The sequence below is a fragment of the Protomyctophum bolini genome (assembly GCF_963924005.1).
Source record: "Protomyctophum bolini genome assembly, chromosome: 5".
Taxonomy (NCBI): Eukaryota; Metazoa; Chordata; class Actinopteri; order Myctophiformes; family Myctophidae; genus Protomyctophum; species Protomyctophum bolini.
Genome location: NC_137866.1, coordinates 41,371,149 through 41,515,327, shown reverse-complemented (window position 1 = coordinate 41,515,327; position 144,179 = coordinate 41,371,149). Strand labels below are relative to the sequence as shown.

The 144,179-nt window shown below is 42.8% G+C and overlaps 2 protein-coding genes across 3 annotated transcripts in view; one reads left to right on the top strand and one right to left on the bottom strand.

Moving 5' to 3' along the window:
* nup210 (nucleoporin 210) overlaps nucleotides 1-49,934 on the bottom strand; it is a 54,223-nt gene extending 4,289 nt beyond the window's left edge. The window contains exons 1-38 of one of the 2 annotated variants that reach the window (XM_080764144.1): nucleotides 49,340-49,934; nucleotides 47,951-48,090; nucleotides 45,874-46,005; nucleotides 42,724-42,814; nucleotides 41,403-41,553; nucleotides 40,582-40,714; nucleotides 39,851-40,009; nucleotides 39,218-39,286; nucleotides 38,545-38,651; nucleotides 37,040-37,180; nucleotides 36,441-36,578; nucleotides 35,623-35,778; nucleotides 34,894-35,107; nucleotides 32,934-33,079; nucleotides 30,465-30,683; nucleotides 28,642-28,815; nucleotides 28,113-28,305; nucleotides 27,310-27,416; nucleotides 26,321-26,425; nucleotides 25,003-25,104; nucleotides 23,836-23,964; nucleotides 22,682-22,809; nucleotides 21,433-21,568; nucleotides 20,903-20,965; nucleotides 19,397-19,579; nucleotides 18,456-18,536; nucleotides 17,864-17,995; nucleotides 17,445-17,603; nucleotides 16,663-16,754; nucleotides 15,798-15,972; nucleotides 14,772-14,947; nucleotides 10,382-10,602; nucleotides 9,539-9,678; nucleotides 7,566-7,680; nucleotides 6,233-6,379; nucleotides 3,354-3,601; nucleotides 2,362-2,572; nucleotides 145-264 (exon numbers count right to left, since the gene is read on the bottom strand). In XM_080764144.1, coding sequence (XP_080620270.1) covers nucleotides 145-264; nucleotides 2,362-2,572; nucleotides 3,354-3,601; nucleotides 6,233-6,379; nucleotides 7,566-7,680; nucleotides 9,539-9,678; nucleotides 10,382-10,602; nucleotides 14,772-14,947; nucleotides 15,798-15,972; nucleotides 16,663-16,754; nucleotides 17,445-17,603; nucleotides 17,864-17,995; nucleotides 18,456-18,536; nucleotides 19,397-19,579; nucleotides 20,903-20,965; nucleotides 21,433-21,568; nucleotides 22,682-22,809; nucleotides 23,836-23,964; nucleotides 25,003-25,104; nucleotides 26,321-26,425; nucleotides 27,310-27,416; nucleotides 28,113-28,305; nucleotides 28,642-28,815; nucleotides 30,465-30,683; nucleotides 32,934-33,079; nucleotides 34,894-35,107; nucleotides 35,623-35,778; nucleotides 36,441-36,578; nucleotides 37,040-37,180; nucleotides 38,545-38,651; nucleotides 39,218-39,286; nucleotides 39,851-40,009; nucleotides 40,582-40,714; nucleotides 41,403-41,553; nucleotides 42,724-42,814; nucleotides 45,874-46,005; nucleotides 47,951-48,090; nucleotides 49,340-49,503 — 5,497 coding nt within the window. In that variant the 5' untranslated portion in view covers nucleotides 49,504-49,934. The remainder of the gene's footprint in view (nucleotides 1-144; nucleotides 265-2,361; nucleotides 2,573-3,353; nucleotides 3,602-6,232; nucleotides 6,380-7,565; nucleotides 7,681-9,538; nucleotides 9,679-10,381; nucleotides 10,603-14,771; nucleotides 14,948-15,797; nucleotides 15,973-16,662; nucleotides 16,755-17,444; nucleotides 17,604-17,863; nucleotides 17,996-18,455; nucleotides 18,537-19,396; nucleotides 19,580-20,902; nucleotides 20,966-21,432; nucleotides 21,569-22,681; nucleotides 22,810-23,835; nucleotides 23,965-25,002; nucleotides 25,105-26,320; nucleotides 26,426-27,309; nucleotides 27,417-28,112; nucleotides 28,306-28,641; nucleotides 28,816-30,464; nucleotides 30,684-32,933; nucleotides 33,080-34,893; nucleotides 35,108-35,622; nucleotides 35,779-36,440; nucleotides 36,579-37,039; nucleotides 37,181-38,544; nucleotides 38,652-39,217; nucleotides 39,287-39,850; nucleotides 40,010-40,581; nucleotides 40,715-41,402; nucleotides 41,554-42,723; nucleotides 42,815-45,873; nucleotides 46,006-47,950; nucleotides 48,091-49,339) is intronic. The other variant, XM_080764145.1, reaches the window with a different exon arrangement.
* Nucleotides 49,935-60,892: 10,958 nt separating this feature from the next.
* Nucleotides 60,893-115,834, top strand: LOC308315898 (fibulin-2-like). Its single transcript, XM_080764153.1, has 17 exons — nucleotides 60,893-60,982; nucleotides 65,139-66,764; nucleotides 82,629-82,743; nucleotides 85,758-85,887; nucleotides 89,621-89,828; nucleotides 92,926-93,165; nucleotides 96,903-97,016; nucleotides 99,178-99,279; nucleotides 103,470-103,601; nucleotides 106,517-106,654; nucleotides 107,835-107,978; nucleotides 108,303-108,431; nucleotides 109,490-109,615; nucleotides 110,700-110,816; nucleotides 112,056-112,181; nucleotides 112,700-112,823; nucleotides 114,229-115,834. Exons 2-17 carry the CDS (start codon nucleotides 65,255-65,257, stop codon nucleotides 114,587-114,589), a joined length of 3,816 nt encoding a protein of 1,271 aa, XP_080620279.1. The 5' UTR covers nucleotides 60,893-60,982; nucleotides 65,139-65,254; the 3' UTR covers nucleotides 114,590-115,834.
* The last annotated feature ends 28,345 nt before the right edge of the window (nucleotides 115,835-144,179 follow it).

The window sequence follows — 144,179 nt, the reverse complement described above, 5'->3', positions numbered from 1 at the left end:
TAGTATGATCGAGTAGTAGGGGCATTCATTTACAAAATAATCTGGAGATAGGTGGTTTCTGCCCGACAGCACCAATATAACAGACTACCCTTTACCCACAGTATAATGCATTGCCTGCTCTGCTACTAGATAACTTCCACCTACCGATGACGACGATGGCTGTGCCCGCCAGCAGGGCGAACAAGGTGATGAACATCATCTGGTAGGAGTCCACGATGCTCTGCAGGGAGTGGCCCCCCTCCGGTCCCACAACTGGACTGGCAGCTGCTTGACAGTCAGAGAGGGGGATAGGGCGTGTTCAAAAGCCATGTGAACAGACGCTCTCACACCATCAAGTGTTAGCGAACGAAATGAGCCGTGATAACGTTTTGTTTCCTTTGGTTGTTTTCTCGGTTTTACTGACTGGGAGTGAAATCTGAATGGCCCACATAAAAATCCTATTAATAGTTAATGGCGTGATGGATTGCTATCGAAACAGCTGCGTTATCTGTGTACTGTACTTTCTACAAAAAAACAAGAGACAGGAGGTTACAGCACAGATTTGTTTTTAAAGAAACTTTAGCAAGAGAATAGGAGCTGAATTCTTCGCCTACAATATCGGGTTTCTATTTGCCATGCTCGCTAGAATACCTTTCCATTATCTCACAGCAAGCCCAGTAAAAGCTATACGATCTGAGGCATATGATCTTGTTCTTGATCTGGTCTCAGAATAGAGCCCTGACCTTGCATGGAGGGGCGGCGATCCACCACTGGCTCTTTTACACTACAAGAGATCAAATTAATTGCTCCATGTAGATTTCATAATAATAATAATAATAGCTTGAATTTATATAGTGCTTTTCTAAATACCCAAAGCGCTTTACATAGGAACACTAGGAACAGACTTTATTAAGAAAAAAAACCCAAAGCAAAACATAACAGATACAACAAAACAGTACAGGGTTAAAAAGGATAAATGAGGGGGGGGGGGGGGGGGGGGCGACGACGACATCCTAACCAGACCTCAGCTGGGGAAAGCTATCCTGAAGGTGGGTTTTGAGTGAGGTTTTGAAAGAGAGGAGAGAGGGAGCAGCTCTGAGATGGTTAGGGAGTTCATGGGTTCTTCGATTAGTTGACTGCATTTCACATGAGGCTCTCAGAACCAAATGTTTCCCTGATCAGGAGGTGGTACTAACTCAGAACTTGTACATAATCAAACAAATCATTGAGTACATCAATTAGTCCGATTATAGCCCCATTTTATACTTAAGAAACCCTAAGAAAAATTTGAAAATGGAGACTATAAGCTCAATGCAGTATTCAATAAATCAGTGGTTCTCAAACTGGTGTAATTTTCTTAATCTATTAATTCATTATAAATAGATGACTTTCTATTTATAATCAACTGAGTCCATTAGTTGGATTAACGCATTTTGGGCGGGAACCCCTTTTGGTATTATGTTATGCTTTAGCTATTGAAAAATAGCAGATCTAGGTCTGCTATTTTTGAAAAATCGAAGAACGACTGACATAGAAACATAGCTTTTTCAGAAAACTGTCAGGATGTAGAAAACATTTTTAGAATCTGATCTCAGGTTGCACTCTTAAACAGACGAGCTCACCTTGCATGGAGGTGCTGGGGTCCTAAACAGACTCACCTTGCATGGAGGTGCTGGGGTCCTAAACAGACTCACCTTGCATGGAGGTGCTGGGGTCCTAAACAGACTCACCTTGCATGGAGGTGCTGGGGTCCTAAACAGACTCACCTTGCATGGAGGTGCTGGGGTCCTAAACAGACTCACCTTGCATGGAGGTGCTGGGGTCCTAAACAGACTCACCTTGCATGGAGGTGCTGGGGTCCTAAACAGACTCACCTTGCATGGAGGTGCTGGGGTCCTAAACAGACTCACCTTGCATGGAGGTGCTGGGGTCCTAAACAGACTCACCTTGCATGGAGGTGCTGGGGTCCTAAATAGACCAGCTCACCTTCCATGGAGGTGCTGGGGTCCTAAACAGACCAGCTCACCTTGCATGGAGGTGCTGGGGTCCTAAACAGACCAGCTCACCTTGCATGGAGGTGCTGGGGTCCTAAACAGACCAACTCACCTTGCATGGAGGTGCTGGGGTCCTAAACAGACCAGCTCACCTTGCATGGAGGTGCTGGGGTCCTAAACAGACCAGCTCACCTTGCATGGAGGTGCTGGGGTCCTAAACAGACCAGCTCACCTTGCATGGAGGTGCTGGGGTCCTAAACAGACCAACTCACCTTGCATGGAGGTGCTGGGGTCCTAAACAGACCAGCTCACCTTGCATGGAGGTGCTGGGGTCCTTAACAGACCAGCTCACCTTGCATGGAGGTGCTGGGGTCCTAAACAGACTCACCTTGCATGGAGGTGCTGGGGTCCACCAGGTGTATGAGTGCCACGGGGATGAGGAGGGTCTGTCCGGAGGAGGAGCTGCTGATGGAGATGTGAGCAGCAGAGGCAGCTCCCTGGAGGTCCACGGCACCGACCGTGTACCTGGAGAAGGACGGGAAGCCAGCGTGGGACGTCTCCTTCTCTTGGACCGTGACGCTGGGAGACGTGGACACCACCTGACACAGTCACATGGATTAAAGCAATCAGGTGGAAGGAATCACAGACCATTTTAACCTGAGATCAGATTCTAAAAATGTCTGTTTGAAAATGACTATGTTTCTATGTCAGTTGTTATAGCAGACCTACGTACAAGGTCGTAGCGCGCCGCTCGTAGCGCAGATCTGCTATTTTTCAATAGCTAAAGCATAGCATAATGCTAACACCAAAAGGGGTTCCCACCCAAAATGGGTTAACCTTTGCTTTTAATTTAAATACATTTTCTGTTCCGTGTGTTATGTCAAATGTGTGTATACCTGTTATTATGTATTGCATTCAAGGCTGCTGGGCCGCAAGATAAATTCTATGCAAACTGACAATAAAGTACTACAGTATATCATATCATATTTTATATGAAATATCAGAGCCTATAAAATGTTTTATGGAAGATGCTTCTGGACATTGTTAGTACAACCACTTCAAATGCTCTAATCGTATTTGGAATTCATAGCAGATCTACAAGCTCATACGAGCTTGTAGATCGTACATTACGAGCTTGTAGATCTGTTATTTTTTTTAAATCGTGAAAATGTGTGCAAATCATATATACGTATATATTCTTTCACAGTGAACGTTTCCAACTCAAATATTTGCTTCTGGAGGATCCCTGGAACAAAATATTTTCAGACGGGGTCTGCGACCAAAAACAGATAATTCTGGGGGCCCTTGACTTTTTTTTTCCCTTTTAGAAAACAGTTGTAAAATTGTAGAATGTGGTCTCAGGGGTGAACCCGTCAGTACCTCCATGCTGGCCAGCGTGGCGGCAGGGCCGTAGACGGTGAGCTCAGCAGAGGGTTGCAGGTTGGAGAGCAGCAGCTCCGTCTGGTCGGCGTACAGGCCTGGCTCGATGGGCAGCCGGGCAGCCACCCGCTTCCCAGAGGAGCTTCCCTCCAGGACCGCCTCCACCAGCAGGTTGGACATGGACATGCTCAGAACACGGCTCTGCTGGTCGCTCAGGGGCCGCAGGCTCATGGAACACGTGTAGAAGCCTGGCAGAAGGAACAGACTGTTGAGTATGTCTTTCATATGAACTCTCACTGGCATATTCTTCACAATAGGAAGTATAGTCTGCACACTGGAAATGCTGAAAGAAAGCTCGGCTGTATCTTTTTGCGTCAGCGTTCCGATCGATCAGATCTTCATCCTCGTAGTTTTCATAATGACATTTTTAAATGTTTGCCTAATAGGTTGTTAATGGTATGTAGTATAATGTACCCCAACAAGCATTAGTTTTGCACAAAAAAACACTCCTTGGGCTAAAAACGGCCAAGTGGATATGGCCTAATTTAGCCCAAGGAGTGTTTTTTGTGCTGGAAAATGCTTGGAAGGGGTTCAGAATCATTAAAAAAAACTAGTTTGACACATCACATGCTACTTAACCCATTCTGACCTGAGATCAGATTCATACGAGGTTTCCACTGGACACACACTGGTCTGATGAACCCATTCTGACCTGAGATCAGATTCTAAAAAATGTCAGTGGTTCTTCGATTTTTCAAAAAATAGCAGACCTACAAGCTCGTAGCGCGCCACTCGGTGGCGCGCTATGAGCTTGTAGATCTGCTATTTTTCAATAGCTAAAGCACGACATGATGCTAACACCAAAATGGGTTCCCGGTCAGAATGGGTTAAAGCATAATGAAAATTACATTTTTGCCTTATAGGTTGTTACTTTCAACCCCTGAATTTACCATGATCCACTAATTATTAGTGGATTAGGGCACCTACCCTAGGGGACACAGGGAGGATTAGGGCACCTACCCTAGGGGACACAGGGAGGATTAGGGCACCTACCCTAGGGGACACAGGGAGAACATGCAAACTCCACAGAAAGGCCCTTTCACCAACCCCGCCTCGGGTATGGGCACGGATGACACGGAGGAGAGAACACGGCGTCCCCAGCGGGAATCGAACCCAGGACCTTCTAGCTGTGAGGCAACAGCACTACTGACTGTGTCATTTACAATTTGTATAGGTTATTTGGATCATAAGGATCATAAAAAAACCTTGAACGATAACTATTGCAATTTCATTTGGTTCAAACCTTAGATTGACTGGCCTAGTTAGCGTTCCATTTTTGCGGTACTTCCGTATATAGACAAACGCCATGATGACAACGGAGCTAGCAGAGGTGTCACCAAAAAGACATCTCTGTTAATACTCGGAAGCAGATTATACAGTCAAATAATAATAATTATTATGCTGATAGAATAAATCATGTCCGACAATAGAAACAGAAATGATGAAGTGGTTTCCTATAATTGCTTCCCCCCCCCATCCTGCGGTGACACACGCCCACGGTCAAATCAACAAATCAGGTGTGAGAAGGAGACTGACTGCCAGAGTAGAATCCAAAGAATTGCTGACATTGTGGGCACGAAGGGTAAAAATAAATACTATAAAAAACAAATTCCAATAGGACTCCGTGTACAGTACATGGTGAAAACCCTGGTTATTTCACAGTCACAGCCTCCCATTACGTTCTCTGTGGGGATTCAAGGGAAACAGGGAATTGTTAATGCCCCCTGGAGGCCTTCCTTCAGAGATAAGCTAACAACTGAATTGAAGCCCCCCCAACTCCCAAACACAATTACACTAGTGCTATCAGGGCAGAGGGAGCCCCCCCCCCCCCCCCTCCCCTTCCCCCCAACGCTCAATACATCACCCGGACACCGTTTATAGCTTGCGCCATATTCATTCTGTGAGTGTTCCAGGTATTGATTAGAACCCGCCTGGTAAACAACATTTTGCTGTGGCCCCGCAATGCTGAGTGTGCAGCGCAACACTCCGCTGCGCCCAGGGTGACTTCAGGGATTGTTCTTTTACTTTGTAAAAGTGAAGACTTTTAATGTGTAGTTAATGATGTGAATAAGTAAAAGTCCCATCAGTACAGGACAGGTGGCAGAGGAGGAACTGCACTTCTGCAAGGATACGATAATGCAGTCATTCCCTAAACTTTTAAAAACACACTAAAACCCCTCTATACTTCATTGATCTGGGTGGCCCAGGGCTCTAGATTAGGTCTGTGCCCCCCATCCCCCCTACATAAAAACAGACCTCAAGTAGAGAACCAGAGCACTAACAGGTTAACGTAGACTTTGCCATTGCAGAAAACAAGTGATTTTCTATGTGGCGATTATTATTCTCCTCAATGTACCATGTTGTAATAGCTCTTCTACAGTACATTCACGATCTGGTTCCCATGAGCAATGTGAGTGTTGTATTACCACTCCACTTGCAGGGTCAAAGCCAGTGTGTGTGTGTGCACGTGCGTGCGCGCATGCCATAGCACTTCCCTTGACGACCTTGCAGGCTTATGCAAAGGTTAAAATGTAATTCAGAGCATGTTATGTTAACGGAGGCCAGGTTCATTTGTTGACCTGGTATCTGCAGCTTGTATATACTGTAGTTTCAATGTACAGATTTATTTTTCTCCATATTGAGACTGATGATTAGTTCTTGGTTTACTAAGATGCATGTGATGTATTACCTCATGGTTACCTTGCTAACTGTAAATCAATCTGGATTAAGAGCGGCTGCTAAATGCCTAAATTGTAAAATATGTAAATGTTCTAATTGTGTGTGTGTGTGTGTGTGTGTGTGTGTGGGTCCAGTCTTACCAGAGGCGGGGTCAAAGCCAGTGTGCGTGCTGAACGCGTGGTGCGTGCTGAAGTCCACTTGGTCGCTGGTGAAGCTGAGGAGACAGCTGATGGAGGTCTCAGGGTGCAGCTGGGCGATGGCGTCCGTCTGGACTGAGGAGCAGGTTCCTGCAGGGGGAGCCATGAGGTCAGACAAGAACAAACAAACAGTCGTCTCTCTCTCTCTCTCTGGTGCCTCGTTATCTCCTTCAGTAGCATGTCAGCATGGTGCTGCGTTAGGTTGAAACCAAAACACCACAACCCTAACCCCATTCTAAAACCAAAACACCACACCCCTAACCCCATTCTAAAACCAAAACACCACACCCCTAACCCCATTCTAAAAACAAAACACCACACCCCTAACCCCATTCTAAAACCAATACACCACAACCCTAACCCCATTCTAAAACCAAAACACCACACCCCTAACCCCATTCTAAAACCAAAACACCACACCCCTAACCCCATTCTAAAACCAAAACACCACATCCCTAACCCCATTCTAAAACCAAAACACCACATCCCTAACCCCATTCAAAAAAATGTCTTCTTAATCATAGTAGTTTTCTGAAGAATTTGTTGGTATGTTGCTATTATGTCATTGCTGTCTGGCTTTTTAACTTTGTGTTTTTTCGAAAATGAATGCTATATTTGATCATACTACAGCAGGGTTCCCCAGTAGGGGGGGGGGGGGGGTCCCAGATATAAATGGCATTAAATGGGGGTCAGTAGCCTGTGCATGTCAAACTGGGCATCCTTTTCAAATGGGGTCTTGCCCTGAAAATGAATTTTCAGACCTCGACCTTGCGCGTGCGGACTCGGCCCCCAGCCTGGTATCCTAGTCAAAATATGGCCCTTGAGGAATATTAATTGGGGAACCCTGTACTACATGTAGCATCACACAAAAGTATAAAAAGTAGCAGATCCACAAGCTCGAAACGTCAAAGACCCCCCCAAATTGATATGAATAATTTGGCCATGAACCCCCCACCTCCCATCTGAAAATATTCTTTGGCAGGGTGGGACCACCATAAGAAGATCATTTGTGTGTTCAAAAATATTTACAATTCCTACAAGATATTTTTCTGAAGCGATTCAAAATCAGCAGATTGATCAACAAGATGCATCTGCTAGCTTCACCGACTGAACCGCCACTTTTAGAACCACTGCTTTCATTGAACTGCTGATTAAAACAGAATTAGGTTTTTTTAACGAAAACACCATTAAAAAAATATATTCTTAATTGGCTCACCGATGAGAACATGGGGGCTTTAATTGAGTTGTTGATTAAAACAGTAATGGAGTGGGTTACCTATAAGGTTGGTTCCTCGTTCTCTGGTGGTGATAAGGACCTCGGTCTCCCCGTCGTTCCTGATGGGCGTGGCCTGAGCCATGACGGCTGTCCTGGGCGCCGCTTCCACCACCACCTGCAGCGAGCCGCCACCACCACCACAAAGAAAAGGCCAATAAATTCCAGGGAGGAAGGGTTCGTTTATTTCTCATGAGCATTATTGACACAGACTTGGAATGGCGTGTTTGCCTAATTAGCTTCACCGGTCCCTGGTCAGCGATTGTCTTCATCAATCACATGGAAATGTCTAATCCGCCAGAAGACCATTAAGGACGAAGCGGGAGATGCAGATGTAGTTGATACGGCACTGCTCTTCATCCATTCATGTCTCACATAATAGCCACTTTTGCGCCGTTGGTATAAAGCCTGATTTATACCTTGTCGTGTGACGGTGTTGGGCGCCCCGGAAATAGCAACTTGTTGTGAGCTTGTAGATTGATCTTCATATGAACCACCGCGCTCCGACTATAGGTGCGCCACCCGTTCAAAACGTATCAAAATAAAGGGTAGTGGGTCACACACACCAAGACTGCAGTTCAAATATAGTTTATTTCATATTTGAAACAAATGGACAAACGTTTGGGCTATCCAGACTGGATAGGCTGGATAGCCCAAACGTCTGTCCATCAGCTTGTAGATTGGCCATTGTCAGCGTGCGACACGGCCGTGTGGCGGGAATAAATTAGACATAAGGCTGTGACGCACATTAGTGGTTTAGATGGAAACCTTATCTGCTCATCTAGACCCTCACCCCATTCTCCTGCTACTAATTGGAATGATTTGTATACAAACGCTGGCATAACATCGAAGCCTAGAAGCCTGGAAGGAAGGAGAGCGCATTAAGTGCACAGTGACATTCTCAGAGATGGAGCTAATTAATCCTCCACTCTCTCTATCTGAGCGGAGAATCTCTCCTCCCATTCCCAGCAGAGCACGGAGGGAAATATCACACACACATAGTCAGACATAATCATTATACTGATAGAACGCAATCCCAGGCGGTGATGATGGATAGGCCAACGTTGTTTGGGATACTGTGAAGTCTCAGGGTCTCCGATATACCTGGGGAACGTGATGCAAACGACCGCCATACGAAAAATCCACATCCCGAGAGAGCTGCAGTGCAGAGCCGGAGAGTGATGCTGTTTGCATTATTATGACCCTACCCAATCCGTCTCACGATGTAGCTCATTTATCAGGGGCATGACCAGAATAAATACTCAGGTACAGTATTTAGCACCTCGGTGGGCAAGGCACATTGTTATTTATATTCATGCAAAATAGACACGTTAGCACTCTCCAAACATAATTTTTTGTATTTCCGAACACTACAGCTTAACCACGTAAACCCAGTTTCGGGGAACGAGAGCACACAAAGTAGTTTTGAAATAAAATAAAACGATTCATGACATTCGTAGTTGGAATAACGTGCGCTCGTCACAAAATCTCAAGACACACCTCGACTTGTGTCATCATACTGCGGGAAACAACACGCTACCTCACTGTATCTTTATCACGAGCAGTCCATCAGGCCCAGACAGTACGGTACGGTACGCACCTCTCTGTAGGTCCTGAGAACGCCAGGTACAGACGGTATGGACGTACCTCTCTGTAGGTCCTGAGAACGCCAGGTACAGACGGTATGGACGTACCTCTCTGTAGGTCCTGAGAACGCCAGGTACAGACGGTATGGACGTACCTCTCTGTAGGTCCTGAGAACGCCAGGTACAGACGGTATGGACGTACCTCTCTGTAGGTCCTGAGAACGCCAGGTACAGACGGTATGGACGTACCTCTCTGTAGGTCCTGAGAACGCCAGGTACAGACGGTATGGACGTACCTCTCTGTAGGTCCTGAGAACGCCAGGTACAGACGGTATGGACGTACCTCTCTGTAGGTCCTGAGAACGCCAGGTACAGACGGTATGGACGTACCTCTCTGTAGGTCCTCAGAACGCCAGGTATTTCGTAGAACACGGTGACCGTTCCGGCGTCTCTCGCCACGGCCGCTCCGCTTTTGGGGTCCACCTGGAGCACGGTACTGGCTGACGAGCTCCATGCACCAGGGACAGCTGCTGGAGGGGGAGGGGGACAGGACGGATGATTAACGTTTGTTTGTGTTGCTGTTATTTCCCCCCCCCCAATGCCTCATTATACCCCATCAATGGCACACTTACTCTAACTAAAGTTAAGGGGATTTCCTCCCTGAGGAAATGGGAACACCAACGTTCACAACACAGGATATTAACTGGTTTCCTAAAAGCATTAAAATGCAACATGATCGATTCTAATCAACCTTCGATAAAACCATTGTATTAAAAATAGGTATTCCTCTTGTATTTTTCCTATCGAGTAAACATGTCAACAGTGTTCGGCTGTATTGCATTCTTTAAGCAGAGTAGTGTAAATCTGCCTAAACAGTAATATTATTACATATTATTGGTCCAAGTAACAGCGTTCCTCGTTACAATGATTTATTTTAGTTTCCGATGAGCCGGCGCCGCAATGTGTCGGCCTGTGTCCAGCAGTCATCTGCAGATCCGGCACATTTAAAAGGCAGAGTAGAATGCACAAAAAGAACAGATTTAAAAGCCATCAACACTGTGAGATGGTACAGCTTATACTGTAGATCTGTTCTTTTTAAGCATCAAAGTTATAATGATGTAGTGGCAGGTCTGGGGTCTGGCACAGATTGTTCCTTTGTGCGTGGCTCAAATTCGACATTGTATTGTACACAATACACATGCATCCTTTCAGCTACTTGAAGCATTGTCTCACCTTCTGGAGCGACGACGTGGGCGCTGAAGCAGACCACGTCTCCCACCACCAGCCTCTGGGCGTCCTCCGGGTAGATGGCGTGCTGGACAGGCAGTGGGAGGTAGTCTGCCACGCCCGCCTGCTCCGGGTCCCACACCGCCAGGAGGGTGAGGCCCACGTTCACCGTCCTCACCGTCACCGTGTCGTTACCGGGACCCCTGCCCACCTGCACCAGGTCATCCCTGGGAGGACCATCGAGCACAACACAGCCGCTTAGAGAGGTGGAGCCGGTACGCAAAGGGTGTGCAACAGTCAGACTAATCCATTTAGTTGATTAATACAAGACCAAGATCTTAAAAACTTTTTCCCCACTTTTTTTCCTAGCAACGTCCAGTACACATACAGTCCAGTACACATACAGTACAGTACACACTTTTTATAAAATTGATTTAGAAATGTAAAACCTACAGATCTATACACGATCGCAACACATTATTTTTTGTCATGAAATGTAGACGACCATTTGAGGACCTAGTCCTGATTGGCTGCCTAAGTCAATGGGAGTGTCCTATGATTGAGCCTCTTAAAACCCCAGGGGGGGAAATAAAAACATCAGAGTTGGAACCGGAGATCAATTGGGTCACCATTTACCCGCTGAGAGCTGTTCATGAGGTGGACAGCCGCTGCCCCCGCCGGCAATGGGGCTCAAGAGGTTAAGCTGTGCCACACACACACACACGCACACCGCGAAAGGGCTGATTTCCGCTCCACTGTGAGCAAGCTTTACCACCAGCAGCCTCGAAGTGACAACAGTCAGCTGCTAATGTTTATGAGCTGGACAGCAGGGAAGCCACAACAAAACACAGTCATTGAACCATGCACAGAACATCGGAAACCAACGCAAACAACGGCCGCGAGGTTGTGACACACAAACATACACGTTACTAAAATAATAATCATACTAATATGGTGGGGGGGGGAGAGAACACACAACAGAGACAATTCCTGACAAATATCACTGGGTGATCATTTCTTGTTTGTAAGATATTTTTGGGGCTTTTTGCATTCATTGATAGATTAGCAGTAGGAAAGGGGGAGAGATATGGGGGGGGGGGAGACACGCAGCAAAGGTCGTCCGGATCGGGACTCGAACCTGCGACACGCTGTCAGGCTGGATTACCAGCCTAGGTGTCTGGACTGCTCTTTAGCCCTATGTATAATAGGGCTAAGGTCAGGACAGGCCCATTTACCACTCAAGCACAGTTTTATTTTATACTTTGTCGAATGACAGCGTCGCACAAAATTTGCCGATCTACATTACCCATTTTCACAATTTTTGAAAGGTATGTAAAATATTTGCCTATAATCATGACTTGAAAGTGGTTAATGCATATCGTTGCGGTTATATGCAGTGTGCCACTATTGGCATTTGTCACTGTACATCTCCCCAACATTTCCTGATCACCTTCCTACCTTTTATCTACAGCTACAAGTCACGAAAGTAATATACACTTTCTTTTGTTTGTATCAGATCATGGTCTGCACTAACTGGCTGAGCCACCAGGCACTAGTCCCCACTGTTGCAGTTGTACCGAAAAACCTATTTAACAGAAAATGCATTCGTGTGCTAAGGAATTGTGTGCCGTATCATGGTTAACTCAATAAGTATTTTTTTACTGATGCATCAGGGTCACTGTCTTCACTTGCACAGCACATAAAAAGCATTGAAAATCAATCAAATCCCATCTTAAAAATGCTTTGGTCTACTGACTCTGACAGAATGAACTGTGTTTGGCCCAGCCTAGTGTTCTATTGCAGAGCTAGAATAGCCTGTGTGTTGCCATTGTGTCTGCACTGCAGAGATCAGGACGTTAAATTAAAGTTTTTTTTAATTATTATTACTAAATTCAAGATCAAACTTGAGAAATCTTTTCTCAAGCCATTAAACTTTCATTTAGCCATATAACCAGGGCTATCTATGGTGGTCCACTAATGAATTGCATTTAATACATTTTTATAGCGCTTTTCCAAGTGCTCAAAGTGCTTTACAATGGTTCATTCATTCATACATTGGGAGGTGAAGCGGCGAACAGTCGGCGCCAGCGTCCTCACTTCCCACACCAATGGTGGCAAGCTCACACCGACCAACTCATTGGAGGCAATGTGGGGTTCAGTGTCTTGCCCAAGGACACTTCGACATGTTGACACTAAATACATTGAACAATTCAATGGTTGGATGTGCCAGACATTTCTTCAATTAAACAAAGACTGAGCTGAGGTAATTGTTTTTGGACCCGATGGAGATTGAGGTCACGTGTGCGACATGGCAGAGATTGAGAGGTTGCCTTTTTAGTAAGGCTGTGGAAGTATTCACACTGTTTTTGGATTGATTGGTGATAGATCAAAGTCAATGCATAGCCATGGTGAAGCCCAGCACAGCTCCACAACACGCCGGTAGGCTGCACTCTTGATTTTGCAGCCTTTAACTAACTTCCTCTCAGGTGAGTTTTAATTGTCAGTAAAGCATAAATAATCTAACGAGTTAACCAGGACCTAACAAGGACCCCAATGGAAACAAGCCTTGTCTTGGATGCATCCATTTAGCAGACCTTGGATTGTACTGTACTTCTCTGTGTTTGAACATGCAAGCTGTTGATACCAGTGATGTAGACTCCGTGGGGGCGGCGGGGCTCCAGCCCCCATGAAGAATTAGACCTGAATATATCATTACTCTATGGAATATATTCGCCTCGGTCCGTCCCGTTTGTACCGCGCCAGGTCGAGCCGCGACCGTTCGCGCAATTTTCGTCTTTGCATTGACTTTGTATGTAATAGCGCCGCTCTAACCATTCACTTTTTAATGGCGGTAATCTTGTAACGTAACAAGTTATTTTTTAAAAGTAACGTTACCCTACTACCCTACCACACTACTATTACTTGACTATAGCTATTTCTTTACAGGTCTCTCTGGAAAAAAAGATCGATCAGACAGAGCTGCTGAGCTGCCCCTAGCCCAACCTCGGTAAGACCAAGAAAGTGCATCATATCCGCTGCAGCCCTCAGATCTTTACACCGGCTGTACCTGTGTGTCTATCAAAGAATTCATATAAAAATACTACTGTTGGTTTATTGAATGGGTTTTTTTATGTTGTGATTCATCATGAACTATATCCAAACCTCTCAGGTCGTCGTGGACATTATGTCCCCAGAGTAAAAACTAAAATGTGCAGAGAGCAGCGTTTAGGTTTTATATATCACATAGCGTGGAACAAACTCCAAGAAAAGTGCTGCTATAAATCAGTTCTTTCAAAATCAAAGCTGAAATGTTTTCTGTTTGCTACCACAGCCTTTTATATATATATATATTCTTGTGCTGCTGTAATTGATTTCAACTTATTCACAATTTCTATTCTCTTAATTCTTTAATACAAAGATGAAAGGTTATTCATAATTGTATTTAAATGTACTTTTATAATGTGTCAAATCACTATGAATAGCCGTGTTGTTGAGATGTGCTATACAGATTGCCTTACCATGAAACAGTTAGTTTGCTAGCTCGGCTATCTTTCAGAGAACACAGATTGTTGCCTCCGACTGCAGCAGAAATGAAAAAAGGTCGTCTTGTCATAATGGCTCCTACCAGTACTATTATAGAACTGGCTAGATTGCCTTGGTGTTGCCTGGCAATGTAGAAGCACGCTATAGGTCACAGGAGGACTTCAATAGTTTCCCCCCCAAAAGTCACTTCAGGCCAGGAGAAAGCTACATAAACAAGATGGCCTTGGAACTATAAATACTGTACAGCCCACAACAGCAGGAATATAGCTCTCCAGTCTTTACTTTAGAACAACAGTAAGCAAACTGTAAAACTAAATGTCAGAATTCTGGAAGGCAGTTTTAACTCATTCAAATGAACCCCAAAACAATGTCCCTGAAAGAACCGATTCCCTCCCATCTTTGTGTCGACGCATGTAATGAAAATGAATGTCCACAGTAGCAACAGTTAGATTATAAAATATATATATCAAATATTATAATAATAATCTACCCCCATCATCATAGGCGATCCAAAATCTGGATCCGCAGGGATCCACTGCACTCATGTGAATAGCAATGTAGAAACGTAGAAAAATGTTCCGACACAATTAAACTCTTACATTTGGGGTGTTTGCGTGAGATATGTGATGATCACCGACAATTTCATAGGATCGTGCCCACTTGTCGCCACGCTAGGGACAGTCTCTGTATTTCATATCTCTGTATTTATGCCAAATATTGCCTGAAAATTGTGTGCTCGTACTCGTGTGTGTACATGTGTTTGTGTGTGTGTGTGTGTGTGTGTGTGTGTGTGCATGCGTGCATGCATGTGTGTGCGCGCGCGCACACACACACACATTCGTGTTGTAGTGACCTGTTGGTGGAAAAGGTCAGCATGGAGGTGGAGCTGTGCAGAGCCTCTCCGCTGGCGGCGTGGAAGTGGACTGTGAAGGACAGCACCATGCCGAGGGGGATGGCCGACAGGGTCTCTCTGGTGGAGGTGTGGAGGGCCGGACTGGTGCTAAGGCGCACGTAGGACACTGGCACCACCTGGGGAGAGCAGGGGGTTCACACAACAGAGACAGAGTCATAAGGGTCAGTACTATTGTTTTTTTGAAGATTAAAATTGTAATTTAATTGTTAGGCATTATGGTTCTGTGCACTAATTGTCTGAGAGCCACCAGGCATCCCATGGGGTCAAAACTGTTCTTAATGAATATGAAGACCACCAGGGGCTTAAGTGGCTATAATTCATAATGGGTGTTTTTGTAGGTTTTGGTCGTGGGGAACCAGCAGGCCCCCCCATGGGTCCACGCTGCTCTTAATGAATATGAAGAGAGAGTGCAGTTCAGCCTCACTGAACATTAGGCTGGCTAATGCAGCTTATTGTCTCTTAATAGATGTTCAAGCTCATTGAGATGGATGATATGGCTGTCAATATGATCCGGAAGATGGAAGTTTTCATAATTCATCAAAACGGGGTGCGTCGATAAATAAGCGGATAGTGCGTCCACAGCATAATACTGAGTAACAATGTCTGGCTGGGTTCCATCTGAAGGCCAGGGTTGTATGCATCACCTAACCACTCACTCTAGACTCTAGTTTTATATACAGTAAGTGCAATAGCAGTACAAAGAGGATTCACACAGATTGTCCTCGTAATATCCCTCTGCCTTTTTCATTCTTGTTGTGTGTATATACAGTACATTGCTTTTTTTCTTTTCGTTGTGTTTAATTACCTATGATGATGATACAATGTTAGGAGCCAAACAACTGACTTTCTTTTACTCTTACAAAAAATACAAAACTTTAAATAAGTATATATACGGCCACCTTGAACCTCTACTTTACTACGCCGTCCTGTGTAAATGCATTCAGAACCAAGGTTCATAGAACCAACCTTGACGGCGAGGATCAGAGTCTGATTAATGCCAAACGTCTCCTTTGAGGTGACCAGCAGTGAAGAGGAGCCAGTCAGAGAACCAGAGGACAGTACGCCCTTGTCGTCCACCTGAGCAACCACAGCCTGCTCCGGACAGTCCAGCATGCGGTAGGCCAGCGTGCCTACTCCGTCCCTATGGAGACAAGAGTCACACATCATGTGTCAGGCAGGACTGTCCGTTACATGGCGATTAATTGTCACAATGAACTGCGATTAAATTGTGCTTTGGTCGATGAACACTGGAACATATCAATAAAAATTGCATTTATTTTCTTGAGCTTGAAACAGTTTGAAAATATATGAATTTGTCAACATGGAAACGATTATGCAAAAAAAATGTGATTATCTCAAATTAACGCAACCAGGCGATTATGTAATAATAGGCCTAGTGTCAGGTACAATGAGTTGAGGATGGTTGAGTCATCATATCTGCCCTCATCATACTGCATCTGCCTTGTGCTGTGCATGTTCCAACACCAAAAACACAATTACAAAATAATCATTCGCAATTATTTGTATAATAACAAGGGTCAAATTTCATGACGGTCCCAGAGAGAACCTCAACAAGGGCAGATATTACAAAATTAGAATAATGATGATTGACAATAATAATAATACAAAAATGTAAAAATCAATACAGCCAAAACTGGCCAGATATTTAATACATCTTTATAGAGGAAATAGTGAATCACATGTTCATGATTATGACAAATAAGGTGATTTGAGTTAGCTAGCTACTGTACAGGACAAGGTCAGTCACCTGTTAAATTGAACTCTCTCCAATTGGATTAAATCATCACTGGGAGATATTAAACCAACTCACCTGTTGGTTTGCAGCTTGAGGACGGAGTTTGGAGCCATCAGGATCTCATCCACTTCCACTTGTGGATTAAGCATCAACAGCTTGTCATAAACCTTGATCAAAGGGAATCCTCAATTATCCATCAGTTTTAATCTCTCTTTGATGTTGTGTTTTCTTAGTGATGATAAATATCTCATCATGGCAAAATGCAATGTGAAGCATGCAATCTTATCGCCACACTTAAGTTAACTATAACACATTGATGCCGACGCATCACTTATGACTTTACATATTCATTGACAGGCTGTACATAAATACATTAAGTTGACACCGTACATACTGTTTAATCACTCTCATATTCAATGTTAATAGTCTACATGAGTAGTTCTCAAACTAAAATAGATATTTACTGATGATATACCTTTATACTTATCTTTTGACAGAATAAACATGCAGTATGTCAATCTCAGTACAGATGTTTAGGCTTAAGTCTAACTATTACTTCTCCATCTTGGTTTGGTTCTTGACTCTACTTTTACCTGCACCTCTCCAGTGTTTCATTCTTTCTGCTGTTGCTGCTGCCATGACACCTGAATTTCCCCGCTAGGATCAATAAAAGGTTTATCTTATCCTTCAGGCTGGGCTTCTTTATCTTCTAGCAGCGGGAGGAGGCGAGGGCTGATACGCATGATTGTCCATGAACAAAGGCTAATTCGCAGTGCACTCATATCTGGCAGCATGGCTGTGTTCGGACACGAGACCCTCAGAGAAACGCTAATCGCCCACGTCTTAGTGTCCTGTACCTGGATCTGGACTTCGTCGCTCAGCTCCCGTAGGTTCCCCTCCAGCTGACCGGCCTCGGGGTCGCTGGCTCTGAGCACCACCTGCAGCCCTGTGCGGCCTCTCGCTCTCCCAGTCACGCTCATGGCAAAGTTATGCTCCGGTTGGAGCTGCACATTGGCCTGAAAGTTAAGGTAAAAGTGCATATTACAAGGATGGCAGTTGGATGGAGTTTTACATCAAACACCAAAGTGGAAGTGACAAGGCAGCGAGGCAAAATAAGCCTGGCTCACATTGCACATAGAGCGCATTTCTGTTTGCCCTAAAAATATCACTCTGTCTGATAAAAGGGATGGAGAGGGCAGCGGCTTATCATCAGTCTCTGTCATTACCACGTACACAGAATGCATGCATGTTTAGAGGGAGGGAGGTCCTGCTGTACCTCACTGTGACGTGATTGGACATCAAGAATGTCTCTCTTGGTGGTGGACCAATGGAAGGTGAGACCTGGGAGGGTACTGCCAAAGGAGAGGGGGGTCTGACTGTTGGTGAGACCCATCACATATACAGGCATCTGGCACAGGACACAAAAACAGGACAATGCTTCAGAATTCATTGCAGAGAACAACGGTGAATCTGTATAAAAGGACCATTTCTTTGAGAGAAACATTTTACTAGTATAGTAGAAGCTTGATTTATACTTGGTTGCGATGCGTTGAGCATCTGCCATTTCCGGGGAGTGACACACTAAGTGCAACCAAGAAGGGCCATTTACACTCACTGAGCACTATAACTCTAACGATAACAGTAAAGATATAGTTTTAAAATCGTTCTCAGTCAACTGGTTGGCAGAGTTCACACCCACAATAAAACATAAAATGGTGAACGATATAGTTATCGTTACAGTGCTCAGTGTGAATGGCGCTTCGGTCAGGTGTAAGGGTACCTTGATTGTATACTTTATTATTAACGGTTTTGCAAATTGTACAGTGGTACGATAATCGTACCACTGTACAATCGCACTACAATTATACCTGAGCACCGGTCTTCATTCTGGTGATGGGGGCTCGGATCCGAATGGCTTTCAGCTGCACCACCTCCACTTTTACTTCATCCTATGGAACATCCACAATGAAGCCATTAAGACGTTAGGCCTATTCTACAAATGCCATAGTCATATTTTAGTCATCCGAAAAGTTAGAATTTTAGTCTATTTTAGTCGACTAAATGTAAGATTTTAGTCGACTAAATCTACAGTTAATTTTGTCGACCGTAATTATAGGCCGATTTTATACTTGAAAACAGCAGAACAGACAGAGCTTGCCAGATGTGCCATTTTCAGAACCCAACACCCGAGCGCAACCAATCTCTTATCCACTATTCCCTCCAGTTTTTATTTGTTGACAAAATTGGCAATATATTTAGTCTTATTTTAAGTCATCATAGCTTAGTTTTTGTTTAGTGTTTGTCAGTGAAAAAAGCACACACGTGTGAACTGAGTGGTGCAATCCCCCCCCCCCCCCCTCTCTCTCTCTCTCTCTCTCTCTCTCATTAGAGACACAGCACTACCCCTCTCTCTGTTTCTGGCGCCCCCTACTGGTATAAATAAGTAACATACTCGTGCTCATAGACACACACAGGTACACAGGTACACAGGTACACAGGTACACAGGTACATGGACATTGCTGGTTGTAGGAGTGGTTGCACCACTCAAAAAGGTAGTGGACGAATTTCCTCTGAAATGAACACTGCTCTAACCTGAGAGATGACCACCAGCTTCCACACTGCTCTAACCTGAGAGATGACCACCAGCTTCCACACTGCTCTAACCTGAGAGATGACCACCAGCTTCCACACTGCTCTAACCTGAGAGATGACCACCAGCTTCCACACTGCTCTAACCTGAGAGATGACCACCAGCTTCCACACTGCTCTAACCTGAGAGATGACCACCAGCTTCCACACTGCTCTAACCTGAGAGATGACCACCAGCTTCCCGGTCTCGGAGTCGACCGCTCGGACCAGTCCGGTCACCGTGACGTTGCCCACGGCCACGCCCCTGACATGGCCCACGCCGTTGACGGATGCTATCTCCTCATTGGCCACGACGGAGAAGAGGATGTTGGATTGAGGCTGGGGCCCGCCCTCAGATGTGATCTAAAGTAAAAAAATAAAAGAATGAGAATGGGGTTGGGGGAAAAAATAAAAGAATGAGAATGGGGTTGGGGGGGGTGGAGGGGGCTTGCGCCCCCAACCCTACCTGTGAGTGGGGAGTGTTGGCTGATGAATGAATATCAACATCCTAATACATCCTGATATTATGACAGGCAATTCCTGCTGTCAAAATATGACCCCCCAGTCAAAAAAACACTTTGTTTGAAATAGACACTCATGCTTTCAGGGTGCGGAGGGGCTGCTGGAACAGGCAAGGAGGCCTGTTCCTCACTCTCTGTATGTCGTTACTCTGCTGAATCTTCTGAATAAAGTCTCAACACTTCACTTCATCATGCCTTCACCTTTGGAAGATTATTTATTCTACAACATACCGCTGCTAATGCCAAACCCCACAACCTTTGCTGCGTGTCGCTCCCCAGCTCTCTCTCTCTCTCTCTCTCTCTCCCCATTTCAGTCTACTGTTCACTATCAATAAAAGGCAGAAACTATTAAATTATAGATCAAAGATTTTTTTTTCTTCTATAATAGATCAAATCGATTAGTTCAATGAACTAATGAGACAGATATAACAACTGAATGACGAAGAGAAAAAAAGGAAGTATGAGTTTTGCATGAGTCGCCTTTGTGCACACACTGATGGTTTGTTTGTTTATTCATCATTTAATAAAAGCAATTACTGCATCGTTCCGATGTTTAAAAAAAGAACTAATTTCAACATTAGATGATGAGATGGGTACCCACCAAGCAAATTATTTTTTGTTAAATATACAGTATAAATACAATTATCTAGATGCAGATTGATGGAGCGGAGGAGTGCCGGTCATCACATTATTGGCTTAGGAATGCAACAAAACAAAAAGAAATCTCCAAATGAATTAGCGGTTTTCAATGAGGGGTCCAGGGACCCCCATGGGTCATTGGGGGGTCCCCAGTAAAACGAGGAAGATTTTAAACACACCCACACAAAATTGTATTTTTCAGCAATTCAAAAACAAGCTCATCGTAGTTCGTAGTTTGTCTATTTCCATAAAACATGACAAATCTTCTCTCATAGGTGTCCCTGGCACAAAAATCTATTCAGATGGGGGTCGGATCAATTTGGGAGGTTCAGATCCATTTGAGGAGTCCTTAACAGGAAAACGTTTTAGAACTGCTGTCTTAAGTGGAGCGTGAGCTAGGGAACAAGCGCCATGTGGCATTTCAAATCGTCCCCCATTGCAAGACACTCTCTCCCTGGCAGAGGGCTCAGCCTCTTCACTGGAGTGGGGCAGAGACCAGCTGTTTCCTGGGGAATCCAATACATACCTGCATCATTGCTCCAATTAACAAAGTAATTTTCCTGGGGATGAGTTTGAAGGGTGGAAACACCTGGGAAAGGAAAAAAAAAAAAAAAGGAATCCCTCTGAGAATTAGTTTTCACACACACACACACACACACACACACACACACGCACACAAAGTATAGTATAGTATTTCACAGTAAAGCTTAAGGGTACAATGTTGAAAAACTTGCCTACTTCTATCTTTCTTTCCTTCAGCATATTTTTTGTCAAACAAATAAAGAAAAATGATAGTCCCCCCTCACACTAGGACAATATCAGTCACCAGAACCAGAGACGTGTTTTTAAATAGCCAACATAGTTAAACATGAGGTTTGAATTATATGGATGGGTCGGATCAAAATTAATATCAAATATCTAAATATTGAATAAAGCAAAAAAATCAAGCAAAAAAAAAATAGGGAGCACATAAAAAGCCATAGTAGATGTGAAAATCAAACCAGAAGGTGGTTTTTAAGTGGAAAAACCCTATTAAAGCTTATGCAAATGTTATACCTCTATTTGTTGAGGGGCAGATGTGATCTTCTTTCCGTTTTTATCCACAACAACAGCTGACACAGTGGTCTGGCCAATGGAGAGACCTTTCACCAGGAAGATGGACGTGTCTTTCTCTGCATGCTCAGCTACAGCACTGCACAGAAGGAGGAGGCAGGCATCCACATAAACAGCCAGCATATTCATAAACCACCATGATGCATATTCATAAACAACCTGCATATTCATAAACCACCCTGCGTAGAGTCACTGTTGGCTGGAAACCAACATTTCCGAAACGCTTACTTTACAAGAAATGAATAAAATAACCTGTGTTCCAATGGATCCAATGTAGTTATTTTATCCACAAGCTCTTTTAAATACTTTGGTTAAATAATATTTATAAAATCACACCCCTGTGAAGCAATGTTTGTGTTTACACAAACACTCAAAATTGTCCATTAATTGTCAAGGGCATTTAATGTTTGTGTTGGGACTTTGCGTTAAATAAACCAAAAGCTGGACATAGGATGGGATATCGCCCATCAAAAACCCTCAGACAGAATTAATAATTTACAAGCTTGTAGATCAGCTATTTTTTGTATGTTTGCGCAACTCTATTGTATGAAGAAGTAGTGAATATCTCCACAATATGGAGATATGGTTTCTGCACAACAGACGACATTCAGAGATCCACATAAACACCCTGCATAATATCCAGAAGTCCAGAATACAAGCCATGCTTCATAGCAACACACTTCATACGTCAAACTATAAACCAGGCTTTAACCCATTCTGGAGTCAGGAACCCCTTTTGGTGTTTTAAGCATTATGTTGTGCTCTAGCTATTGAAAAATAGCAGATCTAGAAGCTCATAGCACTACGAGCTTGTAGATCTGCTATTTTTGAAAAAACTTGAAAATGTGGCACAAATATTTGAATATATATTCTTTCAGAGCAAACGTTTTTTTGCAAACGTTTTTTCAGATGGTGGTCCGCAGCCAAATACAGATAATTCTGGGGGTCCTTGACATGAAAAGGGTTGAACACCACTGACATAGAAAAATAAACTGTTAGGATTTAGATGACGTTTTTTTAGAATTGGCCTCAGGTCTAAATGGGTGGGGAAAGCTTTCATAGGAATATAGATTGACGAGTTTACAACGTGGCAAAAATGAAATACACTAATAATAGAGCCCTGAGGGCATCCCTCCGGTCCACCATTCAGGGTTTGAAGTGGTTAACACGTTTCCACGTCTACCAGACTTACTGCAGAGAGACGATCCCAGAGGCGACCTTGAGTTTCAGGTTCATAACGTGGAAGTATCTGGCAGGGAAGGGTTTCTTGTTGTCGTCCAGGACTCTGACATGAGCTCTCACAGATTTACCAATCTCCACCTGAAATGACCAGGGATTATCGTAATGAAATTGAAAATGTACAGGAACTGAACATGTACACTGGAGAAAGATGGGAAGTCGACGGAAGACCCATCTTTATATAATTGCTCCTCACTTATGCTCATTCATAATCCCTACCATAACAATAATAATCATCCAAACAATATTTCACATTACATTTAGATTTGTATTATATTAATATGAGATAATAGCTTCCATTATAGCATGGTAACTTTCCAGGAAAATAAAGCCCCATTGATGGTTTCACTGGTAGGTGGGTTTCTGAACTGTCCACGGCCCTCCTGAGACACAGAATGAGCAGGCAAAACTGGTACCATATTATAAAGAGCCCAGTGTGCAGATTTACTTTCCTTCTCAAGTGATAATCTCAAGCAGAGCCATTACATTGAGAACTTGTTATCAACAATTTAAATAGAGAAAGATAAGAAAAGAAGCGCCACTGGAATGCAAATGAAGACAATGCAGAGAAAACTCATAGTGTGGCAAAAGAATAGCCTCCAGTAAGTCTACTGTGTACATTTCTCTGAAATGTTTGACATCACGAAACGATGACGAGGCCGATGCCTTCTAAAATACACAGAAGACTATATTGATTACTTCACACCAAATATAGGGCATTTAAACTATAATATTCTGCAAATATTCTGTGGAGATAAAAGTGATTGACGGCAAATAAATGCATCAACGTATAAGGCAACAACACTATGAATAGCTTTTTGGAATTCGGGGTATATTCATCACAGCGTTTGTTGAAAATCATCCGTTTTCCCTTTAAAATCCATGTACTGTCAGAGAACATTAATTTGGTCAGGTTAAATCCTGGGGATGGAAGTCAGTGAGGTCAAGCGTGAGGAATACTCAAGCCACAACGTCGTGACCACAAAGGTTAAGTACTTTAGAAAGCCAATCAGGCGTGGAAGAGGAAATCGAGTGACTGATAACGGTCCAGCCGTGTCTGGGCCCGTCCAGATAACGGAACAGGATCAAGCGTCACCATCAGCTGACCTTGTCCACCACTCGAACGTACACCTCCAGGATGCCAGAGACGTGCACGGCAACCTGGGCCGGAGCAGGGAAGGCCAGGCACAGGTCATGAACCATCACCGTCACCAGGCCTGGATGGAGCGGAGCAACCTGGAGTGGAGACATCAGCACAGTGGGATGGAATATACTACATTTTTGCTGTCAGGCAGAAACCTCTTGTCTCCATATTTTTTACTTTTGTAGTGTTATTTTTTTTGTGAATTAACGCCTACTTTATCGTATTACAGCATCACACAAAAGTAGCTTTCTCTGAATATAGCCGATTGACAACCTCACAAGGCGTTGTGAGCTTGTAGATGGGCTATTTTCACTTCTTTAGTTTGATACACAAATTGGGGCATTAAGTGACAAAGAAACATACAAAGCAAAAAATGTGGAGATACAAGGTTTCTGTCAATTAATATTTATGAATTGCATTTTAGAAGCAGGGTTAGAAGAGCTTTACAGAACAAGATTAAAGATAACACTAAGGAAATAAATAAACATTTGATCAAATAAAAAAAAATGATTTCGTCAATAAAACAAGTTGAACCTGAGCTTATCGATTTGCACCTTTTGCCATATTTGAATTTGAATCCTGAAAAGTAACAGTTTTGGACATATGAGGTTTTCACTCGACAGAGACGATATCTATAATGTAGCAAGTAGCCTCAGGCGTGGAACTACCGGGGGGGTTGGTGGTGTGACTTCGCCCTGGCCCGTGACTCGAGGGGCCCGGATTGCGGTCACCCCCCCCCCCCGGCCCGGTAGTGTGAGTAGCCTGACTTCACATTAAGGTTTAAAAATCCACAGTAAAAATGGTAAAATGAGGAGGATATGATGTGTGGTGTATTGCTGTTTTGCAGTTACAGTATATAAGCAACATAGACACTTAAAACACACATACTGTAGACCTTAAAAACATGATTGCTGCCTGAGGAAGAGTCGTTGACTCGAAACGCCTTCCCTGAGTCAGCTAAGCAAGGGCTCAGTTTTCATCCGTGCCTCGATTAGTGCTGTAAAAAGGATGCTCCCTCATCTATTTTGCTTTTGGACCTTTGCCTCTTTTGGAAACCCTAGGACGCTACCACATTTTGTGTGTGGTTACGTCACAGGAAGAACATAAAAGACCATTTTGTTCCTCCTCACCTGGGCTTTTAAAGTGGCCTCTTGAAACTCAACCTCCACGAGGCCTCCCACACTGGCGTTGACATAGAAGTGTCCTGAACCCTCTCGCAGGGACAGGTCTGCCTGCAAGACCAAACGTGTTGGAAGATAAACATGAAAATGGTTTAAGACTTAAGACAGGCTTACCGTTTGTCATCCAGAACCCCGCCCCTTCACACACGCACACACACACACACACACACACACACACACACACACACACATCACACATTTGTATATCTATATTTGTGAGGACAGCAACATTTAGTATGGCAATTGTATTATTGCAAAAAAAATTACCGTAAACCTAAAGCTGAAAATGTTGTGCCAAGTATAAATCACTCAAAACTCTAAACATAACCTCAAAGTCTTATCGGTTATCGCAACCCTAAACTGAATGTACCCTCGTCCTCACAAGAGACAATTTCTACTATAGTTGTGGGGGACATTTGGCCCTCACAAGTATAGACAGACAGACACACACACACACACACACACCAAACTCAAGCACTTAATAACAAGAATAACATGAATCCACTGGTGGCATCAAAAGGTGACCCCTGCCCGCGGTCACACTTTATAATCCTCTTATGCAGGTCACTCGCGGTTATTTTCTGCACCGCCCCCATCAGACACTGACTGGCGTGACTGCCTGCTACTACATCACACAGGATTAGAGAGAGAGAGGCCTGTAGAAAGACCTCCCGGAGAGGCAAACTTTTGAGAGTGTGTAGCCGTTAACCACTTTAAACGCTCCACACGTAGTAAATTGGACTTGGACCTACACCAAATCTCTTCGCCAAAGATAGCCGATCTAAAAGTTTGTATATCAGCTATTTTGGGCTAATGATACCCCCCAGAGTATGGATGCTGGGGTTCAAGTTTAAAACGCTGGCTCCTACATTATACAGGTTAGGAGAGAGAGAGAGAGAGAGAGTGAGAGAGAGAGAGAGAGACAGGCCTGCAGAAAGAACTTCTGGAGAGGCAAACTAGCATGCAGCAGTTAAACCCCAAACGCTAGAGGATCACCCAAGTATGTCAGTTCAAACGTCTCGGAGGGAAACGGATACATTTTGTTAACAGCCAGAGATGGCAGAGAGAGTTTTCATTTAAGAAAGGGTATTGAAGCAATATAGAAGTGCTATGTTAAGTACCAAAAGTAAAAAGGTACTCATTATGCAAAATTGCCCATTTCAAAAAGGTTGTTTCTCTGCCCGACAGTTCCTTTCTACCAGTGGTAACAGCAGGAGCTGGTCTTACCCGCACGTCTACCAGTGGTAACAGCAGGAGCTGGTCTTACCCGCACGTCAGGGTGGTTGTAGATGGTCAGGCTTTCTGGGCTGACTTTCACGTCCTCCACCAGTAGCAGCTCCAGAGTGGCCGAGACAGGGGTCAAAGCGTCATACTGTCAAGGATGAATGAAACAGAACGGTTGCTGTGGTTACAGACCATATACAGTAAACGTTATGACAACAGCAGGGTGGTATTGTCCTGCTGAATTAGGAAGCAGAAGTCAAAGGAGGGACACAAAACGGGAACCACCATGTAAAATGGTAAATGGTGTATTTATATAGAACCTTTATCCAAGGCGCTTTACATAGATTGTGCATTACATTCACCCTTTCATACACCGATTGCGGCGGAAGCCATGCAAGGTACCAACCAGCACATCGGGAGCAATTTGGGGGTCGAAGTGTCTTGCCCAAGGACACTTCGACAATCGACATGTAGACAGGAGGAGCTGGGATTCGAACCTCTGACCCATGGATCATTGGAACGACCTGCTCTACCTCCTGAGCCACAGCCGCCCCTGATGTAATGATCAGCCTTATTTATACATTATAACACATTAAGACAATACACACGGAGCATTCTGTGCATGTTGTATCCAGCTCTTAGCATACAGGGGGAGGTACATTGCTTCCTGGATTTTAAGTCTGAGGCTTGCTGCTGAATCTACACCACTTCCCTAAACATGTGCAGTAGTGGTGTTGTTAGTGGAAATAAACACCGCAGCACCTGTGAGGAAGTGGACTGAGAAAGGGGAAATGTCAAACCAAGTTCCGGTCTCTACACTATATAAATAGGGCTCAAGTGTTTGCAAATGAATGCTGCCGGACTGCATTGTAACAATGTAGCTACTGTTAACATTGTTAGAATGCTTGGAAAACAGGTTGGGTCAGGTTTATAGGACAGAGATGACACCACAGTCGGTAGTTAAAATACTGGTTCCACTGGCAGCAGCGTCATGCGTTTCTGGGTGACTTAGTACTTGTTTAGGGTCATTACCTTTCTGAGAACTTTGGCTGCCACAAGATGTGACACCTGGTAATCCACAGCAGTCACTGTGATGGCGGCAATTCCTGTCTGATGATGAACAAGAACCGTCTGACGACCTGAGAGAAAAAAAAACAAGTTAATGATGCATTAAGACAAAAATAATTAAATTGTTTTTTAAATATCGTTGCTGTCGGGCAGAAACCTCCTTCCTCCCCTTTTTGCGTACGGTAAATTAACAAACTTGATCATAATAGTAGTCAGTGTCACACAAAAGCATCAGATATACAACTTGTAGATCTGCTACTTTTGAATTTGAATTTGAATCCTGAAAAGTAACAATACCACATTGAGGTTTTTTTTTTTACAAATTATTTGTGGGCCATTATCGCCAATGGTAACGGCCCACCAAACAGATTCAAAAGAAGTTAGCAAAATGGGGGCCCATCGCTGTAATGCATACACACCTGGGGCCCTTGAAACAAAAAGGTTTGAGAACAACCACTTGATGTGGTTGCCATGTGCCATGTGTATAATAATAATAATAATATCTCAAACTTATATAGCGCTTTTCTGAGTACCCAAAGACGCTTTACATGGGGGGGCTTTACAGAGGTAACCACAAAAAAAAAAAAAAAATGTGTATGTACCATGCAGTTTCTTCAGTGCCCATGCCATGCGTGGTGTGATGTGTACTGTATGTACCATGTAGTTTATTCAGTGCCAATGCCATGCGTGGTGTGATGTGTACTGTATGTACCATGTAGTTTATTCAGTGCCAATGCCATGCGTGGTGTGATGTGTATGTACTGTACCATGCAGTTTCTTCTGTATGCCAGCGTCCTCTTGCAGTTCCAGCTCCATGGGCATGGAGGGTTCGATGCTGGCCAGGGACACTTTGGTCGAATCCCACAGTAGACCCAGAGAGCTGAAATTGTCGAACTTCCTGCCGTGCTGATCGAAGGCGGCCAGGTCCAGAATGGGATTACGGTAATTTGAGACGGGCACCTGGATGATGATAATGTGTGTATTAATATTGAAGAGTAGAGGTGCAATAGATAAGACTAAACCAATTTAATCCATTACTTTAACTAAATTATTTGAATAAAATCATTAAGAAAAAAAAAAAATCACGCAGTATGGCAAATAAAACAAAAATTGTTAAAATATCGTCGGGAAACCTCATATGTCCAAAACTGTTACTTTTCAGGATTCAAATTCAAGAATAGCATATCGACAAGATGCAAACTTGCTTTTGTGTGATGCTAGTATGCCCAATTAGGTTAATTCAAGAAAAAGTTAAAATATGTAGATAAGGAGTTAAGCAACGATATGATTGTTTACCACTTGTTTGTTGTGCTGCAGCAGCGGACAGCTGAGGTCCAGCTGGTGGCTGCTGTACACAGGCACTAGGGTCAGGCGGGACGGGGGTGCACACACAAACTTGACCACCGCCGGCTCCACAGCAGGGTAGGGGTTGGTCAGACTGGCCTTGTTCCCCACAGTCACCTCCAACACCTGATGAATAAGATCATTCATGATCAATAAATAAAATATGTATGAGGAGCCTTGTAAAAGTGAACAAAACGCATGTTCAGTGTTCCGGCATCTGTAGACAATACAGTAAACATCCGAGTGCATTTGGATTGTATGACACCTTAAAGTTTTGATATTTAGTAGAGAGACAAGAAACATTGTGCACAGTTCTAGAGTTAAATCTTACAACAGGGGAAAAGCTATGTGCTCCATGGCTGTGCGATGCGTATTGCACGTTTGCATCGTTTTGTGTTAATTGAGCTGTTAATTAAAACTGTTAATTGACCCGTGTTAATTAAACTGTTAATTGAACTGTGCTGATTAAAAAGTCTCACTTGAACTGTGCTGATTAAAATGTATTACTTGAACTCAGAGAGTAACACTAACGTAAAAGCCATTTCTAAAGTTGATGAACTTTTACAAATTAGAAGTAGTCATACTGTGTAGTCGTACTGTGGAGCATAACCATTTTCATTGTATCATAATTCTGAAGAATATCCTTGAGTATCAGGTAGAGTAAGTAACTAAGTTATTGGTAGTGAAAAGCTATGGTAAACCAGGTTTATGGACAGTGAAGGCTTATGATAACTAACCAGGTTATGGATAGTAAAATATGATAACCAGGGTTATCGAACTTATCGATAGTGATAAGCTATGGTAAACCAGGTTATGGATAGTGATAAGCTATGGTAAACCAGGTTATGGATAGTGATAAGCTATGGTAAACCAGGTTATGGATAGTGAAAAACTATGGTAAACCAGGTTATGGATAGTGATAAGCTATGGTAAACCAGGTTATGGATAGTGATAAGATATGGTAAACCAGGTTATGGATAGTGATAAGCTATGGTAAACCAGGTTATGGATAGTGATAAGCTATGGTAAACCAGGTTATGGATAGTGAAAAACTATGGTAAACCAGGTTATGGATAGTGATAAGCTATGGTAAACCAGGTTATGGATAGTGAAAAACTATGGTAAACCAGGTTATGGATAGTGAAAAACTATGGTAAACCAGGTTATGGATAGTGAAAAACTATGGTAAACCAGGTTATGGATAGTGATAAGATATGGTAAACCAGGTTATGGATAGTGAAAAACTATGGTAAACCAGGTTATGGATAGTGATAAGCTATGGTAAACCAGGTTATGGATAGTGATAAGCTATGGTAAACCAGGTTATGGATAGTGAAAAACTATGGTAAACCAGGTTATGGATAGTGAAAAACTATGGTAAACCAGGTTATGGATAGTGATAAGCTATGGTAAACCAGGTTATGGATAGTGAAAAACTATGGTAAACCAGGTTATGGATAGTGAAAAACTATGGTAAACCAGGTTATGGATAGTGAAAAACTATGGTAAACCAGGTTATGGATAGTGAAAAACTATGGTAAACCAGGTTATGGATAGTGAAAAACTATGGTAAACCAGGTTATGGATAGTGATAAGCTATGGTAAACCAGGTTATGGATAGTGAAAAACTATGGTAAACCAGGTTATGGATAGTGAAAAACTATGGTAAACCAGGTTATGGATAGTGAAAAACTATGGTAAACCAGGTTATGGATAGTGAAAAACTATGGTAAACCAGGTTATGGAGAGTGTAAGCTGTAAGGATCAGATCTGACCTGCTCTCCCAGAGTTCTGCAGGTAGCTGTGAGCCAGTGTTGGCTGTGGCTGTGAGTCGATGGACCGGTCAATGCCAGGCCAATGCTGCTCTCATCCTCTGCCTTCAGGTTCCGGAAGAACTTGGACGGTTCCAGAACCCAGGGCTTTGGGCCTCCCTCAAAGAGCATCTCTTTAGATGACCCCAGGGTCACCAAAGCCACGGATACAGGGTCAACTGCCTGAAGAAAGAGAATAAATGAAACAACAGTGCATGCTGAAAAAGACACAGCAGAAATAAACAAAGAAAAAACAGGGTCAATCTATAGCTGCCAGTGCAAAACAAGTGCTTGAAAGAATATGATTTGAAAAAATAATATTTAACCCATTCAATCCAGGAAAGCATCTGTTCCATTTTAGATTTTAGTTATATACATGAATGTGTGTCACTTTATTTTCTTTTTAAAATCAGATCTACAAGCTCATAATCACCATGAAGATTTTTTACAAATCATTGAATATATTTTTAAAGTAAATCTTTTTCAAAAAGAAAAAGATCAACTAAAACGGGTCCATGGACCATGGAAACAATATTTTGAGATGGAGATCCACGGCCAAATACATATAATTTTGGGGGAGTCAGGGGGAAATGAAAAAGTTTGAGCACCACTGATAAACAAAACATCACAAGTTTCTCAGAAAACTGTTTGTGGAATCAGAATATTTATTTAACCAAAATAGCCCTCATGCCATGCTTTTCATATTTTAAGCAGTCACAGAATATTCATCTTCATTATGATTGCATCCCCGACGGTTGATAATGAGAGAGGCAGTCGCTGCGCGAGCGCAAAAAAAAAGAAAAATACTTCTAAATCCGTCCATGTGTTCCATAGTTAGAGCCCATTGAAAATGTAATGGTGGTCGGCACCTATAGTGGAACGATGAAGAGATAGACGTTCTAACATGGAAGTGGATGGGAAGAGTTTTAGCGTGGTGTCCTTGTTCCTCGCTTCACTGGAGCTTGAACGGTGGATCATACGTAGGTTAGCCAAAAGCTGCATCTAGTGTAACCCTCCCCCCCGCCCCTAAAGAAAAGAAACGTGATTGGTTGGCGGTGAGGGCCTAATGGGTTAAAGAAATATAATTGAAAAGAAAAAAAGTAGTTCACTTCAATATTAGTGGCAAGCGGCATCGTCATCCGACAGTGTGGTGGTGGCATAGAAAATACCAAAAAGCAATCACAATCACAGCGATCTGCTATTTTCAACATAACGCACAACGGACAGATGTGATGCTGGCCAACAGGTAACATTAATGAGTATGCTGGGCCACAGTCTAATGATGTAGGAATGACAATGATGCATGATGCGAGATTAAGCCACTTTATATAAATAATCCACTATACTACCCCAAACAGCTGACATGCATTCCATTATGGCGCCGTCAAACCACACAAGGAGAAAGCAAATTACAGAGAGCAGTGCCAGAGAATAATTAAGATGCACCGCACAAAGGAACAACAAACAACAGCAAACTCAACACAATACCAGTACTACAGACAGACACTCACACTCCTGTGTCTTGATTGCAGCAAAGGCGTGAGCGTGTGCGTGTGTGTGTGTGTGTGTGTGTGTGTGTGTGTGTGTGTGTGTGTGTGTGTGTGTGTGTGTGTGTGTGTGTGTGAGTGTGCGTGCATGCGCTCATCCTCCCATGATGATTTAGAGAAAAGGCTAATTGCTGCTCAGGAGATAGTTTAACCCATTCTGACCGGGCACCCATTTTGGTGTTAGCATCATGTTACGCTTTATGTATTGAAAAATAGCAGATCTACAAGCTCATAGCGCGCCACCGAGTGGCGCGCTACGAGCTTGTAGGTCTGCTATTTTTGAAAAATTCGAAGAACGACTGACATTTTTAGAATCTGATCTCAGGTCAGAATGGGTTAATCAGACCAGTGTGTGTCCAGTGGAAACCTCGTATGAATCTGATCTCAGGTCAGAATGGGTTAAAAGAGTAATGGCGTAAGACAACAAAGACCGCAGGGTAAAGATGGGGATGATTATTATTGGCCTCCAGGCACTGACTGCAGACTAAGTAAATGTCAAGGAATTCATTCCACCAGAATATTCATGGTGATGTACAGTACACACATTCATTCTGAGAGCCTCCCGAGGATAAGGTAAACCCAGAGAGGGTACATCTGCCATTTTTGAGAACCACTGTTCTAAGAATTTTCTGAAAAACGTATATAGCCAATATCTAAAATGGCACAGATGCTTTCCCAGTTTAATGGCTTAATTTCAAGGACGAGAGAACGTAAAAATGGAACCAAAAGGACCCGGCTAAATATCTCTGCAGAGAACAAGCCCATCTACAAGTTGTAAGCTCGACGACGTTTTCACCTTAAGTTCTAGCGGTTCAAGTGGGTTAATGTGAACGATGACGAGCATGCGATGAGAGAAGAAGGGAGCACAACCTTAATCCAGACTCACTCTGAGAGGTAGGTAGGCAGCGATGGTGATCTTGGCACTGAGGTGAACGTTTGCGTGGGTGTAGCTGACCCTCAGGACCGTGTACCCAGATGCCAGGGCCTTGGCCCGCACCACACTGCAGTGGCCCTCCTCCGGACCCATCCTCCCTGTCGGGGGAAGAGAGGGGAGGGAGTGAGAGATTTAATACTTTATACGTCAGAAAAGAAAACGGCAGAAATATATTAAAGCTACAAAGGATAACAGAAAAACGTCTAGAGGACTCGTTTCCATTGTGGTCCTCCTATGTATTCAGTTCATGAACATAGCATAAAAATGTACACGTGAGCAACAATGTACACAAGAAATGGAAAAATGACATGTACTTCCAGTTCTCCTAATAATGTTTTTAGACCCCCATTTAATTTCTATCTCTGGGACCCCAATGTATATTGTAAAATCAAAGTTAATTTAACTCTGAAAGTGTACAAATTTGTACACATTTGTACACTCTGAGTTACAGACCCATACGGGTCCATTTGGTTCCTAATTATCATTTAGCTGGGGACCCATGGAACTCTCTCAAGGACCCCTCCTAGAGGTCCCCGGACCACACTTTGGGAACCACTGCTTTAAGGCATTTGTGGTGGCAGAGCAGTAAAACTTTCCCATGTTTGTTCTAAATGTGGTGATATCAGATCATGGTCGCTCCCTCTAGTGTTGTGGCTGAGGGCAATGTCTCTTTGACTATCTTAAATACCAATCCCAGTGAAATTTGCTTAACTACGTCTTCTACCCCGAGCCATCCCATCAAAGCAAAGTGGTTTGGAATTACTGTAGGTGGGTCTTCGGCTTAAGGTCGAGAAGTAGTCGTATGACTTTGTTTTGGGAGGTCTGAAGGTTAGTTTTTAGTGACAGAGAGAGAGGAAGGAAATTTACAGACGGAGAAAGGAAGGAATAATGTGGTTATGACACAGTACCAAATAAAGACTAAACGGGCCACACAGGACTACTAACTGTTATACTGCAGATGTGGGGGGGGGGGAGGGGTAATTTATCAGTTCCCAGGCAGGTACAGTACCACAATAATCTAATTCATAATGCAACATACCAGAATGAAAACTCATAGATCTTGCAATTCTGCAGATAGAAAATTTGTACTGCCAATCGAAAAGTCATAAAGAAAACCCACTTGGGGGGGGGGGGGGCATGAGTTGAAACTCTATCGATAACATTCCATTTTCCCTTTACATTATAAATTACATACTGTATGACCATAACGTTTTTTTATTATTATTATTATATTTTTATGCCACTAGAATTATTAATCACATGTTTCACTCCTAAAACCACTTAATTTTCTTTTTTACAAAGGTTAGAGCTTTACCGCCAACTGTCTACAAAAGGTCGTTGGCCAATTAATCTATAGAAGTACCAATCCCAGCATTCAAGTCATATTTAGATTGAGGAGGACCGTTTCACATTCTCTGGTTTGTGATAATAGGGCAATTATACTGCATATAGGGTATATAAATCGTTTATTCCTATAATAGGCTACTACACCCTTAACGGTCCACCTGGTTCAATTTGTACAGACACTCTTCGGTGTTAATTTAACACTAAAAAGGATTTTAATGTGTATAATGGTCCCTTTAAATAACAATATTCTGCCTGCAATTCAACAGGCTAGAAACCCAACACAGGTGATTTCATTAACCCATTTTGGTGTTAGCATTATGTTATGCTTTAGCCATTGAAAAATAGCAGATCTACAAGCTCATAGCACGCCACCGAGTGGCGCGCTACGAGCTTGTAGGTCTGATATCTTTTGAAAAATCGAAGAACGACTGACATTGAAACATAGCTTTTTCAGGAAACTGTCAGAATAGAAGACATTTTTAGAATCTGATAAACCATGACATCTGACCAACGATCTCTGCAAGGTAATAAAGTGTTAATTTACTGCAACTCAGACGTGACTCACCGTCAAGCAGCTGGAAGACACCGTGGTTCTCCTGCTCGACCAGCAGGTCAACGTGGGAGCAGTCGGTCAGCATGACCCTCTCCTCGCTCGCCTCGTCCCCGTCTCCCCCCGCCGGGGAACCAAAGATCCTGAGGGGCAGCTCCAACACCTGGCCCACTCTGGCTTCTACCGCACAGGGAGAGAAGTCCATCCCCACCGGCTCCACGACATACACCTGAATAGAACCAGGATAGAAGTGTTTATTATCATCATGAGACAATCTAGACATTTTAAATTAAAAAACATCTTAAATAGCCCAATCTACAGTCGCAACCTAGGGTCACACCGCATCACAACGTGTCGTTTGTGAGCTTGTAAATCAGGTATTTTCGCCATATGTCATATGATTAAATATTAAGTGGTTTAAGAGTACCCCCGAACCTGACAAGCACTTGGATAGTTTGACTCGGTTCCACAGATAAACACTGAGAATAAACAAACTACAAGCTATTGTAGATAGGCTATTTTCACAAATTATTTCCAATATAATTTGGGGACCTCCCCATGGCGGTCAGAACCCCCAGTTTTGGAACCACTGCTCTAAAATAAACTTGACCCTGTGACATGTGGTGTCATCACATAAAATAGGGGTGTCGCATTGTGTGAAAGCCTGAGAGGTTTGTCATTGTAGCCAAGCTACACTTCATTGTACAGTGACGACAACAGCAGTTGAACTGAACGGAGGCTCACCTTCATGTGGCTGTGGTGCATGGGGTTGCGCACGTCGTGAGCGTGCACGGTGCTCACGCCCGTGTCACTGACAGTCGTCATCACTCCTTTCACGGTCACCGTGGCAACAGCCGTGTTGGAGGAAGACCAGCTGAAATTTCCGCTGCCTCCGGTCGCCTGACAGAAGCAGCAGAGTTAGAGTTAGTTAGCATGTGTCAATATACACAGTGGTTGTGCACACTGGTTCTCCTAGTTACTGTAGGAAGGAGACGTATGCATGGAATAAAGAATTTTTTAAATCTCATGACTGAAATTAATGTTTGTTTTATCATATTAAACCTATATTGCTGCTGTTCTACATACAGCCAAACAGTTGGGGGGGGAAATGACATATTTTAGGCATAAACCTTTGCTTTTATGACATTTCTGAGACAATTCATGTTTGTGAAAGATGCTTCAATACAGGTTCTATTGATTATAATGCTAGTTTGACCACTTTAATCTAATCTTGCAAGATGCTTGAACGATCATCGCCAATAAAACGCCTTGTTTTACAATCCTGTCAAGACTGTTGTACTCGTTTTGTTTTGTCTGGTTTAGTTTTTTTTGTATTTAGTTTTTTGTCTGTGCATGTACTGTCCGTATTGTGGTACTTCTGGTTCTATATACATTGAATTGCGATTGAACAGCTGTGAAATTTCAGAGCCTCAATAAAAATACATTGGAAAAAAAAGAATGCCTTGTTTTTATCCTGTTAAAATAGAAGCCAATATTCATTTTCAGATCTTTCTCCAGCTAGGACATGAAAGACCATGTTCTGTTCAAACCGGGACGCTTACCTGTATTGTGTACTGGTAAGCTCCAATGCTGGGCTGCCATGGGAACATGAGGATGGCAGGACTGAGAACGATGGGGTTGTAGATCTCCACGTCCTGTTCATTGTGCACTGGACTGGTCAGAGCATGAACCCCTCCCTCCTGAAACAAACAGTCAAATCCTCAGTGTCAATTTTTAACTCTTAACTGTCAAACTTTAACTCTGAGCAAGTCTATTTGGTTATGCTTGTACAAGCTCAGAGTTAAAAAGGTACTTAAGGTCTTTTCTGTTTACTAAAGGCCTGGAAAGACAGGGAGCTGTTGCTGAACATACACTCTACAGAAATGATTACAGAAATGAATCATTACCATCGGAATATAGAGCTTAATCCTTTTAATGTTTTAACACCACACACACCTCCTTTAAATGAACACACACACACACACACACACACACACACACACACACACACACACACACACACAACTCCTTTAAATGAACAGACACACACACACAACTCCTTTAAATGAACTCCACTCTCCACTGGAGTGCCAGAACTAACTGGGTGATTAACACAGTAACGACGCTCTGGTGGCTAATTTGAGGTAACAATCAGACTCACTTGATCTATGACAGAGTTGAGCGCAGCGTTGATGAGCGCTTGGCCGTCCTTCAGCGCTCTCACGCGGTGCTGTGATCCACTCGTTGAAGACTCCACAATCTCAAAGTACTCCACAGGGAAGACTGTGTCAATGCGTACATTCTGCACCACAGGGAGGGAGAAACAACAAAGGTGTAATGATGTTTTGCTTCGTGTTCAGTTTGTTTAGTTGGCTTACAACGTTAAAAAATTAAAAAAAAGTTATATTGAGGTAAAGTATTTGCTTTAGCACAGAGTCAGAAACAACAAAGATTTAATAATGTTTGTTTTGTGTTTTTTAGCGGTGCCTCTGCTCCATTACGCAGCTGTGTTTGTCCCTATGCGACCGTTTCTGACGCGGGAAGGCTCGCAGGAATTAGGCCGCCCCCCCCTGGGCGCGTTCCTGGGGGTCTGGATGTTCCAGGGACCCCCACACAGTAACTGTCCTTTCTTGAAGATTTTTACCAAAAATAATCAGTACAGTACAGAGCACATTACAGTACAGTAACTATAACAATAAGTATAGTTGCACAACAATGTTGAAAAATTAAAAAATGGTTTTTATTTAATATTCATTATTGTGATATTCGAATATCACAATAAAGCACAGCTTTCTTTATATTAAGTAATGGCAAATAAATGCTCAAGAGGCCAAGATTCAATCGGATACAGCATACACCATGACAGGCAAGACCCTAAGAAGTTAAACACATTTCAAAGTATGTTGTTGGCAAATGTGGAATGAGAGATAATACTCAATGTATTCTCTTTGAACTATAACCGATTTGTTTTGAATACCATCATTCAGTTTGTGGTCAGGGGCAATGAAAGCACATATTCAAATTGTGGGTTTGGGTTATCTGGCTTTTACAAGCAAGGACATGTGTGATGTAGTAGTGCATTATAATCAGTTCTCATAGGGGGTGCCCAAAGAACAATTAAAATAATAATAAATAAATAAAATTAAATACAAATTAAAATGTAGTCACATGACAATTAACCCATTAAAACCGGGAAAGCATCAGTGTCATTGTAGATTTTTTTGTGTGTTGGCCATCGACAAATAGACCTACAACCTCACAGGCGGCGGCTCACATATAAAAGACAGGGTGCTCTCTCGCCGTCCTTGGGGAAGAGGGGGGGCAAAGCAGCATTTTCAATGGGAGTCACGTAGTTTTGACAAGACAAGCTTTCTCCGTGGCTGTCTTCCAGCCCCCCTCTCCCATGGAACAAGCAGGGAGCAAGCTTGTCTCGTCAAAACCACGTGACTCCCATTGAAAATGAATTACGAGCTGCTCTGCCTCAAGGACAGCAAGAGAGCACCCTGTCTTTTATGTGTGACTGAGAACACAGCCCAAGCTTGTACATCTGCTGTTTACTTATTTATTTATTTTTGAGAAATCTTGAAAGTGAGAAGTAGTGATTTAAGGTATTTGTACGAATCAGGCTCAGGTCTTAAGGGTTAAATGATAATGAGACATACTTACATCAGATAGGTAAATTCTATTGCTGGATTTGTCGAATACTTCAATGTGGATATCATACACTCTTCCTGTCTCAAGAATCCAGCTGTCACCTGGACGAATCTTAAAACCTGAATAGAATAATAAAACCATCATAGTCACAATACAGAATCTAAATCAAGTAAAATGGCAACATACTGGCAGTACACAGTAAAGTCCTCAGTATTCATTCATCCAGTTGCAACTCGGGTCACTATCTTGCTTAAACTTTTTTCCAGACCCACGTGCCGCCCCGCATCCAAAAGGGTTGAGAAATGACAGAGTTACCGTGTGGGGGTCCCTCTACTGTACTGTACTGGCACACCCGAAAGCATATACAGTTAATACATGCGTGTGTGTCGTGTGTGCGCACACACGCGCACACACACACACACACACACACACACACACACACACAGTGGTGAAAAACAACCATGCTGTTTTCGTGCTCAGACCCACCCACCCAGCCACACACACAGCGCTCCGTAAGGGAGCGGTTGCACCACTCAAAAATGCTATTTTGACCGACCTGCTCAGTGGTATAAAAATGATATTAATAATATTAAATAAAGTCCACTGCGTGGATAACCCAGGTTTGAAGTTACAGAGTGCAGCTTTAATAGGGTTTAGATAAAAATGGAGAAAGAAAGAAACAGACCTAGGTAACCTGGTTCAACCACATACAGAGTGCTGCTGGGAAGACGAGACACTCCCTGAATCCGAAGTCCTGAGTTGTTGCTATTAAGGAAAAGCCAAGTTAGGTAAATAAATGGCACATTAATGAACCATTTGAGAACATGGAAGCGTGTCTAAGAAGATCCCAAGTTTGCACTTCCAACTACAAATCCTGGTTTAGCACCTCAGACCCTTTTAGCCCGGTCTGCCGTGTCTCATTACATCAACAACCAATTCTACTTCACTGGCTCTGACCACGGCCACACACACTGTTCCTTACAATTTACACACACACACACACACACACACACACACACACACACACACACACACACACACACACACACACAGGCAAATTACAGCATTGGTTCTCAAAGTGGGTTCTGGGGACCTCTAGAGATCTTTGGGGGGTACAAGGTGGTCCCGAGCAAAATTAGTTAACACAACGTCAGAATCCTTTTAACCACTTTTATCGATTGTATATACATTGGCTATTAAATAATAGCAGACAGCTTACAGCATATCACTTGGTGCCGCCAGAGGCAAAAACACTTTTTTTCCCCTTTACCGAATGTGTTCCCATACTGAAATCACTTTGAAATGTAAGGAAGGATACGCTTGTGGTCCAGCACCACGTTGATGTGTCCCAGTTGGACGGCGGTGGCCGTGGAGGTACGCTGGTCCAGACGAGCCACAGGGAGCTGTGGGTCTGCATCCGGGCCCAGCACGCCATTCTGGAGATGGAGCTCATACTGGTCACATGGCATCGGAAGCTCTGCACACGCCCAAGACAAAACATACACATGTCAGCTCCACATGCTTTCACAGTCAAATCCAGAGGGATACTCAACCTGGACACGAGTGGCACTGTACTGGTCCCAGTCCAGTTATCCACAGGTCCGTCTCGGTCTGGGTCAATTTGATTGAACCTGTGCTACCCTCTACAGTCTCTACCCTGTACTCTGTGAACATTTGCCAAAAATAGCCAATGTATACGCTCACAACACATTGCAAGCTTGTACAGTACATCAGCAATTTGTGTAGAGTTTAAAAGAAAAGTAGGCCTGGATGACTCTGGTCAACAAAGTATAATAGTGGTTACAATTTATTTTGTGTCGAGTAGCAACACAGAATTGTAATACAGTATGTACAGTTGTACACACTACATGGGGATTAGAATTTGGTACATTTAGTATGCTATGATTCACTACAAAGTAACATTCTCCTGTGTTCATTATTCATGTGTACAAAAGGCTACATTTATACATGCTCAGGAACACGTAGGATTTTGCTGTGAACAGCAGAAGAATCTGGTTTACTGGGCCTTGGGCAGAGTCCCAGTCCCACCTGTGATCTTGTCCTGTCTGATCTTCTGGACCTTGTAGCTTATGGAGGAGTGTGCCAGCAGGTACACGTTGTACGCAGGACTCAACAGGATGTTCTCTAGAGTCAGCAGTTTAATTTCTGCTGCGCCCACATCCTGTGGAACGGATGCCCAAGGTTACCATGGTTACTGCGCAACAAACATGCACACAAACAACATGCAATACTCAATAAGGCTGCTTCTGACTCAAACCATGCGACCGTGACTTCAATTTGGCCATCAGCCGTTCAATTAACATGCATACCGTTACTGATACTAAATGTGCTGCTACAGCAAATACTATTCCTTAGCATTTTTCAGGGACGAATGACACTTACATTTTACCCTTTGTCAAGTCGTATATGGGTAATAATTTATTACCATCTAATCCAAAACCTCTGACGAGCATGTCCGCGCCTTATAAGGCAGATAAGGCAGGTAGTACTTTTATCGGCCAACAGCAGTCGAGGTTCAAGGACATTTATCATCACATACGCATAGCTCTGACGTCACAGATGAGGCCAGAGGAGCAGGAGCCATCTTTGTTATGCAAGCTGCTTCTATTTATAGACCTCTACTGTACATCCCAGGAGAATTAAACGGCTAGCACAGAGGGGCGTAACAACTGCACTTCTTTCTATTCTTGTGATGCCTCTGTCTCTTTCTAAAAATAGACCACAAAGACCTTGGGGCCATTTATAATTTCCTGCTGCATCGACATTGCACTCGAGTTCCACAGAAGCAAACAAATAGTTATATTATGCTTTATGCATCATCATCAATAAACAAAAACAGCTTACTGTACCTTATACAGAGGCTCTTGCATCTTAGCTTTTATCTTGGCGTGACCCGTTTTCTGTCCCGATACCAAAATAATGTCTCCCTGTTTCCCAACACGCTCCATTTCAGAGATGTAGCCAGGAGGGGTGTAGGTTGACTCTGAGAATTTAAGGACACTTGGGGAAAAAAGAAAAAAAAATAGAAAATGCATTACACACTCAGTGTGACCCACTTGCAACTGACCCCTGGAATGATTAATCACACTAGCTATACAGTAAACGAATAACCACCTTGAAGGTAGAACACACAATGCACTTTGATTAAATAATCACTATATCAATTATTATCGTCATCCCCCCCGGGTCCCTTTTGTTCATTTGTACACTCTCAAAGTTACAGGCCCATAAAGGTGCCCTTATTACACTATCCGAAAATACCAGATTTGACGCTCAAGTGGGACCGCGACTCCATTGGAAGAGATTCTCGGGCATAAATTATCGTCTAGTCTAGTGTGAGTGTTCAAAGATCCAATCTGAACCCTCCTGAGTTGAACCACTCCGATCATTTTCAAACGCGTTTGATATTTATCTGGCTCGCTACTGCAAGGGAGGGGGCCACAATGCCCATATCCCGCTGATCTCCCACACACACACACACACACACACACACACACACACACACACACACACACACACACACACACACACACACACACACACACACACAGTGTGTGTAATCAATGTATAAACGACCGATTAGCTCTATGCTCGTACAATGTACATGTACACCAAATATATTAATGCCATGCACTGCACAAGCCTATTTTTCGTCGCACGATGGTGTCGCGCAAGACCACAAGTGTTGCTGATGAGACGACGCGTTGTCAGCTTGAGCTTGTAGATCAGACACAATGTACCATGGTAAGATAATAATAATAATAATAATGTACCATGGTATGAAAGAAGCACCAATCAGGCAACAGTCTCAGTCTGTATCTCTCCCTGTGTGTGTGTTGTGTTTATTGCGAGGCACAGCAGAGGGGGTGGGGGGGGGGGGGGCTGGCTACACTGAATTTGCCAATTGCCCGCCCAGCAGTCTGCCGTCAACCAGGCGGATGTGTGCACGCATGTGACTTTGAGGTAGTGTATTGCCACCCTAAAAGTCAATTTGGACCACTTAACGGTCCCTGGACCTTACGTTGACAACCAGTGCACTAGATCAACAGCTTAATTTTGTGCAACATTAACGCATCGATTACAATTAAGGTTCCACACCACACATCTTGGTGCCTCTGTATGTGGTAGTTGGCGATCTACTGTTAAAGTCAATATAGAAGGAAGATTTACCGTATTGAGTTGTCGGAGAATCCATCCGTGTCTGCATCTTTCACAGTGGTCCAATCAAACACCAGGCCCGCCAGAGTGCTGAAGATGTTACCTGCAATGATAATAAGAAAAATAAAAAGACAGGTGATTTCTCTGAATCTAAATCACATATTACGATTCTAACCACTTAAACCATTCTGTACGGGAACCCGTTTTGGTATTTTAACTAAGCATTATGTTACAGTTTAGCTATTGAAATATAGCAGATCTGCAAAAAAAATTAATCGTGAAAATGTGGCACAAATCTTTGAATATATATTATTTCTTTCAGAAGAGTTTTTTTTTATTTCGACGTCAGGCCTAAATGGGTTAAACCCTCAATACTTTGTAAACTTGACCTTTCACTCTGTACTTGGTCTGCTCGCTTTCCCTCGGTCTACACACCAAACGACTCTGCCAAAAATAAACAATCTACACAGGCTCACTACCTTGCAGCACATGCATGAGCTGCTGGCTAACATTCCTCCTCCGAATATGGATGCTAAGGTTCAAATGATTCAACTATAACAAATAAATAAAAACTAATCGCACAAATAATTGGCTGCCCCCCCTGTAGTAGCTCTGAGGAACCCCTAGGCTAGGGGTCCCGGGCCCCCTGTTGAAGTCCCCTGCTCTGCAACAAATCTCTTCGTAGAAAATAGCTGATCAGACTCAGTCTGAAGAAGAGCATGGGCTCCAGACGTCACTCTTGATTCAAATAGCAACTTGGGAGAAACAACAGTGTGCTCTCTAGGTGAATCTAAGTTCACTTCAGGGGCCAGCAGGACCTGCCTTCAAAGAGTTTGTATGTGAGCTTCTACCTTTTGATTCCGATTACAGTCTATGACATCAGTCATGTGTGAGACTTTGAGTTGTATAGTATTTTTGGGCAAGGTTTAAAACTGGTCCCACACCATAGTCAAATGTAAAATATATAGTACTTCATACTACTGGCAGGAGGGTGCACAATAAAGTTGTCGCTGATCGGTCCAAAAGTTTGCACGATAAGCCAACGGACATACAGACATAACAAGACACACGCTACAGAGCCATGACACAAAAGACATGACCAATCCTACATACACACTGCTAAACAAACATTTCCACTAGCTAGTGTCTGGGGCTTAGACTAGGTGACAACAACACTTGCCTTAATGCCTCTGGCAGTTGAATTGAATTAGCTGAAGCAAGACCTCTTTTATGATGGGATTTGCGCCTCTACCTTCATCTGACAAATTCAAAGTATACGTTTAGGCCAAAGCAAACAAACAAAACACGGGCCTTGGGGCCATCATAGAGAAGGATCCTGTGTGCTACAGCTCATTAGCTAAGTATGTGTCTGCCATAAATGGAAGCAGTGGGACAGAACAAATAGAGCCAACTCCCAGCTGCCTGAGGGTAAAGGAAAAGCTGCCCAGGGTTATCTCAATCATCACTTTGAAAGGTTACTGCAGTAGTTATGCAAATGATGCGCCGTAGATCCCACTGGAGAAAAGTTAACGCAGACAAATACTAAAAAAATAGTATGAAATAGTATGAAATCCTTTGATTATAAAGACTTCATGAGCTGCTCCATTATCAATGGCAAGCACAGACTGGTTTGAGAATTATATTACAGTGCCATTATACTGTAATAAGTAATAACCCAGTATTATCATTTAGAAATGACACTATGAGGAGAATTAAAAGCCTGTACGCTGGGTACAGGATGGAGGCCTGGCATGCCTCGAGTCACAATAGGTGGGCAATATATCAATATTATATACATTTCCTTTGGATTTGAATATCGCAATAAAGTGCTAGGGCATGAGTGTTGCGGATTCAAAGGTTGTATGGTTAAGGACTCTTAATTTGTTTATACTCGGTAGCAGTTATGTGGATTGGGTTACCTGCAAGCCTGAAGACTGCATAATAGCTGAACTCTACCAGCAAATAGTTTTTAACCGGTTCCACCATGTACAGTACCCATGTTGTGTTTTAGTTGTCTGGAAATTGTATGAATTAATTACATTTTCTGCATTTCTTTAGCCTTTATTGGCAACGACAATAGAGAAAGGAAAGGAAATGTGGAGAGTACGCCAATAGGGGAATGACATAATGACACAAGTAGCCTGGGGTCCACCTACAGTATGCTTACATGGCAGCTCCCGGCAGGATCCGCCGGGAGAATCAGACGCTGCTGTGTGACATGAGACTAATGAATTAGAGCGACAGAGAGAGAGAGAGGAGTGTATGTGTGTACGTGTGTGCGTCAATTTAACAAAGGTGCAGACGATCAGAAATCAGCAGAGAGTGATCGACATTTGCACTACTGTATGCCATATTGAAGTGGACATGGCCCCAGACTTTTTTTTTGTCCCTGGAAATAAAAACGCCTGGGTTTCCGAGGCTAGTTGATAAGAGGATTTCCCCGTAAACATTCGCTATCAGGTTGCCCTGTGTGATTGTATTGATTATTGATTTTATGTTTCTGAAGCCTATGTCTCCTACAGCCCCCCCCCATATCGTCCAATCGTCCATATCCATATCGCCTAGTGCTACCTCAGGATACATAACTGTGTGGTGCAATGAAGATAAGACACCCAGCACATAGCGCCAGGTTGTCAGCCGGGGTTGTCAGCGTTATTGTGTCGCAATTATCAGCATGTTTAGGTTTGGGTACCCAGCATTGGAAGGCTTATGGTGTGTTTGGTGTGATCTTGGGCTATTAATCCCATCTCAGTTGCTGGGTATTGTGTTGACAACACGTCGGATCCCGAATGTCCAAATGAGCAAATTATAATGGGCATCTGCCAGCCAGCCCACCCACCATAACTTGATTTTCAGTTTTGCTCAGAGGAAGGAAGGCACTGGAGCAAACTCTGAGCCGGTTTGCCTACACCCTGTAAATTGAAAAAGGCTTTAATTGTCCGAGTTTGCTCCAGTGCCTTTCTTCTTCTACACACACCAATGCCGCTCCCGAGATGCACCGGACCAGCCGGAATTTGGCTTGGGGTGCAATGGAACCGCTTTGTACTTTCTTTTTTGCTTAATTTGTATTGTGGTTTTGTTTTAATGGCATGTATGATTGATGTTGATGTGTTTTGATTGTTTAACAGTGTTATCGAGTGCACATCATATACAGTACTGTACCTTCAGCATCCTTTGCATGGATTTTCAGAACCAGAGGAGAGTCTTCCAAATGCAGTTCTCTGGTGGTGGACACAATGTGGATCTCACTGATGGCGTCCACAATGGCATCACAACGGAGGACCTGACCTGTAACTGCAAATGGGAGAAAGTAGGTGTCATAGCAGTAGCACTGTAGCACATTTAAAAAAAACTCACCCTGGAAAATACAATTGAACAAACCCCTCTTACAATTTGCTGATAGTTACACATGCACAGTAGCGACTGCAAAGCAAAATATGACACACAAGCAGGTATCCAGTTATCCAAAAACATCTCAAGTCTGAGGCGTAGCTAAATTGCCTCCATAATCCGATGAATCGATTAATCCTTTATATAAACGGTGATTAATCAATTCTGAAAATAATCGTTAGTTGCAGCCCTAATGGGTCAGGGTGGTAGTTTGACGCCCCTGCTTTATAAGATTAACAACTTCCTGGAACTTTACAAAGTTACAGGAAGTTGTTTTTCGACTCGATTAAAAAACGTGCCACCAGATGTGACCCAGAATGGTTATGTTCTCATATGACTGTACATGTATGATGTATGGTACAACTTATACATAGTTAAGTCAGGTGTTTGCTGTTCAGTGCAGATTCTGAACAGCTGAAGGGGCTGTTTCAAACCGCATGGGTCCCATTAGCAGAGCACAAAGCGCTGTTCAGAAGAGTGGTGGGTCTGGGATATTGGTTGTTGTGAACCTTAATTATGCAACACATCTACGATGGAAGGTCAGCCACCTGGCCATTACACGCCACCTCATTTCTCTTACTTACTGAACATGCCGGTAACTTACTGCATACTAGTGCATACAGTAGGTCACCGTTTCTCAATGTCCAAATAATGGAACCTTTTGAGCTTGTATATCTCTGAGAAACAAATCTATCCTCCTTACAGATCCATTTGTACACACACTGTCAGAGTTAAATAAACACTGAGGATTTTACAGAGCAGATTGGAGGTTCCAGAAAGAAACAAATATCAGAATAATTGCTTGGATTGGAAACAGTACAGACATTACAGTATCTGATCTGTAGTGCAAGCACTACTGGGGGTAGTGGTGTAAATTGTATATTTTGTATACTGCATTCCGAGTATGTGATTGTATTTTTACTCTGCATCTACAGCACTGGTTCTCAAAATGATTGTGATGTTATATTAACCAATTCAGCTGGGGACCCCCAGGTAACGCCCCCACCCCTCCCTTTTCCCTGCACCAAAACTATTCGCCAAAAATAGCCAATCTACAACAGCCACAACTGGTCAAATTGTGGGCTTGTAGGACGGCTATTTTCTGCAAATCTTTTATGACATGCACAGAGAAAGGACGCTTGGGTTCAAGTGGGTAAAGTCAATACAGCATTGTCTGTCTTGTGTGCCAACAGCTGGAGAAGCCTGTGAGTCTGTCAACACAACAGCTGCCATGACAGGCCTGCAGAACAATATAGAGTCAATGCTGTACATTGTTATAGGGAAAGGGTGGAGGGAAAAAAGACTAGAGCCATGAATTGTGCAACAGAACTATACATCATTCAGAGTTTAAGAGGATTGGCAACATGAACGATGCAATGTTGTGCATATTGTATCAAATATTATTGTAAATGGTTTGATCCTTTTGAACTTGCCTTTCGAAATTCTAAACAGTTCACGGTACGAACAAGTGTATTAACTTTCAGACTAACTGTGGAATGCCCTACCTGAGGCCATCCCACGAGCCGATTCTGTATCGTTTCTTAAATCACTTCTAAAAACAAACCCGTTCAGAAAAGCACCTTCCGTAAATCACCTTATCTATGCTGCATTTGTCTCTTGAATCTCTTGTTTTATTATTATTTATAATTTGGTTTAGCTCTTTTTATTCTATCTTTTATTCTATTTTAATTTGTGTCATTTCATCTGATTAAAGTGTATGTAATTTGTTCCAGTTTTGTGGAGCACTTTGCAACTTACAAAGACGTTCTATATAATATGTATTAATACAGTACTACTCAACACGTTCAGGCTGTATTTGTTGAGCCGGTTTGTGTTGTACTGTACTTACCAACATCCTCAGCTTGGATGATGCTGGTCAGTCTGGTAGGCTGGGTGGAGAAGACCTGGAGGACAGCTGTCTGGGAGCAGTCTCTGCTGCTGTCTGCAGCTATGGGCTGAATGCTGGCTACCTCTGGTCTAGTAGATGACCTGGAAGGTGATTATTACCTCATTAAATACATCGTCAAAATTGAAGCATGGATTCAAGCAAACTATGAAAATGTTGTTACGTAGGTCTAGCCAGTTGACATGGTCATTCACTAGGTGTCGTGATGCTAGGGTGACAGACAGGGTCCTAGAAATGAAGCCCCGCAGTGCAGCCTCATGACAAGTTCATACTAGGTCAATATCTTCCAATCTAAATAAGATATCACCACGCTCTGTATGTCAGTTTTATACAATCTGGGAAGTGGGAACCCATTCAGCTACGGAAAACAAAGTAGGCCTATCTGTCTTGATAGATTAGTTCTGATAAGCTTGATCCGCAGAAGATCTGGTAGCAATCGGTCCTACAGATTGCTATGGTTTAGGAGAAAATTTAAATGGTACAAAATGTAGTAGTTATTGAGGCACATTTGAGTGAAGACAAATTGTGTAATAGCAAGTTGTATGTTGTGCATCAATCAGACTCACAGAGAAGTGATGACTTTTCTCTGAATCTAAATTTTGACATTTAATCATAGCGCCCCCATCAGGCCGATATGGGTCACCGTCAAACTCGTGTCAAAGTATAGTGACACAACTTGAACTTGGATATCATTGACGATGATGTCATTGTTAACCATATCTCACGGAAACCACGAAAACAATAGGGTTCTTTCAGCTCTTCGGGCCTATTATTACTTCCATTGTCTAAAATAAGTCAGTTCATCTCATAATGCTGACTTTTGTTGAAGTTTCATTTCATACAACAATACACACACACGGTTTTAAGTGAATCGCACGCACAGTGAGCATGATTCCACTAGTTTAGTGATTTGTTGTCGGCCATGTGGCCTCGCATGCCCCGCATGAAATATGAGAGCTCAAGTCCGGTTCGCTTTTCATGGCAGAGTGAAGTCATGTCAGGACAGCAGCAGCTAGACACAGACAGTTTGTGTGTACCGCAGCTTCATGTTTATGCGGTTTTAAACTCTCACGATTTCATGTTTTGTTCTGTATTTGTCAGTTGCACTGTATGCTGTTTTTTATTTACATAATGTTGGCCAACTCTGGCTGTTTCTAGAAAAAAATTGATTTTTATTAGTCTGGGTTTTTACATTTCGTCGTAGGACGGTGTGGCGCGCCAAACAAATGTCAGATCTACAAGCTTACAACGCGTCGCAGAAGCGACGCGCTGTGAGCTTGTAGATCTGCTATTTGTTCCCCCCTCATCAGCAGCCAATAAAAAGGTACTCACCATCTGTAGCAACCTTCAGTCGCCTCCAGTGTGAAGTTTATTCTGGTGCCTCTGGCCAGTGGCAGCAACACTTTGGGAACGTTTAGCTTCGAGGCGAGACCAGTGTGACCGAATATTAACGTCAGTGCACATATTAATACTTTAATAATGACCGCCATCACCATGCCCGGTTCAAACTTCAACGTGAGCCCCCAGCCTCCACACTGAGTCGAGACTCGAGACTGACAGACAGCTAATAAACAAACCCCGGATGAATGAAAATGTGGTTCCCCTGCCTAAACACTTAAACTTCTTCCATATACTGTACAGACGGTAGGTTTGCGCGCCCCGCCGCGTGTTGAACCACGGCAGTAGGAGGACTAGTAGGCGTTTACATTCACACGCGTAAATACTATGACCGCTGGCGTGAAATATGATAGTAGCTTGAAGTTAATGAATAAGATGAGGAGAGCCGGCGCACACAGTCATGATGATGATGCACTGCCTGCCTCCTATACTACTCCACGGCACGCGTGCTCTTCAAAATAAAATCCCTCTTCCTTCCTTGTTGTCGGAGACAATAGGCTACTGGAAATAGTCACACCGTTCAGTTAAATTAAATTATGTACTATATTCATACACAAAAAGTTATAAAATATTTCGTATTTCCTCGTACACAGACCATAAACCACAGACAAGTACCGGCGGTGAGGACGGTCGCGCCATTAACGGTAATTGGAGTTCGAGCGTGCATTCTGGGAATTGAAGTATAAACGTCACTGAAAACGGATCTGGGCGACTGCTGATGACGAGTGTCATTAAATTAACTATGGTCTGTCCATAGAGTTAAATATAAGGGTCGTCTGTCCCACTCCCGTCATATAACTCTATGGTCCATAATGTGCAGCTGTCAATAGAATATAATAGACTACAGGACCACATTGGAAAGAGGTATTTTGATAAACTTTATGTCATCCTCTGTATGATTTATTGTGTGTATTATTTATTTATTAATGTTAATACCTAGAATCAGTCAATCAATAGGCAAGGCAAGTTTATTTTTTAACTAGAAAAATAGAAATTAACTTGCAGAATAATATAGCACAGAAGATGCACAAGTGGATCAGGTCTGGATCAGATATTACTTAGATTTTGTGGTGAATGTAATGTCACTGACCAGTAGGCTGTCAGAATGACAGGTAAATGGGCATATATGATGAAGAATTTATTTGCAATGGTTATTTTGTAGCCTATTATTGTTTGTGGATTGTCTATTGTTTGAACACACACACACACACACACACACACACACACACACACACACACACACACACACACACACACACACACACACACACACACACACACACACACACACACACACACACACACACACACAGAGAGAGAGAGAGAGAGAGAGAATACCCCTTCATAGTTTCATGCAATTTGTTGCCAGCCTGCCACTAATATTTGGGGTCTTTATATTGAGGCACCTACACCATACGACCTACACAGGTTCAGGTTCTTGAATCAAGCATGGTGCACCCATTTCCACCCCTAGGTGTCAGTGACGGCTATCTGTACATTTGTCCAGAAACACATGGGTATGATATGACTACTGTACAGACTGGAAAACTGTATGAGAAATGATTTTATGTTTAGTTGCTTTAGTTGCTCGTCACGTGTTTGCTAATTATGGAGTAGCGCACTGGTTTTCAAATTGGGGCTCGGGGACCCCCAGGGGTCTTCCAGGTGGGTGTCCCCAGCAAAATGAAGAACAGTTTAGACACTTGTCCACATTTTATTCTTTGGCTATTCAAAAATAGCCGATCTACAAGCTCACAGCACCTCCCGAAGCAATGGAGATCTTCCTTTTTCATAAACTCATGAGGGTCCCTGGCACAAAATATTTTCAAATGAGGGTCCGCAGCCAAATTCATATCAATTGGGGGTTCTTGTACAAATGTTTGAGAGCGACTTGAGTAGGTTATAGTGCACATTAACCAAATCCATTCCAATAGGCCTACTAGGATGATGAATGAACATAGGGTTACAAACATACAGGACTTTATGGTTGCAAAGGAATACAATGACCACGTTTTTGGCTAGTCTTGGCGCACAAAGGAGCATGGTGCAATCAAGAACAAACAATTCATCCCCAATGTAATATGACATCATTGCCTGGCATTATTGGTCCATAGCAGAAATATGGTCTGTTACCAAGACTGTGAATACGTATTTTCTTTGATCTCGTTACAATGATGTTCATCCCTGACTGTTTTCTTGGACGCAGTGAAATGCATTGCATAGCTTCATTATAAAAGCTTGATTTGGAGTGTTTTACATAATAATTTGTGCCAAAGGTAACATGTTGTATTACTCAGCATTGTCAATGAGAGCACATCCTTGACAGTAAGCAGTGCTGTGCTGTGTTCTCCGATGTTGGAAAGTAGGCCTACGTTAATTTACTTAAAACTTGAGAAATTCTTACACCACCATGGTGTTATGTACATGTCAGCTGCCAGCACAGTCAACAGAGAAAACTACATCTGACAACATTATGAAACGTGAAACAGATCAGGTCTTAAGAGTTATTTTCCCCCTGCTCCAGGTTTACATTGGTGCTGTATACGTATATTTTGATGCCAATACTTTTGTTCTTTTACGCAAGTAAAATGTTCAATACTTTAACTTGTAACAGAGTATTTGTGGTATTGCTACTTTTACTTAAAGTAAATGGGGAAGAAATAGTACCTTTCTTCCACTGGCTGTTGTTCCCATTATGATTTGATGTGAGTGGGTTTTGTTGGGTCTGTGCACTCTTCAATGCATGGACAGCAGCGGAGAATGAAACCTGAGACCTACTACAGGTTCCATTTGTTTTGACATGACAGTTTAGTGTGGGCTCCCTCCCTTCAGACCGTTCAAACACACCTAGGAAGAAGTATAAAGAGCTGTGTGTGTGTGTGTGTGTGTGTGTGGGCAACATATAGGTAGCAGAGATGTTTAGAATGAATGCTGTCACTTTGTCTCAGGAAAAGGAAAACAACATACCAGAGTGTCATCGGTGTATGTCTGTGAGACAGACTGCACCGTGAAAATCTGGGGTGTTGATTTAATTCTTTCAGAGTTCAACTAATACCCCAGATTTACTGTATGGCCCTCATGTCTAGACAACAACAGAAAACTGCGGTTCCAGACAGAAATAAAGTCAAAATGCTTGTAATGTGGAGCTAGTTTCTGTGACCTGGATAGATCTTACATGTCATTTCCTCTGCACATAGGTTTGCCAGTTTTCGGGGGCTGATGTGGACTAAATCCAAGGAGAGAAAAAGTAAGTTCTCAAATGAATGAGGGGGAAACTTCTTGCCATTGTTTTTGGCAAATCGATGAGGCATAACCTTTTAAAATGTTCAGATTTCTACTTTCTGTGAAATTTGTGTAGACTTTTAAGAGGCTGGCTGCCACTTGATCCAAGTTACCGGGATAAAATATTCTGCAAATTGTGGATACAATTCAGCCTGTATTGTGGAATCAATCACAGAGCGGGACACATTTACAGCACACTTCATCAAACTTGTAATAGTGTAATAGACTTCCACCAGTGAAATAAAATCACAGTTACAGTACAATATCTGCAATAATCAGCAAATAGCCATATTTCAGTGTTATAAAGTTTACTTTGATGGCACACAGGTTTTGTTGATTATTTAAAAAAAAGTATACTTCCACCCCATATATCTCGGATGGAAATATTGTACTTTTTACTCTACCACAGTTATTTGACAGCTTCAATTATTTAGTTTGCATTCTAATATAGTACATCATTATTATAATAATTACAGATTATTCATACAAAACATACATTAACTGTTTAAGTGTGATATATTATAATAGGTTACACTACTCAGCAGATCATAAAGTAATTAAAACCAGCCCCAACTTTACTAGCTGCAACATTAAACAAAATAATAATGAATGCATAAGCTACTAATGAAAATACAACAATATGATTGTGAAATGGTCATTCTGCACAATGGGTAGGCTACTTGCTATTGTAAGTTTGTTGTGAATAATTTTGTACTTTGTACTGGTAGCCTATATAACATTTTGAATGCAGGACTTTCAACAGATTACATTTCTACATTGCCGGGTGCCAAAATAGCAGCTCTACATTCTCACAAGGTGTCTAAGAACACAGCTCGGTGTGAGCTTGTAGATCTGCTATTTTCGGCACGCGACAGTCATATAATATGGCAGAGCCTAATGGCACATATAATATTTCCCATGTGGGAATAATATCGTGCAGCTGCCACTCATTGGCTTTGCGTCATGGCATGCGTCAGTGATCCCATCCTTCCTGATGGGACTGAAGACGGTTCGGGAATGTTACTTGGCCATCATGCTTGGTTGAGCCTAAATGAGGAGGTGCAAGAAGTAGTGTTGCCATGTCTGCTTAGTGCTTTTCATGAGCGACTTTAGGCTTGTTCTTGTTTCTAAACTGTATACTTATTTGGGCTTCCTTCTTGATGAACAGGGATGCAGGACCCCCATGCAACATTTGTGTTGAAAAAAACATTCAAAACGCATTTGGTTGATGATATATGTTATTATAGGGTTCAAGAGGCAAATATGATTTTGATACTATTTTGATATTACATTATCTCATTTTGCTGGGGATTCCCCTGTGTGTGTCATGACTGTGATCGCATGGCCTTAATTGTCACGTCTTTCGGGCTTGTTTTCGTACCCCCGGCCGCTTGTTTCTCTTGTAGCCTACAATCTGGCAACGCTACTGGCCATCGTGCATGGTTAGGTGAAAACAAGAAAGGTGCAGGAAGGTCACTCACAGCAACAGCGCTGCTTATTTTAAATGCTTACTCAACAGCAGTGAACTCTTAAGTGTTGGATCAGCATTCATCAGCATGCGTAATGGGGCTTCAGCTAGGGCTGCCGGCCATTCCTAAAAGTTTGGGAAGTGCACAGCCTTTTTAGGGTCCCCGAGGTGCAGGAAAGAGTGCTGTAGGTAGACATAATAAAAGGTTCTTACAATGCAGTGAAGCCAGCCCTATAGCCTCCGGGAGCCATTCTGTGTGTTCCATGAAATGCAAAACGAGAGGAGGAGTTGTGTGACTATAGCCAAAATTATTACCATGGTGAAATAATGATAAGGGTGAACGTTGTCTTCTCTAGATCACTGGTTTTCAGCGTTGGCGTTGGCACTACCAGGGGCAAAAAGGATCCATTTTGTGTCTCTCTGAGTTTAATTTAAGTGTAGATTGGGGTCCCAGAGATTGTATTGTATTGGGGTCCCAGAAATTGTAGTCTAGAAACATGGCACCTGATTGTTCACTTCCTTGTTACATTCATGACACCTATATGTTATGTTAGTAATTCTTACTAACAATCTAACATACATGTAGTTAACTATTGTTCTTATTACCTCTGTGGCTTATGGTTTAAATTACCATTGATATTGTCAAACCGAGAGAAAATAGGCAGCTGTAAGGGGACTTTGTTATAGGTGTTAATTCCCTTTACACGTTCTTTAGTGCCAAGCTTTAAATTCCCTGACTATTTCCATGGTGCACGCATTTGGTTGACAGAGTTGAGTGGTTTTGCATTTTCAGCTCTATCCATTTGTAATCATGGACAAAGGCATAATCTCCCTAGAACACTTCCATGTGCCCCCAGTGCTAATGTATTCTATTTCTAACTGCTGCAAAACATTGAGACAGTGTCTTTCATTTGAAATGGCGAAATTCACATGAGGAGAGGTGAAGTAATTTCGACATTAATGTATTTTAGACTATTTTGAAGCATGAGAGGAGTTAAATTGTGTCTAAAGACCTTGCCAGTTTTTATTGAAATTCTAACCCAGTGTATAGGCATTAAATTCAAACAAAGCTTGATGGAAATAGACTGCATTTTGTAATTGTGCTGCTATAAAAGCAAACAGATTGGTAGTACTCTCTGAGTTCAAGAGGAGTTTAATTGCTTCTAAAGACCTTGACAATTCTTTTTGTGGAAATTCTTACCCAGTGGAGACACTGGAGAGGCCTTCAACTAGATGAAAGTAGTACATTTTGTAATTTTGCTGCTAAAGCAGCAAACAGAATGGTATACCCTTGAGTTCAAAGATCGAAGGCCTCTGCAGACATCCCATTAACCGGGGCCTGGAAAGTCTTTACAAGACACAGGTGGGGAGTCACTTTCATTACTACGTGGCACCCTGTAGAGACACAGTATACCCTGTCTTTACTGGTTAGCATTAAACACTTCCTCTCCTATCTTTGACTTGGTGCAGGAGTGAATGAAAACACATTTGAGTTGAAAAGAAAACAATGTTTGACTAGAAAAGACTTTCGTCGACCTAATTGTGTAGACTAGGCCACAAGTGTGATATTTGGCTACTCGATGTGCAATTACAGCTGATTACAGTCTGATTATTATATACAGTATGTCTCTAATTACACTGTGACATGTTGGGCGTTTTGCTGATATTATGTAATTTCTAGTTTAGAACAGGATCCCATTTTGTGAAATGGCCTTGAATAAGAATATATATTCTTGATGAACTGAATGCATAGGACCACAATGGAAACAAGCCCTCCTAGGGCTTTTTGTGGCTTTTTAGCATCATTGTAAAATTGTACCAAAAAAACTGTTATACTGTTAACTGTAGTCTGTTAAAATAAATCAATCAATTGGAAAAAACATTAACAACACAATTGATTTCTCCTGATGTTATGTCTTATCAATGTTTAGGTAAAGTATTTCTGTACAACAACAAACTAATACATTGCATGGATGCACCTGGGACGTATCCTCAGTGATGTTTCCTGAGGTCAACGGGGTTTCGGGTCTACCAACATCATACCCCTCACTCAGGCGACCCAGCCTGGGTTGATCAAATCCTGACTCACGTCCCAGTAGCTACCCTCGATCAGTCCATCAGGGAATGAGCAAGGCCACACAATCTGTTGCTCCGGAACTACTCTGACGGGACTGTGAGAACCAAATTCTGGCGCGTGGAAGGACTAGGCTCTGTGGGTTGACTCCTGTCCGGGCCCCTCCTACGTCTCACCAGGTCCACTCCTGCTCTCACCAGGCCCAGGACCTGTGCGTTGCACCAGACTCCCAGCACCGCAGGCACTCCATTCAGGAGTGGTAGAATATAATGGCCCTCCTAAAGGCCTCACCGAGGTTTGTTGGGCTTCCTCCTCACGGAGGACACAGGCTGGGGAGCTAACCCATACTGCTCACCCGGGTGCCGTCTACATTCCGGCTGTCACCCGTCTCTCCGGTGGTCACCAGACTATACCCGGTTGTCACCCGGTCTATTCCTATGAGTCTATTCAAATGAGTGAGTACACACATTTGTAAACGGAAGTATACAGTTTAGCCTATACTTTTTTGGCCAAATAAAGACAGGCTCTGCTTTTCAAAAACGATTAATTTGCAACAGATGTGATGGGACTCGGGAGGGATACATTTGTATTATTTCCAGTTGTCAATGTGAGACCCCACCGTCACCTTCCCGCGACCCCACTTGGGGTCCCCCTCCCAGCCCGTACTCGTAGTTGGTATAAAATGAGGATATTTCTGTGAGGTTGGCTGAAACCACAATGTCTGAACCACACACTTACTGTAAGCTAAACCCCTTGTGCAATAATAACAGGGCTGGATTACACTGCATGTGGCAATGCAGTAACATTCTCCACACGTGACCCGTGATACCAGCGAGAAACCCATTCCACCTGTTCAAACAGAGAGGGGAGATCAGGACATGCATGTCACGCAATAGACAGATAATATTTAAAACCTGCCCAGCTAGACAGTGATGTCATTGTCACTGGCATGAGATTCAGTGAAAACCACGCAGAATACAGTGTTTCTAGTGTAGCCAAGCTACCCGAGAGGAGGATGACTTCACTGTACTTGGAGGACAAACAAACACTGTGTAAATCAATGTTTCAGCGTAGGTCTTCAACAGGGGGTCCGGGACCCCCCACGGGGCCCTCAGAGTCACTGCAGAGAGGCTGCCAAATCTCTGTGTCACAGGGGGAAGAAATCCCTCCAGAAATGTCTCCTAAATGCCTAGAAAAGACCTTGTGTATATAAACAAACAAACAAACAAAAAAACGAAATAATTTAATTTGATCTAACACTGATTAGGCTATGCTGTCAAACAAATCTATGAGTCCATCAACGCTGCATCATCACTTGGAGGCGACCCATTGGCACGCCGCACACAAGAAAAACCTGGGGAGTACTTCCAAGGTCTCAACTCTATCAACGGTCAAACACACATTGATGAGGCAATCGGCTAAATCTGGTGAAAACCTCTCATCTAGCTTGGAAGGAAGGCTTTCTAAAACAAACACTAAATAAATCAAGTTAAATATGCAACACAAAGTGGGAGTCCCCACTTCATCTCTCTCAGCTAGCTAAACCAAGGGGTCCTTGGCCTGAAGATGCTCTATACAGCATTGGTTCTCAACCTTTTCAGGCTGTACGTCACGTGACCCCCCAAGAAAGAATCATATTTGAACTGGGGAGCGACGGGAGCCCCACCCTGACAAGCACTTGGAATTGTAGAAGTTGAGGCATTAGGCTACATTTAGTTTGACTTGGTGGCGGTGCCACAGATACATTTTTGCCTCTGTTATATTGTTTCACAATTTGGCCAATGTTTGACCCATGCAGTACGCGGGAAGCGAACGCAGCTGAGACCCTGCAGATCATGTCTGTCTGTCTGTCTCTCTGTCTGTGTGTCTGTCCCGCTGTTACAGTATATGTGGACCTGGCCCCTTTTGTGCCCATGTATGGAGCTGATGATGCAACACACTCCATATTTGGACGTATAGCGGGACAGACAGACAGACAGACAGACAGACAGACACACACAGAGACAGACATGATCTGCTATAGGTCTCATAGTAAGTGCTCACTGTCATCGCAATTATAATACCATAGTATTTTATAGTATTGTCCCCCAAATATAATGTGGGGACCCCCCTGGGGGTCCCGACCCACAGATTGAGAACCACTGCTCTACAGTGTCTCTGTGAACACTGTTGGGGAGGGGGGGGGGGGGCATGCAGGCCATTAGGCGGATTTATCCAGAGGCGGCGCTGCAGTCAGTGCTCTCTGCGAATTAGTATTGGCAGAAGTCACCTTTCCAGCATGCATGGATGGGAAATCACAACAGAGCGGGGCGCAATTACCTTTGGAAACTTCCAGCGTGTGTCAGGTTACGTTACTGTGCACTGGAGAAACCAGGCGTTACTGCAACCAGGTCGTCTCGCCCCAGGGAGCAGGGAGAGGTCAACTACTGGGAGTGAACTGGACCATTTGGTCTCCACCGGTGTGACAAGATGACGTCCCCCTGCAGGAGTCAGGGGGTTTCAAGGGTTGTGAACCCATTAAGCATACGTGCTGGTGTTGTGTGAGCCTTCCATGTCAGGGAAATTCTCCGTTTGCGGCTATTGATCATGAAAAAAATAGGTTTTCATTTCTGCAGAGGATGAACAGCATGCATATTTTCCCCATTCGCCAAGTGTGAGGAGATCGAATTTTAAACACCACAAAGGGAGACATTGCCATTGCTATGATTGCTTCCCAAGTGGAACCTCCGTAATTAGTCCAGTAGTATTGTTACCCACACAGTGGGTGGTCAATGCATTTAGCCGTGTTACATAATCTACAGTATATCAAGTGTACAACCTTTGCAAAGAAGAAAAGCAGACTTCAAATTTAATTTCCTCTCCTGGGGTGTTTTTGCATGCCTGTCATACTGGGGGTGAACCCGTAGGTCCAGAGTCTACCAGAGACCTGTAGGTCTGTGGACAGGCCATGGCGGACAGCAACCCCTATAGGGACTTAGGTATAAGCCTTGTTCCAGGGACATTAAACTCACGTGTCCAGAGTTATTAAAAGTCAGCCTGGCACAGGTCAAGCTGAGATCACACTTATAACTTTGGACCAGAACACAATGTGGCTCTCTGCATGCGGCGTGCAGCCCCAGATACACACTGTGTACAAATCACAATATTGGATGAGATTATGAATGTACTCGGTGACATAGCCTACTGTAGCCTACTGACTGTGGAACCTATTAGGTCCAGATGTCTAGTGTTCCAAGATTGGCTATAGTTTTGAGATGCTTGCACAGTATAAACCTTTAACTCTGTAAGTGTACAAATGTAACCAAATGATTTGGTTACATTAAGTATACACTCTCAGAGTTACGTACATTGAGGATTTTACTGCGTGTGTTTGTGTGTGTGTGTGTATGTGTGTGTGTGGGGGGGGGGGGGTGTCCATTGTGTTATACATTTGTACATTCTCTGTATACTGAGCAGTGAGGATTTTAGTGTGTGTGTGTGTGTGTGTGTGTGTGTGTGTGTGTGTGTGTGTGTGTGTGTGTGTGTGTGTGTGTGCGTGTGCGTGCGTGCGTGTGTTTGCACAGAATTGTATTCAACTGTTAACAATTACTGAACTGAAATGTGAAATTCAGAGGAAAACAAGCAGTGAAGAAACAAACACTATTACAGAGCCAAGTCCGAGAAGATATTGTATCACTTTCGATGATTCCGATTCACCCAAAACAAAAACGTCCATGTGTGTTTTCCCCTCTTGGCAGCTGTGTGCATATTCATGAGACTGAGCACAGAAAAGACCACTAATGGGGCCACTGACTCTCTGTCATTGATTAGTCAAGGGGGGCCCCTAAAACAAAGTAGCCAATGGCCCCCACTGGCCCTTGGGTTTGTGTGATCAATCTCTTCATCCACTGAAGCTGCCTTTGTCTTCGTTTTATGCTGCTGACCCAAAGTGACCTTAGAGTGCAAACTCATCAGTTATATTGCAGAAGTGAGGAGGAGGATTGCTTTATAGCCTATACATAGTATACAACAACCAGTGTGCACCAGGATAAAATTAGGTTAGATACTCTTTGAACACTTTAAAAGAGTCTGTATATTCTGACAGATATATTGAATTTTACAGCCCCAGAGACAGCCACATATGATGTAAATGCAATTATACAAAAAGATAGTTTGATGTAGGCTAAAGACATCATGTGATTACATTTGTCTGTGTGAGTTTGATTTAGGACAGATGGTAGTGGTGGTGGCTATTTAAGGGAAGAAATTAAGTGAAACGATAACCTAGGCTAAATTGATAGGCCATGCTTCACTGTTAGAACAGAGATAGTTTTTCCACGTCTAAATTAACCACTTACATAGGCTACAACAACCTTGCACAAAATAGCATGGCTAATTATACCAAGTAAATTGATCGGCTGTTCGTCGCACATCATTCCTTCGGAATGTAGGCTAGAGCAATTGAAATTGAATTCACAGATGTTCGCAAGAGAGGCATATTGATTCAAGCGATGATGAAGAATACTTTTGCAGTCATTATAAAGGCGAATAAATATGAAGTTGAATTCATTCCTGACCGCGAAGTTATTTTGGAACAATTCCACAGCAGCAGCATGTTGTCCCGCCCTCCTAAAAAGGGGAGAGGGGCGCTGCACTCACACCCTCCCGAACGGAGCAGAACGCACAGAACGCACAACGTAGCCTACAAACTTCATGGACAAGTTTCCTTCTGAAGCGCACCGCACACTGACAAGCAACGCAACATCAACGAAAGGTGAGCACATGCAGTTCCATTATGATTGTTTTAAAATGTCGTTGTCCCGTGTGGGGGACCGGACAGTTTTGTGTGTGTTTGTTTATTTTTGTGGAGGGTGATGAGATGCTAGTGTTTTCCATTCAGCCAGCGTGCCAGTGCATAATACCAATAGGCTACACACTTGCTTCAGTCGGTAAAGCCTGTTCAACACAGATGGAGAGTGCAGGAGAACATGACATGTTTCATTTAAAACTCGAACGACAATTTACTCAGAGGAAAAAGTAACAATAAGCCATTCACATGAACCAGATTAAATTGTAGCCATAGGCCTATTAACCAATTTAGAAATTATTATTATTATGAATTCATTGAACAAATGGTTCCTCAGCATGTGGTCTAAATGTTCTAGTCTAGTAAATGGTTGTGGTCACAGGTCACTGGGAAAAGAAACTGCATTCTCCACTTGCACTTTCAGAATGTGTTTTCCTAAAGAATCATCATCATCATTAAATGATTTAATTTTGTGCGAACTGGGAATAGAAAGTTTCTCACTTGCACTTTCAGAATGTGCTTTCCTATAAGAATCATCATTTTACCAGCCATTATAATTACGTAGGCTACAATACATCATATCATCAGCATCACTGTTTACAGGGGTTTAAAACTTGTCTGTCTGTGACACGCTCAATGCACTGCTGACTGACTGAGGACTTTATCTTATCTATCACTACAGATGCTGGAATTCATTGTATGTTGGAGCATGTGAGTGTGAAACTGCGTGTGTGTGTGTGTGTGTGTGTGTGTGTGTGTGTGTGTGTGTGTGTGTGTGTGCGCGCGCGCGTGTGTGTGTGTGTAAACTGTATATGTCACAGTCTCTTTGAGCAAAGGGATAAAGGTCACACAAACTTGGCTACTGGGCAGACAAAGCATACAATGACTGTTTGGAATGTCTTGTAGGGCACTGAACTGGTATAGTGAAACAAAACAGTCCAGCCAATACATTTCATTCACAGAAAACAGCCTTATCAAGATTTATTATTAAGCTGTCTGTTATTAGAAATCAATCAATCAATAACATTTTCACGTTCAGCTACAGCAGATGATGTCAGCGTTTACTACAGTGTATGTCAATTGTCAACAACATTGATTTTGAACTTTGGCGGTTCACCGCAAGAGCACCAAACCGGTGGGCCATGTGCCAGTTGTGTTCTAGATCTGGTGAGATGATTTCATACCCGGACACACAAAGACATCATTATTCCTCAAGCAGTACTGCACTATACTTCACATCATTGCTGTCGGGCAGAAACCTCTTATCTCCATATTCTAACTTTGTGTGTGTGTTTTTCCCCCCGTAAATTAATGCCCGACTTGATCATACTAAAGCATTACACAAAAGCATCAACAGTATAGCAGATCTGTTTTCGAGCTTGTAGATCTGCTACTTTTGAATTTGAACCCTGGAAAGTAACAGTTTTGGACATGTGAGGTGAGGTTTCCACCCGACAGAGACGATATCATTCCGTGGCTTTGTCTGGCTGATCTAAGTGATAGAGACAGATGTGAGAGTTTGCCAAACTTATATTCCTATATTTTCGTTACCTCTTTCTTTTAACCCATTCTGACCTGAGATCAGATTCATACGAGGTTTCCACTGGACACACACTGGTCTGATGAACCCATTCTGACCTGAGATCAGATTCTAAAAATGTCAGTCGTTCTTCGAATTTTTCAAAAATAGCAGACCTACAAGCTCGTATCGCGCCACTCGGTGGCGCGATATGAGCTTGTAGATCTGCTATTTTTCAATAGGTAAAGCATAACATGATGCTAACACCAAAATGGGTGCCCGGTCAGAATGGGTTAAAATGGACAATGCATTTTGCTTTGACAGAGAAGAGCTTCCTGTCCACCATCCCTGCCTTATGAGGTAGAGAATAATTCCCTTCATTCCCATGGCTGTATGAGCACAAGAAGAATTTTCCACCTGCCATGACACATTGTTGTTCTCAAAGTGAGGCCTGGACTGTCCGGGAAAGTCCACTAGCTCTTTGGGGGGTTCCAGGAGGAGGTCCCCAGCAAAATGAGGAACAGTTGAAGCATCCTACTTTCTTTTTGCTATACTCAAAAATAGCCGATCTAAACTCACAATGTGTCACAATGTACCGGTGAGTCATTGTGAAATTGTAGAGCACGATATTTTCGAGAACAAAATCTATTCAAAAGGGGGGCGAGGAGGCCAGATACATATCAAATTGGAGGTCAAAGGTCATTTATAATAATTAATGTACTGTGTGCTTCAGGTATTGTCTTAATGTAGAGATGGAGAGTTGTGAATTGTAACTCGGTACTGAGAGACGTGTTGGAGCAGGTTTCTCTCATACAACAAGGTGCACAATGAGCAAGGAAGAAAGATATAGCATGTCAACATGGACACACTTTGTTTTGGCCTCTGTCTCTGCCCTGCTTCCTGTTACAATATAAATATTATATGGTCTTCAAGTTCTAGTACTGTGTAGCCTACTGTGTGCACGATGTAGGCCTACGCGTGTGTGTTGTGTACATACAGCACTGTTCATATACGTTTGAGAAATAGCTCTAAACAATGCACTATTGGCATTATATCAAACATATTCTTTTTATACAGACATTTTCACAACAAGCTTGTTCTACCGTTGAGACATTTTAGCATGAAATCCCTTGGCCCGTGGCATTTATACGGAGGGAGAAACAGGAAAGTTCAATATAAAACACCTGTTTTTCAATATGCTCTTTGATTTGAAGTCATATCACTGACTTATGAGACTAAAGCGTAATACTGCTGCTGTAGGCTAAGTCAGAATACCAGTTATAACTTATAACTGAACGCTAACCATGCAGGTACGGTATATTATTTGTGGATTTTAATGCATGTTTGCAAGAATACTGACAACACCTCTAAAACCTGGTTAAATGCATCCATTCTAATCCCAGTGTAAATTTCTCTATACATTATCTGTCGGGTGGAAACCTCATTATAAAACAGTTACTTTTCAGGTAATAAGGTATATTTGGTATTCTCCTTTAACTGCTACTTTCGATGTTTTTGTGCGACGCTGTATGATGTTCAAGTAAGGCATTCATTTACGAAAAAAAACACAAAAATATGGAGACAAGCGTTTTCTGCCCAACAGCAACAAAATCCTAATTCAAACTGAACTAAGCACCAGTAGAGCGAGAGAGAGAGTGTGTGTGTGTGTGTGTGTGTGTGTGTGTGTGTGTGTGTGTGTGTGTGTGTGTGTGTGTGTGTGTGTGTGTGTGTAATTGTATCACACTTTAGCAAATAGCAATGACTTCTTTCAGAATATAGCGCTATAACACTTATCTTAACCGAAAAATAAATAAATAAAATATCACTTATACAGGCCCATTAATGGTACGGCACAAGTTTATTATTTCTATATTAAATTTGTTGCAGCTGGAATGGTTTATTATTCCAGCAGCTACTATACTGTAGTGTAGGCAGACATGAATCCTGTTGCTGAGTGGATTCATATGCCTGTATGCTGCATGGCATCCACACATCTGCTACAGATTCTAGAGAAGAAAACACTTTCTACCAAAATGTGCTATCCCAAACAGTAAATCACTATCTTTGATACGTTGTCATCTCATCTTACTTGTCTGTACAGTGCATTCAAACTGGGGGTTTTATGGCAAAGTACAGTATGTCCTGATTTGTTTGAACTCTATTTTTACCACCAGACAGAATAATGTCCACAATTTAACATTCTTACCTTTGGCCAAAAGCACCATGCTCCTTCTAGTACTGTGGCAAAGGAGAAGGCTGCATGTACACATAATGCATTAGGTACCTGTAGATGATAAAGGCTTTCGCATTATTACTCATCATAATGCATGGCATGATGCATATACTGTAGTATATAAAACACTAAAAACAGTACATAAAGACAAAAACATTATTAAAAGACTGAAAATAAGTGCAGGTGAGAAAGGAAACCCATAATCTCACCTAAAATAATTGGTAAGTTAAACAAAGTATTCAAGCATAAGGTATGACAAACAACAAAGTTGAATGTGTGGGTGCCTGAGTCTGTGTGTGAGCAGTGTGCGTATGTGAAATCCTTGTTTGTATTCAAATCAAATGTAATTGTATTATGTTTTACTTTTACAGACTTAAAGAGTGCCAGTGAAGAAACTCCAAATCGGAAATCTAGACGTCTGAAGAGGAGCAGCCGTCTGACATTCAACTTAAAATTGTAACCTCAAGTATTACTTTTTTGTGCAAAAATGTACAGTCAGAAGTTGACATTATTGTTTCTATGTTGGACGATACTGTGTCTAGAGACCTGTAGTGCACAGTCGTGCATAAACGTGGACTGCCCCAATCTGCAGAACTGCATCGAGGAGGTTTTGAACCGTGGTGCCTGCTGTCCCACGTGTGTCCGAAGGGGATGCATGTGCGAGGGCTACCAGTACTATGACTGTCTCTCCACGGGCTTCCCGACGGGGAAGGTTCCAGAGGGAAAGTCTTACTTTGTGGATTTTGGAAGCACAGAGTGCTCCTGTCCTCGGGGCGGCGGTAAGATAAGCTGCCGTTTTATTCCGTGCCCCGAGATTCCAGCCAACTGCATCGACGTGGCGCAACCCGCTGATGGATGCCAGCAGTGCAAGCGCATCGGCTGTGTGCAAGGCAACAGGAAATACGAGGCGGGCCACTCCTTTCACATGGACCCCTGCACGGTGTGTCACTGTCCCAACGACGGCGGGCGCTTGATGTGCTCGCCCATCCCTGGCTGCAACGCGCGTAGCATTAAGAAGCCCATGTCGACCACCACCGCCGTGGACAACAACAACAACCCAGGGAGAGACATGAGCCCCCCGCTTGACAGGAGACAACCAGACCCTCCCGCCGGACCGTTTAACAACCCAGGGAGAGACATGAGCCCCCCGCTTGACAGGAGACAACCAGACCCTCCCGCCGGACCGTTCTCCAAACTGGCATTTGGCAACACGTTGCCGTTGTATAAGCCAGATCCACCCAATGTGGGCACAGAGGATTATGACTACAACACGCTGGCGGAGCCGACTTCATCCACTCAACAGGACCTGGCCCGGTTCCAGGAACCCACCACCATACCACCACCAGCGCATCACGTGACGTCGGGCTCCTCTTCCTCCAGCGTCCACCATGACAGGAGAGAGGAACTTAGAGAGAAACAAGGAAGCCACACTCAAGCTGGATGGAGGGGTGCTGGGGACCACCATCACCGCTTGGACCAAACCAACACTCGAGCTGCGGAGGAATCGTCGACACCAGTAACGACAGCAGCAGCAACCACCACCACCACCACCACCACCACCACGCAGAGAGCCTCCACAGAGGACCTGCGGCCTCCACAGGAAGCTGCTGATAGGCCCATCAGACGGCCGGCCGAGCTGGACAGAGTGCTGCAGAACTCTCTGAAGGACATAAGTCAAGCGGTGCGCGGGAGACACGCTGGTGGTCACCACCACAGACACAGAGATGGTCAGAGGAGCAGCAGCCACACGGACAGAGCTCATGGTGACTCCCGCTCCTCTCAAGGCGAGAAAGAGCCAGAGAAGAACGCCCCGATGGAGGGCAGACATCCAGATGGTGAAGACTTAGTGCACAGTTCTTCTTCCCACCCAACAGTTCAGTTCAGTCCCACCAGAGCTCCGGTCAATAGGGTTCTAGAGGAGGGGGATCAACCGAGGAGACAAGCCCAAACGCTGCACAACTACCAGTCCCTGCACAGGGAGTCAGACGCATCAGAGGGTAAGTTGATGGTTATCTTTTTGTTGCAATAGTCTTGTTCGAGTTTATTCGAGCAGTGGTTCTCAAACTGTTTCGTGCCAAGGATCCCCAAATTGAATATGTATTTTGGCCGCAGACCATCTGAAAATGTTTCGTGCCAGTAAGACCCCCAGAAGAGAAGGGTAATTATTTTCCCAAATGATTCGAAAGTTTCCAAACACTTTGAGAGACCCACTGCAGGATTAGAGTGACCACAACAAATATACAGTATGCAGCAGTTCCTTTCAAGTGCTGCCTTCTATAGTTATAACCAACATCAACCCAAGATTTCAGGTCACTTATGTAATGTAATAATATGGAGTAATCGTAAACACATTAGAGATATTAAGAACAAGAAAGCAATTCAGTGAAATATCTAAATGTACAGTATGTGAAATATGGGTCTGATGTTAATTAAGGTAAAATGACATAAATACACTTTTATTCACATTTATTTCTCGATATATTCTAATTAAATGACAGTAATTTATGGATGCGTTTCAGCGGCCTTCAGACTTGTTCTAAAACAAACACCACTGTGTGATGATGGCTCAGAGTGCAGTGATGACAGATGCTGGTTATCTCTCCATTTTAAATAATAACTATACTTTTCTTCGTTTGTCTTTCACTTCCTGTGCTCGGGCTGAATAAATCACAATCACTCCGTACAAGCTGGCTTTAGTCCAGGAAAAACAATGATTCATGGAAAGCCTGGGTTCCTTAGAAAGCACTTCTCTACCTTACTCACACTTGTGATTGCACAAAGTATGAAGTCAGTAGCTGGATGTATACAGTATTACTCTGTTACACCTAGAAACCCTATACCAGAATGATGAGATTATAATTCACCGCCCTCCCAACTTGTCCTTGTCACAGTATTTGCTCCTACACACGTCATATGTTCAGTGTAATATACTCTTAACCACTTGAACCCTACAGCAGGAGTCTACAAAGTTTTTCAGGCCAAGGATCCTTATCTGACAGAGATGAAGCAGGGACCCCCCCCCCCGCTACATACTCTTTAGAATTGTGTTGCAGATTAAACATTTTCATAGGTGGCTTCATAGACTTCATAGACACAACACTATCATCAGTGTTGTGTAAATTAATGTTTTTATTTATTTTTGTTTCGTTTTTTCATTTACATAGTATCTTGGATATGTTGGATTCATGTTCATTTGTATTTTATGATACGCCTCGGAATAAGGATGCAGTTAAAGTCTACAAATGGACCCTGGAGGCCCGGCCAGGCCCGGGTCACTCTCAGACACTGGGGGGATTTGACTGTGTGTGTACCGTACCGGCAGAACCTCATACTGTATGTGAGCATCAGCATGTTTGGTTGGAGTTGTCAGCTTCGCTCCCCTGCCAGGCATAAACCATAAACCAATCCATATCCAAGTGCTGAGATTGAAAACAGATAATGATGAGATTACACGGATGCCTGGGAGATGAATTACAACGCGTGAGAAAGTATGAGGTGGAAAAAAATAAATACAAAAATAACCCACCATGTCTGAGAGTGGGATTTGGAAGGTGGTCATAGATCAAGAGAAATTTCGGGTGGCGTTAGTGGTGTTGAATGTATTGATAAATCATATTGTCGCTCTCGGGTGGAAACCTTGTATGTCCAAAACCCTTCCTTGTTTCATTAATATTTTAAAAACATTTTTAAGTCGTGAATAGCTACTATTTCACTTGAACAGCTATTTCTACTAATTTTGTGCGACACTCTTGCATGATGAAGTAACGCATCAATTAACGGCAAAAAGTTTAAATTGGGATATGCAAGCTTTCTGCCTTACAGCGAGGATATCGTGATGATGAACGATGAGGAATACAGGCTTTCTGCTGCTAGCGAAATCAATCTGCAGAGAGTCAGGAATCAATCAAACGAGCCCCGGGAGTTCAAGTGGATGAGTTACGGATACAATAGCATAATTAATATTTCAAAAGTATTTTATAGCACAATGTAATCAGTGTGACTGCAAGTTGTATTGTGTAAGCACTAAGCTGGACCTTGTGAGCCTGCAGATGAAATTGTGATTGATGTCATTTCATCCACAGTGGATCTGATATACGGAATAAACTTGGTCAATATTGTACTAGCGTTTCTCAAAGTGGGTGCCGTGGCACGTACCCTAGGGTGACGTGGCACAAGTCCAGGGGTGTACAGTATCAATATCACTTCAGTTTAACCACTTAAACCCTCTATACTTAGTAAGGTGGACCACCAAACCTTGCCAAAAATATCTACATAAGCTCAAGAAACGCATCACGTTGAATAGGGATGCTGGGGTTAAAGTGGTTAAATGTCAAGTATGAAGTTATTTTAAATCTGTCGTAATGGAAACTACTATTCTCTCAAGTTTTACTCGTGACACAAACGGTACCTTAGGGGGAAAGATTTGCATATTTACGTAGCGTAATATAACATGTAAGGTTCTATAAAGTAACAATGTAATTCAGGGGTGCCTCGGATGAAAACGTTATATACAAGCCAGGGGTGTCCTGAGACAAAATGGTTTGAGAACCACTGGGTTAGATAACCACGTAAACATTTAGTTGACTGGGGTCCCCCAGGGCTCTATACCAAGCCGTCTTGTCTTATTTCCCTCTACACCAAATCTCTTCTGCAAAAAGATCAGCTATTTCCGCAGAATGTTCGGCCCAACCTGCTATTTAGCACACCATATGACTGTTGTTGAGACCTGTTGGGGATTTTTCTTTTCTTCTTTTCAGCACCTGGCCTCCATAGGAATGTCTAGTATGTATGTGTCTATATAAGATGTGTGTGTATGGGAGTGGACAACAGAGAGCGGTACCTGCCAGCTCCATTCCATATAGCATACTTCTAGACCAGTGGTTTTCAAACATGTTCATGTCAAGGACCCCCTAATTGATACGATTAACCACTTAAAGGTTTTATGACATCCATTTTCATTTATTTTTGTTTTTATTTTTTATTTTAGGTTTTATGACCTCAATTACACCCAAAATACCTGAACTTTGAACATTCAGTGGATTTTCTGTGGTCTGAAGTTTCCTTTGGGGTTTGGAAGCCTTTTGAGCTACAATGAAAACAGGCAAAACAGTGAAAACAGTGACATCTGCTGGCAAATCCCATTGACATATATGGGATTTGCAGGATCTTACATCACAAACTGCCGGCAAATCAGAGGCCTGTTTGAGCCAGAAAACCCCAGATCACAGAAAATCTACTGAATGTTAAAAGTTCATGTTTTTTGGGTGCAATTGAGATTAGAAAACCTAAAAAAAAATAAGAACAATTCCAAAACCTTTTTTTTAATGTCACAATCCCTTTAAACCCCAGCATCCGTATTGTGGGGATAGCTTTGGTGTTGTGAGCTTGTCGATCTGCTATTTTCAATAGGGGTCCTTGAAGGGGTTCCAGGGGGTCCCCAACAACAGTAGTTAACATAGCATCACAATCACTATAACAATTCTATCCATATATGTATGTTGGCCATCTACAAGCTCACAGCATGTCACTTCGTGCCGCACTGCAAGCTTGTCTGCTCTTTTGAAAATGTTGGGAAAAATCGAGAGGGGGATATACATATCATTTTGGGGGTCCTTGACATTGAGTGTCCTTGAGCGTGGACCTTATTGTTTGCCACTGGCACATGTTGTGAAGGAGCGATACGGTGCTTGGCCAAGGTCAATTGTAGCTACAATGTTGTATTGTGAACGCCTACTGTATGATTACACACATGACTACACACCCACGCTAGCCATGTATTGTTCCCCGCTGGGAATCAGAGCATTGTGGTATTGTTATAGCTGTAAGTTAGAACTTCATGGTAGACTTCATGGTAGAAAACCCTCACGCTGCGCGTCTTTCTGCCCCCATACAAACTTGTGGCTACAAATTAGCTGTCTCAATCTGTGCATGGAGCTGGGTGCAGTCTACTGATGCAAAGCAACTAAGCACATTTCGCCCCTGTCGGCAGAAACCACAAATTAATGCCCTACTCACACTACAGTCAATGTCACGCAAAAGTAGCAGATCTACAGTACACGCTCGAAGCGATGCGTTTTGAGCTTGCATATCTGCTACTTTTGCCACTTTTGAATTTTAATCCTGAAAAGTAATTAACAGTTTTGGACATACAGTAAGAGGTTTCCACCTGACAGAGATGATTTACTCAAGTACTACTTAATTCTGAGGTACCTTTACTTTAGTTGAGCATGTAGGCTTTTCAATACTTCAATACTTTATACTTCTACACAGCTAATCTACATCTCAAAGGCAAATATTGTACTTAATACTCCACTACAATTATTTTGGGAAAAAAAGAAAGAAAATTAGTTACTTACTAGTTATATTGTAAATTAGATTTAGAATATTATTACAAACCATACATTGATACTCAGGATATACTCATGTCTACTAAAAAATATATCACCAGCTACTGTTGAAAACAATTCAGTACACTCTAAGTACTCCATGCCAATACCTTTGTAAATAATATTATAAATAATATGTTGAATACAGGACTTTTACTCATATAGTATGAGCAAGCCTGCAGTTACTATCAGCTTGGATTCCCCATCGATGGTGTCACTGGTAGGCGGGTTTGTAAACTATCCACAGCCCTCCTCTGAGACACAGATGGGGTAGACAAAATGGTACCATATTATAATGAGCAATTATATGAAGATTGCTCAAGAAGAAGGTTGAAAATGGTCGTAAAAAAAGTACTTCTTCCCCCACTGCAGCCTGTCCAGTGGCTCCTGTCTTGTAGTCCCTGGAGTCTGCTAGGGTTCAGTGGTGAAGGTCACTTGGGCTGAGGGAAGATTTCCAGAATTGTGACATGTTTAAGTACAGGCAGGATGAGTCTCTCGCAGAAAGCCGATAAGGCCCTTGAGCAGAGCCTGTTATCAAGGCTTTTAGCAGAGCATGCCAGAGTCATTTGCACAGGAAAAGAGAGAGCATGCATTATATAAAGAACACAGCGGGTACTTCTCACCAAACATTGAAGCAAGGCCCACGGTAAACTTATTTCCTTTCAGTCGATACATATACACCCCCCTCTCGTGCGTGTTCTCTGTCTCTACAGAACACCAACCTAAAACATCCGGGACAACGCTCCACACGTCCCAGACTACTGAGGCACTACACTGTTTCTTTCCATTTGATGTATTATCTTGTGATTACCTTCCTTACTGTACTGTAAGCTGGCTCAATTTTGTCTGCTAATGCCTAAATTGTAAATTGTAGAGCAGTGGCTCTCAAACTACAAAAATATGTTGGTGGTATCTCCCTGGAACCCAAACTTGCAAAAAGGAGGCAATTTAGAGACCAGGATTACTGCATGTTTTTTGTGAGGGTACCTACCCTATAGGGGACACGGGGAGAACATGCAAACTCCACACAGAAAGGCCCTTTCGCCAACCCCAGCCTCGGGTATGGGCACTGATGACGCGGAGGAGGAAACACGCCGCCAGCACCCACATCGAACCCAGGACATTCTAGCTGTGAGCACTACCAACTGTGCCACCGTGCCCCAATTATTTTGCCCCGGTGCAGCTGCACCTAGCGGCTATGGTTAATCCGGCCCTGGTGCGTGCATGCGTGCGTGTGTGTGTCATGGAGGGCAATGGGGGATGGGGAGTATAGTCGTGTGCAGGATGGGTTGTTTAGACTGCGTGAGGCTGGCTGGCCTGGACCTGGTGTAGGATTTCTAGGGGAGCTATAGCTTGTACCTGTACTGTGTGCAGCACAATGCCCCCATCATGTGATGAATGAGACCACTGTTGTGGCCTGATTGCCAGACGGTACTTGCTGCTCCCTCATGAGCGTGCTGTGATTACCCCGGGTCTCCCACGAGGATTCTGGGAGCTCCCAATCCTCCCCAGTAATCACTGCAGCTGAGCTGAGGTTGTACACCCCCCCCCCCCCCCCCCTCTTCCTCTTCACACACCCCTCTCATCAACTCAAAGGAGGAATCAATCTAACGCAGTGCTTCTCAAACCTTTTCAAGTCAAGCACCACAAAATTGTCCGTGACGCTATCGCGGCACGGACCCCCATCTGAAAATGTTTGAATGGAAAAACCTTGTATGTCAAAAACGGTTTACTTTTCAGGAAATAGGGAAAAGAATCTGTATCATGTAGTTATTATTTTACTTACAATATTTATAAAAACCGACAGATGTATGCAATTAACCACTTTCGCGTTCCCTTAACAAAAAATAACAGATCTACAAGCATGCAGTGCAACATGTAGCACTATACTTTTGTGTGACACTGTAGTATGACGAAGTGGGGCGTTATGGATGAAAAAACAACCCCAAACCCCCCCCCCCCCCCCTGACCTTGAGAAACAGTGTATTGAAATATTTTTATAATAACGTCTGTGGGTGGAAACCTCATAATTATGTCCAAACCTGAACTCTTCTAATTCAAAAGTAGCAAAAGTAGAATTAAATAAAATATGGAGATAGCAAGTTTTTTGCCCAACAAACAGCAACTATATTTTACCAAGTCAAGGTTACAGTGAACGAACATGTGGCTCTAAGCGTATATAGAAATCATCTGGGAACCTGAGGTGAGACGGAACGACTAGTTTTTATCACCAGCACTGTCACGACATGCTGCTTTTCAGGAGAAGATATATAATTTTCCTGAGGATGAAAAGGAACGCGAATTCCGGACATGTTGCTGTTCCTACCTTCACTGAAAAATGTCAGAACAAGAGTGTTACAAGATACTAAGAGAAATGGACGTTCGTTGGGTCCATTTTAACCCTGTCAGAGTTGAATTAACACTCAGGATTTTTTGCTGGGCAGTGGGTACTGTTGCTGTGAGGATCCATTTGACAGAGGCTCCTGCTTATAATCTGGGGTGCTTCCAGGTTGCTTGAAGGAATTTCCAGGCTGCTACAGTATCTATCTATCTGGCTCCAACAACATGTGCTTACTGCTTACTGACCACCAAACGATGCACATGTCACATGTTATTTAAATATAAATAAACCCATGGGCTCCAGATTCCTGGAAACCATGCAGACACAAACACTAGCTGGAACTGGGGAGAGCTGCTAAACAGCCAGTGGTGCAAACTCAGATTATTTTGTTTTAAGTATTGAAAGGTGCCGGGAAACTCTCCCCTGTCAGGTGAAAAGAAGCAGCTTGGACACCTCATGCATAGAAGGAAGCATAAGGCCAGTCCGCTGCCCCTCCCCCCCCCCACCCCCCAGGTTGGCAGAGATAGTGTAGCACCCAGGATTACATTAGATAATTGACACTGGGTGAAAAAATGGGATGCAAAATCGTGGGATCAAAAAAGAAATACAAAAAAAGTATTGAAAAGAGCATACTCAAGTAAAGTAAACTTAATTTAGTGCTGAGTAAATGTACCTTCCGCCACTGTAAACAAGAATAGAGGGACTGCTCGTCTGTACTATTATGGACGGGTGCGTAGCGTTAGTCCAACGTCCCAATAATCCGACACGCATAAATTCCGACTAGTAGTCGGATTTATGCGGATTTATTGGAAAAATCCTTCATTAGAGATGACTTTATTGGGTAGTCGGCGACTACCCAATAAAGTCATCTCTAATGAAGGATTTTTCCAAGAGCAGCTTGAAACTTGACCTCTCAGACAACATTGTTTCATAAGGAATACGTTTCCCCATCACCTGGTCCAAAAAAATAAATGTCTGTAGATGGATTTGCCTGGGCAAGGAATTATAGAATTTCCTGCACTCTGGCGTGGTGTGCATGCAGCTTGGAATATATTAGACATAATAAAGCAACAGGAAATGGCTGCATGGTCAAATTACAGGGCTTTGGAGGGTATTTTGGTAAGGGTGTGCAGGGAAATACATTGAACCAATTTACTACATGTAGGAAAACACAGGCAATATAGGCTCACTTGATGCTGGATGCAGATTGAGGCTCTTGTAGCATATATAGCTGTAATAGGTACACGCACATGATTCTGTTTTGTTAGTGTGCGTGTGTGCGTGCGTACATAGATTGATGGTGCCTTGAGAGGTTTGCAGGTGGAATGCCAAATAAAACACTAGCAAGGTGCTGTTCTGTCTCTGCAAACATTGGCCCTTCTGCATGTACAGTATCCTTAACTACAGCCCTCGTTTAGCGGTTTCTGGATCACGGCCCACTTGAAAACCTTGAAAGCATTCGTGGCCCAACCTGACCTCTTGCTGTCATGTTGAGGGTCCATTTGGAACCCCTCCCAATTAAACCCTGAGGGTCTCGTCTGGACTCCACTTTAGAATCACTGCTGTACTGCACTGCTCAGTACGCTACAGAATTGGTTCTCAAAGTGAGTCTGGGCACCCTCGGACCAGAATCTCAAAAAAGTTCAAACTTTTTAAATCATTTTGCATTTTTTTTAAGACAAATCCTTTATTCTGGGGTTCACTGGTAGTCTGGTACGACATATTTTCAGATGGGGGTCCGTGGCCAAATACATGTAAATTTGTGGCAAATCACAGATAGCAAAACGAAACGGCTTGAGAGCCACTGGCTTAGGGCCGATTCATACTCTTGTTTCGGCGCTGTAGTGCCGAAATGATTTCGGCTCGTCAGAAGATTTCAGTAGCACCGAAGAGCCGACTTTAGGACGGTACCCGCCCCCCCGAACCTCAAATGACGTCAAATTGTAGGCTCTACAGCGCCGAACCGACTTTTATTCGGTTCTAAAATAGGAGTATGAATCGACCCTTAGGCTATACTGTACGCTACTCTGCGAGGCCGTCATGCTGGTTATTCAACCACAGGGCGGTGTAATAGAGGTTTCGGAGGTTTTTGTGTGAAACCATCAAAGGCAGAAGCGCAAGCCTGCAGGGCCCCCTTTCAAATAACTGCAAACCTCATGAGTCAAGGGTTCATGGAGGTGGCTCACATCATGTCCATCTGCTTCTGGCTTTAAATGGTAATTAGTAGGATAGCTGTCAAATACGCATGTCTTTTTGAAAGGCGATACAGCTGCTGGATGGACTGGAAATACAGTCAGTCATGGGTGATTGGAGGAGAGAGAGGCTTGCCTTGTGTTATGTCATGAGCAGCTGCTGTTTGATACAGCGGTGGTGCGTTGGAGATCGTGCAACGTATTGTGTTTCTGCAGGTACTCATGCTGAGGGTTGACTGCCAGTGCCAACCAAATAGATAGAGGGTATGCGCGTGGCTCGTGACATCATCATATCTGGACGTTATGCGGAAACTCCTACTGAGCGGTGAAAAACTACTTTCTGGCCTTGACGGCCCATACATCCAAACCACTCAATTTGCCACTCAATTTGCCACTCACTTTATGCGCATACCCGCAATTCTGTGCTTGATGCTCACAACATTACGCCTGATGCTAGGTTCTTGGTTGACCTGTTGACGTCATCTATACACTGGCTCTCTGCATTCTATGGGGTACCTTGTTTATTGTTAAGTCGCTCTGGATAGCAGCGTCTGCTTGCCTTGGTGCAATGCAGTGCAACACAACACAACCTTTTGCCAATTCAAATTTCAATTCAAATGAGAATGAAATAGGCATGAGAAATTGCCAAAGTAAAAGTGGAACAAAACAATCAAAACAAAACAATCCATCAAATTCTATATGAATGGGAATACAATTCAAGTGTAAACAGATGCTGTGTTACATTGCAACTTTGAGGGCATTTTCTGAGGCATTTTCTCTCAGAAATAGTTATACATCCATATAGCAAGGTAAGCTTGGTATAAACTTTTGAACTTTTGGTGTAAACAGTGCAGGGATACACACAATGATTTGTAGTCCAAATCATTGTGGATTGTAATCATCATGATTGTATTCCATTAGACATCCTTCTCCTGTCACAACAGCTCACAATCTTGCTGCTGTGTTTGTACAATATTATTGTACCAGACAACAGATATGGGAGTTTTTTGTCATTAGTCATGTTTTCAAACTCTCCATGTGTGATTGTAATGATTATGTAATCCTTGGGAAGTACGGTACACTATGTGTCTATAATATCTTGGTACAGTGGGCAAGTGGTTAGGGGAAGTGTAGCTCAGTTACTACCTCAGTTTGTGTGCAGTGGGTGCAAAGTCTGTCTTCTCTCCTTTCTTGATTGCAAGACTGTGTTCAATGAGTCTGTACCGGGGGGCATTCGTTAGTCCGACGTACCATTGGTCCCACATAAGTGCATGGACATTAAGAGTCGCCCTTGGCTTCCGTGTGCGGTTTGGGTTAGGGGTGGTTAGGGGTAGGGTTAGTAATGTCGGATATTGGGCCGTCAGACTAACGCTACGTATACCATCTGTACCTAGTCAATGTTCTCCTCAGTCACAGTGCTCAAGTATTCTGCCACTGTGTATTCTCTAATTAGCATTCCATTTTGCTCTGGTTTTGGGTAGATCTTTTCCAGTGTTTAAGGTAGCTTTCTTTATGTTTTCTTCTGGTGGTTGTGCTTGTGTTTGTGTGTGTGAAGTCCCAGAGCTGAGAGGAGAGAGAACTGTCTCATCTCTCTCTAGGGTTTCACTGTGAGGGCATTTTTTCTCTCTCTCTCTCTCTCTCTCTCTCTCTCTCTACCTTTGACATCAATCTAACCCTTGAACTGCGCAAACGAGTATGTATAATAAGCTATTATCTGCTATATTTCCTATAAATCAGTCACCCTTGACAGCCATGCAACACCAGACACATGTTTGAACATACAGAAATAGGGACCTTCGCCTTTCTCCACGTGTTTTTCACATTTCACAGTCTGTGAGTAGTACCTATCGTATCAACGGCGCCTGTACAGTAGCACTGCTTCAAGTCAGTGTTGCCATGTCTAGCCCAAGTGGCTTTGGACTTGTTTTTATGTAAAGTCCCCTGTAAATAATGGTAGTTGCAGGTTGCTTGTTTTTAACCCATTCAGGACGGGAACCCCCTTTGGGGTTCTTGTTGCTATCTACAGTATATAGTTTTAACCAGACGGCTTTCCATGTCAAGGACCACCCAATTATATTTGTCCAGCAGACCCCCATTTGAAAGCATTTGGTTGTGTACAAGATTTGTTTTCAAAAAGTCTACGACACGTTGTGGGCTATTTTCAAATAGCCGATATATATAGGTTTAAACTAAAGTGCTCATGTGCCTTAAAGGTGTAGGGAAACGGAAATGGTGGGCATTATTTTTATTTTGACGTTTCAGAAGGTTTCAACTTGAAACACCGCTCTGAAGTTTCTGAACCAATCAGGCGATGGGACGGTAGCTAGGGACGGTACTATGCTACAGTATACGCAGGACGCATGGTGTGTGTTTGTTTACAAGTCAGATAGTCGGCCAGCTGTACCAGTTTACTGTTATGTGGCTTATTTATACCCTATAATGTTTTCAGATACATATTTTAGCGTGATGATTAAGTTCAAAACCGAGTAATACACTGTCTGGATGTTATCTTGAATGGGAATAAAAATGGAGGATTTCTGTAATCAGTAGCAGCTGTGTTGGACAGTGTTGGACGGACGCGCAGGTATGGGGAATTAAACGGGCGAGCTTCATTTTTATTGGCTTTTATTTTATGGACTTTTGATATAAAAATACAATTTTTTTTGGCATCCATTGTTAGGTATGCTATGCTCATATGATGACCATGGATGTGGTCTAAAAGTGTGAAAAATAATAAAATAAAAAAACATATTTTTCATTTCACTACGCCTTTAATAATCGCTTCTTTTGAGCTTGTTTTCATAGACCTGGTTGCTTATGAACTTTTCGAGGCGATAGCCCCTCCTATGTCCAGCTTTTGGTGTATGTAACCCAATGTCTGAACACAAACATTAAATGCCATTGACAATGAATGGACCATTTTTAGTTTTTGTGTAAACACAAACATTGCGTAACACAAACATTGATGACGAAGGTGAGGACGCAAATTGTGATTGGCCGGAATGAGATGATGCATGATGATGTACGATTATAAGAGCGCCCCTCACTTGTTTTTGTTCCCCTTTTTGTGCCTTTATTGATAGAGATATAGTAGACTGACAGGAAATGGGGAGAAAGAGACGCTGAGTGACGCGCAGCAAAGGTCGCCAGGATCGGGAGTCGAACCGACGACGCGCTGTCATGCAGCATTAGCAGGAGGCTACGTATAGGTCGCCCGGGCCACCTGGTTGCTTATTTCCTCGGCGAAATCTGGCAACACTGCTTCCATCATGTCCACAGAGAGGGAATGAGAGACATGAGGCTCAATTAGCGGGAAGAAGCCAGGCGGCAGCCTGCTGATTTATCACACGGCGGGGCCCAGACATGTCCAGAGTCGGCCCTTTCTATCCTTCATCTAATACTTTACTCTCACAGAGGGTGATGTCACCCTCACTTTGGGCCGAGAGACAGTAGCCTGTCTGGGTCTGATATTTAGGCACATGTAATGACAGGTGTAGAAAAGAAAGGTGTTGGCAATTCAAGGTTCAAGGTTCAAGGTTCTTTATTATTTGTCTCCCGAGGAAGAGGTTTGTCTTAGACAAAGGGCCCCGCATGCAAGGAGAAGAAGTGTGTCTTAGACAAAGGGCCCGCATGCAAGGAGAAGAAGTTTGTCTTAGACAAAGGGCCCCGCATGCAAGCCTAGCCCTTATGCCCACGTCGCCGCAGAGCAGCGCCCATTATGCAGCTGATGTGTCCCGATGCTAAGACCTTCAACCATCCGCCATGCTTGGGCATGCAGTATATTGGGCATTCTGGGCAAGTTTCAGAAGTTTTTGAAAATAGCACATCTATTAAGCTCACAACGCATCATGTTGTGAGCTTGTAGACCGACTATTTTGGACTTTTTAGAAACTTTAAGCGAATCAAATTGATTCGAATTAATTTGGTATCGGAGCCACAAATCTGTAGTTTGGGCTCCCCTCCACACACACACACACATACACACACACACACATACACACGCGCGCGCACACACACACACACACACACACACACACACACACACACACACAACAACCTCGCAAGTGAGATAAATCCGCCCAGCTAATTACTGCACAGAAATGAGTTTGCTGCTTTGCCTAATTAGAAGGTCTGTGAATAGATGGGGAGGAGAGACTTGGTCACAGTGCCTGGGGGGGGGGGAATGGTTCAGATGAGACACTTCATCATTGCTTTTATGGTATAGCCAATCTCAGCGTAACTCAATCTCTTTCAGCCATCATTTTCATTTAATGCGTCCACATTTCTCAATGGAAATGGCCTTTGATTGAATTTTAACTATGTATGTCGTCTGTCGGGTGGAAACCTCATATGTCCAAAACTGTTTTTTGAAATTCAAAAGTAGCAAAAGTAGCAGATCTACAAGCTCAAACGCTACCTTTGATGCCTTTGTGTGATGCTGTAGTATGATCACGTAGGGCATGCATGCGGCAACTGGCGGCCACATGCGCCCCCCACCATCACCACCACCAGTCTACTCTACATATAGACTTAATGACAAGGATTAAAATGTCATTGTCTTTTTTTGTATGTATTTGTACGTATGTACCGGTATGTATGTATTTGTATTTAGTTCATAAAGTTAACATAACTATAAATAAATGCATTTGAAATTAAATTAAAAAAAGGTTACTTTTCACGATTCCAATAGCTGATGCGATGCGTTTTGTATGTAGCTTGTAGATCGGCTATTTTTGACATGACAGAAATATGCAACATGGCCTTCTGGAGTGAGTGTGGAGATATAGTTGCCATCTCCGTCGTCAAAGTTGCCCACCCCTGACGTAGGGCATTCATTTACCAAAGTTAGAATATGGAGATAGGAGGTTTCTTCCCAACAGCAAAGTTACATACATCCTACCATCTGGTCAGACACATGGGGCTTCATTTGAGTCAATTTCACCTGGAGAAAATGAATGGGACGTAATGTAAGCGACGAGGAATCATGATGTTCTCTGCCTTATAATAACAGCTGCATTCTCTCCGGTTCAAAGAGACTTGTTAGACTGCGGGTAGTGGCACGGATATTTATGCATCAAACAGTCACTGTGTGTGCTTTTAACTCTTCAAATCTTCTCATTTCTAAACCTATAAATTACTTGCTCTCACTCGCACTACTCTGAGCTGGTTTCCTCGGCATTGTAGTCGTGAGTCTGTCAACAGGGGCATTCAAACAGAAACTAAATCATACAGTTGAAATATTGGAAGTAAAAAAATGCCACACTGACCTCAGAAAGTCTCTTAATTTCGTCGGTGGAAGTTCTCAGAAGTCTGTTGAACTTTATCCATCTGGAGTCAGGGAGATATTTCCATTTGGCACCTGATTCTGGCTCTGCAATGCCTCCAGACACGACGCCGGGTTCAGCCAGCACTTCATTTTAATCAAGCGCCACTCTGGACAAATAGATGTATTCCAAAAGGTTTCCAATCAGCTTTTTGCTTATTCTTTTTTTCCCCCATGTCTGTCGATTTGAAGGTGCCTCCGGAAAGGCCACAACACATTTTGTGCACATTACAATACAGTTGTATTTCACCACTGAAATAAGAAGTAATGCCTGGTACGATAAATTATACAAAATACTTTAACTAATGAGCTTTTTGTTTTTAATGTGAGATTGTTTTGTTTGCTGTTTATTTTTCTTCGTGCGAATTCTGAAGTTATACGATTTGGGCTATAGTGAATTTACTTTTACTTAAGTACTGTATTTAAGTACAATTCTGAGGTATTTGTACTTTACTTGAGTGTTTCTAGTTCCCAATACTTTTACTTCTACTCCACTACATCTCGGATCCAAATATTGTACTTTTACTCCTTTGTAGATTTTGATTATTTTTTACTAAACATACATTAACCACTTATATACATTTTGGCCATTTGATTAGCAGATGTACAATAGATCAGCTTTTTTGAAATGATTTATTTTATACATTTTGAACTTGTGAAATGGGACATTCTTTTAATTTTTGGTACTCAAAGTACATTTTGATACCAATACTTTTGTACTTTTACTGAATTTTGTATATTTGACTGAATATTTCTATATTGCAGTATTGATACTTTTACTTAAGTAAAAAATGTGAGTACTTTTTCCACCCCTGCTAATGTGTGTTAAATCATGGCGACACACAGCGATATTTAACTCCAGGTTGTGACTGGGAGGACACGAGCGGTCATGAGTTCTGTCTGCTACGCTGCTTTACTGCAGAACGCACAAATTAAATCCAGAATGCACCGTCGTCTTGTTGAAGTCATGTGATAAATTAAGTAAACTAAACACATTTTTGCTCTAAATCAAGAGCTCTCCGTGGTCTGGTGGAAGAAAGAAACCAAAGTGACAACGTGTTGCTGTTTCCTCTGCTCCTCCAGGCCCTTTAGCCAGGATAAGCTTGGATCAATTCTGGCCTATATTACTGTCATATAGAGTCCAGTTGCATAGTCCTCCTTGAGTGAGCAGACCCAGCCAGCACTGCCCTTTGAGGAAAACCACAACTATTGAACAGCTATAGGCTAGGGTATCACACAACATTGACATTTAGAATTTTCAATCCTCAATGGGCCGATTCATACTCCTATTTTAGAGCCGAATAAAAGTCTGTTCGGCTCTGTAGAGCCTACAATGTGACGTCATTTGCGGTTCGGGAGTCGGCTCTTCGGTGCTATACTGAAAGTTTCTGACGAGCCGAAAAATCTTTTCGGCACTACTAAATAGGAGTATGAATCGGCCCAATGTTTTTGCGCGATTTTCACGTCTCGCAGGTCTTTCCGAAATGCTGCTAACTCTTAGATAAGTGTTTGTTTGATCTGTGTGTGTGTGTGTGTGTGTGTGTGTGTGTGTGTGTGTGTGCGCGCGTGTGTGCGCGTGTGTGCGTGTGTGTGTGTGCGTGTGTTCCTCCTATATACAGCGTCTGCAAAGGAGCTGCTGACGGCCTGCTGTGACACGGGAGAGAAATGGGCTTCGCTTAATGGGCACTGTAACAACATGGAGCTCCCCCAAGCTGACAGACGCTCCATATGCCGGTAAGACCCCTCATTAAATAAGCATTTCCATCATTCTGTACTTTGGTCATTATGCCAGCTCGCTATGCTGCGCTGAGTTATGGTTAACCCATTTTGATCTGAGATCAGATTCTAAAAATGTCTTCCACATCCTGACAGTTTTCTGAAAAAAGCTATGTTTCTATGTCAGTCGTTCTTCGATTTTTCTAAAATAGCGGTAGATCTGCTATTTTTCAATAAAGCATAACATAATGCACCAAATAAACACCAAAAGGGGCTCCCGCCCAAAATGGGTTAATTGTGAAGCTATGCATGTGTAGGGACACTGCCCCGCTTGGCTTGTGCTTTGTCAGACTTATTATCGGCAAGATTAATGTGATGAATATTTAAAAAGGTTGACTTTATGTTGGCCACAACAAGTTTATGGGTGTTTGAAAATGGCAGCTTTGATGACAATGTTTCATAAGCCTGTTGTGATGTCTGTCCATCTGTCCGTGAATTCCGTTAGCATCTGTTATGTACATAATAGAGTGTTTGGTAAAGGAAAGTGGGAAAGGAAATCAGACAAAAGAAAACTAAAAACTACATTTCTACATATTTTCACACCTGAGATAAGATATGAAGGTGTGTGAGCATAGTAGCAGAAAAAAGGAAAAAGGCCACGATGTTGTGGAGCTCACATGGAAGCAGACTTCTATGCTCCATTGGCCACGATGTTGTGGAGCTCACATGGAAGCAGACTTCTATGCTCCATTGGCCACGATGTTGTGGAGCTCACATGGAAGCAGACTTCTGTGCTCCATTGGCCACGATGTTGTGGAGCTCACATGGAAGCAGACTTCTGTGCTCCATTGGCGCTACCAGTCACGTTCTGTTTACATTTCTGACTAATAAAGTATTAAATCAATCAATCATAGAACAGACTGAGGCTCCCAACCTGGCATGGACCAGGGCCCACTTGAAAATCCTGAAAGTATTCGCCACCCACCCTTCTTCTGACCACTTTTCAGTGATTAGATGGGTGGGCCTCCTGCATTTTCAGAGTGTTTATTTGAATGATCAATCGACTGATCGTGTTCTTTCTGGCGTGGATCAATGGAACTAACATTGTAGCATACTTTAATTTACTATTTAATGATTCGGTATCAAAACACATTTTTGAACACAAAACACATGCCTGAAGAAGGGCAGTAGACTTGCTAAATAAATACATTGATTGTGCGCAGATCTGAGTGTGCGGAGCTTCCCTTTATTTATTTTTTTCCCTTTGTGGCTCCAGCACCTCTCTTTTTCAGCGGTGGTTCTTTTTCCATTTTTGTCTGAAGGAGTTAAACAAAAAATACCAGCGGATTCACGGATTCGCTGGCCAGTCACTGCATCCAACAAAGAGAGCCATCAAAAACATTCTTGAGGCTGAGTGTATGAGTGGCAGAAAGCCTCAGTAGTGGAGTAGAGCTATAGTGGCCCACTTGTCCAAGTAGCACCAGTAGGTGTAGAACTAATGTAAACAAAATTAAGTTTAAATATTACGTTTAAAATCTTAAACGGCACCACTACTGGCATCCACAGGCTGGGGATGGCTGTCACACAGTGTGTACCCAGACAGAAGCTTCAAGAGGTGGCGGCAAAATGGTGCCTACAGCAGGCGTCTCTTCCGGGTTTTTAAACAGCTGGTGGATGGAAATGACGCTCGCGGCTCGCGCGCAGCGGCAAAAAAAACGAAAAAGTTTGCCTACACGTCAAGTTGCAGCAGCGCCCAAGCGTCATTTCCATCCACCAGCTGTTTACAATTCCGGAAGATACGCCTGCTTTCTGCCGCCTCTTGATGCTACTGTCTGGGTACACTGACAGACGTGTTGTAGCAGGGTCAACACAGCTGCAAGTTAGCAAGAATGTCTATTACTAGTGCCTATTGTTAACAGTGATGCGAGAGAAATACGCAACCAGGTCTATGAAAACAGGCCCAAAAGGAGCCCAAAAGGAGCACTTTAAAGCTATATACATTGCCTAAATCCAATTATCCAATTGGATAAATAACCAATCTACAACGCTAACTCACAATGCTCACAACATTCAAGATGCTATTTTCCCGAACAATCTTGGGGAACAACAGTGAAAGATTTGAAATATTTTTGACACATTTTAACAACATAAATTTGGTAGCCTATATCATAAATGAATACTGAAACAAAACAAAAATACATCGCATGGATGCACCTGGGATGTATCCCAAGGTCATCAGGGTTTCGGGTCTCCCAACATCATACCCCTCACTCAGGTGACCCAGTCCGTCGGGGTGATCAAGTCCCAACTTACGTCCCAGTAGCTACCCTCGATCAGTCCCATTAGAGAAAAACCAGGGCCACACAATCCGTTCCTCCTGAACTACTCTGCCGGGACTGGTAGGCAATCCGTTCCTCCTATATGCATATTGTAGGTGTGCCCCCAAAATACGGTAACCTGCAAAACATTAAGATGTTGTGTGATGCTGTAGTATGATCAAGTATAGTGTTAATTTATGAACAAACACACGCACACAAAAAAAGAACATTTTAGATAAGAGGTTTCTGCCCGACAGTGACAATAAATAAGTGGCCAGATGGGTGGGCCGCAAACGTTTTGGAGATTTTCAAGTGGACCCTGATTCAGCTAGCTGGCATGATGGGTCAAGTTCAACTTCTGTTAAACTGGTAATCATCAGTCAATCATCAACAGGTCTTTGATTGAGATGTTATCCCCGCCCCTTTATTTTTTCAATTATCAGAGTTTAATATCCTTTGTGGCTTTTCTTCCCCCCTAAAATATGAAAACAAACACTTTCTCTTTCAACTTCTAATTAAACTTCAAAGGAAAACGTGAAAACATGACTCACTCACCTTTACGGCAGAGCCAACGGGCGGAACAGCTAACCTGGGTCACAGTCACAGTCCAAACACTGCTGCACTTCATTCTGTGGGCCCTGTATATCCGAGCGATACCATCGCTCCTCCTAGGTACTGATGATAACGGCATCCTGCTTGTGTTCCATGTCCCAGGACGGCCCAGACACAGTGCTGCCTGGGCTCCCTGAGAGAGACTCAGTGCTTGACGGGCATGAACGCCGCCAGACAGGGGGCGCTGTGTGACGAGGACAGCGCTGACGCATGTGGAGCTGACCCCGCCAAGGCAAGTTCCATGACACACCCCGACTGCTACAGTTCATACGCTAATGACACACAGCAACCAGCGAGGACACGGCCACATTACACACTGTAATGACACAGCAAACACATACTGTGTAGGGCCTACAAGCACCCAAGAAGCACTTGCATAAACCATTGCTTTTACGTTGCAAAATGGAAAGCGGCTGCAAAAAAAGACCAAGGCTATAGTGAGCGCAGTGTCTTACTTAATAAACAAAGGCATGATTCATCATGAGCATAGTGGAGAAAGACTGATTTAAATTACTAGAACTGATTAAGTGCTAGATTCCAGGTACGAATGGAAAACTGCACTGTTTCATCTTAATGATGCTAGACATTCACTCTGTCTTTTAATTGACTGTACTGTACTGTAACTATCTCCAGAGTCCCTATAATAACGTTTACGTATGCTATTCAATATACTTCGCAGAATATATTCTAAAACAAACCCTGTTTGCATAGTTCATGCGTACATTATGTTTTAACCCAATTCTCAACCTTTCAAGGACCCCAGATTTGATTTAATTGGTGGGGAATCCAAGCTAATCTACAGCTTTTTTCTTCCTAGATTGTTAGCATGCTGAAATGGAAGCCATTGTTCTTTCTTGCATTAATAATAATAATAATATTAATAATAAATGTAATAATAAAGTAATATATATAAAGATTTTGAAATATTGTTTGAATTTACCAACATTGAACTGTCCACAGCCCTCCTCTGAGTGAGACAAAATCTTGTAATGAGAATGACTGAGGACCAATTCTATGAAGGTTGAAAACAAGTGTTTTAAGGCATGGATTTGGAAGTCAGATATTACTACTTTTGCAGGACCTGCAGTCACCCTGCAAATGTGTTGAAAGAAGCCTGAAAAGTCTGATGCAAGGGGGAGGTGGGAGGGGGGGGTCACTTCTTTGAGCATACCAATGCTTTGATGTTAAACTTAATGGCAGAGTTGATTTCCAAATTAAACCTATTACTGTCCAAATTAGCGGATCACAATTGAATTAGCCAGCATGGTAAACGGTGCAGATGGAACCAGTGATCAGTTACAAAGGCTGGAGTAGTTCTTTGTAGCGAGGCCCGGTGCTGTGGGGGCGACCCCCCTCCCTGCCATGATCCAATTACCTTATTTAATTTAGACAAAATGCTTCGAGGCCACAGGAGGGCCAAAGGTTCCCACAGCGTTATGCAGTTTACCGTCCCGAAAGGAGATGTCTCGAGTAGTTTTACCGCGTGGCTGGGGTTTCCCAGTGGTTTTGGGGAAGTTGCTGTAGTGCTATAGTGTGTGGTAGTGATGGTGAGTGGGGATTTGTAGCATATAATTATATTATTATCGTTCATCTGTCATCTAAGCTGGGTTTAGGATGAAGTGAGACCGCTGAGAACCCACTCAATAGCATGGGGCCAACATATCGCCGCTGCCGGGCAGAAACCCCTTCTCATCCATATTTTTACTTGTTTTTTATATAAATTAGCCGCCTACGTGATCATAAGTATCAAACAGCAGATCAGTACAGTTGCTGTTTTTGAATTTGAATCTTGAAAAGTAACAGTTTTGCACATTTTTAAAAAGTTTTGAAATCTTTGATGAAATTATCACCCATGATGACATGTCCAAAAATAGGGATGCAAGGTTGAAAGTTTGTTAAGTGCAGACATTATGTATTGGCCGTTCACAATCTTGAACGACTATCTTCAGTGGCATTTTGATTATTACCGACCTGATTTAATCCCGTGTTGAGGGAAATTTGTTTTCAGCTTCACCCAGCTGATGGCTGCTCAGAGGCTCGAGAGGGAGCAGTTAGGGGTTAAGTTTCTTGCTCAGAGACACTTCAGCACATAGACATGAGCGGGCCTGTAGGTGACAGGTGAACCAATGACCTTCTGATTAACAGATGGCCTGTCTGCCCATTCAGTCTGCTCCCAGTGGTGGAACATTACTCTGAAGTAAATGTATAGCAATCCCACAATTAAATAAAATACTTGCTTGTATTGAAATTTGAATTTGTTGATGTATATTTTCAAAATATACTTTTTAAATCTAACATTAGTTCTAACAAAAGTTTTCAAATAACTGTAGTGGAGACAACGTACCTCCAAAATTGTACTTGTCATCATAGAGAACTGGACTGGAGCTACAACTGTACTTTGAACACTTTTTCAGTCTACGAGCTTGTAGATATGAGCATTTGCGCCTGTCGTAGACATGCGCAGAGCAAGTTCAGTCAGGGAACCTCAGTCAACTCAGCGCGCCGGCCGTTAATTGGGCCACCGCAGCATCAGGCTCTCATCCACATGATTCACTCAGCCAATCACACGCTCACCCCATCTCATACCGGCTACTTGAACCAGAGGTTTGCATTCCTCTGCCTTCTTGCATTCCTCTGCCTTCTTGCTTGCCCACTGCTGCTGTATCAGCGTGCCGCTGTCATACAACCTGCGCTCAATTCTGCTGCTCACCCACCTCCACCCCAGCTACCACCTGTCGTTTTGGATCTACTGTTTAGGTACGGGGGATTCAGAGTCCCTATGGTCGGGACTCGGGACTGATGCGCTTGACCTGAGTACCTAAAAAGCAGATCCAATACATCGCCAAACCATAATAAATATATTGCATTGATTATCCTATATTCAATAAATATATATATTACATCCTCCTTGAGTTGTCTGACTGAACTGGTATTTTTGGCTAATGTTACCCCCCCAGAATATGGATTCTGAGGTTCCAATTGGTTAAATACAGCACTTCGGTAATTGTATTTACTTTTCACCACTGCACACTAAGGTATACAGTACCGTACATCTCACCAGGTGTATGGCTGTCATTATGTTCCTCAGAGCAACGGGGGAGCAGCGAGCTAGACGTTGGAAGCGAGGAAAGAGTTGCTCTAATTTCAGCCTTAGCGCAGCGATCCTAATTCAAAGTAAATATTTTCTTCCTATTCGGACCGCTGCACGTGTGTGTCTTTCCCACGCAGGCAGATTTGGAAATGTTTCCCCCAAACATGCCAAACGCTCTACTGCACCGCATGATCTATCATCTCCATTAAATTATCACCCAGCGTGTGGAGAGATTTCAGTTCTCCCTGTGTGTGTGTGTGTGTGTGTGTGTGTGTGTGTGTGTGTGTGTGTGTGTGTGTGTGCGGGTGCGTGTGCGTGTGCGTGTGTGTGTGTGTGTGTGTGTGTGTGTGTGTGAGAGAGAGAGAGAGAGAGAGGTAGTTTTTCAGTTTAGTGACTTACATTTAGTTTTAGTTTTCCACGTATTGTAAGTTAAGCCTTCATTTATAGAAGCTGGAAATAGGTAGGATAAAAGAATGCAGGACATCCAATATGATTTTTTTAAGTTTGTTTTTCTTTGAGAGTTAAAGCTGCACAATGTAACGTTCCTCTTCTTTCCCCCGGATTTGAACCCGGTGTCCTACACAAAGTGCTGACATTTTCTGTCATTGAACGAATAGAGACCGCCTGCTTGCTCAGGGGATAAATTGATTTGTGTCAGATCCTGTGTCTATGGTCAGGCGAGACATGACCTTTGACACAATCTAAATGGCATCCGCAGAGAAATTCATTAATTTGGGGCGTCCTTGACTTGTAAATGGTTTAAAAGCAATTGGAAGCAAGCCCGCATAACTGAAGATGAGCCAAAACAAGCTCAAAATCACTAAAGCAGACATGGCAACACTAATGATAACAACTGTATGTGTGCCGGCTCTAGGAGTGCTGCAGGTGCTGTTCTCTGGGGCTGCAGTACCGCAGTGAGGGCCACGGCTGTGAGGCTCATCCCCACCTGGACCTCCAGTGCAGACACACGTTTCTGAGCTGCTGCCAGGGAGAGCAGTCTGAGGGAACCACCGCACGGGGGGACGGCTGGCGCACTGTGAGGGAGAAGCCCTCCCTGGACCCCACCGCCATGCCAAAGAAAGGTACGGTACTGTCCAACACGCACATAAACACCTTTTTACCAGTTTTTATGCTCTGAAGCCAGAGCGACTTACAGTGAGAAGGGTATAAACACGAGGTAATACCTCAAATGCCTAGAAATAGTAATCTATAGTAGGACCATAGGTAAACCAAGAGGCCTGTCTAATCAACACCTGATGTACACCTGTCTAATCAACATTGAAACTATGCCAGGTCAACAAATGAACACCTGTACATAACATGCTATCTAAATTAGATTTTAACCTTGCTAGTGCCTTTTTTTAAACTGTAACTCACCAAAAATATGTGATCTACATGCTAGCTGCGCCGTGACATTTAGTGAGCTTGTAGAACGTGCAACTAATAAGAAATAGTACTAAATACCCTTACCAGAAACTGGACCTTTTCTTAATTTTTTTATACCATAAAACAGTGGTTTTCAACCCTTTTTGTATCAAGGTCCATTATTTATTGGACCTTGTGTAGATGTCTTGTAAATTAAGTAATGCCAGATATTTAACAATAATTTAACTCTTGAGACCCGATCTATAAGGGTCCATTTGGTTACCAACTCTCCATCATTTAGCTGGGGACCACCTGGAACCTCCTCAAGGACCACTGGTGGTCCCCGGACCACTGGTTGAAAACCACTGCCATAAAACATTAAAACACGTCGTTTATTCATTCTGAGGAAAATCATGGGCTCAAAACGTCCCTCTGTTTGTTAAAGTTGTATAAAGGAAGCTACTTCTATCTCATAAAAACAACCCATTATCTTGTGAGAACCAGGAAAATTGTCCTCGCAATGTGTATTTCTCAAATTCTACCTTTCTTGGGGGGGCAACTTGGCTCCACAAGTATAGTAATGTAAGCACGCACACGCGCACGCACACACGCGCGCGCGAGCGCACACGCACACACGCGCACACACACACGCTCATACACACACACACACACACACACACACACACACACACACACACACACACACACACACACACACACACACACACACACACACACACACACTCAGTGCACAGCAGACATAGCGAAAGCATTGTGCACAGCCCCGCTCCCTGCCAGGACACTCCACAAGAGAGACGTCTCAATGAGGGGTAGTGAAATACACACCGCTGCACTGCCAGAGCAACGCACAGATTTACACAAAAGATGATCCCTTTACTCCGCTGGCTGCTTAGAGGGAGGCTTTCATCGTAGCGAGGTCTCTCAAAAGAGAGAGAGAGAAAAAAAAAAGAGAAAAGAGATATGGCGCTGCCTTCAATGGCCTGCTAGAGCAAAAGTACAGTACAATATCCTAGTTCAGTCATCTAACAAGGTACGCACATAATGCTAATACCCTATAGTTCAGCCAACAACATACAATAAATAGGCTAATTCAGAGGTTGCACATTGACAACTGAAAAAAGAAAAGTATCCCTCCCATTAAGTGTGTTTTGGTTTTGAAAAACATAGCCTGTGAAGTGTGAATGCATTGTCTTTGTTTTTCATTAAGGTTCTGCTTCTGACAACATACAGTATGTACAGTATCCAGGATAAAATGTGATTTCCATTTACAATGTGTACAGAAACATCTTTGATAAGACACGATACCAGCAGGAATCACAGCAGTGTTGTAAATTCATTACAACACCCGTGGGTGTCTATTTAAGTGGGTGGATCACTGACATCTTGAGTTTGACCAGATGAAGAGCCTTGGCTCGAAAAGGTCGTCAATAAAAGTTATCTTTTGGAGCATACGAGTGTGCGGGTTCCCTTCTCTTTTCATAAATTCATTCTAATACACATTCCCATTCAAGGCTACCAATGCTCTATTTTTTGTAAAGTTTTATTTCAACGTTGACATCTCACTATAAATCAAGTGTGGCGTCGACATAAAAGTTTTGTTATCGTAAAATGGGTTCCTGGTACTGTCTAAAACAAAGTCTAAGTTATGCTCTCTCCCACGACGGTGTCATTATACATGGAAAATCTAGCGGATCTACAAGCTCATAACGTGTCACGTCAGCGACAGCGACATGTAATGTGTGCTTGTAGGTCTGCTATTTTCCAATCTGAGAATCCATCGGCAAAAAATAGGCCACTTTCTCTTTGGATTTGCATATTGCCGTGAGTCAATAGTCCATCTCGAGAGACTAGCTATTTTCAACACACAACACCACCGTGTGACAAAGTCTAAATGGAGCTTAACGTCTGCTTTTCGCTACTTAACCCATTCTGACCTGAGATCAGATTCATATGAGGTTTCCACGGGACACACACTGGTCTGATTAACCCATTCTGACCTGAGATCAGATTCTAAAAATGTCAGTCGTTCTTCGAATTTTTCAAAAATAGCAGACCTACAAGCTCGTATCGCGCCACTCGGTGGCGCGATATGAGCTTGTAGATCTGCTATTTTTCAATAGCTAAAGCATAACATGATGCCAACACCAAAATGGGTGCCCGGTCAGAATGGGTTAAGTAAAGGACTATGTTGTTTTTCTTCTCTTTCAAAAAGCTCGCCTTTTGTGTTTTTTCGTAAATTAACGTCCCACATGATCACTGATCAGTGTCACACAAAAGCATCGGTAGTAACAGATCAGAAGAGCTGCACTGTTTTTTGTAAAACACAGTATGAATTTGGAGATCTTTCCCCTTACATCATCATCATCACAAATGGGTACATAATGCCTAACCAATTATCTACATAACACAGTAGGCTACGGTATGTTTAAATATGTAGATGATTTGTTTGTATCAATCTCTCTCCCTCTCTTCCCCATTGCCCCCGCCTTCTCCTTCCCCTTCTCTTATAATGGAAAGAACAAAAATGATTTACATCTGTACACCAAAATAACCCATTTTGGGCGGGAACCCCTTTTGGTGTTTGCATTATGTTATGCTTTAGCTATTGAAAAATAGCAGATCTACGAGCTTGTAGGTCTGCTATTTTTGAAAAATCGAAGAACGACTGACATAGTAACATAGCTTTTTCAGAAAACTGTCAGGATGTAGAACACATTTTTAGAATCTGATCTCAGGTCAAAATGGGATAAAGTTGATTCTGATTGTGATGGTGTGGTGGGTGGTCTGGCGCAGTGTCCGACAGCCCGTTCCCCAAAGAGGCCTTCTCCATCGGGGAGGAGAAGGAGGAGGAGGAGCAGGAGAGGGAGAACGCTGTGGTGGAGGTTCCTCCGGAGGTGAAGGACATGGACGAGTGTCTGCTCTACCAGGGCTCGCTGTGTCAGCACGGCCGCTGCATCAACACCCCCGGCTCCTTCCGCTGTGAATGCTTCCCGGGGTACTCCCTCCAGGAGGACGGCCTGGCGTGTGCATCAGGTACAGTAAAGATCAGTGATTCCCTAAAACGCCTGCGGTTTTTCCGAGGAGAGTGGTTTCCAAAGTTTTTAGCTCGAGAGAGAATTTGATGTCTCCACGGGACCCAAACTAGCCGATCTACAAGCTCACAATACGTCGCTCACAATGCGAGCTTGTAGATGCTCACAACACTAGTTTTTTTAATGGAAACCCTGGATTTTGTTTTACCGTATGGTTTATTTTAAACAACAAAATGTTATCTTTTAAAATAATAATCATTAAAAACTAAATGTAGGAAACAAGAAATAAAGGGGTATTTACTTTAAAATTGATCCGCGACCCACATGTGGAAAAAAGAGACCCTTTGGTTGTACAGTTTGTAGCAAAAGCTTATAAGCTAAGACCCACACAGAAGAAAACCCTTTACCTGTACTTTTTGTGGTAAAAGCGCTCAAACGTTTTTTCTTTTCCTGCTGTGATATCCTCCCTTCTTCCCTTTTGTTGTTTTTCTTGGAAAGATTACACGATGGGAACTGTGCACAAAAACAAATTTCACCCACTTTTTCACATGTAAAACTGTGATGTGACAATAAATCAGATTCATACAGTATGGGTGCAGTAGATTACACACAATTTACAATTTAGGCATTTAGCAGACTCTTAATCCAGAGCGATTTACAGTAAGCTAGGTAAACACAAGATAATACATCAAATGAGACAGTGTAGTGCCTCAGTAATCTAGGATCATAGGTAAACCAATATCATCAGTCTAAACATAATCATATCAAAAATAAATAATATGTACATTGAAACTATACAAACAAATGAGAAATGAACCTGGAATCTGTCTAAAAGTAACATGCTATCTAAATTACATTTTAACCTTTGCAAAAGACTGCATTGTCGTCAAGGCTAGGGCAAGTGCTACTATGACCTGGTGGATTCTGAAGAAGTGAGTCTTCAGATTACAGTGGTGGACCTTTCCTGAAAATAGCAGATATTAATAACACAAATCCTAGGTCCTGGCACTAAAAATACTTTCAGATGAGAGTTTTGATTGATTGAATACTGTATTAACAGTTTGCAAAAAGTACAGGTGAGGTACAAAAGGATAACACAAAAAAAGCACTGAGGCCTTGTTTGCATTGTGGTCCTATATGTATTAAATGCATCAAGACATAAAGACATACAGTTCTATACAAGAAATCATCACACTAGGAGAACTTAAATTATATTTACAGAAAAACAGTGGGGCGTAATTTCTTTTGGCAAGCTAGAATACTTGTCTAGGTCTGCAGCCAAATACAAATCAATTTGGGTGTCCTTGACTTGAAAAGGTTCGAGAATCACTGGTTTATACTAGCGGTGTATAGTCTCACACAGCCAGATAATCAGAGATCTCTGCCAACGGATACGTCTGGGGAAATCTAAACTCAAATTACAATTACAATTTATAATTCAGGCATTTAGTTCTTATCCAGAGCGACTTAACAAATGCGAGATCGGAATAACAGAGTAGCCTAAGCCTGAACCCTAGTCAACAAACAGCACGCTAAATCATAGAGTCGAGTGCAGAGAGAAAAATGTAGTGCCTCAAAGAAACTAGCATACAAGTTAAACTAAACAGTGAACCTAGCATTTGTGAAAACAACATACTATCTAAATAACATTCTTAACATTCGTGGGCAAGATTAAAACAACTTCAACTTCAAAGAACTTTATTTTCCTTTCTGAACTTCTTTTGTGCAGTGTTTAAAAAGACAAAATACAAAATACATACCGGTAGATACATAGATGCTAAAACACTATTAAAAAAACTAGTACTTATATTATATTAAATATGAATGGAGCAAAGTATGTGTTTACTATCGTCCATCAGGTGAAGGTGAAGGGGGTTTAACAATAATTAAATAAGGGGGGGGGTGAATGTCGAGGCTCTGTATCGACGGCCAGAGGGCATTAGTTTCTAGTTTGTAATGGGTGTGAAGGGGGTGTGTATTGTCCTCAGCAAACACCGTAAGTAACAAAAACAAGAACAAGTGACCAAGATATATGCACAGTAAGCAGATCCAATGAATGGGTTTAGGATAGCAGAGAAAAACAAACACTGCTTTAAAAACCAATCCTGAGCTGTCCCAGTATGGTCCTAAACCTAAAGTCTTGGCAATAGTTGGTTCTGTGAGCATTTCATTCTCACCACACATATCAGTGTGGCTCTACATATCCATCGTTTATTTTATTTTATTATGTTATGCTATAACGGGTATCCCCAAATTCCCCATCTCTCCAGCTATTTAGTAAACATAAAATATTTGTTTATGTATACGGAATAACGATTTCATGCAGGAGATAGAACTCATTACACATTATAGAGATTTTTCCATTTATTTTTGTTTCAACCAAAACATAATTTACAGCACCATTTGACAGCCTCTGAGTTACAAATGGATACATTAACAGACTTTATTCAGTGTACAGCCTGTCTTTTTGTGTTGCCAGCCTGTCAGTGTCTGCACTTTCAGCAGCATCGCTACATAGATGCAGACAGTTTGTAATACACGTTTGATTTAAAGCTTTCCTCTTGGCCACTTTTTTTTACTCAATCCTCGGCGGCATTCCAAATCATTGGCGTCGTGACAGGAAGCCCCCATTTGTCTTTATTTGTCCACATATTCACACTATATTATTTTCCTGGGTTGTGCGTTATGACAGTTCCTTCCTGTCTGCCAAGCCCTCCAACTGGCTAATAATAGTTCTCCTAATCGCGCACAAGCATTCATTTCCTGGACTGACACAGAGAGATGCTGCGTACATGCATTCAGCCAATCTGCTGGAGTCAATAAGCAATTGAAGAAACCATTTATTTTTTTGGCACAATTTCAAACTAAAAGTTTTGGACGTGCCGAAAGACTTTATGATTGGCCATCTGCTCAGATGAAGAAGGCAAGGCAACGCCATGAAAGTTTGCTGTTTGTGTGGCAAATTTGAACAACAAGGGAATTGAAAGTGATGAAACTTTAACATGTTTAACTGGTATCTTAACTTAGTTTTGTTGAGGCACTACGCTGTTCTCTCTCTATTCTCTGTTTATGTGAACATTTACCTCGTTTATTGACTAAAGTTCATGCTTACTCTGCTTACTCCGATCTCACACAAGTTGCTCTGGATAAGTCTGCTAAATGCCAAAATTGTTTAAAACGTTTTTCACAGAGCACCCACCTGCCTTTGCTGCAGGCAAGCTCACAACGCATCACGGTGCGACGTGTGTGTGTGAACGTGTGAAGTTGTATTTCCGGCTCACAACACAGACGCAACTAAATAGAAATCAGACCTAATCCGATGGTATAGCTTTCACCAAACACGACTCGCCTCAAGTCTCGACAGGATTGTAATGTCAGAGAGTTCTCCAGCAAATTACAGTTTGAGGATGAGAGTCACTAATAAAAGCAAAATGTTTGTCTGCGGGCCATGTGTTTTCCTGTTCCACCTTAACTCCGTATCGCAACTTTCAATCTGTGGCTGCTTTGGCCTCATACCTGCAGATTAAAAAGCACAAGGGATTGCCCAAGGTTTGAAAGCAGAAAGCAGACTAAAGAAGAGGGGGGAGGGGGAGTGGAAGTGAATGTTCTTAATTACAGTGCAATTAGTTTCGTGATGACTTTATTTGTGTGTGTGTGTGTGTGTGTGTGTGTGTGTGTGTGTGTGTGTGTGTGTGTGTGTGTGTGTGTGTGTGTGTGTGTGTACTTTCTTCCCTGTAGAGTCAGCGGATGAGGAGAACAGACTGAGAGAGGATGACAGGGTTACAGTCGAACCCGCCGCACTTCCTGCCCCAACGACCACCGCGCCTGCTGTCTCTCCGGACCCCTGTGAAGGTGAGAAAATGTAGAAATATCTTACAAAGAAATTATTACACCGGCAAAAAGGGAAAGTCATCCACCAAAATACCACTTTAGTAAAAACGTAAAATATAATATCTCATATCTCCTGTATACAGTATATAAGCATAGTTCCCGTCTTAAACATGAAAGTCTTCAAATGAACAAAAATGTAGTTGTGATGAATTTGCATCAAATTAGAAAATGCTGAAATGTCATTCCCTCATGGCAGAATTCCTCCTCAATAGTATCTCAGATACCCGCATGGAATTACTTTGGAAATCCTATTTTTTGGATACCTATCACAGACATCCCACGGGGAACTTCAGTTTTCAGCAGAGTGGAGGGGGAGGGCAGTTAGGGTTTGGGTTGCTCAGGCACACTTCGACACATTGCTGAGAGCTGGAATCGTTCCCGGGACCTCCAGAGTTCGAGGCGGGCTCACTAATCTTTCAGCTATGACCGCCCTGGCCAGACAGACGCAGAGACGCAGAGATTATGGGCATTAAATGGAACCCAGACAGACAGACAAACAAACGATACAGAAATGATTGGATTTTCAATTCAGGACAACCGCTATAGTCTGAATGCCCTTAGTTCCTCTGCGAACCAAAGGTGATTTATTATAATGTTGAACTTGAGACTGATGCCTATCATCCTAGATTACTTCGCCACTACACTGTCCCTGTGCATTTGATTTGATATTACCTCGTGTCTGCCTTCCTTATTGTAAATCGCTCTGGATTAAGAACGTCTGCTAGATGCCTAAACTGTAAGATAAACTGATAGTCACGGCAAGTTTGAAGCTGATCAGGTCATATGATGCTTGGGTTATGCACGAGACAGTCAGACACACACACACAAACAAACAAAAAGTGTTTTGTTCGATATTCTGATAGTAATCAATATATGGAGCGTTTGGTCTCCCAGGCTCTTTAGTAAACATTAACATTTCAACAAATTCCTGACAATCAGGAGAGTGTACCCATTTATCAGCTGAAAAATCTATAGTGTTCCAGTTCCAAGTTTGCTCATTTCTTTGTGTCATCACTTCCAATCTCTCTTGTTGGCCTGTATCCTGTATGAGTTCTCTCTCCTGATTGGATCAAATTGGTGTCCTCCTGACCTGCAATGTTCTGTTTACTAAAGAGCTGGAGAGAGAGACAGTCAGACTCCTGTTACTGAACAATACCAGCTATTCAACATTTATTTTAACAAAGAAATATCACTTACCCTACCTTTAATCAGAGACTGGGCCGAGCATCAGTTTTTAGTTTGGAATAGAAGCTTATTAACATTAACATCCACATGATCCACTCTTAAAACATACGTTACGTCAAACTGTGCCATTTTCCTGGACGGTAATTGTGTTGCAAATGTCATGTAATGTACTGTACAGGCCTGGAGATCTTATCAACGATCTCGGTTCCAGGGATAACCAGTTGCTCACATGAGGTTCATATCATATTGTGCAGGGTCACGTTCACTGGTGAAAAAAGTACTCCACAATATAGACATACTTTGTTAATTGTTACACGTAAAAAGGCATGTATTCCAATTTTGTGTTGAGTAAAAGCACACATCGCGAGGCATTGTGTGCTTGTAGATCTGCTCTTCTTTAATAGCCAAAGTATAAAACAACTTAATTGATGAATGCATGTTTTGTATTAATAATCTCAATCTGCAAAGTAATTTGTTATCTAAAGTTTCAAATAGCCTAATTGTAGTGGAGTAGAGAGTACACCGCTTTGCCTCTGAGATGTAGTGGAGTAGCAGAAGTATAAATGGAGATACAAAGTAAAGTAAAACTACCTCAAAATTGTGCTTAAGTAGGGTATGTGATTAAATGCACCCGGCTACTTTCCATGACCATGACTGGTCACGTTCTGTTTGGTTTCCATAGCTCCAGGGTGGGGCGCCGTCACTGTGTGCCACAATTAGGAAATTCAATACAACCAAGGTCAGGGGGTCAACCTGGAAACAGGAAATGAGGTAAAGGGGGGATATAATAAATAGTGTTTATCTGGCATGCGCAGGGCCATAGATCTGTCCATGTTGTCACATGTCACCCTGGGCCTTGTTTGTTCTGAGTTGTGTACTACATTGTGTTGGTGACTCCACTTGGTACCACCTCCGCTTTTGTTTTTTGTTTTTTTAGAAAATGGCCACTGTGAGCAACAGTGCACCCCTGTGGACGGAAGGCCACATTGCTCCTGTTACCCAGGATTCTCGCAGGTGGCCAAGGGACAGACCTGTGCAGGTGAGATACTTAAACCCACAAGCACAATAATAACATAGTTTGTAATTGTGTTGCTTACACATTGAATGAAACACCAGAGTGCGAAACAGATTACTAGTTTACTCTAGGAGAGATTCCTGTAGACTCAAAGCACTGGTTCTCAAAGTAGGTTCCAGGCAGTGCCGTCGCTACCTATACGCGCAATACGCACTGCATGTGCGTAGGGCAACACGCCGAGGGGGGCAACAAAATGTGCCAAAAGGTGCCAAGCCGACCCTCATAATAACAATTTTCTCTGATAATAACGAGTGTCCGTGTGTGCGTGTGTGCGTCTGCATGAGGAAATACATGCGCTCTCGTCGGGAGGGGGGCAGCACAAATATCCTACGAGTAGGGCAACCAAATGGTCAACGACGTCCCAGGGACCACCCAGCTAAATCATTGATAGTTATAGGAACCAAATGAACCCTTATGGGTCTGTTACGTGCCATTTGGTCGGAAATTTAGGATTTTCACAATGTAGTTTGGGGGTTACAGGGATAAAAGATTAAGAATTGTGTAATTTAAATGTATTAATCAAATGGGGTCCGTGGCCTAATCGACATCAAGCTGGGGGTCTTTGACATGAAAGTGTTTGAGAACACCAGTCTGCTCGTACAAAATGTCTGTGATTCCTTTCTCTGTCTCGCTCCATCACTCTCTCTCTCTTTCCTGCTCGCTCTCTTCAGTAGCCCCTAGATCTCTAGTGGAGATACTGTCATGATGACCTTTAACCTCTGTAACCCACCCCGAGGGAGACGGAAAGCAGAGTTCTTCTCTAGATTTACAACGGCATACCAGGCGAGGGCTCTTTGTGTCCATCACTTAATGAATGGGATCTGACAATCTTTTGAGGCGTAGTGATATGGACACAAAAAACATAGTTCTGTGTGATAGAGGGGTAAAAAATGAACGAAAGTTGCACTAATATTTTAGAAATAGGTCAACAATATAAATTACATTAGTTTTGTGGATTTATTTACTTTTACTGCGTGGTCAAATGGTAAATGGTGCATTTATATAGCGCCTTTAGCCAAGGCACTTTACATAGCTTGTGCATTACATTCACCCATTCATACACCGATTGCGGTGGAAGCCATGCAAGGCACCAACCAGCAGCACATCGGGAGCAATTTGGGGTTCTGTGTCTTGCCCAAGGACACTTCAACATGTAGACAGGAGGAGCCGGGATTCAAACCGCTGACCCATGGATCATTGGACGACCTGCTCTACCTCCTGAGCCACAGCCACCCCCCACAGCCACTTGAGCCACAGCCATGGCCCCCTGTGCCGCCCACAAAATGACCGTAACTACTTTACATTTCACCAAAACCAGAGCAAAACTCCCACCACGGGACTCAGGCAATCAATTAATACAGTTGCAACCACTATATTAATGGAAAGTATTTCATACAGCTTAAATAAATAAAAATAAAAACTATCCCTTTAATAATTAAGGCAGATGTACCGATGATACTAATTAAGGCTTAATTAGTATCAACGTTAACATTGGTTAACGTTACTTCCAAAATGGTGTACGTATGTGCATAGAGCCTATTGGCCTCCTCTCCTCTTGCGGGAGTTGTCTGACTGAGGGTGTATGAGTTTGATTTAAGTCTTCTCCTCCGGTTCTGTGTTTTCCGGCATGGTGCTAGAGAGAGAGAGAGAGAGAGAGAGAGAGAGAGAGGTGCAAAGCATACTGACATGTTCCTCATTGTGTGGGTGTTTAATGCCCAGCGGTCTTAACCCCAATCCTTCTCCCTGCTGCCAACGGCCTGCCTCCTCAAAGCTGTTTGCTACCGGTACTGAGCACCGGTGGAAAAATGTACTGCCATGTCTCACGGAACTAAAAAGTAGCAAATATTCAATTACTAAAGGAAAAGTACTCGCATTGTTAAAACTTATTCGAAAAAATCTACAAGCAGTCCCAACTCAATGCGTGAGCCGTGGAAAAATCCCATTCTTTGAGTGACAGACACAAAGAGCACGGCTGGTATATCGTTAGAGTGAGATGTAAAGCCTGAGAAGAATGGGAAGAGAATAACTGTGCTTTTCGTATGAAAAGTTAAATATAAGTCAAGTTAAATACCTCAAAACTGACCCACTTGCACTATGTAACTTTCCTCTTGTACCTCATTTGAACCCGGTTTCCTGCGCGAGTGCTGATATTTCTACCATTGAGCTAATAGAAACTGCCTGCTTGCTCAGGGAATACATTTAATCTTGTCAAATAAATGACACAAAATGTGTCTATCCATGTTTCTAGCTATCTAAATGTCTCAATAGAAGCTAGAGCAGCGAGACAAAATACAACCACCCCAATTGTATAAGTTCTATTGTATTAACATACTCTACCATGCAGATTGGACAAAAGTTTTATTCATTGAAAAGTTACATATAGTGCAACTTCAAGTGCAGTACTTACTTTACTTACTTTCGAGCTTTTCTTTGTGGTTGTCACTATCACTACATTTTAGCGGACGATTAATTGTTATCTGACAATAAATGCACCACGTCTCTGTATGTGTGTACGTAGGCCTACTAGCCTAAGATTTAGACTCTCGTAGATTTATTTTATCGACATTTCCAATCGACGAGAGTCTAGGTCTCTCGCCCCATGGTGGGGAGAACGGCGAGAGTCTAGGTCTCTCGCCCCATGGTGGGGAGAACGGCGAGAGTCTAGGTCTCTCGCCCCATGGTGGGGCCTCCGCAGAGCTCTGAACATGTGTTTACCCTTCTGCCCCAACTGTTCAATTTATGTGCGGAATGCGTTTGAAACCCATTGGTCCGTAGTTTTAAATAAAATAAGTGTTTTAATCCATTCTGTCTCGGAATCTCTCTCTCAGCCCTTTGGCTTAAACTTCTGTTCACTAGGAAAGGACCAAGCATCAGACATAGGAACCTTTTAGATGGTTGATTGAATAGACGTGGAGTATTGGTCGTTTATGGGCACGTCGCATGCCAAGCATGGGCCGTGTGGCGTAAACGGCCACGGCATAGAAAGACATGGGGAAGCCAGCATGGTTGTCCAAGGTCATCGCCACACGCAAGCGTGCGGCGTGCGGCTTAGACGGCCAGGGGCGGGGGATGCCATTAACGGTGCCGGTATGATCATCTAAGGTCATCACCTCACGCTAGCGTGAAGTGTGCGGCTTAGGTGGTTGGGACACGAATGACACCGGAGGTGCGGGCTTGGTCATCTAAGGTCATCACCACAAGCAAGCGTGCGGCGTGCGGCTTAGATGGTCAAGAGCACGGGACGTGGGCGGCAGTGGGATTAGGGGGTTCGAGGGGGTGTGGACCCAGATACTTTGGCTTAGGGGTCGAGGCGTGAGCCTGTGCGACGGTGTAGAAACCCCCTCTGGAACCTGCAGAGAAGATAGGAGCAGAAGAGAAAAGGGAGGGAGAGAGGGTTACTGTAAACTAGCACGCTGCAATTTTTTTAACTTTAAATACCCCCGGTGATAGATGAGGTAGGAGTGGTCGGCCTGGTTGGAGGTGGGTGAGTGGCACGGGTGGCACAGGGTGGAGTTGACAGTGGCAGGTGGGTTGTGCTAGGTTGTCTTCTGCTTGGTCAAACCTCCCGAACCTCAGTTGTTCCAACTCCATTTCAAACAGACAGCCAGTATAAGGGCACTATAAACGGGACACAGACAGGCGGTTAAAACGGTCACTATGACAACGGGTAGTGCAGACTAGGTTCTCAACTTCCATCGTTCCCAAGTAGGCCGGTGGCCGATGGGCACAGAGGTCTAGTACAAATAATTTGCGAATGATTTGTTGTTGTTTCTTGGCATTGAACAATTGGAACATACACGTAGATTAAAAAAAATGAAGTTTGTCTTTTAGTCTTTGTAAACAAAAAATTGCAACAGGGTAGATAATATGACAAATAACTGAAATACCATAATATATCCAAAACTGTTACTTTCCAGGATTCAAATTAAAAAACAGCAAAAGTAACAGATCGACAAGCTCGAAGCTGTAGTATGATCAAGTAGGGCATTCATTTGCGAAAAAACATGTTCAAATATGGAGATAAGAGGTTTCTACCCGAGAGAAATGACTGACAATGACCGCCGGTACAAATAAGTACAGTAAGTACAGTACTTCTAATGTATATATTATTTCCTCTTTCTCTCCTTCCATGGGCCTGTTTTACAACACTGCAGACATCGATGAGTGTTTGTCCAACCAAACGTGCCAGCCGGACGAACGCTGTGTGAACACAGAAGGAAGCTACGTGTGTCAGAGACAGATCACCTGTCCCTCTGGGTACCAGCTGTACATCGACAACTGTCAAGGTAAGGCAATTTCATCCTGTTTTAACCCAAACAAACCCAAACAAACGTTTTTTTCCCAGAAAACTAAGGATGTAGAACAGTGGTTTAGAACAGTGGTTCTCAAAAATAGAAGAAGACAGCGTGTCACTTCATGCCGCACGTCAAGCATGTACTGTAGCCTACAAGCTCGAAATTGCATACGTACAGCATTTATTTGTTTCTACATTTTTGAAAAATCTCGAAACATCTTCTCTTCTGAGTGTCCCTGGCACAAAACATTTTCCGGTGGGGGTCCACGGCCAAATACATAATCATTTTGGGGGTTCTGAGAACAAAAATGTTTGAGAACTACTGATTTAGAAGACATTTGTAGAATCGGCATCAGGTGTTAATGGGTTAATTTGAGCGTATTCAGATTTTCTATTCTGCCAACTCTTTAATAACTATTTTGCATAACGTGTGTTTCCTTTGCACTTTGTCTTAATGCTCTCTTATGTTTTGTGTAAAGCTATTTGAATTGTCTTGTTGTTGTTGAAATGTGCTATACAAACAAACTTTGCCTTGCCTTGTCCTTCCATAACTCCATATCAAAACATTTGCACCAAAACACACACACCCAGTGACAATAACTAGGTTGTAAATCCCATCAACAGTGCATTTGCACGCCGCAAACACACAGACACAGCGGCCACAAGTCAGAGGAAAGCACATCATTCACATGATGAACGTACCACATGAGCACCCCCTGGAGGTTCACTGTTGCCAATGATATGTATATATATAATTTCTTTATTGAGTACACAGACAAGAAAATGACATGTATTATCACTGGGCAGCGCTCAGTATGAAAATCAGCACTCTGGCTTGTCTTTGTGGAGATGGACAGCGGTAACAAACCTTATAGTGTGAGTCATTATTTCCCTAAGCTGTAGATTTGTGGCCCTGGGCAGAGGTTCTGTGGCAGGGAAGAGAGACATCTAATAAGACGAGATGTTGTTAAAGTGCTGTTTACCACGGCCGTTCAGCACCGCTTCAAGGTGCCTGTGAACTCAAAACCATACTCGCACGGACAAAAAGGCAGCATTAAACGATGACACCAAAATGTTTCGTAACAGCTGCTTCAGCTTTGGGCAATCACGATAAAAGGCTGGAGATAATAAACAACTTTGTTTCCTGTGCCACCTACTGTACTCCCTACGTACCGTTTCACCTGCTCAAGCGCTGTAGCGTCTCACGGAACAAAGCAAGTCCCCTTTCTGTGCTCAGAGCCATTGAATTCCCCTTCCCTTAGCATAAACACATGATTTTCTAAGGAGCAAAAAGGAATAGCTTTTCTTGTCAACTCGCGTTTTTGCAGTCGTCGGTGTTGTTCTTCACCTCGGCGTCTCGGACAATCATCGAATCTCGCCACCGCAGAGCGCGAGCGAACCCTCTGACCTTCTACGTGCGCCGTTAGCCCGCTTGTTCTGCGCTTTCGCCAGGAGCCAATTACCTCCCCATTGCTTTGGCCGTGAGTGAGGTCACTGCCAATCTCTTGCACATTTATCCCTCTGTCTGGCTCGGCCCTCTGTCTCCATCTGTCTGGAGCTGTCAGGCCCTTCGCTCAGCCCCTCGCCGCCGCTTGCCAGAGACGCTCAATCACTATCCTTCTGTCATGTCTGCAGTCCTTCTGTTTGGAGCCCAGGGGGGGAACGTCACGTCACGTCAGAGAGCCGGCCCCGTTAAGGGGCAGTGATTCTCCTGACTTACTGTTACGAACCCCACCCCGTCTGAAAAGACTCTGTGCCATCGACAGTCATACGTTTTGTGATGCTTTAGGGTGAAGAAGCCGCACCGTAAGACATAAACAATGCAGAGGATGTACACTCACATGAAAACACACGCTTCAAAACATGCCAAAAATAATTGCGTGTTTTCATCAGAAATCACGACAATTCCCTGTCGTGTTGTTCTGGATAGTCCCTAATGCACAGCAGGAAATTGGACTGTACGTGATTGTACTTCCTTCACAGGTGTGCGACAGTGATTGAGACTAGCTGCTGTGTGCTCGTCTCCTATAGACGAATGGCTGGTTAAGGGGCATATTTCATTGTGCCACACGCACGCATCCACACACACACACACACACACACACACACACACACACACACACACACACACACACACACACACACACACACACACGAACACACGTGCGCACACACACGTGCGACATAAGCACACATCCAATACACATACAGTGAGCACGGGGGCTAATAAATAATATCTGACAGCTTGTCTCTGGAGATATGGAGATAATATGCATGCCGGTAAACGAAAGCGCTGTGGGACATTGTGTTGTCATGTTGTGCTGTGTTGTAATGTGACTGACTGCTACAGGAAACATTCCAAAGAACGGCCCCTGAATGAAGAACAGTTTTGTAAAGCCCTGGTTTTGCTGGAGAAGGGATTTCTATCTCTGTGCTTCAGGTAGAACTCTGACACTTATCCACAGTGCCATCCAGTGGCTAGGTGCGGAACCACATGTATTGTGGTTAAGTGCACATTACACATGTTCTGTACTACTGTTGTATACCAGTGGTTCTCGAACTTGGGTCTGGTGGCCAGGGGCCCTTGATGGGGTTCTAGGGGGTCCCCAGCAAAACGAGGAACCATTTAACCACCTTAACCCTATTACTTGTCTTCAGCATTTCCATTTCCCAAACATTTTGAAAAATCAAAATAATCTTAAAATCTTTGAAATGTCTTAAAAATCTTAATTATTAACACAAATCTTCCGTGAGGCACAACAATATTTTCAGGTGGGCATCCCGTGGGCAAATACGTCTCAATTTAGGGGTCCCTGACATGCAAATGTCAAGGAAATTAAACAGAAGCTCCTGTGACGGCGCATGGGTTTACAATATGATGGCTCATTAATCCGTCCCTCTCCACAGATGTGGACGAGTGTGAGCAGAGGACCGACAGCTGTGGTCTCGGCTTTGAGTGTGTGAACACGGCGGGTTCGTTCCGGTGTGATCCCAAACCACGCTGCCCCGCAGGCTTCACCCCGGACCTCCAGGGTCACTGTACAGGTAAGGAGAAACTTCACCCCGGACATCCAGGGTCACTGTACGGGTAAGGAGAAACTTCACCCCGGACGTCCAGGGTCACTGTACAGGTAAGGAGAAACTTCACCCAGGACGTCCAGGCTGGGTCACTGCTTTACTGTGAACTAGCCCGGTGGTCCTCAACCTGTGCAGATAGTTTCTATTTTATGTTATTTATTCAAGCTGATTCCTATAGGCCATGTATGGAGACAGGGCTCCAGTCAGCGACTGAGGGGTTAAATGCCACACAGGTGAGCAGATCAGAGAAGGTCTACAGTGGGGCGGATGAAAGTCAATCCTGTGTCCTCCTGCAGTGCAAAGCCAGTGCTGTGGAATTAGCCCCCAGGGGCAGGAACTGAGGCGTGTTGAGGCAGCGAGCCGCCCCGCCGCCACTGGGAAGAGGACCTAGATGGATATTAAAAAAAGTAGAAGCTCTGAGAAATGAGAGAAAATGGGAGAAAATCTCTCTCAGACACAAACACATGCATGCACGCACGCACTACGCACGGCCGTGGAAGTACATACTCAAGTACTGTACTTAAGTACAATTTGGATTTTTTTACTTTTAGTTTTACTTCTACTACATATTGTACCTTTACTCCACTATAATTATTTAAAAACTTTACTAAACCACTTCTGAACTATAATATATATGGCATTTTGAAAATAGACTATCTACAAGCTCACAACACGTCACCAAGTGGCAAGTAGTGAGCTTGTAGCACTGCTATTTTCAAAGGATTTTTATACATTTGAAAACTTGTGAAAGTAAAGTACTTTTACTTTTGGTACTTTAAGTGAATTGTTATGCCAATACCTTTGTTCTTTTACTCAAGTAGATTTTGAATACCGAACTTGTACTTGTACTTGACTATTTCCACAATAGGGTACAGATACTTGTCCTTAACTAAAAAAATGGACTGCTTCTTCCATCATTGCACACACACACACACACACACACACACACACACACACACACGAGCACATGTTCACGGTGCACACATCACACGAAAATAATCTTTTGGGAATGCAAGTGTGTGCTGATGAGCGGCTTGCTTTGATGTCACACAGTGTGGCTGAAGAGTGAAGCATGAATCTTTCCTTCCATCTCATCTCTCCTCTCTCCTCTCTCCTCTCTCTCTCTCTGTGTCATTATTGGGGTCAGACGTGGATGAGTGTGCCAGCGTGGCCCAGCCCTGCAGTCCAGGCTTCACCTGCGTCAACACGGCAGGCTCCTACCGGTGCCAGAGGAGGGTGCTCATGTGCAGCCGCGGCTACCACGCCAGTCCAGACGCGTCCAGATGCATTGGTGAGCTTTTTTTTAACCGCTCCGACCACTGGAACCGTTAAAAAAAACAGTTATGAAATAGCAAACAATACCCAATCTGAGAAAGACTAGTATCCAGTCATCGTGTACTGTAGAGTCTGTAGACAAACACAATCACACCTGTGTGAAGTGACCGCGGTGCCTTTGGTGAGTTTATCTGCTGCACCGGTTAGCGCCGCTCAAAAATCACACCCATGTGAAGTGAGCGCCGGTGCTCATTGTGTGTTGATGTTGTCCTTGGAATTCAACACAGATAAATAAATACTCTCTCTCTGTGTGTGCGTGTGTGTGTGTGCGTGTCTGCAGATGTGGACGAGTGTCAGGGCGGCCTGCATCGTTGTGGCGACGGCCAGCTGTGTCACAATCTGCCCGGCTCGTACCGCTGTGACTGCCAGACGGGCTACCAGTACGACTCCATCAGGAGGACGTGTGTGGGTATGTTCCCCATCACACACACACACTGATACAACCTGCATTCTGTACAACAGTGTGTGGGTATGTTCCCCATCACACACACACTGATACAACCTGCTGACTTTCATTTATGTTTTCAAAGCTTCCGAGCTATTCTGTTATTCTCTCTCTCTCTCTTTCTCTCTCTCTCTCTCTCTCTCTCTCTCTACTCTCTCTCATATCCTCTGACTCTACCACCATCACAATAATAATAATACGCCTCTGTGTCCTCCTGTTTATCATTCTGTAGTATCCTGTAGGGTGTAGTATTATTGTGTAATGTTTAGTGTAGTTCAGTGTGGGAGTCGCTGCTGTTTCTCAGGCTCTGCTGTTGTGTTGCAGCTTTCCTGCAGCTTCCCTGCCCTTGCAAGGCTGCAGAGTGCATGTTGCTACTGTTGCACCAGGCTGCATGCATGCATTACATGCAAGCCTGCTGTCTCTCATTCAAGTCTGCTGTGGCTCTAATAATAATAATAATAATAATAGTAATATTAATAATAGTAATGAGCACATGCACACAAACGTACATGTGCAATTGTGCATGCGTGCACGTGTGCACCTCTAAATGACTAACCATAAACTGGAACCTTTTCCCAACTTTAAACCTCGTCACTTCACAACGCATTGTGAGCTTTTAGATCGGCTATTTTCACTACTTACTTAAACATTGGTTTTTATGGAATTTCCTAGATTTTTCATTGATTTCTTCATGAAATTGCTGGAAAATAAAATCATTGAATTTTGTTTTTTTTTAGCTTTTTGCGTCCGTGACCCCCAAATGGGTCTCGAGTGACCTAGTGTTTTGGGAACCAGCTGTAGACTAAGCGTAAATCTCTCCAGTCAGGTGAATTCTCAAAATCACATTACATAATCATCTCATAAACTGATAGTCGGCGAAGACGGCATAATGTAAGGCCTTTGAACAAAGAACACTCTTTTTCTGCCATTTCAGTTTTTAAATCAAACTAAACTAAAAAAGAAAAAAAACAAAACATTGACAGTTAGTACAACTCCATCCTCCTCCTCCTCCTCCCCTCCAGATGCTAACGAGTGCTGGCGGTATCCAGGCCGCCTGTGTGCCCAGACCTGTGAGAACACCCCAGGCTCCTACCACTGCTCCTGCACTGCCGGCTTCCGCCTAGCTGCAGACGGCAAGAACTGCGAAGGTCGGTGTCTAGTCTGGCTGCTCTGTGTGTGTCAGTGGTGGAAGAAGTATACTCACATTTTGTTACTTAGAGTAAAAGTGCTGGAATGCAGGAATACTCTGTTACTACTAAAGTAAAATTCCAGTATTAAAAATTCACTTGAGTAAAAAGTACAAAAGTATTGGCATCAATGTCTTTTGGATCAAAGTCATCAAATATTATGTGTTCAAAATGTGTAAAAAAAAAATAGTTTAAAACTAATGCAGATCAGTTCAACCTGCCCCTCTCTCTCTCTCTCTCTCTCTCTCTCTCTCGCTTTCATTGTGTGTTGATTCAATAGTCACGTGTGTCATTGGAATTCAAGCAAAGATAAATAAATGACAAATACATTTAGCTGAGAAAAGAGTGCAGGGATTTAAAGTATATATATATATATATATATATATATATATATATATATATATATATATATATACATGTGTATGTATGTGTACATGTGTATGTATGTTTTACTATTTTTATGATGAACAGTGTGGCAGCGTGCGCTGGCACAGAACTGACGTGCAATAAATAATTACATAATGAACACCAGATTTGGACAGGATACAGAGAGAGCGGGATACAGAATGTGTGTATATTATGTAACTAACTCATGCCTTCAGTGACACAAAAGATTATTAATTATTTATGTTTTTTAATGTTTTGCTGTCGGGATAAAAATCACTTAAAGATGCAATCCGGAATTTGAATGAATGAATAAAACATCATTTTAACCAATCTGTACAGAGTATGTTTATATAAATTCAATACAACTAGCACTGTACATCAGCAGTCTGTGGTTGGAGGTCCAGAGCACCGGTTCCCAAACAGTGGGTCGGGATCCAATTGTGGGTCGTGGACCGTTTGAATATCTCTGTCCTTTTTCATACATAATAAATTCAAGCCGTTTTCCGAGAGAATGTCTGCGTGAAGCGGTGCTATTTTTCACTAGTTTGGGTCCTGGGGAGACATTGAAGTACTCTTTTGGGTCACGGGCTAAAAGGTTGCAGGGGAACCGTACTGGTCTAGAGGGTTTTTAAATCATTCCCTCTGCTCTGACCTCCAGATGTGAACGAGTGTTTGTCCAGCCCGTGCGGTCAGGAGTGTGCCAACGTCTACGGCTCCTACCAGTGCTACTGCAGAGCAGGCTACTACCTGGGGGAGGACGGGCACACCTGTGAAGGTCTGACATCGTCAATAACAATCAACGTGTTCAGAGTCAGATTGAATAATGGAGCACTTTTTCCCCCCATTTTCAACCTTAATTACCTTCATATCGTTGCTGTCGGGCAGAAACCTCCTATGTCCATTATTTTTTTACTTTTTGTGTTTCTTCTTAAATGAACGCCCTACTTGATCACACTATAGCGTCCCACCAAAGTATCAAAAGTTGCAGATCCACAAGTTCGAAAGTCGGCACATATCAGGTTTCCACCCAAAAGAGACGATAATTTATGCTAATACTTTTTGCTCACTTTGCGTCTCGTTGGTGGGCGTCTGGCGGTGGATAGTTCAGAAAGCTGCCTACCAATGACATCATCGACGGGGGAAACCAAGCTATAATCATGTCCTAGTAATGTTTATTATTGTGTGTTATACATCGGTAGAGGCCTCGTATAATAAGCCCAAAGGCCTTCTTGCCTCCTCCTGGCACTTTTCCCTCCTATATTTTGTGTACTGTTTTTGTATTGGTTTTCAATTTTTGCTATAAATCAAATCAAAAGCTAACGGAAACTACAGCCATTCTCTTCCTGGAAAGTTGGCATGCTGAAATAGAAGCCATTGTTCTTGCATTAATAAAAACAAAAAGAGAAAATTGCCAAACCTGCCTAGCGATGATGTAACTGGTAAGCAGATTTCTGAACTTGTCCACAGCCCTCTGAGATACAGCAAGAAGACATGTGTGCCATCTTTTAATGAGCATTTGTGACACATTACAGACATGTGTGCCAACTTTTAATGAACATTAAGGACACATTACAGCACCAGTTGTGGGTCTGACGGGCACATTTATTTATTCCTTTATTTTTTGATTCCTACATTTTGTTTTGAATTATTATTGTTTCAAAACATTTTCAAGAAACAATATATTTTTTAATGAATAAAAAATATTTTTTGGGGGGGGTTTTGTCCATTCATTTCATGGAGAAATCACAGAAAAATCGAATGAATTACATAAATTAGAAAACAAATGTTTAAAAAGTGACGCATTGTGAGCTTAATTGTAGATCTTCTATTTTCACTAGTTTGGGTCCCGGGGAAACATCTAATTTCTCTTTTGAGTTTGGGAACCACCGCATTACAGTATATGAAGATTGAAATTGGGGGAAGTGGTCTCTTGAATGTTTTTATACAATCATTATGCGTTCATGACCCAGTTTCATGTGATCTACCCCCCCACCCCACCCCACCCCAACTACAGACATTGATGAATGTTCCCAGAGCAGTCACCTGTGCTCCTATAAGTGCATCAACGTTCCAGGCAGTTACCAGTGCACCTGTCCTGAGTACGGCTACACCATGTCCCCCAACGGACGCTCCTGCAGAGGTGACACACACACACACACACACACACACACACTAAATTTATACTTACTTCCAGGATAGTGTCCCGCACTGGACACCGGCACCGATAATTATAAATCGGCCTACACACTTTCACACATTTTCTATTTTATTTTGAAGCAGCTACACTCTTCAGCGTATAACTTTGAATCTATTCCACTGAACTCAGCATTTTATTGGCTGTACAAGGTTAATTATAATTGGTCGTTTTTCCGGCGGTTCAGTGATTACACTTTATTTGCCTCAAAGTCCTAATTGGACTAATTTGAAAGCTCTTTGTTAGAGTGATATCTTTCCCTCCAGACGCCAATTTTGGCTTCACAAGATTTTATGCGTTGGGGATAATGGAGCCGTTACTCACAGTTCAACTGTCTTGTTGAGACTGAGGCCTATAATTCATGCTCTGTAGAGCAGCCGTGTCGTGCCATGGAATATAAATTAAGCTCCACTCCTTTCACATGTCTCTGAGTCAATGAGTCAATGTTCCGCTTGTATTTTCAGATATTGATGAGTGCACCAGCGGGGGCCACAACTGCTCCCTAGCCGAGACCTGCTACAACATCCATGGAGACTACCGCTGCCTGGCATTCGACTGTCCACAAAACTATCGCAAAGTTTCAGACACGTACGTTACATTGTTTAATCATATCGCCTTGGTGAAAATATGATTAATTAATTAAACTGACATAAATAATCCATCCAACTATGAATGATGACTTGAATCACTCAAAACTGTACAAGTTGACAGGGGTCCTACACTAGAAGGTCTGAGAGGTCATTTTGACCGTTTTTGTATTATTTTGAAGTTAATTATCTTTGCCCATGAAGCTTTCAGAAGGTTCCCCTTCCATGAGCATCATCATCCATCACCATTCTATCATCTCAGAAAATCTTGACATCTGAAAAAAAAAAAAACATGCACATTTTAGCTGATTTTATTTCAGACCTTCTAGTGTTAAACCCTTCTCAAAGTGCATGAGAGAAATAGGACCTAAAATACAGGACGATAGGCAGGGTACTTCAAGTAAGGGTCCCATCCCATCCCATGCCATTTGGGTGTTTGTTTGGTACTATTAGTACATCAGACTGTCACACCAATGAATTATGGTCAACAAAACAACCACAAGGGGACACAGGGTATAAATACATGCAAGAATTAACATGACACAGGTGAACATAATGGATATTATCACATGATGTGCTGAAATTAACAGGACACAGGACAACATAATTCACAATTAGCTCAGGACTAGCGAGATAGGTCTGGTATAGCACGTAGTACGTGGACTGGCACCTCAAACACAGGATGTGTTTGGGTCTTGAGTCAGGTGGGCGGGGGACCCTTTTATTAAAGGTCTGGTATGGTATAACATACATTATAATATGTCGGCCATTTGAATATAGCCGATCTACAAGCTCACAATGCGTCACCATGCGACCCATTGTGAGCTTGTAGATTGTCTATTTTCAAAAGATTTGAAGACTTGAAATGGGACGTTCTGCATAATGAGTACTTTTACTTTTGTACTTTAACCCATTTTGGGGGCGGGAACCTCTTTTGGTGTTTCAGGCATTATGTTATACTTTAGCTATTGAAAAATAGCAGATCTACAAGCTCATATCGCGGCACCGAGTGCCACGCTATGAACTTGTAGGTCTGCTATTTTTGAAAAATCGTGAAAATGTGCAGTTGGGGGTCGGTGGCCAATTTCATAATTTCTTTGGGGTCCTTGACATGAACTATTGAGAACCACTGATACAGAAACATGAGGTTTTTCCAGATTTTTTTCTTTTCTAAAGACGTTTTTTAAATGTCGACGTCAGGCCTAAATGGGTTACGTATATTTTGATCCCAATACATTTGTACTTTTGCTCAATTAAATGTTGAATTTCTCACTTTTATTGCAGTATTCATACTTTCACTTGATTAAAACATGTGAGTACTTTTTCCACCCCCCTCCATCCACCCTCCATCCACCCTCCATCCACCCTCCATCCACCCTTCATCCACCCTCCATCCACCCTTGCAGACGCTGTGAGCGGATCAGCTGTCCCAACTACATGGAGTGCCAGAACTCCCCTCTGAGGATCACCTACTACTACCTCAGCTTCCAGTCCAACATCCTCATCCCCGCGCAGATCTTCCGCATCGGGCCGTCGCCCGCCTACTCCGGGGACAACGTCATCCTCAGCATCACCGGCGGCAACGAGGACAAGTACTTTGGCACGCGCAAGCTCACCGCGTACCAGGGCGCCGTGTACCTGAACCGGCAGGTGCACGCGCCGCCCCGGGACTTCCTCATCGACGTGGAGATGAAGCTGTGGCGGCAGGGCGCCTTCACCACCTTCCAGGCCAAGATCTATGTGTTCATCACGGCCAACTCGCTCTAACACACCCCAGAGGAGAGAGAGAGAGAGAGAGCCGGGCCTGGACACTGTGGAACCAGTGAGACCACCTGCTAATATCACTGTCGCCCACTCTAACACACTCGGTTTCATCACAAGGTCCAACATCACTTAAAGGACGGCTTCACGCATTTTCAACCTGTCTTCATATAATTGGTCCTCACTGATGCTCACTCGTGATGAAATGGTAGCATTTTTTTCTACGCTGTCTGTGTCTCATAGGAGGTCGGTGGACAGTTCAGAAACCCGCGTACAGCTGTACCAGTGACATTGTTATTAGGCAGGGTTTTATTTTTTATTTTTTATCCTAATAAGGAAAACTCTGTCATCAAAACCTGTCTATTCCGCACGGTTCTCCTCAGTGGCTTGAGCAATTGATCTGAAGTCGTCCTTTAGAGGTGGTGTAAGTGATATTTTTTGTTAAAACAAAAAGTTTATGGTCTAAAAAGTTAACACGCAATAATTGCTACAGACAAGGGGTCTCCCCTTGTGGCTCTTTAGTAAACACAGAATACTTTTTCAGCTGGGTCACCAATTTCACCCAATCAGAGGAGAGTATCCACGACCCATTTATGGCAATCGCCGATCATGTTATGCAAGTTTGTCAAACCACCACAATGAAAATATATATTTCTAATATATAGATTATTCTAACAGAATCATTTATGTGACTAAAGTTTATCAGATATCACAGGCTGCACACTTCTGCCCAGCTCTTTCCATTTACAGTTCAACTGCAGTATTCTATTGTCACACCCTGGCCTTCTCTTCACATCAAGCTGTTATACATGTTACTAGGACTATATCAATATTAGATCAATATCATAATATGTGACTAGTAACTACTAGATATCATCTGGGATCTTGCATACCGTTTTATTGTGGTATGGCATAACTGTTGTCCTTTTCTAGTTTTTTGCTATATCTGGTGATATTAGATTTCTGATGTGTGGTTTGATACCACACAGGTGATAACAGAAGTCATGCTGTCTGTCTATAAAAGAGTTCCCTGATATCCACAATTATTATTTTCCAATTACATTGAGCTGCTGTTCTTCCTTTGTCTTGGAAGTATTTTCTTTTTTTTTTGCCATTAATTTAATACCGCAGTATATGACATATATGTGTATCTCTGTATCCAGACACATTATGAAAGGATGTATCATATTTTCTATTATGGATTCTTTTTTTATGTTGCAAAAATATTTTTAGTAAAATGTAAAAGCCACACCAGCGTGTTTTTCTGTGTCTAATGGGAAATATCAGGTATAACTTACGAATACGAATGAGATATTATGGTAGGCTAATATTGAGGAGAGGAGAGTCAATGATAATTGTAATCTTTGGTTGACTCAATAAATATGTTTTTCCAATACAGACACTGTTACAGCAGTGGTACTGTACATGCCAATGCTGTAGGTCGGCAGCGTTTTGAGCTTGTAGATCAGAAAGCTATACATTTGTGGAATTTATGGAAATGGACTGTTTTAAATTGTATTAATGACATTCTTTGGGGGAAAGAAAAAAAATCTCTTTGACGTATGAAAAAGGAGAGGGGTATTCACTCCCGACCCACACAAATCTGTCCACGACCCACAATTGGGTCCCGACCCACTGTTTGGGAACCAGTGCCGTACGGTAGTTAGGGTAGTAGACCACTGGTTGAGAAACAGCGTACTGTACTGTACTGTACTGTACAGTCAAGCTGTTCTGTAGTGGTTACAGTATATGAACCTTCATGTCAGGACATGTCACACGCTATATATCCATGCCTATTTACATACTTGTTCACACCTCACTGGCGTGAGATCACTGTGACAATGAGCTCCATCTATCCACACGCGCTCCCAATTTGACAAATGTATCACATTTTTATGATACCATAATGAGAGCAATGATCGTGTAATCTCTAGATATCTGTAATAAAAGGTTACAGGGCTGCTCATGTCTCTCTATATAGCTCTCATATTATGATATAGGCTATAAAGTTTAGAATTTTTAGTGTCGTTATGAAAGAGTTACGGCACCACCTACAGGGCACAGTCAATAGTGGGGGGGTCTTCCCACTGACTGGGACTGGTTCCCAAACTTTTGAAGTTTTAAAGTTGATGTCTCCCCAGGCCAGGACCCAAGCTATAGTGAAAATAGCAGGTCCATCGGCTATTTTCACTACTTCTTAAATGTTTTGTTTTTTAATTCATGGCATTTATTTTATTTTATGTATTCATGATTTAATTAATATCACTGATTGAACAAATGAATGGTTCATTGGTTCATCATTCATTTCTTTTGGGGAATTATTTTTTTAAATGTTTTGAAATGATAATAATAATGTAGGAAACCAAAAAATAAAGGGACATTTAATCGTGTTCCCCATAAATATGTGTCCGCGACCCACAAATGGGTCCCAACCCAGTGTTTGGGAGACAGTGTTCTACATGGTTCTCAACCATTTCCGACACCCCAAAATAATCATATTTGAACTGGGGACCCCCCCCCCCACCCTGACAAGTTGGAATTGTAGGAGTTAGAGGCATTACATTTAGTTTGACTTGGTTCCAGATACTGTAGGCCTACATATCAATCTACAACCTCACAAGGTGAGCTTGTAGATCGGCTATTTTCACAATTTTGGCGTTATATTAGAAGAGAATTTCGACAATGTTTGAGCAGTTTTCATAGTTTGTTGAGGTCTTAAAAGTCCTTACATTGTCTCATCTGGGGACCCCTCAAAATCATGTAGGGACCCCTGTGGGGGTCCTGACCACATGTTGAGAACCACTCAACCACAAAATTAACCTTGCAACATGAGCAAGGGACAGAATATAGAATTGACTTCATGTCTGTCCAGTGCTGTGAATTAATTGAATACAACAAATGGAAACTTGAACTGGATGCGTTGGTTCCTTATCAAAACGCTGAGGTCACTCTGTGCCCTGGCCAACGGGGCTGTGAGGACCCTCGGAGACCATTGTAAACATCGGAAAGGGTGTGAGTGTCTCTGTGACAACTGTATTAATGTAGGCTGCACATCCAAACGGAGCTGCTCGCCAGCTTTCTGTTCTCCCACATGAGTTATAGGGTCAAAGGTCATCTCAACAAAAAGAGACCCAACTGATTTCAGTCATTTCTCTATTGTCTAATTTTAGGCCCTCCACTTTCTGCTTGGCACACACAGAGTGAATGTGATTCAAATCTAATTAAACGGAATGGCCTAATATTCTTCAGAGTATCTTGGGGAAAAGGGAATGCATTCATTGCTCAAGTGCAGACTTTAAAGTAAATCAATGTGTGCCATTGTTAGGCTGCAATTAAAGCTCCATTTCTGATTGATGTTCCTTAATTATTCCGGTTCATTTGATTCTTCTGGGGGGTCACGGCCTGAAAGGTTTGAGAACCACTACAGTACCTCATATCACTGGTTCTCAGCGTGGGGTCCAGAGACCCCCAGGGGTCCTTGAGGTACAGTAATGGTCTGTGGCTCTGAGTTCAATTAACCTACAGTGTAGATTGGGTGTCACGGTGCGACTCAAGACAAGTAATATAAGACCCAAAAAACACTAGGTGAACATAACGGGGACAGAACACCATAACAACATCTATAGTCAAGCAGGGAACATAAGGGACTAAGGGTTTAAGTAGACACAGGGCTCACAATACACAGGTGAACAGAACAAACAATCAACACTGGGATTGGCTTGGAGACTAACAGGACACAGGTGGAGAAAACTAGTAATCACAAGGAGGTGATTAAGACAAGACAGGCAAACACAACTAGGCAGAACAGGAAACACTACTGCATCACAACATAATAAAAGTACACAGTATACAGATTATAGTTCATGACAATACAGTTCGTGACATTGGGGTCCCAGAGACCGAAATCATATCAAACGGTGGCCTAATGCATGTCAACCTGGGTGTCCTTGAATGTAAAAAGGTTGAGAATCATCACTCCCTTATATTAAGGTCTATATTTGTGTTTGTTAATAAAAGGGTCCCCCGCCCACCTGACTCAAGACCCAAACACATCCTGTGTTTGAGGTGCCAGTCCACGTACTTACAATGCACGCCACGAGCCCACCGGCTGTGATTGATGCTTCTTTCCCCTAATTAGCGTTATCTGTCTCTCTAGATTAGCTGCTACTGTGCTTTCAGGGTCAGTGAATCACGCATCCCTGGCGAAGGGAAGCCAGCCAGATCTATTATGGTTTTAAGGACACGGCCAGGAAGTTATGAACTGTCCCGGGAAACAAATGGAGAGAAAAGCCATCGAGCTGGAGAGTAATGAAGCTGCTGCTTAATGCAGGTCACTGTGCTGCAGTTCAGAATGCTTATAGACTGAATGATTATCTGCATGGTTTGTTGTTTAAATTAAAATAAGCTCTGTTATAATGAATGTGTCTTTTGTAAGGAAGACAAAAAGTCGACCCGGCCCGGCCTGGGCCTAAAATGTATGCTAATTAGTAGCGAGGCTACTGTATAATGTATCTCTATGAAGATTGTGCTGACTAGCATTTCACTTTTACTCGATGATTTAGGGCCGGGTCGGTAAAATGTATATGCTAATTAGTCGGGCTGATCGAGCCAGGCCTCGGGTCGGACCAGTTAGGGCCGGGCCTTCATTTTCAGGCCTGTTGAGAAGTCTAGCGGTCGCATGCTGCTGCTGTACAGCTGCATGTAGGCGTAGTGTGTGGAGGAGCGAGGCAGGATGGGAACTAAGGACGGTGAACCAATGGAGGTTTGTTGTGCTGCTGCTGCAGACAGAGCTGTGCAGAGATCAGGTGGTCATCACCTGAGGGGGAACGGCTGTTAATGGGCATTCTGAACAGGGAGACAAGCACAGGCTAGCGCTGCCTCTTCCCCCGGCTGCCATAAACACCAGGAACTATGCATCATTAAGCCCCGCGTTCGCTCGTTCGTTTGCTGCTCCGTCGTGCGACGGTGTCCCGCGTGAGCTTGTAGATCTGCTGTTTTAGTTTTCCGTGACGTCAGTGGTTCTCAACCATATCTGGAGGACCAGGGCCACATCTGACCAGTTGAGACGATGGGTGGGCATTTTCAGAGCATGTTTATTTTAATGATTTCACTCAGTCGATTTCATTCTGGCTAGAAAAAAATAGTATAATCTTATAGTGATTTGCCAGTTATTTGGGGCCAGGAATTCCATTGGGCCCTGGCTGACAGGTTGAGAAAACGGTGCAAATGGGGTCTGAAGACAGACTGTTGGCTCATACCATATTGAACTGCTTCCATCATACAGTCAGTCTGAACATCAGCAGCGCTCAAACTGTTAAGGCTGCAAAGGGAGCAGATGTCCACCTGTACCCCCCACTTCCGTGTTGTCTTTGAGGTTGTGTAAAATAGCCTACGGTGTGTCCTAAGTCAAAGCATATCTGTTGCTGCTTATCAAAAATGGAAATGAATTAATACATATTTATTCTATTCTATTTAATTTAATTAGCATGTGGCTATATTATGCACAGTAAAAATGCTCAGTTTTACATTAGTTTAAATGTGTCAAATGAGAGTCAAATCAAACACTGAGGATTTGACAGCGTGGGCTGTGTTAATATGTCTATGGTTAGTATGTCTATGGTGCTGATTGGACTGGATGAATGATAAAAAGGTTCAATACGTGGATATTTGTAAAGTCCACACTGACATTGGGAGAACGTATGACACCGTAACCACTTAAACCCTATATGGTTGACCGGAGGGCCACAGGGCTCTGTACTAGACTAGTGTATTGTCTAGTGTTTTGTGTTGTTGTGGGGAAAGCTTTCACGGAAACTATCCGATCGACAAGCTCACAACGCGTTTTCCCACGATACGGAAGCTGGGGTTTAACCCATTCTGACCTGAGATCAGATTCAAACGAGGTTTCCACTAGGACACACACTGGTCTGATTAACCCATTCTGACCTGAGATCAGATTCTAAAAAATGTCAGTCGCTCTTCGATTTTTCAAAAATAGCAGACCTACAAGCTCGTAGCGCGCCACTCGGTGGCGCGCTATGAGCTTGTAGATCTGCTATTTTTCAATAGGTAAAGCATAACATGATGCTAACACCAAAATGGGTGCCCGGTCAGAATGGGTTAATGGGGAATACCGCTCATTTTCAACGTTTCAACTATGTCATTAATTTAACATAGAGTTGTTGTGTGGAAATAATAAAAAGTCCCCGCCTTCTGTTTAGCCTAGGACCTAGGAGGAGGTCTAGAAATTGGTGTCATGTGATCAGTGACATAGGGAAGGTGTACTCTGCAGGCCAAAGCGTGCAGGAGACAGTCCATTTCTCTGTGCATAATTTAACCACTTAAAGGGGATGAGAGCCGCAGCCATGATCAGATGCAAAAGGTCCTCACGATGTGGTGGTGGAAACACGGTGTTCCACACGGGTCGACGTGTGTTCTCTCCGTGATGATGATCGGCCATTTTCAATGCACGACGACATTGTTGCACGTTGTGATGGAGAAGGAGGCAAAACAGACAAAGGATTTTAGAAAACAGAGACCATGTCTACCTGGAAAGGCGATGGAAAAGGAGAGAGAGAGAGAGAGAGAGAGAGAGAGAGAGAGATAGGAATTTGCCTGAGAGGAGAATAAGGGAAGGTATGTGAGGCTGCCTGTCAGGCTGAGGCTTGGTGTCATCTCAAACGCACTTCAACACAGAAAGTGCTGCACTATACAGTGTTCTTACAGTATGAACCGATGAGGCTCCCAGTCACAGGATCTACTGTAATCCAATACCTCCAGCATCCTCCTCTCAGTCCTGTATATACAGTATGACCCACTAGGATGGGAGGCCATGCAGAAGGAAGCCAGTCAGAACAGTCACTCAGGACAGAGTAAAACACTGGTTCACTGATAATGATAATGACTTTATTTGTACAGCACGTTTCTAAACAAAGTCACAAAGTGCTTTATACAAACATGTTAAAGGGTTTTGAAGGAGTGCACTGATTGATAAACAAACACTGAGGATTTGACACTGATGTAGTCCCAAATGACAAAAGTCATATCAAATGAGGGTCTGTGGCCTAATGCATCGAGGCGAGGGTCCTTGAAATTAAAAAAAGAATCACTGACTAAAAGGAATCAGCCTCAGGGTGGATCCACACAGGAGAGGCTTGACCTGAGGGGGGGCTCCTCTCTCTGTCTGTCTCTCTCTCTCTCTCTCTCTCTCTCCTTGGGTGGGAAAGATTTACTGGATCCTTAATCATAGGTCGACACCTTGGCAACGGGCCCTCTGACCAATGGGAGGGAGGCTCACGGATGATGCGCTTCCTCGTTAACTGCCATCTTGACAGAATGCAATGCCAGACATCTGTGGCATGTGTGACTTTTGACACGGGCGGTCGTGTGTTTTCTGCTTTCTGGAAACGATGTTTCGATTCAATCAGATATACGTTAACGACACACGAGGAGGAAAAGGATCATTGTGAAGTTCAGGGTCAGGCTCTGGGTAATAAGGAGCATGCAATGACAGATAATGTAGATAGATAGATAGATAGATAGATAGATAGATAGATAGATAGATAGATAGATAGATAGATAGATAGATAGATAGATAGATAGATGGATAGATGGATAGATGGATGGATGGATGGATGGATGGATGGATGGTTAGAGAGAGAGATAGAGAGATTCTTCCTACTGTAGGCATACTGTAGTGTACTGTATACACCATCCTCTGATGATGTTGATTATGGTGATAATGATGATGATGATGGAGCTGCTGGTGATGAAGATAGTAATGACGCTTAGTCATGCTTGTACATACACTGCCATCTCACTAAAGCAAACGGTGACTGCACGGGGCTCCATGGCGGCTTAACCACTAATCTATTAAGGTAATGACAACAAAAGGCTCGACCCTGATTTCAAGTTGTTAAATTTCACAATATTCAGCAAATGAATTTTTGCAAGATGCAACAGGCTCACTGCAGTGCTTCTTCCATGGCTGTCTGCATACCGATGTGACCGCAGTCTAACTATTACTCTTTATCTTTGCCCCCTCCGGCACCACAGCGAAAAGCCTGTGTTCACCTTCCAACAGAAAGCCTTTTACTTCAAGACCTCTGCTGCTGCTGCCGCCGCCGCCGCTGCTGCTGCTGCTGCTGCTGCTGCCGCTGCTGCAGCTGCTGCTGCTGTTGCTGCTGCCGCTGTTGCTGCTGCTGCTGCCGCTGCTGCAGCTGCTGCTGCCGCTGCGGCCGCTGCGGGGATGTGTATACATTTGGTTTGTGTTTAGCCCTACAGCAAAGTATTTTCTCATGACATATCCTCCATTTACGCCAGCGTCAGATGAGAAGGTAACATAAAGCGAGGGCATTAACTTGAATTCTCCCCCACACTGACAGAAGATTAGGAATTAGAACGATCAGAGGGAGACAGATTCATAATGAGCAGTTATTAGCTACACTATACACCTCAAAGGCAAATGTTTTTACTCCACTATAGACGTTTTTGAGAAAATACAAAACATGCATTAACAAATTAAATCCTATTTTATACTTTGTCTATTAAAAAACGGCAGATCTACAAGCTCACCTAAAAAAAAGAATAGAGAAATAAAAAAAAAACTAACATTTGAGAACCATTTACAGCAGTAGTCAAGTAAGGAAAAGTACTCACCACTGCTTATGATTAGTTAGTGCATGACGTAAATAGCAGATCTACAAGCTCACAACGCGCCACGGACGTGCCGCGTTGTGAGCATGTAGATCTGCTCTGCTATTTATTGAGCACGACACCGGCACGCAACTAAGAATAACTGAGACTTAACACCAGTAGTGGAAAAAGTACTCCTAGTGTTTACTTAAGTAAGTTTACTTGAAAGTATACAAAAGTATTCTCATCAAAACGTAGCCTACTTAAAAACTACTTTGAAAGTAAAAGTAGAATGTCCTATTTCACAGGTTTCAAATGTATACAAATCTTTTGAAAATAGCGGATCTGAGTCTGACGGTTAAGCTCAACTCCCAGGGCACCTATAGGCTGCTGAGCCAGCCTGACTATAGGCTGCTGAGCCAGCCTGACTATAGGCTGCTGAGGCAGCCTGACTAGGCTGCTGAGCCAGCCTGACTATAGGCTGCTGAGCCAGCCTGACTAGGCTGCTGAGCCAGCCTGACTATAGGCTGCTGAGCCAGCCTGACTAGGCTGCTGAGCCAGCCTGACTATAGGCTGCTGAGCCAGCCTGACTATAGGCTGCTGAGCCAGCCTGACTATAGGCTGCTGAGCCAGCCTGACTATAGGCTGCTGAGACGCAACAGCCAAAGTTTAAATAGGGCTGAAGTTGTTAATGCATGTTTTGTAATAATAATCAATATCTACTGTTATGTACCTGGCCTAGGGGGTGCCAAGATACACAACAAAAAACAGGGGAGACGCAGTTTACCAAAGAAATATAATTTATTAATTAAGCAAAAATAAGGAATCAAAGAATAAATCATGGATAAACAGATAAAGTGTGGAAATCAGTAGTCAGTGGTGTAGTGCGTGTATGCATGAGTGAAATGTACTGAATGCGTGTTGTATGTATTAAAAGAAATGTTGAAAAGAGTGCATGGAAATAATGTGCAGGAGGCAAATGAAAAGAACAGAACTGGGGAAGGACTGGGGAAGCAGGCATTTATAGGGCGTCGACACCCGGGCCCAGGTGCGAGCTGATCATCATTAGTAGCTCTGCTCCGTGCAGTACTTGAGTACGTGTACTTTACACCACTGGTATTATACTGTAGTTTGTTCTGCTGTCCAACTCCTGAGCCAGCAGCACTATAGTGTTGCTTTGTTAGAAAGATTGACGCCTCTGTGTTTATCTGCTGTAAATCCAGGTGGCAGTTTAGCAGCAGCTCCTGTCCTGAATGAGAGCTCCACAATATTCTTATTCACAAACACAAGCAGCAATCAGCATAAATCATGTCCCTCCCAGCAGCCACTTTATACCACATGCACTTGAAGAAATATTATTCTAACGGCAGGTTGATTTGTTGTTATTTCTGTCTAATTGTCTAACTTGTCACTGATGCGCGCTCTTATGACTCAGCGAGCAACACGCCCAGATAATGGTTGCTGGTGGCGGAGAGGGAAATTTCCCTAACTCTTCACATTAACTTACGGACTGCCTAAAGGAAGCTGGATGCGTTTACTGCCGCTTGTTCTTCGGGAAACTGAGAAGTTCATCGCAATGTATTTGCCAGGCCTTGTTTTGGAAAACAACCCGAGCTGACATTATCCTTCTTATCTAGCTGACAGACAAAGCCACAGAGTGCCAATGGAAAGTCAGGCTGAAACAGTGTCAAGCACTGTCTTGTAAAAAAAAAAAAGGACACTTAACATTTTGAACACTCAGAATACATTCTGAGGCCTGTCAAAAACAGTAGTACAGTGGTTCTCGACCTTTTCACGCCGCGACATCCAAAATAATCATGTGAACTCATGGGGACCTCCACCTTGCTAAGCACTTAGAATTGTAGGAGTTGAGGATTACATTTTGTTTAATCTCTCAAGACAGATTCAAAGCTCCGAGCTTCAGAGCTTGTAGATCTGCTATTTTCAAACATTTTATAGCACTTTACCCTTTGGTACTTTAAATATGTTTTTGTGCTAATACTTTTGTACTTTAACTCAAGTAACATTTTGAACATAGGCCTTTTACGTGTAACAGTTTCTATATTATATATTGTTAATTGTTACTTTTACTTCTTGTAAACTATATCTGAGTACTTCTTCCACTCTTCACCTCTCACAGCCTCTGCACAATTCCCATTTCTGCCAGTATAGCCATTTTATCGGCGTCTAGGCTGCATCGTCTCATGCCCTTGAATTGAACCATGATGAGTGCTCACCAGTGCTCACCAGTGAACCACATGAGATCAAAGACATTAATATGTCCTTAACTCTAGCGGTGTTGATGATCCGATGTCAATAAAGAGGTGTTGAGGCGGTAAAGTTCCTGACCACTAAAGGATAAATATCAGGGCTTAAAAGGGTTTCTTCGTCTCTTTGGTCTGAACTAGGCTTTAGGTTACTTCACTACTTAGATACCACGGATCAGTGGTTCTCAAAGTGGGGTGCGCACCTGTGCGGGGATCCCCAGGGGTCCTTCCGGGGGTTGGGTTCCACGGGGGTCCACAGCATAAAAACGTAATAGCATCACAATCATTCTAACCACTTGACCATTTTTTATACTTTGGATATTCAAAATATATAAGATATACAAGCTCATGGATATTTTTGAAAAATCTAAATAGATTTAGATTTAGCAAATCTTTGAATACATATATTTTTAACTCAAATCTTTGCTTCCGGAGGTCATGGGGCATGCTGGTCAGTTGCCTGGCATCGAACACATAATCGATATCTCCCCAAATATGCTGTTGTGTGTCGATCGTTCCCCTTATCTAACCATCTCTGCTTCGTGCCTCAGACAAGCAAAAAGAAAAGGCTATTAAGTAAACAAATCACATTAGTTAGTAAAATATGGAATTAAGTGCATCCCTCAAAGCCAGTCTCAAAACAGCACCTGGTATAAAGCCCAATTTATGCTGCATCGCATGACGGTGTCGCACAATGAAAATAGCTGCTATAGGCTATGCTATTTTGGATGCGCAACACCGTCCTGAGACGAAGTCTGAATCTGGCTTTAAGGTGGACACATTACGTTATGGACAGAACAGGAGAGCAGAAAGAAGAACAAAAAAGGAAGAAAGAAACAGCCAAAAAATTCCTCAGATAAAGCTGGGAGAAAAGGAGCTGTCATGAATGTGATCATTGTTTCCTTCTCTTTGGTGTTTCACATCATAAAGCTGCAGGAATGTAGCTGCATCATGTTGGAGCTTTGACTCAATCCATTCAGCCTCTTTGTTGTGCAGTCATTCAGATCGTACACTACACACACGTACACACACACACACACACACACACACACACACACACACACACACACACACACACACACACACACACACGTACACATACACCCACACACACACGTACACACACACACACACACACACACACACACACACACACACACACACACGTACACATACACACACACACACACACGACACACGTATACACACACACACACACACACGTACACACACACACGTACCGTATACACTCAGTGTATGTAGTAGTGAATACACTCACACACTCAGCTATCAGTCATCTACTACAGTTCTGATAGCCATGATCAACAGCAAGGCCATTCAGTTACCTGACTGCACACTCCCTGCAAGTCGTGTGATTCTCTCTCTCTCTCTCTCTCTCTCTCTCTCTCTCTCTCTCTCTCTCTCTCTCTCTCTCTCCTGTATGTTATCTCTCAGTGAACGGAGCAGAACGTCTCTATCTTGTCCAGTGATGATGGATGCATGATCGAGCTCAGATCTGTACAGATCTGATATGCCCTGGGTGTCAAACGCTCTCTCACTGTATGTGTGTCACATCATGTCACCTCCAGTCCACACTGGAAGATAGGACACCATATGAATCACATTTATCTGACACCTGTGGCTGCTTTATCTGCTTTCCTTCATTTAATCTTGTCACCCCAAAATGATGTAGTGCATGCAGTCAGTGGTACGTTCTCATAACGTTTCTGGATCAGGGCCTACTTGACAATTCTCACACAGCCCACCCATCTGGACTTTACGAACGTACAACTACTTCTCTCTGCGATCATGTTCCTTGTAGTGTAACATACTTGCGTTCTGAACATACAAATGTATAATTATGTTCAAAAAAGCACCTTTGTCAAGACAAGTATATATAATGCACAGTACACAGTGGCTGCTATGTTGTTATGTTTTTAAATAGCTAAGAGACCCTTAATTTGGCTGTACAGTTTGAAGCAAAATCCTGTAAATAAGAGACCCTTCGGTTGTACCATTTGTAGAAAAAGCTTGTAAATATACAATATACAAGACCCACACAGAAGAAAATCCTTTACCTGTACTTTTTGTGGCAAAACTCTCAAAACTTTATTTCTTTAACTGCCTTGACCTCCTTAACACCCCCACTCCCTCTTCTTCCATTTCTTTGTTTTTCTTGGAAAAATTACATGATTGGAACTACACCCAAAAACTAATTTCACACATCACTTTTTAACCTGTAAAACTGTGATCTGACAATAATACAAATTCAGATTCTGAAAGATAGTATAAATGGGCCTTAACTCAGGCCTTTGCCCCGATCTTGCACTTTGAAAGTCGCTCTGGAGAAGAGTGTCTACTGAATGGTGTGACTGTCAATCGATATGCAACTGCTGGACGCAATAAAGGAACCGCAAGAGTCACACTGACGGGAACACATGTCCTCCAGAGCCATATATCTAAGGCTCTGATGTCCTCGCTTCTCACACATGATGGGGAGAAAAATGGAGGCCATGCGGCATGCAGCAAAAAAAAGGCACTACAGGGAATAATTCTCCTGTGTTTATGGAAAGTGCCTGGAGTGCACTGGAGACGCGGTGTCTCCTTTGAATCTGATGAGGAGTTTAGATCCGACCTGCAGCTACTGAGTTGGATCAAACAGCTGCCAGTATGAAAAGGATTGCCATATCCCCTGTACACCTCCAGGCTGTGTGCCCCCCCCCCCCCCCTCCCCTTACATGCACCTCTTTGGTTGGAAACATTTTTTCATAATTGCCTTTAATTCTATGTTAGGTATCCACTACGCCTCTATTAAGGGTAAAGCTAAAGCTAAGGATACATTTCAACCTTACTTATATGTGCTTTCATTCATTCAAAGGGAGAGACTATCATTGATCCGACGTAAAGAATACAAAACCCGCATGATGGTAGGTGTCATCAGTGCTATTTTTCCGTTGCCGTCGGGCAGAAACCTCTTATCTCCATACTTTTCGTGTTTTCTTTTGTAAATTAACGCCCTACTTCATCACACTACAATGTTGCACAAAAGTATCAAAAGTAGCAGATGTACTAAGCTCGAAACGTGGCATGAAGCGACGCATTTTGAGCTTGTATACATCGATCTGCTCCTTTTGCTATTTTTGAATTTGAATCCTGCAAAGTAACTGTTTTGTCATATGAGGTTTACACCAGACAAAGACGTTTTTGATATTCCAATTATTCCCCATCAGCATACTGCAGCGAAATCCCCTTCATTTATTATAACATTGCATAATTAAGCGGTTTATGTAATCAGAAGGCTTGGGAAAATAAACATTTGGTTAGATTCCTTAATTACCTTGAGTAGGGAATTCCCAATATGACATAGTTAGCTCATTGTTATCTGGGTCTTTCATCAAGCGGCAGGTGATGCTTCTTAGTCACGTTTTTTTTCTTCATTTTCTCCCCCCATCCCAGACAGTTCCGACCAATCTGTAGGAGTTGTCTGACTACGCCAGACTACTCTGTGTTCTCTTCGCAAATAAGTAAGGCTGGGACAGAGGCTAACTCAAGCCCCCAGAAGGGCTGTCCAACATTGAAGCTGCCACTACCTAATGGCCAAAAGTGGAACTGCAGCACGTGCTCTCAACTTCCGCTAGCTCGAGCCATTGAGTTATACTTCCGGCAGTCTTCCGGGTGCTACAAAACGCCACTGAGAAACTTCCCTTGAAATGAATAGCAGGTGGCGAAAAACTAAGCTATGATGACGAAAAACTAATATATAGCCTATTCAAAGGAAAGCACACAAGTTAAATGTATTTTATCAGGTAAACTGGTGTTTATGTTAACTTGAAATACAATGCAAGCTAAGGAAACTCCCTCTGACATGTACTGAATACTGATTAGAGAAAAGAATGACCCAGAGTTGCTTATCTTGGTTCGTAAATTAAAAGATCGATTGATTGATTGATTGATTGAAATTTAAACACTAAAAAGAAGAATGCACGTTTGAGAATTATTTAAAATAATGCATTACAATTTACTATAATGTCGTCTACTATAGACACTCTCACTCTGTCAATGCAGGTTATTGGTAGACACTCCCTACGCATGCAGGCTTCACATGGGCTCTTTAAAACTCCTCTCAGGTAAAGTTCATTTCTCCCTCTGTCAAATGTCATTTCCTCGTATTTCTAGTTTATTTAAATAATGTCATGCAAAGTTGTCCCGTGAATAGCCTACTGCAGGCCTGGTAGACTAGATTTAGAAAACATTGTGATGCTCTTGCTACTGAAATGATTGATTATATTATTATAGAGAAATCCCGTCATTTAACATGCATCTCTATGGGAGAACTGCTAAGAACTGCTAAGTGAATATGTTATTGTCACGATATCTGTCTGTTGTATACTTTTATTATGTAGTCATGTCCTAGTGTTTCCTGTTTTCCCTAGTTACTGTTTCCTGTGTTGTCTCACCTCCCTGTGATTACTAGTTTTCTCCACCTGTGTCCTGTTAGTCTCCCAGCCTATCCCAGTGTTGATTGTTAGTTCTGTTCACCTGTGTATTGTTATCCCTGTGTCTACTTAAACCCTCAGTTCCCTAATAGTGTATAGTTTATGTTATGGTGTGTCCAGCCCATGTATGGCCTGTGTTGGTAAATAAATCTTAATTTAAACTTCATCTGCCTGCCTTCCTGTGTGGTTCTGCGCTCTTCCTGCGCATGAAATGCAGACCAGCCTCTCGTCTGCACCGTTTGGCCAGAAAGGGAAGTTATTTTCACTGGAAGAAAAATACTTAGTTACCGGTATACTCCACTGCGCCCTCTACCAATATTGCCAAGAGAAAACCTCATAGACAAGATTTCTTCCCAAAAATAATCTCTGTAAAATGCCTTGGATAAAGGTGCTATACCTGTATAAATGCACCATTTACAGCTATAGCCAGATGTATGGAGGATGCCGATGACAACACTGGAGGGCTCATCCGAGGATGAACTAGAGAGAGGAGGGCTCTATATCTCTATCCATGAGTTCCAAACTTTGACCCTGACCATCACTTACACAACTGATGAAGTTAAGTAGAAGGCGGCTCAAGGTAGGAACTTTCTTTTTCCCTGCTGCTTGTTTTGTATGCATGCTGCACTAATGTGATTCAAGCTGTACTATTGCTGTCATTTTGGGACCCAATGACTGGTTGGCAATGAAACATGTCCAGTGACTGTTTCTTGATGTGAATCTAGAGAGTGTGTCTGTTGTGTTGTACAGTAAAGTACAGTATGTGTACTGTATGTGGCTCTTTGCCACAGTTAGCACATGTGAGGTAAGTTGCTACTTCCTTTAAAGTTTCAGCTAGGGTTTTGGCTCTGACATAACAGCCATACATTGATTGACTGGTGTGGAATCTACATTATGTGTGTTGTGACTGGTGTTGAAGGTTGAGTTGTGACACAGCGGCTATTGGTTCAGTGCCTTGGTGGCAATTTGGCAAAACATGTACTGTGTAGGCATATTCTTTCTTTCTTTCTTTCTTTCTTTCTTTCTTTCTTTCTTTCTTTCTTTCTTTCTTTCTCACTCTCTCACTCTCTCACTCTCACTCTCACTCTCACTCTCACTCTCACTCTCACTCTGGTATTGATATTCTGGTATTGAATTGAATTCCATGATACTGTTTGGCTTTCAAAGGCCACCCAGCCTGGCGAAGACCTGCACTCAGAGGAGCGCGTCTCTTCTAGTTGGATTGTCCTTCAGGTGTGAAGGCTCATCAATGGTGACAGCACAGGGCAGGTTGCGTGCCACTCTCTCAGTTATGGCTGTGGTATAGAGATCTATTGAAGTGTAAATGTTATGGATAGGCCTGGCTTCAACAGCTAAGGCTGCTTAAAGTGGCAGCAGCAGAACTAAGAGGTGTCATGAACAATAATAATAATTGACTTTGTCGTGTGCATGCTTGTGCATGCGTTTGTGCGTGCGTTTGTGCGTGCGTTTGTGCGTGCGTTTGTGCGTGCATGCGTGCGCCTGGATGATGGCAGACTGGGCGAGCACTGGCGCTTTGGCATGGGGGGTCAGATCAACATATGGAATGAATTCTGTACAACATAAGGAATAAGGAACATAAGGAATGTCAGAACAGTTCAGTTCCATATATGGAGATCTAAGGGTGGCAGCGGGGGCAGTGTTGAGTGTACAGGGTTTGATGAAGGTCCAGGTAGGGCCTTAAGTTTCGGGCCTGTTGAGAACTCTAGTTTTCGTCGGTTGCCGGGCACGGTTGCACTAATAACGTTGGGGCAGGCCCGTCTAGAGTTTGAATGGACAGGTATCAGTCAAAAGGGAGACATCGAAGAGGAAGGACGGGTGGGGAGGGATCAACATATGGAAGGTCAGCTCCATATATGGAGATGGAGGCGTGATGCAGCAATGATTTGCTAATGTGCTAAACGTGAGACTAGTCGGGTGAGATGAGCTGTATTTGGCAGAGCAGTATAGTGTCAGCTGAGCTGCAGTTCACTGTGATTGGTCTAATGGACTCCATAGACAAATATGCACAGGCTGCCCTGGGCATAATCATCACATTAAAGGTATAGGGTATTTGTTAAAAGGTTAAATCATATATTCTGATAGTAATCATTGCATAGAGTAAGTGTTTGTTCAATAGCAGGGGTCTCCCTAGTCCCCAGCTCTTTACTAAACAGAAAATACATTTTCAGGTAGGTGACAAACTTTCACCCAATGAGGAGAGAGTAGCTTTTTGTTTTTATGAGCTTAATTTGATAGTGTTCCAGTTCCAATTTGGTCCTCTCATTTCTTTGTGTCATCACTTACAATTCCACTTGTTTAATCCGTATCCTGACTCTGTTCTCTATCGTGATAGGATGAAATTGGTATCCCAGTTTCAGATTCAGTTTCTGAAAATGCATTTTGTGTTTAATAAAAAGCCTACAGGGCACAACTCGTCTATAGCAGACGAAAGCAGGTTGTCTTTATCATTCCATGGGTGCTTCAGGCCCTGAGCACCCGTGTTGAATGCCAACGCACCCACGGGGAAATGATAGGACTGCTCATATGCACCATGCAGCCAGGCAGTTAATGTGTTATAAAACACGTACACATCATGCATGATGTTCCCAGTTCTGATACCACACCTATTTCTGAACGGATTTCTGCCCTTCGAGAGAGAGAGAGAGAGAGAGAGAGAGAGAGAGAGATTGAAATTCTGCAGGCTCGGGCTACTGTTGAACTTGAAGTCTATATCCCGTAATAAACACATTTTGCTGAATCTTACTGTCGCAACTCAATGATGTCATTAATTTTGCCAATGTGTGCATGGTACTGTGGTCAGACTGGATTAGCAGCCTATAGGTGTCCGGACCGCTAGGCTAGCCCTGGTGGCTGGCCTGCCTTTATTTACTGCATGGCATGATGGGCGGTCTAATCACATCACATCACGTAATACTATGTATGACAGTGGTTCTCCAACCTTTTCATGCCAAGAATCCCCAAATTGGCCACACACCCCCATATGAAAATGTCTGTGGGCCCCCTGGAAACCCCCAAGGACCCGTGGGATTCCCCTGAAAACCAATGCTTTATGTGTCCAACCAAATTGGTTAAAGCGGGTTCCAAAAATGTCATGATCGCTGTCCGTGGTGCTGAACTCATAGGTTTGTGTGTGTGTGTGTGTGTGTGTGTGTGTGTGTGTGTGTGTGTGTGTGTGTGTGTGTGTGTGTGTGTGTGTGTGTGTGATGTCGTGCACAATTTGTGTGTGTGATGTCGTGCACAATTTGTGCAGTGGAGGCAGGCATGCATTGTTGTCTATATTTTGTGGTAGTTTGACCACTTTACAAAATCGAACTACTTTAAATACAGTGAAGTATAATAATTTTCTAATAGGGCATATGTGTTTTATGTTTTGAACTTTATCGCAGCATGTGTTTGTGGTCAAGCGATTTAACAAGTATAGGAATTCCTAACAGTATAAGAATTTTGTGAACCTGGCTTGTCCACTTTGTCTTACTGTAGGTCCATTGAGGTACCATACAACAGGCAAGTGCAGCCTCTACATCTATGGCTATAGTGCCAGGCCATAAAAATTCCTTCAAGGCCTTCAAATAAAAACTGAGGATTTCATTTTTAATACATACCGGTATAACTATCAGTGAATATTATAATTATTGGTATTTACAAATTACAAATATTTCTACAACTCCTGAGTAAAACGTATTGTATACACATGCTCAGCACTGGACTAATCAAGGTCACCTGGCAAATTGTAGATTGGGTGTAAGTGGGAATTCAAAATCGCAGTAAATGACACTGGTGTCTAAAAACCTAGACAAGAATGAGTGCGGCAAAGGGCAAAACAATGGGACTCTGGGCTTGTTAAGTGGTTTGGGTGGAGCATCAAGGCCACTGCTGTGGCCTTAGGCCATACTGTACATTTTTGTTCCAAAAGATAATGCAATACAATGCACAGAATAAGAGGGTATTTTAAAGTGACATCTCAAACCCCCGATGACTCAGTCTACTCTTTCCACTTATCTCTATAATGTCCCGCCCAGCTCACACTAGGTTTCATTCTGTTTCATGTGATTCATCCATCATTTCCCGTTTTATTTTGGACAAAACTAATCTCTAACTTTCTGCCCTTGTGTGTTTCCCTTGTGCGTGACTGTCTACCTCGCCCTGATTACTGGCCACCTGTGCCTCGTCATCATTAACCTGGCCAAAGACAATACAATAGAAAACCAAGACAGGCCATCTTTCCATTGTTTATCTGTATCTGTGTGGTGGGGGGCAGAAGTAGGTTGTGAGTCTATTCATTCCAATGGTGTACTGAATGGGGTGAGGAGTAGCATGCATGTAACATTTTGTACCTATAGTGGCACGCTGTGGGATGGCGTATCTAGTTAACTTAAGGATCTTTGACCTGGCTCTGACGTCTAGCCCTCGGTTTGAGATGGACTTGTATAGTTGAAGTCAATTCCATCTGTGGAAAAAGTCAGAGAAACATTTTTAAAAATGCAAATATTCTAAATCTGAAACCTTTTCATTTCACAGACCCCAGTTTGATATGCATTAGGCCAATTAAAGGTCCCCCATTTAATACAAATGTTTACCCCAGAGGACACCAATCTACAATGCAAAATCCTCAGTGTCTCAGAGTTACCGACCCATAAGGATCCTTTTTCTGTCCAAAAGTCTGTGCTTGGCCCGGTTTCATTCATATAAGGAAGCCCACAGTCTGTATCGCAAAAGTCAAAAATATATTCAATACCGTCTTTGTTGGGTGGAAACCTCAAATTTGTGCCGTGTTGCAAGCTTGTTGATCTGCTATTTTTTGATATGTGTGATGCTTATAGAGTAGGACGTTCAAAAAACACAAAAGGTTAAAATATGGAGATAAGAGGTTTCTGCCCGACAGCAACGATATTAAAAAAAATGCGAGAAAGACTGGCTTCCAGGCTACATGATCTGTACCTCCCTAGTGTCTTTGTACCCAGTGTCAAACATTCCAGCCTTAATTCCTTTCATCTATACTTTACTGTTTCCCAACCAGGGGTCTAGGTAGCTACCCCCCTGGGCGGGTGCCACAGATCACAGGGGAGGCGGGAGACCTTTTTTATTTTTTACATGTCGCACAAAATGATAACTAATTTTCCTAATCGTTACATAGCTAACTCCCACATGTGATATTATATAATGTAACAATGTGATGAAGTACAGTAGCTGTTACATTTTACCACATGAAAACTAGCACCCCTATTCTGGTCATAATTATACAAAAAAAGTGTTATTTTTAGAGAGAGAGAGAGAGAGAGAGAGAGAGAGATGTTAAACACTTTAAAATAATTGTTTTTGCAGATGTACAAGCTTGCATGCAACGTGTAAATGGATGAAGTGGTTAAAGTGACTGTGATGCTGCACTGCATTAACACATTTAGCTGAGGCCCCGCTGGGGACCTGGCCCCCACTTTGAGAACCCACGCTGTAGACGCCACTGCATGACTATACATCTAAATCAGGCATTAGCGTTCTTGTTCACCTCTCCACTACAAAAACATGTTTGGTGCAACGCAGGCGAAAAGGCCCCAGGGTGAGCTGACAGTACATAGCACATTCCTTTCTGCCTGATTTAAAAGCAATGTCTGATCTTTTCTTTTTTTTTAATGAATTAACTTGATCAGAGATGAGCAGGAGGTATCCATGATCAAATAGAAATTCACCATAAAAAGATATATATATATATATATATATATATATATATATATATATATATATATATATATATATATATATATATATATAATAAAAAGGAGCCTTTCTATATCTATATATGACCATAAAAAGGCCCCGGTTCAGTGTTATAAGTCTACTCTACAGACATTCTTCTTTTCTGTAATGGTTAGAGGCGTGTGCAATATGATATCATACATACATTACAGAGTGGTGGAGGAACTACTCCACAATGTAGAAATACTCTGCTTATATTTTTATATAAAAAAATACTGAGTAAAAGTACAAAATCATAATATAAAAAAAGTTATATACTGTATAAAAAAGTATATTGGCGTCACATTGTAGTTAAAGAGTTATGCATTATGCAGAATCGTGTACCATTTATTTGGCCATTTCCTTGTGAGGACCAGGAAAATGTTCTTCACAGTGTACACGTGACACACACACACACACACACACACACACACACACACACACACACACGGGAGAGCTCTGAGCCAGCTGTCTCCATGGAGACGAGTAGGTCTTGTACCGCAGCCAGAGCCTCAAGATGGATATCTCCTCAGAATCCTGGAAACACATGATGATTGTGCTGTGATTCAAATGCATCGCAATGAACCAGAGATGTTCAGTCAAAGAGCTCATAGGAATGCTTGTTCCCTCTCCGGCTGCAGCTCACAGACCATACTGTCTGCAATAGAGCTGCTCACTTCATTGTTTGTGCCAGGCCAGAACGGCCAGCCGGTGGTGGGAATGATGTTTTCACCCCTGTCCGTGTGTGCGTGCACGCTATCTGTAGAGCAAGTAAGAACCTCCACCACAAATGTTTTAAAGTTGATACAGTTTTCTTGTAATTTCCTTCACAATTATTTTTCTTTCTCTCAATTTTTATTTTAGTTTGGGTTTTTTTTACAAAGAAATGCCATATATCATATATAACAGAATATATGGAATAGCCTACCGGTAATTGGAATTTCATGTTGAGGGCCCTCTATAGAGCGCACCTTCAAAATCTATTTCACTTCTGCACAAAGGAGGCGTCACAAATATGAACAGTCTCACAGTCTGTCGTACAAACTCCACTGTATTTACCCCCCATAGCTTCCTCGTGTCCTGTCGGCTTTACCCAGTGACTGACACAAGTCTGGGTAGGCAACCTAGCCTGGCGGAGATCTTTTTTTCCTGTTATATATTCCATTTTGTCTGGCTGGCACTTATTTTAGACAAAGCTTTCCAACTGCACATAATGCTTTCAGTTATTTTACTATAGTTTATAAAAGTTGATGCTCCTTTGTGAATGTTGGTTCTAATTTCAAAACCAGAGGAATAACCCGAAGGAGTCTCGATGAACCTGCTCTTACAATAGGGTCTGTCTGTGTCAGAAGTGAACCATGGTGGTAACATGTTCCTATTTACTTTGGCTTGGAGCTTATCTACGTACTTCCACCATATTTGAGTTACACGCCGTTTGGGGAGAAGTCATAATTCTGGGTGGCCTCAAAAGATCTCTTGACAATCAATGGCATGGGATATATATATATATACAACTAGTTGTGTGTTTGAAGTGGCAGTGCTGGAAACATGTTTTGTTTATTATCTCACGGCAGTTCTATCTTTTCAAATGAAGTGACCCTGTTGTTGTGGGAGGTGAAGTCATGTCATGAGGATTGCATCGGGCTGGGTGTTATTTTTTCTTCTTTCTTTTTTTTTTTACCTGACTGAGAGTGAGAAATGTCAACCTCTGACACAGGAAGCTCTCCTCGGTCTCACTGATGAAATATTACAGTCTGTCTGTCATCTCTTGTAAAGGCCCATACTTAACCCTGGCTGCTGAGTTACGTCCCAATCGTTGTGACGAGGCGTCACGTGGCCCCCTCCCTCCTGTTTCGCTGCACACACTCATTAACGTTCCTCCTTTCACAGCCAGCCGCTTCTTCAGTCGTGGTCTGTCTGAAGATGCATTTCTTTTTCTTCTTTATGTGAAAAACATTTACAGAGATTGTTTTTTTTTTCTGAAGCGAAAGGAGCCATGCATAGTCTACCATAATATAAAAGAAATAATCTGTTATACTCTCTGTTCAAAGGTTTCAAAAGTACAAAAATATTGGAATCGGAATATATTAAAGTACCAAAAGTAAATGTGTTATTTTTGTTTCGAAACGTGTCAAAATCCCCCCAAAAGAGAAAAGAAATAGCAGATCTACAAACTCAACACAGTGTGACCAATGTACAAAACAGGGCTTTAGTGTATGTTTTGTATTAATATTAATCTGCAAAGTATCTATAGTAAATACAGCTGTCACATAATCATAGTGAGTTTAAAATAAAAAATAAAAAGTAGCCTATACAACATTTGCTTCTGCGATGTAGTGGAGTAGATGTTTTAAAAGTATAAAAAAATGGAAATACAAATCAAAAGTGTATTTTAGTACTGTAAATGTAAATTAGTTACTTTCCACCACTGCATATCTTCCACTGGTTTCCTCCAACCCCCTCAGTCCTTTACATGTGGTTGCTGTCAGGCAGAAACCCTGTATCTCCACATTTCAACGTGTTACGATTTTTCATAAGTGAATGTCCTAATTCATCATACAAGAGTGTCACACAAAACCAGCTTGTATTAGGTTGGCTATCTTCAATACATTTAAATGTATTTTTTTAAAGAATAACAAGAAAAGGTACATAAGGGACATACAAGGTTTCCACCCGACCGCAACGATGTGCAGGTTTAGCTGCAGGGCTGTGTTTTCAGTGTTTCTCTTCTACTCTGCCTCATTGACTCTAATATGAGCTTCCTGTATGCTATCTCCCAGACTTGTTGCCACAGGAGGGCTTGATGACTCAAAAATGATTTCAAAAGATCCCATGATGAGTTTGCAGAAGTTAATTGGAGTTTATGGGGCTCTGAAACGGCCTTGATTTGTTTTATCCTATACAAGCCTTAAATCAAACACCAAAGCAGACTACAAAAAGAAATCGGCAAATGAAAGACAAACTCCACTGCCGCTCTTGTCTTGTCACAAAAGCCTGTGTTTCACTCATTCACACTCGACTTGTGCATGTGAATTATGCCACCTGGGGGCCCTGGGGCCCTGCTGAGGTGACCCTGTTCTACAGCCAAGCAGTCATGTTGTTCTCCCCCATCACATACTGTAGGTTATCATGATTATCTAAAAATATTGACAATATTGTGCATTTTGTATGCACCACACTGTATGTGCACTACACATATTGTATAGTGAACATACTGTCTGATGCATGGTCTCTCACAGACATAGTAGTAGTAGGCCTACTACATACTTGCTTATGAGCACATTTGAACATTCTGTAGGAAAGGAATACAAAAGAAAACATGCACATAAACAATATAAACAATAAAATCCATGTAGAAATCGTTGTATAAACAAGATAGAAATAATAATCCCGACGCATTCTTTAGGGTCACTAATTTCAGCATGACGTGGAGCGCAGCTAAACAGTGGCCTACCGTGAGCAGACCTGCATGAGCAGACAACACATCTGAGTCTCAGTCACTCCACCCGCGAACCCCCACGCATACTACCGCAGACCCCTACGCCGAACTCCGTGGGGACCCCCACTGTACCCGCGGACCCCCACACAGGCAACCGCAGGACTTCTTTATACCTGCCAAGCCGGTGCGATGCGATATGATGGTGGAGAATGGGCTAAAAAACTACAAATGCAACCAAAACTAGCCTAAAATTTAGACTCTCGTATAGATGTATTTATCAATTGGACACACACACACACACACACACACACACACACACACACACACACACACACACACACACACACACACACACACACACACACACACACACGCGCACACACACACACACACACACAAATACACATAGACAGATTTTTACATTTCATAGCACAATTTTGCAGATATAATAAGGCAGCTGGAGATTAATTGATGTTCATCAATTCTTGTTTTATGTTTAATAGCTGTGTTGACCTTTTGAAGTTTGTGGGAAAGGCTTGTAAATATGCTAAGAGACCCTTTGGTTGTACCAGTTGTAGCAAAAGCTTGTAAATATCTAAGAGAAAACCCTTTACCTGTACTTTTGTGGTAAAAGCGCTCAAGCCTTCTTTCTTTTCCTGCCCCCACCCACCCCCCGTCTTCTGCCCGTTCTTTGTTTTTCTTGAAAAAAGATATATGATGGGAATTAATTTCACCCACTTTCTTACCTTTAAAACTGTGATGTGACAATAAAGCTGATTCTGATTGTGATGATCCAGCCGTCTAAAGACATCTACACAGATCAGGGCTGCATTCATTCCTCACTCTCTCTCTCTCTCTCTCAGCTGCAGGTCCAAGAGGCATTCCAACTCCTTGGCTCTCTCTCACAGCCCAAAGTAACAAACTAGCTATGGAATGCATGCATACTGTCTTCTCTAAGTGGATTTGACTCCCAGGGTAATAGATTTTCTGTGTGTGAGCAGGTAGGTAGGGTTGTATAATGATGAAGCGTTGAGGCTTGTCTCTGAAGAAACAATGTTACACCAAGTAATGAGCTGGCTTAAAGTGTAATTGCAAATATCATTGCAATGACATTTCAAAAAGTATAAACAAAAAATAAATTGAGGGTTCTACTCTAATAGAGGGTATGCGCATGAATAAAGTGAATGGCAAATCGAGTGGCAAATCGAGTCGCAAAGTTAGTTTAATGTCGTTTAATGCAATCATTTATTGGACTTTTCTGTTTGGATGTATGAGTTGTCAAGGCCAGAAAGTAATTTTTTGGCACTCAGTATGCGTTCCCGCATAACTTCCTGGTTTGATGGTGATGTCACACGCATACTCTATTGAGGTTCTAAATACAAGCATACAACATGGAGTGGCCGTAGCGTAATGGGTAAAATGGCCGTCTGGTCACCGGTTCGCCTTCGCCTCCCAGCCCCAGTCTATGTGTCCCTGAGCAAGACACTTAACTCGTCAGGTGGGCACACCAGCTGAATCAGTCTTGAGACAGTAAACGTCTCCCAGAAGAAGCAAGTAGAAAATTCCCAACTCCATGTATGCAGTATCTTAATTTACAAACTCATGTGAACCTTTTTTATGTTAAAGTCAGCCTTAAGAGTTCTAAAAATGGTTCCATTTGTTTCATCCAGGGGCCTCTTAGTCAGTGACGTTGCCTCATTTTAAACGGCCTCACACATTAGCAGGTTTGAAACCGCGGCATAAATGCAATCTGGTTCCAAATCAAGGCCTCTTATATGATTAAAGATGTTCCAGCGCACAAGAACAGGCAGGAATCACCGCATGCTGTGAAGTTATGACTTGCGCGTGACAACAGGTATGCCTTAAACAAACTCTGTAACATTGGTATTTCATGAGTGAGAAGAGGACAAATAATGATGAATAGACTAAACAAAATGACGTACTGTACTCACTGTAGTAGGAGCAAAACCCAACCCATCTTCATTTTACCTCACATATAATACTGTAGTGCCCTGGGCCAAATTACAAGTCACGTTAAGTAACCTATACGTTCAGTGGTTCCCAAACGCTTTGTGCCCGAGGCACACCAACAGCCTGTATAGATCATCATTCACTGTTTTTACATTTGTGAAGATGTCTTAAAATCTAAATGAATGCATGAATGGATGAATACATGAATGAAATGTTTGCCTATATAATGTCAGAGCCAAAATTGGGACACCAGGTTGAAAGTGGTTCAAATATATTTTTAGGGTAGAGAATTTGCCTCTGTTTTGGGAAGTTTTGAATAAATAAATAATCAAATAATTCATCACTTTTTGTATAGTCATATACATAACAAAGTTATATATACTGTACGTATATTCCCAGACCTTGGTTTGTTGTGGTCAAATATCAGTGCTGGGCAACACTGTGGCGCAGTCGGTATAGCCCTGTCACCTCACAGCTAGAAGGTGTTTGATTGGTTGGCGAAAGGGCCTTTCTGTGTGGAGTTTGCATGTTCTCCCCTGGGGTAGGTATACCCTCACAAAAACAAGCTGTAATTCTCATCTCAATACTGCCTTCCCTGGTCAGCCGGGGTGCCTGATGGAGGGGAAAGCAGGGGGAAGGCAAAGCAAAGGGATAAAGAATTATTAGAAAAAGATATCCCGGTATAATATCATTGCTACACACGTTCAGCCAAGTGATGAGCTGATCAAGGTTTGCAGTGCTGCGCTGTCAGTCTGTTTGCATAATCAGAGTAAAGTTTTTTGTTATAGGGGTAAAGAAGACACTCTGTTTATACCCAAAGCCAAGAAGCAGTCACTGGGGCGTGTTGATGTTGTTACCTTTGCCTTTACCCACAAGTATCTGTAAGATGTGAGGTTAAATCACTGCCTTTATGCCGTGGTGTTAATATAGGTGGATTAGGCTGCCACCGCGGCTGCCCCGTGTTGTTGCCGTTCTCCTCCGCGTGGAACGAGGCTTTCCTTTGTGCAAATAACGTGATGCAGGTTGGCACAGAGCACTGCAGGAATGTGCTGCTCTTCTTTTTTCTTTTTTCTTTTTATTGAATGCATAAATTGTGGGAGTCCAAACATTTGCAGACAGTACTTTGCATTGCAACCCCAAGGAGGATCCTCTGTCAGAGCGCCGTGCCAAAAGAAGGAAGGAAGGAGAGAGAAAAAAAAGAAAAACCTGTAAATGCACACACAGTACAATCCTGAGCCTGGGAGGGTTGGGTTAATGCTGATGGTTTTACTGCATGTACAGTATAGAGCAGTGAGCCTATCCCAGCTCTTCTGGATCAGGGTCCCACTTGACAATCTCCGTATAGTGTTTCATGCGGCCCACCCACATCAGTGTTGATTGGTCAGATGGGTGGGCTGCATGCATTTCATTTTATTTTAATGATCAATCAAATCAAATCACATTTATTCATGAAGCACATTTAAAAACAATTGTCATTGTACCAAAGTGCTGTACAGAACATCTCATCAATATGATAGGCACAGACATACGTGCGCAAACAAAATACAAACAATAAAATAAACACATTTATGAGCAAACTGAAGTTAAACATATAGGAAAGACCATAATAATGGGTTCAAACAAACAAACTAAACAATATCACGGACAATAAAACGCTTCCAATCAATCGATCCGACTAGGATCAATGGAGCTACAGTAACTGTAAGTTCCTATATTCATCAGTATATGACAAAGAATCAACTATCTCGTTTTTAAAGAACAAATACTACTTTCTTTCATTTTAATTCTTTTCATGGGGGCCCATGACTTGCAATATCCTCACGGCCCAGCAGTAGGCCCTGGCCCACAGGAGCAGTGGTTCTCAGGACAATGCTTGACAATTATTTATAGTTGTTTGATTACTTTTGGAGTATTACAAAGGTCTAAAAAAAAAAAAAAGTCCTTCAATTGCCACTGTAGATAGACACAATACTGTGTGTTGGTTTGTTTACTGTCGAGTGAGAAAACAATGTTGTACATTTATCTATAATCATGTGGGGACCGACACACAGGTTGAGAACCCTAGTATAGAGGAGTGAAGCAGCCCCGCCCCCCCCCCCCCCCCCCCCCCCCCCCCCCCCCGTGCAGTGATGGCTCTCTGGGATCTCTCTCTCTCTCTCTCTCTCTCTCTCTCTCTCTCTCTCTCTCTCCTCCATCAGTGTGGCCCTCTGTCTCTGATGGAATTACTGTCATAGTTGGCAGGATGAGGATCTCCAGCGATAAGAGAGGTGTTGATACGGAAGCGTCTGGCACACGGCTGCTGCTTGTGGGAGATCCAGACATATTCCATTCTCACCCCGTCTTTCAAATCCCACGCCGGCAAAGCATCTGTCCTGGCACCGGGGGATTGAATTAAACCAACAGTTCATGCTCATCTAGGTCATCTCTCTAGTGTCTCTCTCTTGCTTCTCAGGTAGCAGGGTTTTTCCTCGAATCTGTTGCCCGAGGCCTCGTTTTGAAAGGGATTGATTGATCGCCCGGATTTAAGCCGGAATCTCTCGATTTAAGACAAATCATGAAAGACACCGCACGGAATAAACCGTGAAGCTGTCGGATGGCGTTTAGAGTTAGGTCACACATACAAACGCACTCTTTTCAAAAGGTATATCAACAGTTTGTATCATTATAAGGAGAGGTTCTGGTTCCTCAAAGTGGAGTCCAGGTACAATTCTGTTAATATATATAGAGGGTATGCGCGTGACATCATCATCATACCCGGAAGTTATATGCGGGAATGCCTACTGAGTGCCTACTTTCTGGCCTTGACAGCCATTAGATTCACTTTGTCACTCACTTTGCCACTCGATTTGTCACTCGATCTGCCATTCACTTTATGCATGCTCATACCCTCCTATAGCATCAAAGTTTGTTTAAGCACATTAACCCTATATCGCCTACGGTATTTGAAAATACCGACCTAACAGTTCATGGTCGCAATGCAACGGTTTGTGAGCTTGTTGATCTTTCAGTCCTATAATCATAACATCTGCGTTTTCTTG

What these genes read in the sequence shown, in the direction of transcription:
- LOC308315898 (XM_080764153.1), top strand. Translation starts at nt 65,255, where the DNA reads ATGTACAGTCAGAAGTTGACATTATTGTTTCTATGTTGGACGATACTG. An exon ending in GGAGTCAGACGCATCAGAGG is followed by an intron (nt 66,765 to 82,628) that starts GTAAGTTGATGG and finishes TCCTATATACAG; the next exon opens with CGTCTGCAAAGGAGCTGCTG. An exon ending in AGACGGCAAGAACTGCGAAG is followed by an intron (nt 109,616 to 110,699) that starts GTCGGTGTCTAG and finishes TCTGACCTCCAG; the next exon opens with ATGTGAACGAGTGTTTGTCC.